The 144,179-nt window shown below is 44.5% G+C and overlaps 3 protein-coding genes and 1 pseudogene across 12 annotated transcripts; 2 read left to right on the top strand and 2 right to left on the bottom strand.

Moving 5' to 3' along the window:
* Window positions 1–51,923: 51,923 nt before the first annotated feature.
* On the bottom strand, window positions 51,924–88,213 carry BPGM (bisphosphoglycerate mutase). Of its 8 annotated transcripts, none has more exons than XM_064458865.1 (4): window positions 87,351–87,871; window positions 66,125–66,217; window positions 62,558–63,213; window positions 51,924–55,008 (listed from the first exon to the last, which is right to left on the bottom strand). In XM_064458865.1, exons 3-4 carry the CDS (start codon window positions 63,156–63,158, stop codon window positions 54,830–54,832), a joined length of 780 nt encoding a protein of 259 aa, XP_064314935.1. In that variant the 5' UTR covers window positions 63,159–63,213; window positions 66,125–66,217; window positions 87,351–87,871; the 3' UTR covers window positions 51,924–54,829. The 8 variants fall into 8 exon arrangements, with proteins under 8 accessions (XP_064314935.1, XP_064314945.1, XP_064314926.1 ...); XM_064458875.1 differs by lacking the exon at window positions 87,351–87,871 and adding an exon at window positions 69,115–69,248; XM_064458856.1 differs by lacking the exon at window positions 87,351–87,871 and adding an exon at window positions 67,101–67,207.
* A 183-nt stretch (window positions 88,214–88,396) lies between these two features.
* Window positions 88,397–129,129, top strand: LOC104048169 (aldo-keto reductase family 1 member B1). 3 transcript variants are annotated; one of them, XM_064458843.1, is made up of 10 exons: window positions 88,397–88,544; window positions 89,127–89,294; window positions 90,555–90,671; window positions 91,959–92,036; window positions 92,667–92,789; window positions 93,267–93,367; window positions 93,527–93,608; window positions 94,160–94,243; window positions 95,522–95,604; window positions 128,503–129,129. In XM_064458843.1, exons 1-10 carry the CDS (start codon window positions 88,479–88,481, stop codon window positions 128,543–128,545), a joined length of 945 nt encoding a protein of 314 aa, XP_064314913.1. In that variant the 5' UTR covers window positions 88,397–88,478; the 3' UTR covers window positions 128,546–129,129. The 3 variants fall into 3 exon arrangements, with proteins under 3 accessions (XP_064314913.1, XP_064314905.1, XP_064314895.1); XM_064458835.1 differs by lacking the exon at window positions 128,503–129,129 and adding an exon at window positions 96,331–97,825; XM_064458825.1 differs by lacking the exons at window positions 88,397–88,544; window positions 89,127–89,294; window positions 90,555–90,671; ... (4 more) ...; window positions 94,160–94,243; window positions 95,522–95,604 and adding exons at window positions 118,862–119,015; window positions 119,773–119,940; window positions 120,470–120,586; ... (4 more) ...; window positions 126,748–126,831; window positions 127,633–127,715.
* Window positions 107,562–111,229, top strand: LOC104053944 (aldo-keto reductase family 1 member B1-like; annotated as a pseudogene).
* Window positions 129,130–135,712: 6,583 nt separating the features above from the next.
* Window positions 135,713–138,952, bottom strand: LOC104044053 (aldo-keto reductase family 1 member B1-like). Its single transcript, XM_064465355.1, has 5 exons — window positions 138,882–138,952; window positions 138,562–138,688; window positions 138,013–138,096; window positions 137,480–137,562; window positions 135,713–136,662 (listed from the first exon to the last, which is right to left on the bottom strand). Exons 1-5 carry the CDS (start codon window positions 138,950–138,952, stop codon window positions 136,623–136,625), a joined length of 405 nt encoding a protein of 134 aa, XP_064321425.1. The 3' UTR covers window positions 135,713–136,622.
* Between the last annotated feature and the right edge of the window lie 5,227 nt (window positions 138,953–144,179).

Below are 144,179 nucleotides of genomic sequence, written 5' to 3'. Positions count from 1 at the left end.
ATACAACACAAGCATGTTGCCCTCTGCCAATATGCACTGGGAGCTAGTAGTGTGGCACAGCCAGCTGCAATGTAGATGTAGGTAAGAAGCATTGAGGCAGGACGAGGAACAGTTTCACCCATCAGCTGGAAGGTGGCAAAGCTCACTCACCTAAAGCAGGCTAGGACCTAGATAATTAATCCTAACAATCTATCAGGAAAATTATCTGACTCCTGACAGCCTCAGAGAATTATTGGAAAAAGCTCTGCCATCTTTATTCCAAACTTGCAAAGATTACTCTAAGCCCCACACCCATCCAGAGCTCAGATTTTAACTGTACATAGAAAGCTCTCCTCTTAAAATACTTTTGTCAAACAGTATCCTAGGAAGGTCCTGCTTACAGACTTCTAAAGCAGCTGCAGGCTGTTTGCATTAGGAAGGAGCACACTGAGGCAACATACACAACACCAATTACCAGGCCTGCAAACCCAGCTTGTGAGCCAATGATAAAGTTGAAGTCCCTCCATCTCAGGGATCCACATGGTTTCTGCAAGCCATGTAAGGCCTTCAGCCTCAGTGACTTCCACAGAGGATACGGTGGTAGCCATATGGAAGTGCATCAACACCATCACCATTAATGAGCAAGATAGGTTCCTTCCCTCTCCATCCACTGGCTTCTGCAGAGTTTGCAGAAACTACTAGGGAAAAAAGTAATCTATATTTACTGGTTTTACAGTGAAGAAATCCTATACGCATACAGGATGCTAATCCATGTGATGAGAAAGTATACCTTAATGGATCTGCTTATCAGAAAGCAACATTAAAGCTCTTTGTGGTTGTGTATGAAAATTAATGGTCTGGCAGAAAATTGCTGCAGAAGTTAATTGGTGCCCCAAAGACCCAGAATTTCCTTTTTGGATCTATCATTAATTTGTGAAGCAGAGATTGCTTATGCAATTCACCATCTGCCTCAGTGGCCCATCTGTCAAATAAGTATGAAAAGTATTTTAACAACTGCAAGAGGGACTGGTGTTTCATTAGTGTTACTCAATTTCTGAAGCCAGACCTGTTCAAGAACTTGGGCTCTACCACTGCAGAGCAACCGTAATAGCATTCATAATTCATCAGGAAAGCAAGGTCAAACCACTCAAAACATCCTGGAAAAAAAAACTAAAAACAACACAGGAAAACAGGGCAAAGGAGGCAGCACCTATACAGTCTTTTTGAAAGTTATGCTTGGTCATCAAGAGAGACCTCTTATAGAACTGGAATATAATTTTCTAGACATATACATTGTTCCCTTGCCAAATCCAGACTTTACCATAAAGTCAGGATGAGTGAGAAGTTACTTAGCCAGAGTTTTCTTTCAGCTTGTTGAGGGACAAGGGAACATCCCACCAGCACATCCAGCTTTCAAGAGCAACATGCAAGCAGAGCATTTCTTTGACACATTGTCACTTTCACTTAGTACATGCGCTGAGTAAAAGATGCTGCTAATGCTGAAATTGCCAAAGGCCCTCATCCAGCATATACTGAAGCCAAAATGAAGACTTCCACAACATACAGTGGGTTCTGAATAAAGGCCATCATGGCTGGACACATGCAATACATCCTTTCACTCTTTTCATGGTGAAATATAGGAGCTTGGGAGGAGGTTGCACAGCCCATATGATTTTTTTTTTCCCCCCTTCCAACAGCGTAGTAACTGCTCTACAAACACAATAAAAGTAACGTGGCCAAAGACACTGGTACTACATATGTTTAAGTTATAAATAGAGCATGCTGTATGCACTTTGATTGCTTAGGACAACATCCTCCAAGGAAAGGCAGACTGTCTGAAGAGGCCCCTTTTTAAGCACTCGGTGATTATTTTTTAATGTCCAAAGGGTTCAGCAAACCTTAGTTTTGGAAGTGTATCGCTATTAAAGTAGGACAAGTTTTTCCAAGTTTTCACAGTAGATTTCCCCCAAATTTTTGCCAGATGCCACTGGGATCTGTTTGTGCCCAGTGCAGCTAGTAACGCATTTGTTCTCACTGATATCATGGAAAGGCAAAGGAGAAATTTAAAAAAAAAAAAAAAACAAAGTCAGGCTGGCACCATGCTTCAAGCAGTGATGAAAGTATTTTGCTAGCTAAGCAAGCTGTTACTATGTTTAGATATACTTTAAAATCATTGTAGGTGGGAGCAGTAAAAAAAATTTTTAAAAATCACATTTTATGAAAATAAGCTAACCGCTGATTATATTTAGCTTAAAGTAGGTTCCTTGTTAGGATATTTCAGCAAACAATGTTACAGCTAACTCTTTTTTTCTAAAGTTCAGAGGTCCTGTAGCTGTGTACATAACTAATTTATCGTTAACAATTCTTTTCCCTTAGTACAAACAACTACAGCCATGGTTTAACTCAGTGCTATCACAAGCTGTCGAGTATAGATGATCCCACTGAGTTAGACTACCCTGCCTTTAAGGTGTTATAACAGTATATGCTGCACAGCACACTGCACCTCTTGTTCAATAATGTGCTTCACTAGTAATATACTCAATTTGTGCCCTGAATACTCCTCTTACTAGTCTGCCTTCAGGAAGGAGTGTGACCAACATAACATTAATACATCAGAATTGCCCACAAATACCAAGAACTTGAAATATTTTCTTTCATTTAGCAATACCTGCCCAAGGGAAGCTGCTAAACTACTCAAAGTTATACAAAGGAATCTCCAGTTTTCAAAGTGGAAGAGGCAAGCAGTCCCATATCTACAAAAGGAGCTATGAACAAGGGAAAAGAGGAGCCTAGTGAACTATTTTTTATTGCAAGCAATTGTTTACATTTGGCATGAATCATCTTGCTAGAATGCTGAATTTTTATGTCAGCTCCATAGAGCAGCATAATCACAGTGAAATAGAATCACTTACGCTAAGGTGATTGAGAAAACTTCTTTGCAAAATCATCAAAACCAGTAAAGTCAACTACGTGGCTCAGAAAGGGAATAAACAGAGTTGAATTTGCATATTTCAAAATTTTCAAGTTTTCTCTCTTTTGAAGACTTGATTGAATATCAGATGTAACTATAACTTTCCCCATGAATTTGTTGCAAGTGTTTACTTGTGTTATCTTAACTATGCATTAGCTGGTTTTGCATTTACTTTGTAATTTTTCTAAGAAAGCATGTGGAATGGGGAGCAAAGAAAAAAAGTTAAATGCTCCAGGCTTGATAAGAGGGCAAATAGACTCTCCTGTAAAGTCACAGGGTAAACTGTCTGGGACAAGAGAAGCTTCAGCCATCCCAAATGTTCACATACCCCTGAAAGCATAGTATTATCTATTACTGAAGGCAGCAGCAATAAACAAGCAGCTGTATCCAAGGATGGGAAAGGAGGACTGACAACAGCCACTGCTTAGTCCTAAGTAATTATTCCACAACTGTCAGCTACCATTGTCTTTTGATGCATCTGATGCTGTCCATTCACAGAGATGTTAGCAGACTAGACAGACCACTAGTCAGATCCATAACGACAATTTGTCCACTCCAATGGAAACAAAACAAGTTACCTCATAAGCAAGAGCACCACTGAAGGCCAGCTATTTATGGGTTATAGCCCACATCCCTAAACTTCCCTTTCCAGCACTACTGAAGTATTTGCAGCTTCTTCAGCCCCAGGTCCATAATAATGTCAGCCCCCTCTTCTTACTTCACTTGCAAATTCATTTCCCCTTGCCCAGGGAACAAACTTCTCAGCACCTTCACCTCCTGATGTGGTTGCCAGTCACCAGCCAGCCAAGGGACAGCATCCAATGGACCAGCATGGGCCGAGGGACCACCGCAGTCCAAGGCTGACCACGCAGCTAGTGGGACAAACCAAACAAATACACATCAAGGTCATGCCACATCTGTTGCCTTCGTTTGTCTTATACACAGCTGCTAGGGGTTTGGTTTTTGGGTTGGGGTTTTTTTTAAAAAAAAAAAACAAGTGATATTGAACTTCCCATCTTTGGCCCGCTTCAATCAAATTTAACCAAGAGGCTTGCAGGGAGGTGGAGAGAGGAAGAGAGGGACTGCTATCAGCTGAGCATCCTCCTCAGAACATTAGACTTTTTTAAAAAAAAAGAAATATCTTATTCAAAAGGAAAGCTTACACACCAGCCTTAAGTCTTCTAGAGACCCATAAACACCTACCAGCAAGACTAACACTAAGATAAGCTAACCTTGGTGAGACTTTTTTCATTGCAACCCCCTTTCAGCAGCCTGTAACTCTGGTGAGGGCCCCAGGGCTGAGCTACCATGGGGGGGGGCAGCCCCCAGATCTGCAGGGGGAGGCCAGAGTCCTGGTCCACCCCTCCAATATCACACAAAGGTCTGAGTTTCTTAACTAAGTGGGTTAACAGCCCAGCCCCGGAAACAGTGGCTGAGACAACCATGGGCAGCAAATGCAATTTGAGGGAAGATGCAACAGCAGCTCAGGGGCTGCTGGCACATGGAGGCAGCACAGGGCTCTCTGGTTGCAAAGCTGACTTGCACCTGACTGTGGCTCACACTGCCTCCTACTTCAGTGAAAGGTCCTTGATAGCTACAATCCATGCATTCAATTTTTATTTTGTAACATAGCCTGGCCAAGGGCAGGTAGTTCAAGGCTGCAAATTAACTTTTAGGTCCAGCTCTGTCCATGCAGGATGGCTCCCTCCACCTTTGCTAACACTACCCCCTAGCCTGAGACCATTCAAAAGATTCATCTTATCAAAGGACAGCTCTTTCCACTGTTTAAACTAACCTGGCTCACTGGACTGAAACAGGTCACATGCATCCCAGCCAACAGGTACAGGGGTGGTGATCTCCACCCAGCCATCACCACTAGTTCTGGAAGACGATGCCTGCGTCCCAGGTTTCAGAGCTGTTTGGCAGTGTTTCTACACAATAGACCATACATTTGGTAGTCCCCATGGCTTTTTTTACTCCTAGGCTTTCAATCTAGGTCACAACTTCCTCACAGTATGGACACTCATTATTTAAAACAGATTATTCCCTCTGCTACCTAAGGATTTAAAGCCAGCTCATACAGATTATGTCTTCCTCCAGGCAATATGAACATTCATCTTACCTGAAGGATGTAATAAGAAGGAATGATCTTTTGTGTTGTAATTATTACATATGCCTAAGTTTTAAGATTAAAAGTTCTTATTCCCTGTCCACATGGATACCATGTGTGTAAGGAAATGCTTTAATTAAATTCATTGAACTACAATGTGAGCCATAATTTAAATAATAGAAAAATGAGGTATTGAATTTCCAAGGATATTTTGTAATTGGAATAAGAGCAGCTGCCAAAAGACAAAAAAAGCTTGAGGGCAAACAGAGTCTATGGGTTTGGGGAACAGCAGTTAAGTAGAACATTGGATCTGAGATTGATTACATGGGTTTGTCTAGTTTGAAAAGAAAGAGAGACTGAAGAATTAACAAAGTACTCTGCAATAAAGCACACGTGTAAAAAAACAAAACAGACTCTGAACACACTCTATTGGTAAACTGAAAACAGCAGAGTCCTCTCCTGCGAGGACACATTCTCCTGTGAGGACACATTCTCCTGTGGTTAAAGCAGGAGAAACAGAAACACTCTGCTTTGTAAGTGTGGTTTTATAGAAGTTAAATAGTTCTACCTGAACCAATTCTATTATCTGATTAGACCTTGCTTAATTTTAGCTCATTCTTGGGAGAAGATCCAGTTACATCTCTGTGTGCTTGGAGTAAAAATCGTGCTATAAATGCAAGCAGATTAGGGAAGCCTTCATCAAATTCTATAGAACTCCTAGAACTGATTGGAAAACATTCCCAGTGTAAATGAGCCTTGGAAGTCAGGATTCCCACAGTTTGCTCCTGCCATTGAAAACATCTTACTGCATGATCTGAGCAAGCATCCTGGCCATCTGAGGCTCCTACATTCTCACTTTAAATGAAATCAGCACCTCTGTCCTCAGAGGATGTTGAGCAATGGGGAGTTGTCAATGCTTTCAGATATCATGGGACACTGGCAGTAAGAGTGCAAAACTGAGCAGGGCAGAAAGCACCATGGCGTGAAGACTGCTAGGACAAAGCACCAGGGAAACATTCCCCAGACCATCAGATGTACACTATGCTAAACAGAAAAATGAAGTATTCTTTATAGTCCAAAGCTACAGCTTAATTTTAAGATGATACTATGCAAAGTTACCAGGCCTAAGCCTCCCTCCCAGTTTTGCAGCAACCATTGCTTACTCAGTAAGAATATAAATGCATGTATGAAATAAAAGAATCTGAATGAAGCCCTCAAACCCAATTCCCACAGGCTACCCTAACATCAACTATAAATATTTTAACAGGTCCATTATTCTAACTTAAAGTCAGAAGGCCTAATAACATTTTATTTCAAGTTTTTCAATAATTGGCAATATTTTGAAAGCACCTGGAGACAAAAGCTCATGTGAGAATTACAAGTTTCCTTGGAAACTATGGCCTTACTATTGCAGGGGTGTAAAAATGAAAATATAGCCTAAGCATAGCCCTAAAGGTTCGCAAATGAACAGGGAAGAATAAAAAAAAAGGATAACTCAATATTCTAAGTCTCATTAACTTAAGCCAAGTACAGAATTTGGGAGGAGGCTGACTCATGATACTGGAATGTTCAGTGTTGTCAATGTTGGATAAGCTCACTGTCACACCTACCCTTTCCACATCTCAGCCTGAACAGCAGAACTAAGCTCAGATCTAGATTTGGATTTTACCTCTGAAGTCCAGTAATGATGAAACTTAATCAGGTCTCTCGTGCAGTTATGAACCATCTTCAGTGGACAATAAAAACCCCTTTACAGGTGAGAAATCTGTTGCAAAATCAGCTATAAATAGTAAAAAAAATCCAACTGTTTTCTTTAAAATTGTTTGAAGCCCAAACAGTTGCCAAAATAAACCAGAACACACAGTTACATCTAACACAAAAGGCAACCTAAGTATTAGTTGTCCAGCAATAGGAGAGGCAGGATATCAGGGTATTAAATGTTACATGTCCTTACACAGCTTTGAAAATTCAGCCTTGGATCAGACATCTGAAGACCTCCCTCAGAACTAAGGGGTAGAACAGAATCACATTAAGGCACATATTTCTCATCTAGGCACACAGATCTGTAAAACCTAATTTTAAACAAACAGGTTTCCTGTGAAACATATTTCAGACCTTGTCCCTTTTGTTTTGCAGCAAGGCACAGTGAGCAGTGGCTGCTGCCAGACCTCTGTTTATGCAAATGGAAAGCAATTCCCTTTCCCATTTAACCAATGCCACAAAAATGACCCTCTTAATTAGCTTCAGGTTCTTCTCCAGAGGGTTTACTGGGGTCATAAGAGCAGTCAAGCCCACAGAAGAAAGCATACGGACAGCTCGGTTCTTGAACCCATAACTTCACATGAACTAGCTCAGCCTTCCTATATTGCCCTTTTCAAAAAGGGTCTAAACAAGGCCACAAAGATAAACTTCCATTGACTGCATGCCCAGGGTGACTTGGGCAACTCCTCTGCAATAGTCCACATATCTAATGAGTCCAGGACCACTCACACAAAAGGCATTATGGTGCCCCTGGACATTAACACTCCAGGTACCCTGAACACATTGTACCGTCTTCAACTCCATCTGCCTTTTGTTGAAAGCAAGGTGTTTGCTCCTTAAGAGCACATTTCTTGCCACCATCCTTCATCCAATGTTTTTTCTCAGGCACTTAACACTGTTCCTCTCACTGAACTCTTGTCCACCACAGCTGGCTAGAGTCCCTCCAACACAAGTCTCCATGCAGTCCCACACCAGCAGTCCCAGACAATAAGAAATATCCACTAATATCTTTAGTGGCCAACAATTCACCCAGTAAATCATTCACTGGCTCAAACATCCAGCAATGTCTATCCAACCTTCCTCTCCGTTGGACCTCCAGGTGAGGGGACTGACAGCAACCAGTGAAGCCCCACAATTCAGAGCTGTCTGCAGCCTCTGGCAGAAGTATTGCTTGCTCCGGTCTTGTACATCCATCACTAAACCCATATGCCTTCAGTGTTACCAATTCTGACCAGATCTCTCAGCTCCATCACCCTCCTTAATGGAATCCCCAAGGCTGGTCTTTTGCAGCCAACCACCCCACAGACACAAAGCACCTTCAAACACAAAGGTATCCCTGAGTCTCTTCCTGTCAGTGAGCCACATCTTTGCAAAATTTTCAGTACCAAAAGAGACCCAGAGTGTTCAAGACCCTTGAACAAAGCCTACTTTCCCAGGGAAGCACTCCCACCAGAAGATAAGAAACTTTTTCTGGGATACATCTATGCTTCACTCCCAAACCATTCCAGGCTTTATTAACAGGTTTTTTAGCAGGAACATCATACCACTTTCAACAGGAATGTCACTTCCACTCTACTCAACTGAGTTTGTTTTGCTTTGTGAAAGTTTCTTCTGGGCAGACACTGGGGAGTTACTCCTGGCCAAAGGACAGCCTTCTTCATGAGAAGTCTTGATACTACTGGGTACATGCTTAACATCAAACCTTTAAAGGCTACATCATGCCTGGGAAGCCCAGCCCCTCAGCACGCACACACAGCATCACACACATGCAGGGGGTTCACCACCTCAGAGAAGGGTGGAGGTGACAGTACAGGTGTATTCCCAGCCCATACCCCTTGCAATAACTTTGCCCACATTAACCTCTCTCAGATTGAATTTTCTACACATTTCACACTGTTTTAAGCCAAGAGAGGTCTTTTCCTTTTCCATCTCTCATCAGATCTCCTGCTTCTTCACTCTATTTCTTTCTCTATATTTGATAACTCTGTCCTGGCCCAGACTCAGCAAGACACACTCCTTACTCCTCATATCTAAAAACAAAATCATCTTCTAATTTCATATGAATTCACCCCAACCCTTTTCTCACTAAAAACACAGATGCCCTTTTGTCATAGTCACCAGTGGAAACAGGGTGTCTGGCTTCTACCCATTGATAATTCCTTTCATCCCTTCCCTGCAGAGAATTTTAAGTTTTACAAAAAGCCAATTTGAAAGCAATTTAAAAGAGCCGTTCAAAAACTATTAAATTCTTTCATGTGTGTGAAAAGAAAAAAAAACATAAACTTGTTTTACAGACAAGGATACAAATTGGCACCCATACTGACAGCAAGGCTGTAACTTTGGTTTGGAGGTTATCTGTGCTATTTGACCTTTCAGGTAGCTGAGCAGCACACCTGCAACTTGAAACCAGCCATACTACATTATTTTCTTTCAATCAGCCAGTAACTGGGGGATGCACAGAGACAGCTGTGCAGATATTCTGGATGAGAAAAGGAAATGGGAAATACCTTTAAAACACCATAATCATAAAACCACAGGGAGAAAAAAAATTTAAAATCAGGCTTTACTAATTCTATCATCACCTGATTAATTTCAAGTTCAGATTTTTAACTTTGTTAATAGCCACACATTCTCAGCTTACCTTAGCAAAGTGCAGAGGAGCCAAACCAAGCGCTTGAGCACAACGTTTCCCAAGTGTAGGCAAGCTAGGAGCTGAGGGTGATGCAGCAGAAGCAGCAGACAGCTCAGGCAGGCCTGTAGAGTGCTGGTAACAGGGTCCATCAACAGCTCTAGGCACAGCAAGCAGCAAACCAAGTCCAGGGTCCACACAGGGAGTCCCCTCAGGAGCAGCAGGGGACAGAGTCAGGTGGAGGGCTGGAGATATACAAGGCACACTGGAAAGGCCCATCCAAGAGACAGCTAGCAGTAGCACAGGTCTGATGCCCATTCAGGAAGCAGAGCCAAACACAAAGCTGGAGGCCAGCACTCCTACAACGTAATCTAAAAGAACTGATTGCCTGGGGCTGAGCTTAAATGGGGCTCCTGAGCCCGCGGGTGTGGATGGAGTCCTCAGGTGAAGCTGGTCATTACAGTGAATGTCACAATGAAGTGACATTACAGCCTGCTGGTGCCCTCAGGGCCCTCACAATGAGCACCTGTTTTGACCTTTTCTGGGACTTAATCAGTGTAAGCAATATGGTGGGGGAAAAAAGGTGAGCTTTCAATATATCGTCATTCAATTGCAAGCAAATTCACTTATTCTAAACAATGAAGGCATAGCTTTAGGATTTTCACTTTAAAGAAGAAAGAGGTACTCACCTCCACATTTTATCCAGATTATTAGTTCTCAGAGCCTCACAACTAGTATGGAATACCATGCTTTTATAGCACTGATGTACACATTTGTTGTCAAAGCAAGCACATCAGAATATTTCCTGAACACTGAAAAATAAGTTGTACGCAAATCCTATCACAGCCAGTTTCTATAGTAAACCATCAAGGATACCAAAGTGAGACCACAAAGACAGTCTTGACAGTCAGTGCAAATTCTGGAGGAAGGCTTTAACATGGATCACCCCTAAACTGAGCCCAGCCTGTCTCGTGTCTTCACTACCTCTACAGGACTGGATTCTGGACTTCATGAATGGGCAGAGAAAAAGAGAGACTCTTAAGGGCTGGATCTTCTTAAGAAATTGCTACAGTCAGCAGAAGGCCTCCAAAATGATTGTGACCCACTAAGGTGATCCTCCACATCCAGATCGCCCAGCTCTGCATCTCAGGCCCAGATTCCTACCTAGGATTTCACCCCTGAAGTCACCAATACTTGCAGGAAAGTTGACAAGTAGCAGATAACACACCTTCTCGTCACACTGTACTGCCACCATGAACCTTGTCTCTTTTTGCATAGCCAAATGAACATGTGGAGAAAGAGCAGGTGACTAGGGGATGGCAGTCATGCTTGCAGGAAAAGAGACACTGTCCCTCTGGGAAGTTACTTCTAACAGCTTTTGTCTTTAGACCTCTCTGTCCCATTTCCAACAGCATCTACCCTCACATTGTGCAAGTGGCTGTAGTTTTGCAAACATTTTGGACTACCAGTACTGTGAGATGTCCAATAACCATGGCTGTCACATTGCTAGTGGCAGCTGTCTTGACGGTGCTCCCTGACGCAGGGCACACTTCTGCTTTGCAACTTTCTAGATCTAGCCTGCACTTAGGAATGGCACAGTAGGTGAGCACAGCCCACTGCAGCTCACGTGGCTGGCGAAAAGCTCTGCTATTTGCACCAAGCCCAAACTACAGCATCCATCTGATGTCCAAAGCCTTTCATGGGACGAACTCTACTGCTGGGGAGTGACTTCTCCCTGCACACATCACACTAGAGTAGTGAAACAGTGGCTGCCCCAGGGCAGGCAGCACTTGAGCAGTTAGTGTCAACATTAGGGCTGAGAACAGCACCATGTCTCTCCTCTCCTCCATCCTGGGTATAAAGTTGGGTTTGGCAGCAAGTCCTGTCTTAGTGCCTTCTGAAAACACACACAGATGCAACAACACATCCACTCACACGCACAGAGGGAAAATATGGGGTTGTTTTCATTAGTAACAGGGAATCTCTGTTAGAGAAAGATGGTGCCAATTAGAGAGATTTGTCACTGTCTTGTCAAACAGAGCCTAGGACGGGGGATGCCACAGGAAGACAATGACACAGTGAGGGGCTGGGCTGTGAGTACCTAAGGCAGAGAGAATCATTACAGGGCCAATGAGCATAGGAAATTAAAGATTTCCCAACAAAATCATAGGAGTTTTGCATTTTAACTGGGTTCTTAGGCTTCAGTTTTAGTTGTGCTTTTACTTGGGGCAAAGCAGTTTTAAAAATCATCTTAGAGGGAGAAAATGAAGAGGCACAGTTATATGAGGCTTGGGACATTTAGAGCTAAAATGCTGACTGTTATCTTGGGCAGTTCACAAATAGTACTTACGCAAGCTGGGAACTGCTTCACCACTGCCAGTACTCCTTTAACTCCTGACCTTTTCCTGGATGTCAGATGGGAATGATTTTTAGTCTATCCGGTCTGGGCTGAATTTGATCCCAAGCACCAGGGCAGGGAAAGAAAACAGTTTATTCTTTAAAAGCTTTACATACTAGATGCTTAAAATGTAACGGTCGCCACTTAGAGCTATATTCCTAGCTCAGAGCTGGTAAGAAGCAACATGTTTTTTGCTTTAATCCTTTCCAAAGACACATTCCATAAATCGTTAGCATCCTTGCCAACCACTCAGTCTCTTAGTGAGCCCACATACCAGCTTTAAAGTAAGCTCTTCTAAAACCAATGCAACAGTCCTGTGGGTTAAGTTTATATTATTTCCAGATTCGTATAGCTGCAGGCTCCTTTTCAAAGTTGCAAATGATAAGTCATCTTTTTGTTGCCAGTACTTTTCTTTTTTAAAAAAAACTTTGTTTCAACATTGTTCACCGATGCACTTAGTGAAAAACAGACTCTACTAGCTGTAACATAGCTGCATATGCTGTGGCAACAGGAATACAGTATGTATTTTGCAGCAGGAGGGGTGAAGAATCCCTGCTTGGACAATTCAGTCTACTAATAACTCCAGTATAGCTACCAGTGCTTAAAACCAAATTCAAGCAACAAAAGCAACATATTGCACTGATGCAGCACCTTTCATCCCAAAGGATACCAGTTGCTTTCTCTCAACAACATAACCACAAGCTGGCCAAAGAAACTATCCTAAAAAATTACAAGGGCATGAGGGATTTCTCTATCTCTCATGCCACCTACCTACAGAGTAAAAACCAAACGTAACACGGTCGCTACTTCTGGCACACTGCACTTGGGTAAAGTCCCATTTGTTCACTGATGGCTTCATCTCTCCCTGACCTGACCAGGACAGGAAGCAGGTAACCAGGCACCAAATGCTTTCTTGATGTTGGAGTCCTTGCTTTTTTCTCTATTTCCTGAGGGACTGTAAAAATTTATACTAAAAATGACACCACCCCAAATTTACAGTGTAGAAACAGAAATGCATTAAATGCTCCTCTTGTCACCTTTTACTCCCTTGCCTAGTTTTGTCTTCCACTGTATCTCCATCAGTCCTACCATAGCTCACCCAAATTTAGGCTGGAGTTGAGAAAGCATTTCCTTCTCTCCATAAGAGGAGTTAATTTTCTCCTCCATCTTCCCCCAGCTTGAAAACAAGGCACTTTCTCTAGCTTCTCTCAGGAATTTGGTACCAGAAACAGAAACAAAGAGGACCGATTGCAGAAAACTCTGGGGAGTGATGCTACCCCATATCTTCAGATCCTTTTGCATGGGGTCTATTCCACTCTTGCTTGCTCCCACAGCTCACACCAGAGCTGCATCTTGGTGGTCAGCAGGAGCTCACATTTCCTTAAAGCAGAATCTGCTTTTACACTCCCAGCTGCCCATATATGTGTAGAGCCGTGCAGTGGTGCCCAGCGAGGAGACTGAATTTGTTTTTGAATGATACATCCTGCAATCTCATCAGCCTCCAACTTAACCTTGATAAATAACAGGGAATCGGTACTGGAAGTTCCATTCAGGACTGGACTGAGGCTAGCCGGCTTTTTGTCGGTGTACTACATTTATCAGTATACTGTGTTTGACCCTTTTTATGGATCAGCTGGGAAACCAAAGCTCCCATGCCTGCCTGTGAACTCACACTCTGGTTCTGCAAACATTTATATAAACAACTTAATCCCACATACTTGACTGGTCTCCTAATTGAATATTTGCAAGACTTTGACCTTAGTGTAAACTGACTTCACAGGAGACCAGGCAGCAATATCCATGCATTAAAAGACGAGACCGGCATTAAAATACCAAAAATCCATTCTCTCCATGCCTAAATTCACCCTGAATTTACCTTTTGTCCCTCAAAATCAAGAACAAAAGTAGGAAAGTCAGGTTGCATAATCATAGTGAGGGTGAGGCATGAAAGCAAAGTTGACTAACCAGCATGTGACATTCCCCTTTGCTTGCCCTGTTGTACTGTCATGGTCAGCCTGATTGCTCGGGGGGCCACGAAAAATCAAATATGGTACATCTGTTTCTAAAGTTTAGATCTGTAAGCAAGAAAAGTCAGAGAGTTTCCTTGGAAGTCTGATTCAGTTGCTTACGCTCTTCAGCAGAAAGCAGAAGGTAGGGCTCCCATGCACAATTAATGCAAATATTTATTGACCTTGGGCATACATAGGAGCTACTTAAGAACACTGTGTTAGCATGTCGTAAAGGTAACATACTGCTGGCTGACTATGGTACAGCAGTGAAGTTGCATAATTATTTTGCAGGCAGAAGTGAGTGAAGAAGCCTGCAAGGCTAAGCTTCCTCCTGCCAGTGCCTCAAGCCAAGGGCTGGAACGCTTTTGGGATAAGCCTTGAGCTGGAATGAAGCTATTCCCCTCGTATTTCCCTTAAATGGTGTGTCTGACTCACTGTATTTGGGGGACATGCCTTGGTTACTCACTGACTGTTTATCTAAATTCTAATCATGTGATTAAAATAACTGGTTTATAATCCCCAGATCACAAGGACCCAGATCCTGGTATCTTTCACACTGATTTAAATCCTGAGAGCAGGCCTACATACATGAGTATTTACTAACAGTGCCACAGACCCAGCTCTTGCTCTGAGCCACAGCGCAGAGCACAGCCATCCTTAGCCTTTTCCAGCACAACTGCTCAGCCTGGGATGGCATCAGGTTTCCAAAGGGACCTTGTGGGTCACTGAGGGAGCAAAAGGATGGTCCTGTAGCTAACCTCCTGAAGCAAAACAGGCTCAGACCCTTGTCAAGCCATAACTTAAGGCTGTAGGATCGTGCAGAAAATTCACTCAGACTTTCACTCCACTCCAGTGCTCTAACTGAACAGAGCTAGAGTTAAGAGATAAACAGAGATAAGTCAGGGTTGCTTTTTTCTTTCTGCCTTTGTAGGCTGTGGTTTCCCCCATTAGCACCAGCTTCTCAGCATGGTATATAGCACTGCTGGGTCAGGCTTTCAGACAGGCTTTTTGCTGCAAGTACAATCCAAGTGATATTTTCAGGATCTTCATCTGCTTTCATAAAGCGTATAAACTAAATCTGGATGGGAGGGATAACCAAGTCAGTTCAGCACTGGGCCCGCTATTTTTTGGCTTAAGTTCTGCTGGCAAGAGTGAGTAAATTTGTGCCAGCCATTTTCTCCTGACACTACAGGAGAGGAAGCCTTCATAGGTGCAGGGATGCTGACCTGCTGTCCCGCCATTCAGCCACCAAGAAGGTGGGCATTGGGGCAGAAGATCAGGAGAGGGAGTGTTCCCTGGACTGCAGCCTCGGCAGAATGCACAGCACTGCTCTCTGTAATGGCAGGGGCCAAGAAGACCCATGAGTGTTCATGCTGGGAGTGAAAGGACACTAATTTGTTGACAGTTAACAAAGCTGATAACTGAGGGATGTGTCATAACATTCCAAGGAGCAAAACTACAATAATGGAATGTGTTTTCACTTTAGATAGTGTCTTTTTGGCTAATAGATGCAGAGAAAAACAAAGGATGAGTCTTTCTGAGAGAGGGGGAAGTAAAACTCACTACTTTGAACGCTGAGGATGACCCTTAGCGAAGTGGCAGGTAGTGGGACTCACCAGTACTCACTAGTAGTTAAATCACAGGTATCCATACACGTGGAGAAAAGATAAAGGCTCATAACTAAACTCAATCAAGTCCCATTGCTGGCACAAACTCTCAGCAACATCCATGGGGTTTGGATTAGGCCCCTAATGAGCTGCCTTTATCCCTTCAACTCTGTAGTTGCTGGAGGTGCCAAAAGTGGATTTGGGGAATATAAAACAAGAGATAAATTCCCACAGCAGCACTGAGCTCTTTAGCTGGTACTTGTAGAGAGCATATTTCTTTGCCAACTCCATAAAGCAGGACTGCTACAGGGGGACTGGTGATTGTTTGCTTTATCTATCCCATACCACGTCAGGCTATGCGCTGGGTCCTCCGTACTTGTATGTCAGCTTCTCCCTAGCGACACGACCTAAAATAAGACTGCCAAGGCTATGAGGCATCTTAAAGTGACAGAACACAATGTGAACACCCATTACGCTCTCCATTCAGTTGGATTTCTTAAATATGTGCTAGACGGTGGGTTTGGCTTACATAAGGGTAGAAGAAAAAAAAAAAAACATGTCTTTGTTCAAGTATTGTTCTTCCTTCTGAGCACAATGGGTTCTGTTTTTTGTCCCCACAGTGCAACAGGTTTTTGGTTCAATGGATGGAAATACCAACTCACAGCTTTAAAATAGCAACACATCACACTCGGGACTAGCATTTGCTTTTGAACTTTGAGCGGTATAGTCATTAAAAAGATTCATATCTCTTGACTTTGTTACGTACATGTAAAATAAGTGTGTTTATCCTGTCCTGCACAAAGCTGCAGCTGAATGACAAAAACCCATAGCGTTGGTTGAGCATCATCCAGTGTTACCTGTACTGAAGCAGTATCTTGAATTCCTGCTCTGTCAGCTGGAGCCCTGAGCACCGTGTGTGGAGCAGAAACAGTCTTGCCACACAGTGCTAGCATAATTTGGGCCTGTCAGCATCAAGGAGGTCAGATACCAGCGTGCAGAACCAGCCTGTTCACACACAGCAAGCAAAATGCATCCATGCTGGGATCCTCATGAATGTGCAGCAACCATTTTTCAAACCTACGTATGCCAGGCTAGCATAGGTGCACAAATTGTTCTGGTATTATATAGCAGCCAGATGCCTAGAACTGACTAGGTCACTTAATTGCCAAGAAAAACAATAAGCTATTTCCAGAATGTAACTGGGTTGGCAAGTCTACAACCTGCAGCAAAAGGAGTCAGAGTCCAACCCCTCTTTTTAATATAACTATCACCATCATCTCCCAGCTATGGAGGATGAATGAAATTGATCATCATCTTTTTAATTAAGTTATGTAGCTATAGTACGCGCACTACAAAGTTTCTAATAGCAGAAGTTGCTGTCACAGAGAAGCGTAGGGCGGTAGGCATTTTTGACAGTACGGTTTCACATAGCTAACCAAGACCACTTTAAGAAGGCAGGGAGCAATTCAAGCTGCATACCACTGAGTCTACTGCCTTGAAGTAACCAGTTACCACCCTGCCAACTGCAGTTAAAAAACAACGGTACACAAAAAAAAAAAAAAAAGAACCCCCATAACCTCCATCCAAGGATGCATTACACCAGGGCTGGCAAATTCACAAACTATTTTTGTGATTCTTGTGAAGAAATATTTTAATTTTTTCATCTAAAAAGAGAACTTGTGAAACAGAATTCATAATATAATCAGAAAAACTGAGTCATTGTGGGAGAAAATGCAAAGCCTCATGGACCAGGTTTCCCCATTTAAAGGCCCCTTTCAATCAACCAAACTTTTGTACAGAAGCTGTGGTGCTCAAGAGGATGGTGTTAATTCTAGTCCTGATGCCCCCACCTAGTACAGAGCCCTCTCTGGGACATTTATTTAGGCAACACATGTATAGGCAGGCTGCTGCTAATACATGTAATTTCTGTGGAATTAGGTTGCTGGCAAATAAATGCAGTGCATGAAGATGTGTATTGCAGTGTGAGTACTCAGTGGGTGTTTCTCTCCCCTAAAAATCCCTTTACCTGCAACATCATTTACCAATGAGGGAACAGTTACACAGCCTGGCACCCACAACTGCACACAACCCCAAATGTTCCTCTTCCACCAAACCCGTAATTACAGCAACAAACTGGACCAGATTCACAGCCCCACTCTGCCCATCATGCATGGCAAGGCCAGTGCCACACAGCCCACGCACACTAGTGAATTTTGCACACAAGCTCACTTGCAGTAACTTTCTATTTTGAGCTGACCAAAACAGTTCAAACAACATTAATCCCTCGGGGCAAAGCACACATCAAGGTTTAAAAGAAAAAGCATTTTGAAGCAGTCCAAACACACACAAAAATGCAATCCATTGTACAGCATTGGCCCATCTCTGCAACAGGGAAGGGCTGACACCACCCACGGAGCCTGGATCAGCTCTTTCTCCTCAGGGCTTGGTTTATCTTCCAAACACAAAATTATTTTCCTGACCAAAACAGACAACAGAAACCTTTTATATGCTGCTTCTCCCTGTCCTGTCCTCACTTCACTGCTTAACACTCTCTTAACCACAAAAACCACCTTCTTACCGAGGCACTCTCGGTAAGAGATATTTCCTTTCTAGGAAATATCTCTGCAACACCTCAGCTGGGTTTGCCAATGGAGTGGGACTGGCAGCTTCTTTGGCCTCTAAGGGATATATCATCCATTCTACATCTCTTTTTGGGAGATCACCAACCCAGCAGTAGATTCAGCAAGGGAACAGAAAGGGCTGAAGCACCCCATTTCCACCCAGATCATTAGGTACTGACACTCACTCAACACCTGGCAGAGACGCTGTACAGTGCTTAGGGTGGCTGGGGCTGTAACCAAGCTTCTCTTCATGGGGACATGGACTGGTTACAAGGGGCCCTCAGACTCTTATCTTTGCTGCCCAGTGCCTGGCAATACACAAGATTTTGACAAGATGATTTGGGCAGCACTCTACCATGTGCTGCTGCTGGATCTAGAGGGGTTCTTGCTCCTGTTATTGGTTTCTACTACCGCTTTATCTCTGAGGCTGCATTTCATCCTCATCCTATGTGTACTCTGCCCTCCATCCTGTGGAAAGTTAACAGGAAAAAAATTCAGATATTTTCATCATCCCACCCCCTTCTTCCCTTTCAGGTACCTGGTCTTTGAATCCAGTCCTTCCTCCAGACCCTGGGTTCTTGTGCCCTCTTCACTTATGCTTGTGTGATGCTCCCATTGACTGGACATTTGCCTTACCTTTGAGTCTCTGAGTGGCTCTGGACTGCAGTCAAAACAGTCACCGGCTTGCTCAGCCGTGAGCTAACTGCACCATTTGCCATCCCTCGGCTGGGCCACCCCCAGAATCAGGCAGTCTGTCTGGTCACCAGTTATTCAGGGTCTTCCCAGTGCTCTGTGCTGCTATGTAATGGTGGGAAATCATAATTAGTTTAAACCAAGCACTGCAGTAGCTCAGGATTTAGATATTTGACTGCAGTGAAAGTTATTTCCACTCTGACCTGGGAGCTGCCTCTCTTCACTTGTGGCACATCACATCAGATGGAGTATTACCCACTTCCTCAGGAAGCCTCTTGTCCAAAGGGGCAGCCCTTTTCATAAATGACCCTTGCATAAAGTAGCCATTAAGTTCTTCCCTGAAGTTATTTTGCCCTAGCAAGGTTTGCTGGGCAGGGAACAAGCCATGATAAGGACAAATATCACAGCTGAAGAGGAAAAGAGTGAGCAGTGCTCCTTGTCTATGAGGAAAGAACAAGAAGTGAAAAAAGAAACGGGCCGAGGTGGAGTTGAACAAACTCTTTAGATACCTATTTGCTTCTGCAAATACTCTTTCCTTCTTCTCTTCCCTTCTTCTCTCCTTGTTCTCCCCTGCTGTCTTGGTTCCCCCACCACATTCCCAAGAACCAGGCAGCCACCAGTGCTCATCACTGCGCACAGGCTGCTGATGTCTCCCAGGGCTCACGTGAGGTCTCTTCCTCAGGGCCCATTTTTCTACTCAGACACAAATTAAAGCAGTATTGGCCAGCTCTGGACACTTTCAGGCGGTCCTTTCTGTCTCACCAGCCTCTTTCTTACACATAAAACCATTAAACTTTCTTTTTTTTTTTTTTTTTGGTATTATTTATTTTGCCCCAAAACCTGGCTTCAGGAATGGCTGATGAATTACTTTAACATTTCAAACAATCAATTTTGGACAGAGATCAAGCAAGAACCTGGATGGTAAATCATTGGGAAAGTTATTGATGATGACAGACAGATGGTTAGAGAGAAAGACTAATATCAAAGTTACCTCCAGCATCTTGGCCCTGGTGACCCATGAAGCAGCGTTTTATGCGACCATCAGTTCCATCAGGCAGAGGATCAGATATGCACACCCTGTGAATAAAATCCTTTGGAAAACAGCTGTAATACTTACTGTCCTTTGATCTTTCTGTTGCCTCCCAATATGCTTATTGCTACTTTAAATCAATCCCCGATGACTTCTCAGGGAAAAGGGAGACTGGTGTCCTACAGTCAACGTGTTATACAGATGTCTGAACATTTCTGCTTATTAAACACCCTCTAGCCCGTTTCTCTTGCACGATGGAATCCTGGGTGTCCCTGTAAATTATGGCTGAGGTAACCACATTTCTGCCTGCATAAGAATTTCCATCACCATTCAGCAGGAAAAACTCTACTTCCCCTCTGCAGGCCTGCAGAGAAGCGCAGCTGGCACTGCAAAGTGGCACCTTGCGCCTGCACAAGAGGTAAGGGAATGATCCCTATATATGGTCTGAAAAGTGACTTGGGAACTTGCATGAGGTAAGGGCATGGTCCTATGCTGGCACGTGGTTTACATGCATAAAGCTTCTGTAGCTGGTAGCAATGAAAAGAAAAAAATATCAGAAAGACTTCCCACAAAAAGTTCAATAAAAATGTTTTCAGATTTTCTAATCTTTCATACATATTTGAAATACTTGAACCCTCCTTCAAATTATGCACTAGAGAATAATTTAGTAAAAAAAGACATGGATTTGGACCAATTTGGGTCTGCACAGGACACAGAATTTATATAAGCCATTTTTCATCACAGTACTTTTTCAAACCTCCCTCTCTCATCACTCCCCACAAAGCTGTGGAGGCCACAAGCTTTGCAGATGTCCACTTTCTAATTCTCTGACTTTGCCTCTTCAGTGCTCTTGGCAGAGGCAAGCGTAGACACAGCACTGGTTTGGATTTTAGGGTAATACCTCCATTTTGCATGGATTCACCAGCTGCATTTGAGGGTGCTGCACATCCAATAACTTGCAAGGCTCAGGTTATTCTCCTGCTTTGCAAGGAACCAAAGGCAAAGGACTCAGGACAAGACAATGTGGCATGAGCCAGATGGTGCTTTCAACAAACCAGAGATTCTCACAGGTTTCCACAATGCAGAGGGGAGAAGGTGATACAAGATGACAGGCAGCATATTAAAGCATATTAAAGCAAAAGGAAGAAGCAAAGATCCTTCCCAAGCACTCCCTCACTGTCCCTCTGTAAATAAAGAGGCATGTTAATAAAGGAAGAGCAAAAATTCAAAATTAACTTTGCAATGAACTAAAGAAAGGCCTAGAAAGGGACAGGGTCTATGGAAGCCAAGACACATACAAATCATAAAAAGAGAAGTGCTGTAAGGAAAATAAAGAACTGAAACATAAGGTGGCAGGGAAAAGCAGAAACTCAATCAAGATTAGAAAACATTTTTATTATACTTGGCATTAATAACACAAGTCCTCTAACTGTGGCTAAGATGTAGAATGAACATCTATAATATTCCATTGTATACTAATTTAACATCAAGAAAAAAAGTAACACTCTGGGAACATGATGTCCCCTTGCTGCCAGCTGCCTCCTGTGCCAGCATGGCTGCTCGCCCTTCTTGCCCTCCTCCTGGCCAAGTGTGATTTCAGAAGAGGACCCATGAGGTCTGGGGGCTGGAGCTTGCTGCCCCATGAGGCCTTTGAGAAGGGAAAAGCCAATGTCTTCCCCTGAGGACAAGCCTCTGCTGACGGGGGGGACACCCTGTCTCCAGCGAGGGGCTGGAGACACAACTCCATGGCACTGGTTGCAGGTTTTGAGTTTTAGAAACGGTCCCCATTGCTGCAGGGGGCAACATACCGTCAGCACAACACCGTGTCCAGCAGTGCAATGCAGGTGCGTCATGCATTCACACGGTCAGTGCTTTGGTTGTTTCACATACGCATGCACGACGAACGCGCGGGCGCACAGGGGAAGGACTGCAAATAGCAAAAGCAGAGACCAGTGGTGGACCATCAGCATCTGTCTTGTACCAGGTGGCACCCATTTTCAGCATGCACTCAGCGACATGGTTGAGATGATCCTCCAGTCAGCAACCTGCAACTCCTTGCACCCACAGAGACGCTCCTTTGCTTTGATCCCTGAGACTGCTGGAGACAGTCTGCGATGACTCAGAAATCATGTAGATTTCTGCGTGTAGATAGCGCTTGTGGTGTACAAATTTGTAGTTTTACAGGCTAAATCATTACCTTGGCATTTCCCTCACCAGAAGTGCAGGCCTCTGCTGCTTGAGCTAGCAGAGAAGAGAAAAAGGAGAGGTGGCGGTGCTGCCAAACGTGGGAGAGAGTAAGGAAGAAGGGAAGGGCAAGGAAGATGCAGCCTTTGGGAAGGGAGGACACAGCAGTGACCTCCCCCAGGACCTGTTTTGGCTGAAGCTGTCTCCCATGCACCCCCATTTGCAGACAGCCCGAGACAGTTGTGCCTGCCTGCTGAAGGGCTCCTCAGCTTTGCTAGCCATGCGGTAGCCAACCACTGAGCTCAGGCTTCTGTCCCGTGTCGTGGCCATGTCACCTGGGGCTCGTCAGAGCTACAGTTAGACCTTCTTTTTGACACAGAGTCTCACTGGGAAATTGAAGAACCTCTCTTTCCTAAGCATGTAGACTTTCCCTTCATGTTTCCAGATTCCCAAGAAGATGCAAAGCACAAGATTTCAATGTCACAACATTTCCATGCACAGAGTATCAGTCACTGGCCCAGAACTTTGCCCATCCTGGGCATCATCAAGGGAAACCCACACCTGAACAAAGCAGCTGCAATCATTCTGCTGCACTTCCACTTCCAAGAAATCCAACAGATTTCTTGCAGAAGGATCCTTTGGTGTAGAACATACAAAAAAGAAGGGGGTTTTGCTTTTAGTTTATACTTAGAAGGAAAAGTTTTGACTGCTTTGCATTTCAGGGCTGAGGAGGCAAATTCTGGGCCACAGCTAACCGGGTAAATGACGTGTGACTGGTATTCTCACCCCTCTCTCATCCTGTTTCTTCCACAGCTGAGGAATATATTATGTAGGATCCTGCACAGTGGTTGAGCAGAGATTTGACAAAGGCAGGGCCAAGTACATAACAGAGACTTTCAAGTGGTTGTGCTGATGCAGTAATTTCATAGTTTGCTCAATTCCAGACTTTAACCTCAGTGCCAAGAATCATTGCCATATAAAAATGAAAAGTCTAAAATAATTTTAAAATACACAAAGAAACACAATACAAAATATAGTTAAAAATAAAAGAGCAAAAGTAAGCAAATAAGGAATGCTCAAAATGGGCATGGCAGCTTCCTCTAGATCAAAATTAAGACTTAGTTACCACCCAGTCCAGTGAACCTGGAATGGATCTGGAAGACATTAAAGATTTGGAATAAAAAAATACAGAGTTGAAAAATTATATTTAAGTTTGGTTACTAATTAAAATAAACAGCAAAAATAACAGCAATGGGTTGCCAATATTATTCGTACTTTTATACTGCTTCCAAATACCCTGGGCAGAGTTGCACTGTTTAGTCCTTTGAAAGAGTAGAACATTTGAATGAAAATGCATAATCAAGTTTAAGACTTCAGAAATAGTGCACAGGAATAAAACCATCCGCTGTATGTTCTCAGGCTTAAAAGCCAAGTACCAACTGTATTAGCTCTTGATGTTTTAAATTATCATCATGGTACTAACTTGATCTTGAGGAGCAGCAGGAGTGGGGCTGCTCCAGGAGTGGGGACGAGTCGGAAGCTGGAAGCAGCCCCAACACAGGCTGTGTCCTCACACATGGGTACAGTCCCAGGGGGCTGACCACAACGGGCAGGTCTGGGGGCTGCTAACCATGTCCATTGACAGCCCCAGGAAGGGAGAGAGATAACCAAACCCAGGTCCATGCAGGGGGTCCCACCAGGAGCACAAGGAAAGGTGCCAGACACAAGGCTAGAGATGAGGCCAAGATCCAGCCAGGAAATGGGGCAGAGGTGGGGCTGAAGACCTGCACACCTATGGCACAGCTCAAGCTCAGACTAGACCTGGTGCCCAGGCTGGATCCAAAATGGGTCCCCTGGGCCCACAAGCAAAGGGGGGTCTCGGGTGCCAATTCATATACCATCTTAATTTAATGCATCTTTTGGCCTTTCAGCTACTGAGTGTACTGAACTCCATAAAGTGCCTTTGAACTTGGATGGAAATGTCTTTAGATTTTTTTTCCTAAAATGGATGTTAAGGATACTACAAAAGAAAAGCAAAGTACTTGGCGTTCATTTTTCTTTCTTTTTTAAAGGATTATCTGAACTAAACTGGGTCCTGCCAACTACCAGTTTGCTGTAGACAATTTGGTCTGTGACTCCATCAGATTGGCCAAGGTAAAAGAGAGCAGGACAGAGCCCTGCTGAGAGGTATCTCAGGGGAAACCTGAGCAATGGCAACCCCATGGCTGTGATCCCCCAGACAATCTGGATCAGAAGTCCAAAGACCTTCTCATGGCTAATAGATTGGGGTTTTCACATGAGATTAAAGATGGAGCTTGTGGTCCATGAAAAGATCCACTTACACATTTTGAGGCAAGAGGAATCTTTGTCCCGATTCCTATTCCCCCACAACAGGACTCCAGTCAGTACAAGAGACACAGAGCTCTCAAGCTGTTGCTTGATTTTCAGTGGGTCTTGCATTTCAGGGCATCTCGCCTATTCTCTCTTCCTGAATTTTTTGTTATGTTTGCCCTATATATATGATACATCCAGCTTAGCCCATGCTGAAGACACCATACGAACAGTCTCCTTAGATGCTGTCTTGGCACTCCCGTTTCCAGGTCAAAATATCAGTTAAAATGGTCTCACGTGGTCTACAGGGTAGGTTCAATTCGAGGTTCCTCCGACCACATTCACATACAAAATAGTTCAAGAGAAGTGAACGTCCTCCAACACAAAACCTTCAAAGGACCAGAGATTCAAAAACCTCATCAGATGGCTGGTTCATTTTTACTCAGGAAACTATGGTATGTTTTAAAAAGCTCAACAGACAGTCTCTTTTGCCTTTGATAAATTACTTGCTCTCTTGTACATTAGCCATCCCAAATGTCCGCTCAGTAGCTACCACCCCACTGCAACATCTTGCTTTCTTCTCCACAGGAACTCTGTAAATTCACCATCCTTTTCTTGTAATCCATCTTTCTCATTACTTCTGTCAAGGAACCACTTGAGCTTCTTTAATTTACCCACTTTTTCCCAGGCACAGCTAAAAGCCTTTGGTTGTGTTCATGACAGGAAATGCCTGGCTATCTGTTAGGTAAACTGATGAATTAAATACCAAAACGTTCCAGGACAGTTTTTGGTCTTTTAAAAGCAGTTCTCAGTCCAGTCCTATTGTCCCACTTCCTTAATACAATCAGAGCATCTTTGACCTTTGTCTGAACCCCATGGCAACAATTAAAGACACTACATGGGCACCAGTGGTCACAAATGGCACAGATCTTCATAGGGTTCCCACCAACTCCTGTACTTCAGCAGAAGGCTCTGGAGATCAGATATTTTAAAGGCTTCTCCTTGCTGTTTTTCACCAAAGTGTATCCATTCCTCTTCCATGGGGTCAAAAAATCAGCAGTCAGTCACTTTGTTTTACATTCCCTGTCTTTTGCCCTCTGAATGCATTTAGCATTGCCTCATAGGAAATATAATACTTGATTGTCAGGTTTCTACAATTTCTAATTAATCCAAAAGTTTTCCCCATCTGTATTCCTTCCCCCTGCCTTTTTGTATTGATTCCTTAGCTCAGGAAGGCAGATCCTGAGCAGATTTTCTGATTTCCCTTAGGCAGATTACTGATTTTTGTGATCTTTTTACCTGCAAATCTTATTCGGCTCACTATGTCAGACATGCAAACTTCAGATGCAGATCTGAAGTTTTTGATGACAGCATTAAAGTTGACAGGGTTCATGACAGCCCATAGGTAAGAATGTGGAAATCCCTGAATCAGGCTCATAATAATCCAGGGACACATAGGATGAGAACACGACATCTTCACTGGGAGCTGTGAAGGTCATGCAAGGCCACCAAACCCCAGAAGTAAGTGAAAAAAGCTATGATCCTTAGAAATAATAAGTAATGACCTCCTTTACCTCCACTGTGATGTCCAGAGGGACTGTATCTCTCACAAATGATCTAAGCCACCTCATAGATAGAGCAGTGCAGAGATCTAATCACTAGTAATAATAACTATTTAAAACGAAAGAAGCCAAAAATCACTGTCAGTCTAAAGCTGTACAGTAAGACAAACCAACTGCCTGACCCAAAATTCGGCTAAGACAGGAATCCAGGACAAACACTGCAGCAAATGTCACCTGGGCATTACTAAGCATTCGCTGTCGAGATCTTGGCTTTTTATCTCTCCAGAAAAGCAGGATTTTAGCACCCAGTTACAGTTGATAGTGATACATGATAGACACACAGCACAATCTACTGGACCAATATATATCCTTCAGCATGGTCCTGAGATCCCTTCAGGCTGACAGTGGACCACTGGACCGTAAGACCGTCAGACTTAGACCAGGCAGGCTCCCAGCACTACATTGTGTGATGGGGAAGGGGGAAGGTGTATATGGGAACAAACTTCTTTTACCATTGCTTCCAACCCTTGCACCCCAGAATTTATAAAAATAAGACCTTATTGTTCAAGAAAACACAAAAATGGTACTGTGCAAAATAATTAGACTGAGGATATTTAATAGCACTGTATAGAGGGAACAACTGGATCAGGCCCTCTGTAGACGGCTATATGAGTTGCTCACTGGTACTCTGGCATTTAATGCTGGACCAATAAACAAGGCAGGCAAGACCATGCAAAATTATTTGAGATAGTCCCTGTAAGTCCTGTATAACTTTGGCCTTAGTAGGCACAAAACAGTACTGACATCTTTTTATGGGGTTTTTGGTGGGGGAAGGGAACTTTCTTTATTAAATCTTTTTTCAAAATAAAAAACTGTTTTCACTTAAAAGCAGAAAATCCTGTTAGCCATGGAAGCCCCATGTCTTCAACTTGTATGTTTTCAGAATATATACATTTTTTAAAATATATGGTGTATATATATCTATTACATGAGCTTAACCAAAATCAGAAGTAATAACAGGAGTTTTCAAATAAAATTAAGAAACTTCTACCCAAAGAAAATGGCACTTACTGTGCAGTCAAGTGTCCCTGCTGCTACCATGCTACATAGCCATCACATCTGGTTGAAATATGCACACCACACTGTCACCACTCCATAAACCACATGCATGCTCAGACAGAGAAACGGGTCTCGGTCGTGCTGCTTCCAGCCTGGTCATGCACGGCCAGGGGGCTCAGGCAAACAGTGGAGGAGGGTGAGTCCAGCAGCAGTTTTGGGCACCCTCCCAGCAGGACCACCTCACTGTCCATAGCCACCAGCCACAGGCAGGACAAGGGGGACAGAGAGAGAAGGCTGCAATGCCTGGCAGGACTGTGAGGCACAAGCCAGGCTGCAGAGAAAGCAGCAAGGTGACGATGGTGCCTGGTGCAGGTCAGGCTGTGGGGTGCACCAAGGGGGTCTCACCCAGAGCCAGTGGAAATAGCAGTTTTCTTCCATGACTGTCAAACGGAACCCCAAAAACAAACTCTCAGAATAAGTGTTGTACTCTCTTTTTCCCCCCTTCTTTCTGCTTTCCACTCACAGTTTTAATGAATGTCTTTTGGAAAGGGAAAGGGAAAAAGAGAAGGGGGAACATGGCATGAGATGTGTCTGGCAACAGTTAGGCAAGATGGTCTCAGAAGTAGAAAGACAAGGCAGGACGGAAGAAGCAAGGGGCAAATCCTGACCTCTCTGAGCTTGACTGGGCTTCAGCAGGCACCAGAGAGGGTCCTGAGCATCTCTGTGCTGGCATGCCCTGTCACTGCTCTTCTCTCTTCGGTGCCCAGCAGGATGCAACCCCTCACATAGGCCTCAGAGACGGCTTTATTGCATTAAAGATCTGTGAGCTGGTGCCCTTGTGTTCCTTCTTTTATAAAAGAGGAATGCATTTTGGCAGCTGAACAAGAACAGTAAAGATGGGTTGTAACAGATACAGTTAAAGTACTTAAACCAACTTTTTCCATTTTATCTCTTCTCCCCTATTTGATTCACATAACAAGTAAATCCACCCACTGAATATAAACACAAATAGATTTTCATGGGAAAGTTACTTTTAAAAATGCTCAAGTCTTTTAAAGAGCATTTAAAAGATATATCAATGAGCAGCTGTAAGCTAAACTCACTGCCATTCTTACTCTTCCAACAAAATCAAACCTTGACTCTTTCTGGGTAATTCCCATCTTTGCATAGGTCAAATTCATAAATTATGTTACTTTTCCCCAGGCCCTCTTCACAGCCCAAACTAAGATAGGATGAGCAATAAATTTACTCACTAGATGGAGCAAGAGTACCTAGATAGTAGAAGGTATGCCAAAGTACTATAATGTGAGTCTCAGAACTGGGACAGTGCAACTTCATTTGCAAGCCTCAGAAAACCACAGAGAGAGTTCTTGTCTTTTAGGCTTATTCCAGCAATGTCAGTGTCATGCTCAAGTAGCTGAGCAAAACTCAAAAATTAGGGGGAATTCCCTGGATAACACTGACATGGTGAAGCTCTTCAGATTGAGAGGGCTCCTGCTGCCCATTTCTTTCTTAGTTGCCACTCAAGAATGCAGTCACTGGGAGGTTCAAGTGACCTTTACAAACCATGCTCCTACTGGCTTTGCTTCCTGAGGAAAAATAATTTTCAGTAGTGAAAGCACTTTTCTTCAGAGCAGCCCCACTGTGCAGGGCTTCCCCCCTTTAAGTTATCGGTTGTACAGGGACACCTTACGCACTGCAACCCCTTGCAGGGAGCTGCCTTATTTTTTTGGCTTGAAGGCATGACAGGCACCTCTGTGTAGCCATTGTTGGTTCTCTTGCAGGAGTAAATGCTTTTTTCAGTCATTAATAAAAGTCCTCCTGGATATTACTAGCACAGATGATCTAGCATGGAGTAACATCAGTTCAGAGATAGCTAGGTAAGAAAGCTGGAGGACTGCAGTGTCTCTTGGGATAAGAGTTACTGATGCTGGGGTGAAATTTTCTGTAGGTTGTCTGGCAGGTGCAGGTCAGCATAGGCAGTTAAAGCCACCTCTGGGGTTTATTCCTGTTTTCCCACAGCATTAGATCTATGGCAAAGTGTCGTGGTTTAACTCCAGCGGGCAAGTAAACACCTCACAGCCACTCGCTCACTCCTCCGCAGCAGGATGAGGGGAGAGAATCAGAAGGGTAAAAGTGAGAAAACTCATGGATTGAGATTAAAACAGTTTAATAATTGAATTTAATAATAATACATTTGTAATGGAAAGGAAAATAATAAAAAATAAAGAATAGAAAATACAGAACAAAGAGAGAGAAATAACACCCAAGAAAGACAAGTGATGCAAATGCAAACAATTGTACACCACCAACCGATGCCCAGCCAGTCCCTGAGCAGCATGTCTCATCCCCACCCCATTCCCCCACCCTATCCCCTAGTTTTATTTCTGAGCACGACATCATATGGTGTGGAATATCCCTTTGGTCAGTTGGGGTCAGCTGTCCCAGATGTGTCCCCTCCCAACGCCTTGTGCACCCCCAACCTACTCACTGGTGGGGTGGTGTGAGGAGAAAAAAGGCCTTGACTCTGTGTAAGCGCTGCTCAGCAGTAACTAAAACTTCCCTGTGTTATCAATACTGTTTTCAGCACAAATCCAAAACACAGCCCCTTAGCAGCTACTGTGAAGAAAATTAACTCTACCCCAGCCAAAAACAGGACATTCTCCACTGTTCATTCCATACCATTTATGTCATGCTCAGGTCTCACACTAACCAATACATTCTCATTACCCGCCCACCCCTTTCCCATTCTTTGATATAATACATAGATATCATTCCCTTAGTCTATGTACCACCCCTGTAAAATGTCCACAAAATGTCACCTGAGTTCATTCAGTCCATGACTTTGGGCTCCATCTGTTATGGTGGTCACTCAGGGCAGGAGAGGTGATGTGTCACGTGGAGTTACTGGGCACCAAAGCCAGCTCAGGTCAGACCACTGCTGCGTTTGCTGCACTGCTTCTTGTAAGGCTTATCGTAAGGCTTCTCCTCCATTGGTTTGGGTGGTTCCTGCTATAGTAACTCCTATAACATCCAACTCAAATCCTGGGTTACAACATTTTAAAGGTACATTACATTCCCCACCCCGGTCCCTTTGGACTAGGCCTTTAGTTTTACATTGCAATGAATTCTTCCTCTTGCCTCTAGCTTGGCTAGCTGCAAGAGGTTCCTGCTATAATAATTTTAATATATGGCAGTCACAGCAGTGGTGACATACAGCATCATGTAACACTGTCACCCTACAACTCAAATGATGGATTATTTTCATCCAGGATCAAATCACCTTGAGGTATACATTGGACTTCCCCATCGTTCTGCATTACCCACCAAATGAAACCAGGTCCTTGAGCAAAAACAATCCCAGGAACAGGTCTACCTTTTCCTGAGGAAGGAATAACCCAGACTTTTTCCCAACCACTTCTGCATAAGTACTACAGGGATCTTATCTCCTTCAGTAGTGTGCAGAGATTTTGACTGGGCAGGGACACGTTAACTGGCAAATCCTCTAGTGTTAACTAACAAAGTGGCTTTTGCTAAATGTGTATCCCAATGTTTGAATGTCCCAGCACCCGTTGCTCTCAGTGTAGATTTTAATAGTCCATTGTATCATTCCATTTTCCCAGAGGCTGGTGCATGATAGGAGATGTGATATATCCACTCAATACCATGTTCCTTAGCCCAGGTGTTTCAGAAATGAGTCCTGTTGTCTGATGCAATTCTTTCAGGGGTTGCATGTCACCATAAAATTTGCTTTTCAAAGCCCAAGATGGTGTTCTGGGCAGTGTCATGGGTCCCAAGGTATGTTTTCAATCATCCAGTAATCACTTCCACCACCATGGTGCTTGCCATGGTGAGTTCATAGTAGCATGATATAATCAATATGCCAGGCTTCCCCATATTGGTATTTCAGCCATTGTCCTCTGTTCCAAAAAGGCTTTAGCTGCTTGGCTTGTTTGATTATGGCACATGTTTTACATTCATGGATAACCCATGCAATGGCATCAATAGTCAAGTCCACCCCTCAATCACAAGCCCATTTGTATGTTGCATTCCTTCCTAAATGTCCTGATGTGTCATGGGCCCATCGAGCTACAAATAGCTCACCCTTATGTTCCCAATCCAGATCCACCTGAGCCACTTCAATTCTAGCAGCCTGGTCCACCTGCTTTTCAGTGGCCCAGCTCTTGGGTATGTGAGTGTACTTTTACAACCAGGTTCTCTACCTGAGTAGCAGTATCTTGCCATAACTCAAGCAGCCCAGATGGGTTTGCCTCTGTGCTGCCAGTTGCTCTGCTTCCATTGCTGTAGCCACCCCTACAGAGCATTTGCCACTATTTGTGAGTCAGTATAAAGTACTGGCCATTTTTTTTCTTTTGGCAATATCTAAAGCCAGCTGAATGGCTTTCATTTCTGCAAACTGACTCGATTCACCTTCTACTTCAGCAGTTTCTGCAGTTTCTCATGTAGGACTCCACATGCAGCTTTCCACCTGCAATGTTTTCCCACAATATGACAGGATTCATCTGTAAACAGGGCATATTGCTTTTCATTTTCTAGTAATTTATTATACAGTGGGGCCTTCTCAGGATGAGTCACCTCCTCTGATGGCACCCCAAAATTTCAGCCCTCTAGACAGTCCATGATGATTTCCAGAATTCCTGGGTGGCTGGGGTTTCCCATTCAAGCCCGTTGCATTATCAATCCATGTCGCATCAGTTCCATGTCGCGTAGAGAGGACCCTCCCTTTGAACATCCAGCCAAGCACAGGCAAGCGAGGTGCCAAAAGGAGCTATGTTTCACTACCAAATACTTCTGAAGTCACTCTAATGCCTTCATATGCTGCTAATATTTCTTTTTCAGTTGGAGTGTAATGGCCTTCAGATCCTCTATATCCCCATCTCCAAAACCCTAAGGGTCAGCCTCGAGTCTCTCCAGGTGCTTTCTGCCAGGGGCTCCAGGTGGGGCCAGTTATCCCTGGCTGAGGTGTAAAGCATGTTTTTCACATCTTTTTCCTGCCCAGACTGGCCCAAGCGCTACTGCATGCAGTACCTCCTATTTAACTTGTTCAAAGGCTTGCTGCTGCTCAGGGCCCCATTCAAAGTCGTTCTTCTTCCTGGTCACTCTATAGAGATGGCTTACGATCTGACTGTAACCTGGAATATGCATTCTCCAGAAACCCAGGACACCCAAGAAAGCCTGTGTTTCCTTTTTGTTAGTTGGTGGAGACATAGCTGTTATTTTACTGATCACATCCACTGAGATATGATGATGCCCATCTTGCCATTTTATTCCTAAAAGCTGGACTTCCTGTGCAGGTCCTTTGACCTTACTTTGTTTTATGGCAAAACCAGCTTTCAAAAGTATCTGGATTATTCTTCTCAAATACTTCCATCGTTGTGTTGCCCCACACAATGATGTCATCAATATACTGCAGGTGTTCGGGAGCTTCACCTTGTTCCAGTACAGTCTATTAATCCATGACAAATGGCAGGACTGTGTTTCCACCCCTGGGGCAGTTGATTCCAGTTGTACTGGCTACGCCTCCACGTGAAAGCAAATTGTGGCCTGCACTCTGCTGCCAGAGGGATCGAGAAAAATGCATTAGCGCTATCAATTGTTGTATAGCATTTGGCAGCTTTTGACTCCAGTTCACGTTGGAGTTCTAGCATGTCTGGTATGGCAGCACTTAGTGGCAGTGTGGCCTTGTTCAGGCCACAACACCCCACTGTTAGTCTCCACTTTCCATTAGATTTTTGCATTGGCCATATGGGACTATTAAAGGGTTGGTGAGTCTTACTGATCACTCCTTGGCTCTCCAGTCACCAGATCAGCCTATGGATGGGAACCAGGGAGTTTCAGTTGGTACGATACTGTCACCGGTGCACTGTCATGGTAGCAACTGGCACCTGCGATCCTTTAACCTACAGCAACCCCACCACAGACAGACCAGGCAAGCTAGGCAGCTGTTTAATCTTCTCCATACTCAAGGAAGCTATACCAAAAGCCTACCAGTACCCTTCTGGTTTTTTGAAGTACCCTCTCCTAAGGTAGTATATGCCTCCAGACCAGTAACAGGATGCTTTTGCCACTCATTTCCAGTTAGGCTTACCTCAGCCTCCAACGCAGACAGTTCTTGGGATCCTCCCATCACTCCAGAAATACAGATAGATTCTGCCCCTTTGTAATCTGATGGTGTTAGAGTACACTGTGCACCGGTGTCCACTAGAGCTTTATAGTCCTGTGGGGCTGGTGTGCCAGGCCATCAAACCCACACAGTCCGGTAAACTCGCTTGTCCCTTTCCTCCACCTGGCTGAAGGCAGAGCCCCTCTTCTCCTGGTCGGAGTCTTCATTACTTAATTTTTGTAACTGCAAAGCAGAAGTCCCTTCATCGGGGTCAAATGTACAATCAGCCCTTCCACTCTGCCCAACAGACCCTGGAGAAGTAATTTTCCTGGAGATGCTTTTTGGCTGTTGTTTTTCCTTGCAGTTCCTGTACCCACACTTCTAGTCTCCAAGGATGTTCACCATCGCAATTCCTCATGTCCTTCCCTTGGTCACACAGGAAGATCCACAGGGTGGCACATGATGTGTACCACCGGTACCCTCTTCCTTGAACAGAAAAAGGCTGACTTTTAATAGCTGAGACCGAGGTTGGAATGCATGAAGAAGACCTATCCTTCTCAGATTCAGACTGCTCAGACAATTTTGGGGCCAGTTCCCCACAGCTGAGATGCAGGCCCACATGGAGGAAGCAAGATTATCTTCGTATTCTTGGAGTTGTCTGGCCAGTCCATGGAGCTGGTGCCTCCATGTCTGTCCATCTCATTATCACCAGGGTGCTGGCATATGACATTGCTGCATTTCATATAAACTTTTGCCACATGGACCACACACACTGGATTTCACCCAGGTCTTTGGATACATGGTTGTCATCCACATTGTTATAAACCACCTCCACCATGGCTATTTCCCTCAGATACTGGATAACTCCCTTGATGGTGGTCCATTTGTTTCAAGAATTTGCAAGTTCTTACTTGAAGGGATACCTGTCCTTCACACTTGACAGGAGTCACCGCCAAAGACTGAGGACTCATATCCTTTTTCCAGTCCCTTTGTAAATGGCCTTATCCTTAGCAAGGGATCCCAGCTGCTGGGCTTCCTTACCCTCTAATTCCTGACTATGGCCCCAGTATCCCAGCATCAGTGTAACCAGCTGAGAATTAGCTTGCCTGGTGGACAGCTAAAATCTTTCTGCATATCTCATATCTCACTTAGGGCTAGGGATCATGTGTTTCTGCCTCATTTATGATTTAAGTCTTTTCCTCCTCCTGTTCTTGTAACTGTTCTGCTGCAGAACAGGCTGCCTCTTTGATTGTTTCTCCTGCTCCCTCCTAGAAGCAGCTTTGTCATCCCCTACTAAACAAGTTGACTTCTGCTTCCATTGTTTCTTTTTAGTTATAGGGGCAACTGTTATAGTGTCTGGTTTAGCCACAGTGTCTGTTGATACTTTCTCAGATCCAGAGACCTGCTCTTCTCCTTGAAGGTGCTGCATAATATTGAGCAGTGTTTGGTAGGTGCTGGCCAGGGCCCAGCGCAGTGTGGTAACTTATCCCTCCTTGGAATACCCATGGCATTTTTTTTTTTTTCAAACATTCTATCACTTCATCAAGATCCTGCAGTTGTTTGGGAAGTTCCAGACCACTGGAGGTGAGAAGTTCTCTACATACCTGCCCATATTCTCCTACATGCCTTGCCACCTATGACCATACTGTTGTGGAACCTGGGTCATATTCCTGAATTGCGTGTTAATCTTAAGCAAAACCAAAGCAATATTCCTTAGAAATACCAACAGAAGTATTTTAACTAGTCCAGGATGTTCAAGATACTGAAAAGTTATTGCAACAAGAGAAAAAACATCACAGAAGGTGGTGAAGTTGCCATTCCATATTTCCTCCACAAAAAACCTCTCAGAGGAAGAAGTATAATTGTTAATTGTCTCCGTGAGATGGTACCTAAAGTACTGCAATGGCTTCAGTACAGAGACCAAATACCAGATTAAGCTCAAGGTCAGTGCTTTAATGACAAATCTAGGCAAAACATCACTAATCACTACAGACCACAGCAAACTGCAAAAGCCAATCTTTAACATGTGCAGCAAAAAAAAAAAAAAAGCATGGCACAGGTCAGATAAACTAATATCAAGAACAGATTAATCGATATCATGACCTGCAACTGTTAACAGATATAAATCCCTTCAATACATTCTGGTCAATCTGTTTTAATCTCAAACCCTTCAAGCCCCACATTGGGCACCAAAAAGCACTGTCATGGTTTAACCCCAGCCAGCAACTAAGCACCACATAGCTGCTTGCTCACTCCCCCTGCAGCAGGACAGCAGAAGAAAACTGGAAGGGTAAAAGTGAGAAAACTTGTAGGTTGAGATAAAAACAGTTTCATAATGGAAATATAATAATAACAAGGAAAGAAAAAGAAAGAAGAGGAAAGAAGAAGAAATTGTAACAAAAAGGAAAATAAAAAATAAATCATAAAAAATAAATAACATGAGAGAAATATAACGCAAGAAAGACAAATTTAAAAAATTGCACACCACCAACCTTCTGAGCAGCATGTGCATATGTGTGCCCCCCCTGCCCCCGTCAACCTCACCCCTAGGTTTTATTGCTAAGCACGACATCATATGGTGTGGAATATCCCTTTGGTCAGTTGGGGCCAGCTGTCCCAGCTGTGTCCCCTCCCAGCCTCTTGTGCACCCCCAGCCCACTCGCTGGTGGGGTGGCGTGAGGAGCAGAAAAGACCTTGGCTTTGTGTAAGCGCTGCTCAGCAATAATTAGAACAGCCCTGTGTTATCAACACTGTTCCAGCACAAATCCAAAACATAGCCCCAGCTACTGTGTAGAAAATTAACTCTATCCCAGCCAAAACCAACACACAAAGACATGCACCACTCAAGCTAACAAAGTAGCTGCCCCTTATCCTTTGAGGACGCATCTACACTGTCCCAAGGCTACATCTAAGAACAAACTCATTGCTTGCCTGTGTCACCTACTGTCAAAGACACCATCAGAGCACTGGCTCTGAAGCAACCTGTCTGCTCTGCATGGGGAGGCATGTGCCCTGCATTTTATATGCGTGGATATCTATAAGACAACACCAGTTTCAGACCTCACTCATAATCACAGACCTCCTGTATCAGCTTCCTATGGCCATGGAGAGCTGATGACTGATGCAGGCCCAAATATCACCTATCACAAGGATGCTGGGATTTACATGGAGGTAAATGGGATTTGAACAGAGGTTCAAGCTGCCCGTAAGACCAACACAGACACCACAGGCCACTGTCTTCTGAAAGCCCTCAGTGCTATGGCAGACCTAGGACTCCTAGGCTCTACACCAACAGGAGGCAGACAACATGGACCACATCCAAGGGAAGGACAAAACCCACTTTAGAGCCATTTGTTGGCCAACAGAAGAGAAATGCCAAGTCTCAGGATCTGTGCCGGCTCTTCTAGTCCCACTTTCTCTGCCTCAGTTGCAGTTCAGTTGTCACCTCCTTCTCAGTCATTAACTGCCACCAGACTGCTGACCCTGTGCTGCCACCTCCATCCCAGCGCCTCCACTTTCAAGGCAAACTGCATCCTCTCCTCCTTCTTCCTGAGACTTTACAGTGGCAACAATAGTTTATTTCCTAACTGGAGACTCGGCAAGCGCTTTCTGATTTGGTTTTTGACACTCCGTTCTGAGGAAAACTTCTGGTGCAGAAAACATCATTCTGCAGGGCTGAAGTTTAACAAAAATATTTAAAAGTGAAAATAGGACCTAGACAAGCCTAATGATGTTTTTTAAATGTTAGGCAACCTTAATTATTGGCCCAGTTGTCAACTTCTACTGCCTGTGTCTGCCACTAAAAGCAATGACATGACAAATAGCAACCAAATCTATTAGCACAGAAAGCTATAAATGCCTACAGAGACTGTCTCATGTTAAAAATAAATCATACACCGAGGATCATTTCTCCCTGCAGCATTTAACAACCCAGAATTAGAGTGAGTCTTTGGTGAAACATAACAAGAAAAAGTCACCTTCGTCCCCAGACGTACCCATGTGTAGAAGCAGCAACTTATTCCACCCCATAACCCAGTTCCATTTTGAACTTTCAGCTCTCTTTGGGGAGCTGCAATTATACACGGAGATATGCAGTTTCTCAACACGGAAAGCGGTTGACATAAGAACAATGTTTTGGCAAGATGACGTATATGCTGTACTTTCAAGAGAGGAAAAGATATCTCACTGCAAACATTCTTTGTGGGATTAAACTCTTCCTATAACATATTTAACTGCCTTGCCAAGAGCTTTAGCAGAGTGACTTGCCCCCAGGAATGCTGTCTTGCAACAGGAAGTTGCTTCTTTGCCATCTTCCTTTGAAAGTATGACGTATTTAACAAAATTCCTTGATAAATAATATTGCATCTTGGGAAGGCTAAATTATGACAATTAAGAGACAGAGTGAGATGCAAACAAAGACATAGACATGTTCAAAAAATGCCAAGTATTTTTGTAGGAGATTACAAAAGCTTTTTTTCCCCTCACAAGATGTTCTCCTTTTGGACAAAGACGACCAGAATTAAAACTGAGTTTTCTCCTGTTTTCTTAAAACCATTTTCTACTTAATAAGAATCTTTAAAAACCACTTCCCAAAATAATTTCCAGTTTTTATAAACAAAATATTTGTACCCCAAAGCTGTGGTTTCTCATTTCATTTTTTTTATCCATGAAAAAACACTTTTGTCTTCTGAAATGCTCTAAGGGGAAAAAAACTTAACCAACTATTCACAATAGTAGCACATGCTGGTTTTTTTGAAATACATTTGCTCCTGCCTGCTTTTTATAGAGCTAAGCACAGCTAGGCTTGTTGCAGGGTTAGATGGGAGACTTCCAAGTCACACAGGAGACAGTAGGAGGATTGCTTTTTCTGCAGCAGCAGGCAGCTTGTAGACCTCAAACTGCTTTATGATCTCTTTTATCTCAACAAGTATCTGTACACATAATGAGATGAGGTTTCCGACTTGTGTTTCCTTGGATTCTCACTGGCAAACTTTATACTGCCTTTAGAGTCATATATGGGGAAGAGGCACATATATTCAGTATCTTATGGTCTTTGGTGAAATGCTTTTTATCTCCAAATACTAATTTTTTGCCTTGTTCTATGTGGAAAACAGGATTGTCAATCATGCACCATGCCTGTGTCTCTGATACATTTTGAACCCCTTTAAATTCCTGCATGGGTAGAGAATTCACAAGTTGGGCCTAATTACCTGTGATTTTAATCTCTAACTTTGAATGAAGCAGCCCCCAAACCCCTGCTCAAATACACAGGAGGAGAACGGAAAAGAGACCAACTCAGGAGAGGAATTCTTACAACATATTCAGAAAGCAGAGAAAATCTTAGCAAATCTTAGCAAAAGATGTCAAGCAAGCAAGATTGGACTGATTCCCTATAGAACCGTCTGTCTTCTGTTCTGCTGCTCAGAGAAGCGTTTGTGTTATTTAGCTCACTCTTCTGGCCAGGAGGTACTCAGAGAATAACATGCTCAGTTGCTTTTAATTTGTGTTTATCTAGCCATACTGAAAAACTACAAGAAATAAATCCTCCCACCTTGCTGCAGGCACTCTTCAGCTTATTCCCATGCACATGCAGGAACCCACCACTCCTGGAAGCATCCCAGCCCCTTCAAGCCCACAGCAACATCTCCGTAATCAGCAGCAGCAAAAAATGGATGCAAGACCCTCTGAATGTCTTCTCTTTTCCTCATGTAGGAGAAACAAATGGGACTCCCAGCTTGCCTGGAAGACCAACAAAACAGTTATTTGAGCTCAAGGGCAAAGCAAGCAAGTGCTAATGCTCAAGGGGCTTATGCCAGCTGTTTCTCACAACAGCAGAGCTCCAGCTCTGCTCCCTGCTTCTCCACCCCAAAAATGATGGGATAATGCTCAGAGAGGGAAAGCAACTGGTATTACTGCTACTGCTGGCATGGTACATTCAGCCCCTTAGAAACCCTGCATTGGCAAACTGGAAGTTTCTTAGATACAAAATGTAAAAATGTGTAAGCCGTTACATATATGCATATATATAATTATATGTCACCTCCTTTGTAATTTTTCATGCTTGTTCTTAGCCTAGAGGGAAAAAAAAAAAGAATCCTTTGAGTTTTAAGAAATCCAATTCATCTCTGATTGTTGCGGTAGGGAGATGGAAAGTGTTAAAAAGGTGGGTTTTTTTTTAAAGAAAGTAAAGTATTTTTCACTTAACAAAACATCAGGCCACGGTGTGCAACACACCAAAGCAAGCAATTTTAATGGAGTAACAATAGTGTACTCAGGACATATGATTTTCCATTACAATCACTTTTATACTGTCATATATAAGACAGAGTATATATTTATACATGTGTGTGCATTCACATACTATAGACTGGAGTTTTAATTTCAAAAGTTTTCTAGCACTGAATGTCTGGAAATATTAATCTGAGAAGAAAGCCTTACAGACTATAAGCTTGCAATTGCATTATTTGTTCTCTTGGGCCTACAAACAGAGCTAAGCATAATTTTCTCTTTCTATCATATTTTTAGGTCGCTGGCTGTCCCATTTAGTGGTGCTGTGCATGTGGCAGCATTGCCAGACAGGTTTTGTGAACTCAAAAGATCAGGAGTGTTAGTGGCCCAATGCTGGAGACTCACCTCCAACGTGTAAGAAGTTACTTGAGAAGTCATATCACGGATTGAAACAGGACAGTTTGTGAATGTTTGCTCATTCATGTCAGGTAGGTATCCAATTTCTCCCAAAACCAAAATCACTGAAGAGATGATTGAGACATTGCTGTCAGGAAGCCTGGAGCTTTCATCATGTGAACACTCTCTTACCTGTATATGCACACACATCCCAATACAAGCAGCTGCTGACAGGCTCAGCAGCATAAAGGAAGCCGTTCTAAAAGGATCAATGTGATCAGGATTAGGCCTTTAAGTATCAGATGCATGCAATTATACTGACTGCAAAGCAATGACTGGATGCTGACATTAATACTGTAAAATACATTTTACAGTTACATCAATGAAAACCTTAATACACTAATTTCCTGACTCAGTTTTATTTACTTCAAGCAGTTTGAGCCTGAGAAACATAACTGAAAAAGCATAACAAATCCATATTTCTTGGTGGTTTGCCTAGATTTGTTATGCAGCTGAAATCTAGACACTGGTCAAATGATTCTTTATGGGTATTGGTCATAGGTCTTTGCTTTTTACTTTAATTTCCTGTTACATTTCTATTTAGAATTTGAAATTGTCCCCAGAATTTCCCTTGTGGTTGCTCCAGTTTAATCAGAGAAATTCATGTGGGCATTTTCTGGAAGCTAAGTATGCAGGCCTGAACTTTTTCTCAACCATTCAGATTGCAGCTTTCAACACTAGAATTCTGTAAAATATTTAACACTCTGATAATGAGAGAAAAGAGTCCAGTTTCCTCCACTTTGACCTGTCTCCCCAGCAGGACCTGCTGGAGACTACAGCAGATGAAAATCGAAGTCCTGCAAAGCATTTGACTTTCTAAGAAAAAATGTGGATATCTCTCTCCTGAGTCACACTGTATTTACCCTAATGTAATTCTGACTTGTGCAATCACAGCCTGAAACCAGGAGAAGTATCATGTCCCCAAGACATCTTTTGACACTGTGGGTTTGCCTGCGCTCCAGCTGACGAGCAAGTGCAGAACAGCAGTCCACAGACGCCCCCTCAGGGTGTTTTGGGGCAGTGTATGAGCCTGTGAGGTGTGCTGGAAACCAGCCCTATGGCCCTTAGTGGGGTGGAAGAGAAGCTGTATCCATACGTGAAACCAGGTTGGGTCATCGTCTTTGCGGACAGCGAAATCCAGCTTCAGGGCAGATGACAAAATACCCATCTATGGTTTTGTTTTCATGTTATGCGTACTACCTATCAAAATCAACTCTGCAGCTAAGAAACCAGGTCTAGTCAGGCAGGGTGATGCCTCTGTGCAGATATAGGCTTCTATAAAACCTTTGCTAAATCAGATCTAGTCACGGATATCTAGTACCCGGCGAGTCACTAGAGAGATGCAAATAGTGAGAAGCCACCATTAATCTCACCTAAATGAAAAGTCTGAAATAGGTCTGATGACTCACATCCTGAAAAGGCTGTTACTTTTTCGACAATAAAAGGAGGCACGGCACGGGAGAGTCTTGTTCAAGTGGGGATATTTATACTGCAGACACGTACAAGGAGGTGAGGTAAAGCCTGTCCCATCAGTCCTCCTTGGTAAAGTAAAGTGTTATCAGGAGCATGTCCTGAAGTGCCACACCATAACAGGCAGGAACTCTTCCTCCAGACCTACCTTCGTATCATGGTTGTCCAAATCTAACTTGAAAAAGCCCCTGGCCATTTGCAAGAGCATTACAAAGACTTGTGAGAATGATCCTCATGCCTGTTGCAGAGCTAGAAGTGGTCAGACCGGCCTATTGCAGGCTCATATTGGACATTCGTTTACTTGTATGAATGAACCCTTGAAGACATACTGGCTGGGATCTATGGCACGATTCTACCAAATGCAACGTAAATTGCCACTGAAGACTTCTGAGCTTTACTCATTTACATTGCAAATACTTATAACAGTTCTTGTAGTAGGAACAAGAGGAGGCACAAATACAGTAAATATATATGGCTTTCTTCATCAAGGCTCCTTGTTTCTCCAACTCCTAGGGGCAGTTTGTGTTGCCCCCTGCAAATCCTGCCTCAGAAGAAGTCCTCCCGGAAAGGATCACTGCCCACAGATGATAACTACACAGACAAACAGTACCCCACACCACAGTGCCGCAAGCAACAGGAGGGATCTGTCCACAGGGATCTCTGCTGACGTAACTGGGGCCCATGCTGCTGCAACGGGGAGACTGTGATTTTGGTAGCAGAGTTGGGAAATGTGGATATCAGCTCTTTCCACTCTCCTGTCCTGTTCTGTACACCACAAAGCTGTTTCTTGTGCTATCCACTCATTTACACGGGCCCTTACAAAACCTCTTTTTTGCTCACTCTGAGTAACAGTACATCTGCAGACTGGGTAGCTGTTGAAATGATCACAGGGTGGCTCTCAAAAAGCAAGTAAAGGCTATGGTGGCAATTAGGGTGCTGGGGCCACATGCGTGTGGGTGAAGGGACAAGGAACTCAATTTTAAAAACAAATTAATCTTTTAAGCACGCGCAAAACTAAAACGCACAAAACTGTTGTAAACCCTGTTTACAACAGAAATCTCAAGCTTTCTCAGAAACCTCATTTTATTACTCAGAGCTCCATTAGGTGAACAACCAGGCTAGAATTTAGCATTATTCATGCTTTGCAATGTCTAGCCCTCTTCCTGTCTGTCCATCGGGGCTGCTGTCTTTAAGGGCCCTCCCAGGAATCTAGAAAGAAACATGCTGACAAGATATGAAGGCTGCATTTCAAAGTCTGCTGCTTTATTTCTGCATCCGGGGGAAAAAGTCTGTGGAGAACCTGGTCCTCTCCCTCTGCAGTCAGCAGGACTTCCACCATTTACTGCAAGGAAAACAAGGATCAGGATCCCAGGTTATAACAACCAAGGTGAACACAGCAAAACATGAGTGCAAAGAGCTAGATCCACTATTTTGTTTTCAATCAGGAGCTCTGTTGTCATTAGCAGACACAAACGCATGAGGGCTAAGCACTTGTCCAGCAACTGGACCTGCATGACAAAGGCACTTCCACGCCTCATCCTTCCCCCCAACACCGTCACAGAGAGCTGCACAAGATCATACTCTCTGCATCCAGTTATACAGCCCTTCAAGTGACCTGGTTTTTCAGAAATGCTGAGTACAGTGGAAATCGTTGTGTGTAACACTTTAAAATAGGGACAGTGGAGGCAAACATATTAAGCACCTTTTGAACCAAGACCAAACAGTCAGGCTTTGTGCAGCCTTTTTTCTCATCTCCATGAAAAAAGCTACCTGGTCTTCAGCAAAGCTAAATAAAACTGGAAAATAGATTGCACAGTGTTTTGACAGCCCTTAGCTTATCCTTCAGGGAGTGCAGGCATATCTAATATAGCACCACTAATATTTCTGTAATCGATTTTTCCCTTTGTTAACTCAGCCAATTCTTCTTCGTTGTTCACACACTACCCTCGAATCCTGAAGGAATTAAGAATTAACATCAGTTGGTGCCTGTAAGTAAGTATGACACTTTTTAGGGACATCATTAACAAAAGACCTGATCCATGAGGTGATGAATGACCACAAATCTCACCAGTGGTGGTGGAGGCACAAACTGTTTGGCAAGCCATAGCAGTAAAAAAACCATTTGTCAATTGCCTGCTGAGCCCACGCACAACAGAAACGCACTGCAACAGCCCATCAGATCATAGCTCCCTCCTACTGCACCCAGTTGGTCCCACTACACAAGTAGTTCCACTGTCAGCTACAAAAACTGCTGTGCACGAGCAGCCACTTGTGGGAGAGATTTTCACTGCAGTAACAGAAAGAACCAAACAAGCAGAGAAAAATTATTAAGAGGAAAATGGGTCACTTAATGTTTCATGTGGGTGGCTTTTTCCAGTTAAAATATAAAAATCCTCATTTTCCCCTGTGCACCACAGGAATGCAGACAGAACTGTAAAATATAAAACATGATCCAGCTGGAAATCCATACCTCAGCCCAGCATTTCTCAGCCCATTTTGGATACATCTCCCTCTCAGACGTATTCCACACTCCACCTTGTCTACTCCCATCTAAACACCTCTTATAAGCAGCTCTGAAACTAGTGAGGCACTGTTGAGAAAGGTGTCGTGAAGGTGTGCTTCATGATAGCTGCTGGAGAAGGTACTATGTGGCTGGATGTAAAAGTTTAGGGCAGGGCCACATCAGGGGACAGGGCAGAACCACAAGCCTGTGAAGATGCGAGAAACACAGTAGCCAAAGTGATCACCAAGAGCCAGGTGGTGACTCTTCTCAAACAAACATGAAGGACCATGTGAGTTTTCAGTCAACTAGCATTTCTTTACTGCATAGACAGCAGCTTGCTATGGAAAACAGTTTTGGCATTTGCTGGTGGGTTGTGGTTTTTTTTAATTTTTGTCCTGTTCTGAACAAAGATGTCAGTATTTCAGGTGGATTCTGACCAAATCTGATTAATGCTTTCCAAGCTGAGAAATCAGCACCAAAACGCAAGCTCCTCTGGAATTTGAGTTCTAAGGTGGCAAAAGGGAAGGGCAGAGAAGCTAAATAAGGAACTACAGGAAGACAGGAGATAAATTATTTTGGGAACATCTCCTCCTCTGGAAAACCCTAACACTTTCACTATACTGCTGATTTATTGAATATGGCAAATGACACACATTATCAAGCACAAAGTGGTGATACCTACCTTTTGGTACTATGCTAGCAAGCAAAATGGTCCACTTAAAAATGGGATGGAGCTTATACGGGCATTTCCACTGCTACCTGCTTTGCCCTCTTGCACATTTGCACCACAGGGAGAACTTGCATGTTGTAGGCTTAATCCTAGCACATACAATTTCAGATTAGAATTAGTCAATAGCAAAAGACTAGACATAACAGGAGGTACTGAGGATATATATAAAATGGTTTTACAGAATAATTAGTTGTTCTTTTTGTTCTAAGTCTTTGAGGCATAAGGCTTGGTCATTTCAAAGCAGCTTGATATATCTATTGAAAGAATCAGTGGCACTTTCTGGGATATTTAAAGCCAGGATGGAATCTGGACTTAGATCTTGAGCAGGGGCTGTTGTTTACCTGGTCTTCAGCAAAGTATTCAACACTCTTTCCACAGCCTTCTCCTGGACAACCTGGCAAGACAGAGACTGAATAGGTGGTCTGTGAGATGGGTAGGTAATTGGCTCACAGGCCACACTCAGAGGGTGATTGATGATCAATGGTTTTTACTCAGACTGGCAACCTGTCACAAGTAGGGTCCCCCACGGATCGATACTGGGCCCCACACTATACAAAATCTTCATAAATGATCTGAGCAACAAGACTGAAAGCACCCTCACCAAGTTTGCTAATGACCCCAAACAGGGTGATGAGGTGGACACATCAGAAGGGAGAGACAATTTACAGAGAGACCTAGACAGGCTGGAAGAGTGGCTAGCAAGAACTGCATGAAGTTTAACAAAGGCAAGTGCAAACTTGCACCTGGTACAACATAACCAAGAAGCCCAGTACAGGATAGGATCTATGGCTAGGGAGCAGCCTTGTTGAAAGGGACCTGGAGGCCCTGGTGGACAAGCAGCTGCACATGAGTCAGCACTGTGCTGGTGCAGCAGCAAAGGCAAATCGGATCCTGGACTGTATCCACAAGGGCATTACTAGCAGAGATAGAGATGTGATCACCACAGTCCTCTGAGCGCTTGTCAGGCCACATCTGGAGGGCTGTGTCCATCTGGTCCTTACAATTCAAGAAAGATGCAGACAGACTGGAGAGGGTCGCAAAGGAGGGCCACGAAGGTGATCAAAGGGCTGGAGAAGCTGCCCTGTGAGGAAAGACTGAAGGAGCTGGGTCTTTTCTTCCTGGAGAAGGTTCAGGGGAAACTTCATCACAGTATTCCACAGTACTTAAAGGGCAGCTACAACTTCACAAGGAGCCACGTAGAAAGGACAAGGGGCAACAGGTGCAAACTGCGCCAAGAGAGGTTTCATTCATTTTATAGGCAAATTCCAAATTTGAGCAAAATGAACCAAGCTTATAGATCAGAAGTACTGTTGTGGTGATCTCACTTTCTACTTTACATACTACACTTTAGAACAGGGAATTCAGAATTTTATACTAACATGAAGCCCACTTAACACTGTGACACGAACAAGGACACTCAGCATAGGAATGATAATATAAAATAGTTACAATTGTTTTAGAAAAGTTAGAGGAAAAAAAACAAACAAAAATTTATCCATTTATATATGCATAAAAATAACCACGTGTATTTGTAATCATTATCTGCATATGTCTCTGACTGCATCTGATATTGCCGGTGTATGTTACTTAATATTAAAATGTAGTTCATCTACTGTATAAACCAGTACATGATTGGGATCGATCAAGCCCAGTCTGGCATCAGGGAGGAATAAAATTATTAAATGTAGCAGGGACTCTGAGTAACAAATAAAGTTTACCTGTAAATAAGAGAAGGCATGCAGTTTTAAAATGAAGATGAATATTTGACCTTATATTACTAAGAATCACTGTGTAGGTGCTTCAGTTATCCCCAATACTGAGACAATGTGATGAAATAATAGTTCACAGATCTTCTCAGAAATCTCTTATCAGCAGCCCATGTGAAGGATTTACAGTTTCACGGAAGGTATTCCTAGCTGCGGAAATCACTTGAGGCAACTACATGGAAGAGAAAACACAGAACATAAGATTCCCAGTACTGAAAGAAAGAATTTTTCATTTCAGCAGGTCTTCTAAGGCTTTCATCTGAGAAAATGAGACCTGTGAAAGTTTATTCTGCTTTATTGCCTGACAAACATTTAGTACCAGTTCCCACAATTTCATAGAATTGAAATTTGTGTGTCTGTGTGTACTTAAAAAAAACCATTCCTTTTTATGCATGGGTTGAAGTATACAGTAAGTGCAAAAACAAAACTCTTGAGTTTTGTATCACTAACAAGCATTTTTCACACTAAAATGTTAGGGAAGGCAGCAATATTGGGGCTTGCAGTACAAGACCGTGAATTTGCTTTGCTGGGGTCTTTTTCTATCAGCTACACCTACAGAATCACTCTGATTGGATAAGTCACATTAGTCGACATTTTTCAAGCTATGGGTAAGGGCAGGGTCTGGACTGCCTACCTTAACGCTTGACTTGAAAGCATGCAAAATGCTTATAAGTTTCCACAACTGATAGGGGAGGAAGATGAATACACAGTCCTTTGGAAAAAATAGTACAAGAGTATCTGAACTCAAATCCCTGAAATCCAAGGGACCCTCCAATTTTTATTTTTTTTTAATTTGGCATCTGCTCATTGCTGAGCTCCTTTTCTCATGAAACACTGGCTTACCCCACCTTTCCTAACACACAGTGTTGTTAATGGGCTATCACTGATGAGGATAGTGGGCTTTTTAGGTTGTTTTTTTCAGGCTAAATAGCTGTCTGCAATAGCCAATATTGCTCCTACTGAATTTATCTAGTCTAGTGAAGCTGCTGATGCAAGACAGAAACAGGACTAATCACCAGTCTGTACACATGACCTAGATGATGATTGCGATTTATTCCACATGACAACTAAATCACCTTCACACCATTTGTTGAACTATAGGGCAGTGCTGGCAGAGATAAAAAGTGCTGCCTTTCAGCAGAGGTTGATTATGCCTTGCTATCCCTATATGCACGCAAGAGTGTAAAATTGTTCCTATTTTCCTGCACATACTTACCGCAATGCACTTGCTCCACCTGTTGTCCACTTGCGTTTTTGCAAGTCCATCAAGTGCATGCTGTTTGCCACTGCAGGGAGGAAATACATGCAGCCAAAGCTCAATTAGAGTTGAAACTGGCCAGTACCGTGAGGGACAATAAGAAGGGCTTTTTCAAATACATTAATGGCAAAAGGCAGACCAGAAATAACATTGGCCCGCTGCTTGATGAGCATGGTCACCTCACAAACAGGGACACAGACAAGGCAGAGATGTTTAATGATTCCTTTGCCTCAGTCTTCTACACCGATGGTGGGCTCAGGAACCCCCAGAGCCCTGGGCTAGAGAACCATGACTGTGGGAATGATAAACTCCCAGTCAACCCCGAACTTGTGCAGGACTTGCTGTTCCAGCAAGCAAGCTGGATCCCTATAAGGGGATGCAGCCTGATGAGATTCATCCAAGGGTACTTAAAAAGCTGGCTGATGTCATAGTGAGACCTCTCAATGATTTGTCAATGATCTTGGGAATCTGGAGAGGTCCCAGTTGACTGGAAGCTGGCAAATGTTGTCCCAGTCTTCAAGCAGGGCAACAGGGATGACCCTGGTAACTACAGGCCTGTCAGTCTCACTTCAGTGCCTGGGAAAATTATGGAGATTATTCCGGGAGTTATTGAAAACACCTGAAAGACAATGCAGTCATTGATCCCAGCCAGCATGGGTTCATGAGGGAAAAGTCCTGCTTAACACACTTAATTTCCTTCTATGACAAGGTCACCCACCTAGTTGACCAAGGGAAGCCAATCGACGTGATCTTTCCGGATTTCAGTAAAGCTTTCAATACTGCCTCTCACAGTATCCTCCTGGACAAAATGCCCAGCACACAGCTGGATAAACATGCAGTGCAGTGGGTGAGCAATTGGCTGATGGGTCAGGCTCAAAGGGTCATAGTAAATGGGGTTGCATTGGGCTGGTGGCCAGTCACTAGCGGGGTTTCGCGGGGATTCATCTTAGGGCCAGTACTCTTTAATCTCTTCATAAATTACTTGCATGCAGGACTTGAAAAAATACTAATTAAGTTTGCTGATGACACTCTTGAGGGCAGAGAGGCCCTGCAGAGAGATCTGGACAGACTGGAGAGCTGGGCAATCACCAACCGTATGAAGTTTAACAAGGGCGAGTGCCGGATTTTGCCCCTGGGGCACAGCAACCCTGGATGTACATACAGAGTGGGGAACAAGAGGCTGGAAAGCAGCTCCGTGGAGATGGAGCTGGGAGGTCTGGTCAACAGCAAGTCGAACATGAGCCTACAGTGTGCCCTGGCAGCCAAGAGCGCCAACTGTGTCCTGTGGTGCATTAAGCACTGCACTGCTAGCCTGTCAAAGGAGGTGATTGTCCCACTCTACTACTGTGTGCAGTTTTGGGTGCCACAGTACATTAATGATATAAAGCTACTAGACAGTGTCCAGAGGAGGGCCATGAAGTTGGTGGTTTTAGAGGGGAAGCCGTATGAGGAACAGCTCAAGTCACTTGGCTTGTTCAGCCTAAAGAGGAGGAAACTGAGGGGAGACCTCATTGTGGTCTGCAGCTTCCTCACATGGGGAGGAGGGGCAAGCACCGATCTCTTCTCTCTGGTGACCAGTGATAGGACCCAAGGGAATGGTAGAAAGACATGCCGGGGAGGTTTAGGTTGGATACTAGGAAAAGGTTCTTCACCCAGAGGGTGGTGGAGCACTGGAACAGGCTCCCCAGGGAGGCAGTCACAGCACCAAGCCTGACAATATGCAAGAAACATTTGGACAATGTCCTCAGATGCATGGTGTGAATTTACAGGTTGTCCTGTGCAGGGACAAGAATTGGACTTGATGATCCTTGTGGGTCCCTTCCAACTCAGGACATTCTGTGGTTCTGTGATCTACATTTGCAATCTGTGTAAGAGCAATTGCTTTGTCTTTAGGGATAGTTACATATCTTTAAGCCTGCTTGCTCACCCCTGGGATAGCCAGTACCACTGCCTTCTGTACAGATCTTGGAAAGCACAATTAGCAGAGCTTAGGAACAGCCAGAGAGCCACAGATCTGAACCAGAGAACTAGGTCAGCTCTGATCATAGTACACTAGATACTGACAGCCTGACAAGCATCTGTCAGGAAAGTAGGATTAACTAGATAGTTAACTCTTCAAGGCATCCCCAGTTTAGATTATGGGAGTAATAGCAAATGCACTTTCCTCCTTTCCAGCACTGCCGTTAGGTTAGCACCAGGCTAACCTAACAGAAAAATACCTTTAAGAGACAGGCACTTTCACTAAACAGCTCCAGCAACATCAGGGTCCTCCATAATATTCATTTGTGCTGCTTGTTCCTAACAGCTGGAAATGACCAACAGGGAAAATGGCAGCAAAGTACTGCTTAGCTCCTCTGAGGCCAACAGCAACCAAAACTTAAGCATCTGCTGCCACTGGGCTCACGCTGCTTTTCTAGAAGAGAGAATTTCCATTACCTAGTTAGTAGGTACTAATATTTTTCTTTCATGCAAGAGCTAGACAGAAGGTGGGGAAATGGCTCAAGCTCACATGCCATGCTGAGGGAGAGCTGGAAGAGACCTGAGGAAAACCACAACTATATTAATGAAGCATATGCTGGCAGACACAGCACTTCTAATGCCAGGGGTCCCAATAGGCCACAAACGCCTTCTGGAGCCTGATAGAGTAATTGCAGCATCTGCATCGCCACCTCTGACTGAGCTGTGGGTCAACACGCCCTCTTTTCAAAAACAGCCATCATGAGTCTTCTTTGTGCCACTTCATTGCACAAAGCTCGACTTCACAGCACAGCATTGTCTGGTATCTGCTGCCCTCCCATGCTCTGTCAGCATAATGTGAAGACCAAGAACAGGGAGCTTTTTCCCCCCTCTCCCCCTTCCTTCTGTAGAGTAGGGAGATAACACGGCTGCTCAATTCTGCCAGAATAGCCCCAAGAAGGTATGGGAGCTAAGAAGCTAACAAGGCAGGAGGGAGGAGTGCCCTGTCATAGCCAGCCTGCCCTCTGTGTGGTGCTAGAGTCAAGTTCCCTTTCATATTCACCCACCCCCAGAACCTTTGGCCACCATAACACAAGGAAGCTGCCAACACCTGTTTGGCACAGCTCTCAAAGGGGGGTTCCTTTCCTCCAAACTCTTCTGCAGTCTCCATTTGAATCACTACAGTCTGTTCGTACCACGGTTCTAAGGTTTCTTGAGCAGCAGAGTTGTCATATCTTTCTTTCCTGCCCATGTGAATTTAAGTCTGAGGAGAGGTTGTAGCCAGCACAGAAGACAGACAAGGCAATCGCCAAGTGTCATTTATTATTAACTTTGAGAACTGGCAGCTCTGAAACACAGTGGTTGAGAACTTGTGGAGGCCAGAGCTGGATTGGTTTGGTATTCAGTTGGCACTTAAACACTTTCCATCCACTTACCATAAATAGTTTCCTAAGAAAACATAAAAGTAAACTGTAAATTTTGAAAATGTGACTGGGTAGAGGTAGTCTCTCCTCAGGCTGCACAGACTAAGTTGACCATAGCAAACTTCCTTTGCACTCTAGCCTTTTTAAACAAAAAGGTACAAAGAACTCCACCAAGCTAGTCTTTAGATGGTCTTTTCCCAACACAGGAAACAGTGGACATAACTCAGGAAGAATCTGAGGTATAACCAAGGGAGCATTTAGCCGCTGCACAGCAAAGTACAAAAGGTGACTGGGAGAAGCAGGGGCAGAATACACCTTAAAACACCAGTACGACTTCGAACTGGCTGGCAGCACTCCCACATTAACTGCAAAACGTTAAGTATCAGTACACAAATGGCTCAGACAGATCTACTCCATCCCCCACTCACTCTCCACAGGATCATATGACCAACTTAAGTCAGTTTCTTCAGTACATTTTTGTTTTAAGCCATACAGTTGTGTCTTCCTCATTTCTACCTAAACATTCAGCTTCTCTTAGGACCTTTATACTGCCTCCCATTAACCCAGTATCCAAGGCCTTTTGTGTGAAGGTCAATAACAAGAAATAGACCTCAACAGGCTCACAGTTCTTTGTACTTGTCATTCAAGTCACAAGTCCGCCTGACACCAAAGTACTTCAGAGAGTGAAGGGGTTGGCTTTGTCTCCAGAAGCTACATTTTAAACACACCAAAAAGTAATGCTTCTGATGAAAAATAGAAGAATGGGAGACAATGAACTTTTGTTTAGCTCCATTGTTCTGGAACTAAATGCTTAATTTGACATTTCTATGCAAATGCCCACATAGTTTCAAACAGGTACATATTCCCCTCCAACCCAGCTTCTTCACATGTAAATATGAGGCAGTGTTTGCTCTAACACTATTTTTTACCCAACTGACTGCATGCTGTGATCAATGACTGCTTGATGAGTTCTGGGCCCCTAAAGGTCATGGTTTTATTAACCTATCAGCTCTGGAAATGAGACCAAGGAGAAGGGAGTAGAAGGAAAAAAGACTGAAGCCAAGTTAAATTCTATTTCAGGTGAATTTATTGAGTTACAAAGAACCTACCAGCTCCACCATATTTACAAAGGTTTTCAAGAGGATTCTAGAGGTATTACTGCTGCTGAACCATAACTTAAAGCATAAACAAACCAAATCAACTACATCCATAATGTCAACTGTAGACACCCCAGTTACCTTATAGGACCTTTGAGGCATACTCAAACGTGGGGAAGATGTTTTTAAAATCCACTGATTTCTAAAGCCACCAGCAAGATTCTCATTTATCCCTCTAATGCAGCTATGTCTGAAGATCAGACAGCCTCATGCCACCGCTGATGGAAGTTGGTTTGTGTTCTTCAATATACACATTTTGTGAATCAGGAATTTGGAATTCAGTTAGAAGGCTCTTCAGAAGCAAGCATTGCAAGGTGTTAAAATAATCTTAAAAAGGACAACAAAATCCCCAGTTGGTTCCATCTGATACTTTTACCAGGTAGTATTGCTGCCAGATGTGCATGTAAAATCCTGTCATCACTTCGGAGTCACAACCAAGGCAAATTAAGTTAAACTTCCCAGGGCACTGTCACTATTCACACCTCAAGCAGCACTGTAGAAACAGTGTCACCTGAAAACATCACACTGCTGTTCTTTTCTTACTGTCCATGACTCTCTGAAAGCCTGTTCAGTCAATTTCTTCCATTCAGTTGCAAGAAGAAATAGTAATGCTCTCTACATTCACTCATCCACCTTTCCATTCCCCACTCCATCTGGATGCACGCAGTTCCCACTGACAACCAGTAGCTCTGCTTGCCTTGTTAATAACTCTACATTAATTTTTACTTGATACTGAACTTCACACATTATTGAATGTTTGGGGAAAAATCTAATCACTTGAGTGTCCGTGGCCACCCTCAGGACATTGACAGGTGAACATTTGCTGATCAACAACCTAATCCATAACACAGACTTGTAAAGTATCAGCTAAGATTCAGAGTTACTCTATGCACCAAAACCTAAAAACCCAGAAAGGAATGAGTCAGTTTCAAATAGAGCAGCAATGAAGCTGCTAATATATTTCAGAGAAAACACTCGGAAATACCCTTTCTTGTACAAAGCAAGAGGAAGCCTACCAACTCTATCTTTAAAAGAAATATGTAACTTTGTTGCTACTGCAAGGGTTACAAAAACAAAGAAAGCCGCCCAAGCATCATTCATGTAAGAGAAACTCCCATCTAAGAAGAGGTCTTATGGAATATGTACTACAGTAATGTGGGCCGGAATCAGACCTGGAAAGTCTACCCCCACACAGCAGGGAGACACTTAGAGGCACACCACACTGTCACACTGCTCTCCTCAAAGGCAAAAAACATCCCTTCACACTTATGAAGTGAGCTACAGAGCTGCTCACTGCAAAGCAGCAGCTACCCTAGGATTTTAAAAGTTTATACTGTCATAATACCAAGAGAATTCTCATCAACTTCTGAGATTTGTAGCTGGGCCATGCTGAGAACACATTTGGCTCAAACAGTACATACACAAGTGACACCCATGTTGCTAAGTGAGTTGAGAACCCAGATGCTCAGGTGTTGAAACACTGGGTCAGATAAATTTAAGTTGCATATTTGCAAGTATGATTAGAGCAAGTCTTTAAAAGGGGAATTATCCTGAAGCTTGTGTACCTGAAGAGAACATCGAGCTGCCATGCATGCTATGCTACACCCAGCCACAGTGTGAACTGTTTGAATTTAGTGCTGAGCACAACAGCAAGGCCACGCAGGGATCAAGCTATGACTATGAAAGGAGTTTTATAGGACAACACTTTCAGGCATAGCGGAATACCCTTCCCTACCAGAGTGATGGCTGAATGAGCTGCACCCAGTAACACATCTTACATGACTTACACACCTCCTCTAGCCCTCCAGAGGAATTGATACAGAGAATGCCACAGTAATATTGCTGTGGAACATGCAAAGACCTCTTGATAAGTAACTCAGGAAAGCTTAGAGGTGGATTTTCCTATATCCATTTTCACTGAGGTAAACGGGAATTATTCTAACAACTTGACTAAGAAATGATCAAATCTCTAGTACAGGTTACTTAAGCATTTCAAAGCTATACAGCTCACTTGGAAAGAGCTAAGTAATAATTTCAGCATTGAGCAGGAAACCTTTGTGCTTAGTTTGTGGACTAAAGGCTGAGTTAAATCCTATTATTGCAAGCCACCAAAATGCAGTCATGCCAGGCTTTGCAAAGATGAAGGAAAAGGGATTCTTTCCAGATTCCTTAAAAACTGGAATATAGTGTAACAAAAGACAGCTATGGTAACTATAAGAGTCTGAACATCTCTACAAGATTCTCCTCCGGGCCATGAACTGGCCCTGGAAGACTCAAAATAAAAGGCAAAGAGTTGTACAGCTGAAAGTGTTCTGAAAAACCAAAGGAACTCCATCCATAACAAATTGTCATGACCATTGATACAGAAGAATGATACTGGGTAACACTGTTACCTGGTGCCATTTTATCAGTGAGAGAGTTAGTACCTGTAACAACCTGATCCTAATTAGTCCAGTAAGCTGATGCTTTTTCCTTTAACAGATCAGTACTGATTATTGGTAGACACCAATAACATATCCCTTTATTTCTGTACTGGGCCACCCTCAATCCTAGATCTGGGGCAGACTGCTCTGCAAGTTTTCATTACCTGAGTGATCTCCTGATTTCTTTTTTCGGTATCCGTAACCTCATGCTGAGATTTAAATTCCAGTTTTTGAAAGGCAGAGGGTTATTTACCAACCTGAGACTCAACTGTCCCTTTCAATTTTTTTAGTGCTTGAAATTGAGATTTTCACACAGTGCAACCTAGCAGTCATACATAAATCATCACTTATTACCACACTTTGAAAACAGCTGTGTTAGGCAGTGGCATTTTACTTCTCAGAAGATTTTACTTTCCCTTGATCTTCCACTTTTTTGATGGCAGCTTGGATAGCTTCTTGATCACCCAGAAACTGGTGAGGGCCCAGAGGGTGCAGATTCTCATCAAGTTCAAGAAGTATGGGCACACCAGTGGGGAGAGTAACATTGATGATGTCCTCATCGGAGATGCCTGCCAAAGAAAAACAAACACAAAAACCAGTTACACCTAGTTTAGTGAACAGCTTCCTAATTGTCTGTCTAGCTCAGCCTTATTTCTGAGATTATGTAGTCTTAAAACAGTCGAGGACATGTTCCAGCCTCCATCAACACCACCAGCTACTCAAGGGTCAATTCCCAGCTAGACCACAGCTGGGTTAGTGCTTTAGGAACAGATAAAGGAGGGAACTCCCATCGAGGTGACGACAGTTTCTTCATTTTTTCAGTCTACACATGTGAAATAAGCAGGAAGAGATTACCCTGGAAGCTATACCTTTCCTTTAATACAGGATGTTGAGGACAATAAGTTCTCCTCCATATCTTCCCAACTCATGCATCAGAGAAGAAGATTAGAGTCCACAAGTGCTACTCCAACATGAAACAACCTCTGCTCAGCAACCAATACAAACAGCCTCTTTAAAAAGGGAGGATACCGAGGTTAATTTCTCTTAAATCCTCTGTGCAAAACTTCTCATAGAAGCAGTCTTAAAAATCAGTATTTAGTTCTTCCAGTGTAAGAATCACTGTTCACCCACATCTGATTTCTCAAAAGCAGGTTAAAAGCATCTTGCCTACAGTATTATTCTCAGAATTACTAGATACAGAATATTCATTTCCACTTCCAAATGAGGGAGAAGGGAAGAAAAGAAGGGAGAAAGTCAACTTATACAACTTGAAGCATTTTCCTGTATCTCTCAACTTCACTAAAATAACATGTGCCTAGGGAGAAAATTTATTTTACCTTGCTGTGCTTAATTAAAATATTCTGAAGCTCTAATCTAGTGAAATTGCTCATTATTTTTACATCAAACACACAAGTCTCCAAAGCATCCAAGTGAATTTTGAGACCAAACATCCTAGTAAAGTTTGTGCACAAGGTCTTAATAGTTGCGTTAAGAAGCAGTGACTGCAAAGACGTTACTCCTCAAGTTTCAGGCAAAAGAAAGCTAGTGTCTTTGGGAATGTCAGTATTTCTTTTTTTCTTCCGTTTAGAAGCAGTGAGGTCACACAACAGCAGCCTACTGTTGTAAAGCAGGACAGCACTGAGTAATTCATGCTTAGAAAATGCACACAATCAAGCTTCTAAAACAATGAGGCCATATAAACTAGACCAAGGTAGATGAAAACATCCTCTTGAGCAGCTGACAAAACAGATGGTTCTCAGAACATATGGGTGCAAATTTACCAGCGCTTTTCACATTAAGTAGAAAAGCAGAGCCAACATTTTAACAGGAAAACCCACAAAGTCAAGCCACTCAGCAACAGTGGGACGACAACAGGTCAGAAAAAACAGAACTTATCATGAGGTGAGAATCATTTTAAGCCCCTGCTCAAAGACTACACAAGCATGCAACTTTTCCAGTGACCTATTCTTGTTTTGTTTATGCTAAGTACATATTTCAGCTGGAGATTAGCCCTAAGTTTCAGAAGAGCAGAGGGCAAGGGAAACTGACAAACCCTTGCAAGAGACTTACACCTTGTTACACACTGAGCCATCAGTCCATTAAAAAAAATGCATACTCTGCCAGTTTAAGCAATCCCTGTATACAAGGGATAATTAATTCACTTGTAGGCAGCAGAGTCAAAGACCTACAGAAAAGCACTCAAGGAGCACCTAAAATTTTAAAACCACACAGAAATCAATGGCAAAAATAGTGAGTCCATTTACCAGACACAAGCACTATTCTCAAGGACTTTGGTTTGCAAAACAAGCAGCTCATCTGCCTGAGCTCTTATTTCAAGGATTCTTAAACATATTAGACTTTAACGATATACACATCACCACTTTTCCACAGAGAATCAGTCCCTAGGAAGCATTCTGCCCACTTCTCAAATTCAGTCTCCCACACTAAATCATTCGGATATACACAAAGCAGATGCAGTCATATAGGAGAGTTTAGGCAAACCGCAATGTGGTCAGCAGCCAGGATATTTAAAGGTTTCCTCTAAAGAGGGATGAAACAAAACAGCAGTAGCTACATGGATTCAGAAATGCATCTTCCTGTTTTTACAGAACACAAAGTGACCACACCAATGTCAACTAGTTCTGATTTACAAAGCAAAACAGTGCAGCCTAGGATAAACAAGCTGCAGAAAGCATGTTGGCTTTCTCCTTGAGATTCTTCCTCATACAGGAGTGTTGCCTCACAGCCAGAAGGCTGGAACTGCAAGTTGAAGTCAGATGAAAATCCTAAAGAAACAGTAGTGTCCTGTTGCTTTATTTCAGCACTGTTACTGTATTTGTATAGTATTTCTGTTCTTCAGGAAGCAAGATGCTGATCAGGCTTGTCACACAAGCTCTTCAGTTGCAGGCAAAATGCACGCAGAACACTGCCCATCCAGCAGGCTAGGAGAACAGTAAAGAGATCACATCTCATACTCTGGCCATCGCGAGTGCAAGCTAACCGCTATCCAGTTACTTCATGTGCTGTAACTATAGCCAAGTGACCTTTTCTTGCACTTCATCTGAGCTGGCCTCTGCCACAACCCCACCTTATCTCACAAGAAATAAGGGTGAAATCAGGGCAAGGACTCAACTGCTGACAACAAGGTGCAATGGGAAATAAGCCCATTGAAGAAGCAATACTCTTCCCTTCAGCATAATACTAAAGCCTGGGTCTCAGCACCGCTGAAGGGTACTGTGTTGCTGGAAGCAGTCTTTCCCCAAGACTGTTTAAAACTAAGATCCTACCTATTTACAGACATGAGAACCAACAGACATTTCTGAAGTACTGAGGATGTCTTCCTCAGGATGCCAGATTAAGTGCTGGCTGGGCAACTAAAATTCCTCAAGTGGACATCTCCCATGTTCTCTCCTGAGCACCTGCTAAACATTGTTCCTTTATAGCAGCTGTATAGCAGGAAGCATAGGTACAGGAACATTGTATGAATTTGGTACAGCACTTATTACAAAAAAGATCTTTCAAAATCACATTTAGAATTCTTTCTAAATCACATTCAGAATTGTTTCTCAGCTCACTTATGCTCAATTTAACTGAACTGGGTGATCAAACAGAGACTAGTAATATATCTGTGCAAGCTTAAGAGCTCACTTTTACCTGGTAGCCCATGAAATGCTTTGAAATACTTGCACCCTGAAAAGTCCTACAGAGGCAAACCCCATTGGACTTGATTTTTAGCACCTACAGCCAACTTCTCCAAGGGCTGGCTCAGCTTCTCCCTTACTCTAATCTGTCCTTACCAAGTTGCTTCCGTCTATTCTTATGGTCAGAGCAATACGAAAACCACACCAGCTATTGAGAACAGCTACACCCCTCCTCCCCTCCATGTCAACTACACCTGAAGCCAGATGATTCATCCAACAACACACACAATCATGTGCATAAATTCAGCCACAATGTGCTTGTAGAACTGATGCTTTGTTATTGAGATCCAAATCAGGTCATAGCATCCTTCCCACAAGCTTAATGAAAACATTGAAGCTTTAGCCTAATAAGTTAAATATTCAGGGCCAGATTCTGCCCTCCCTGTAGGCTGGCAGAGCACCTAGCTTCAGTATGGTAGAGGAAGGAAGTGGGTAGTGTTAGAGTCTGGCTATTAATCTTTACAGAACATTAGCTCACTGTGCAGATTTTAAGGAAAGAAGGAAGGTGGTTGGGCCACAACATGTTATCTACATCTGTTACACCCTTATGCCTGCCAAGATTTTCTTTGTCTGTGTTGGGTTTGCATGGCAAGGCTTTGGTAGTGGGGGAGCTACAAGGGTGGCTGCTGTGAGAAGCTGCAAGAAACTTCCCCTGTGTCAGATAGGGCCAATGCCAGCTGGCTCCAAGACGGACCTGCCAGTGGCCAAGGCCAAGCCAGCCAGCAACAGTGGTAGCAGCTCTGTGATAACATATGTAAGAAAGGGGAACAGGGAAAAAAAAAGGCAAGAACAGCAGTGGAGAGGAGAGCGAGAGTATGTGAGAGCAACAACTCTGCAGACACCATGCATGGCCTTTACTTGTTAAACTGCCTTTATCTCCATCCATTAGTTTTTCCCCATCTTATTTTCTCCCCTCACTGACCTGCTGAGGAAGGGATTGATAGAGTGGCACATTGGGTGCCAAAAGGGACTGTGGTGGGTTGACCTTGGCTGGACACCAGGTACCCACCAAGCCACTCTATCACTCCCCTCCACAGCAGGACAGCAGGTGAAGAAAATAAGACAGAAAAAACCTCAAAGTAGTTTAATAAAGCACAAGCAAAGATCACATACAGAAGAAAGGAAAACAAAAGATTTCTTCTCTACTTCCCATCAGCAGGTAATGTCCAGCCACTTCCCAGGAAGCAGGGCTTCAGTATGCATACTGGTTGCTCCAGAAGACAAATGCCATAACAAATGCCACTCACACACACCCCTTTCTCTCAGCTTTTATTGCTGAGCAGACATCATACGGTATGGAGTATCCCTTTGGTCAGTTTGGATCTGCTGTCCTGACTATGCCCCCTCCCAAGATCTTGTCCACCCCCAGCCTACTGGGTGAGGAGGAGGATGTTGGAAAGACAGCCTTGATGCTGTGTGAGCCCTGCTCAACAGTAGCCAAAACACTGGTGTGTTATCAACACCTTTCCATCTACAACTACAAAGCACAGTACTATGAGGGCTGCTATGGGGGAAAATTAACTCCACCTCAGCCAGACCCAATAAAATATCATTACATAAAGAGCTCCCGATCATGGTCTGACTTTGCCTGTGGTCATTACTGAGGCCATCCCAATAGGAGACAATGTAAGAAAGCAAGCCATGAATCTATCGTATTCCCATGCAGTAGAGAAATCCAGCCTGCCTTAAACTCCTCAAGCAGTCCAAGACTGCATAGGCTGAAAGAGATATGCTACTACTAGCACTAGCTGTCAACTATGGCATTAGATAAGAAAGTCCCAGAAGTCTTGAGCAGACCCCCAGGCTGCACCACTACCATCAGGAACTCAAGGCAACACTATGACAAATGGAATTCTTCAAGCATGCAAATCCAGAGCCTACCAGCATATATATTAACCTTGGACAGAGCGCTGGCAAAAGACTTCCATCTCTGCATGAAACGCTATTGAGAACCTGAAGTCCAAGTTTGTGAGAGCCAGTCACTAACAACTCGTGTCTGAAACCTTGTTAGCCTGACATTCTGTTACTCTGGTGATTTTTGTATGCAAGTATAAAGCAGATCCACATTTCAAGCTCTTTACCAATTACTCATAGCACAGAAAATATACAGATTCAGAGAACTGCAGGGCTGTTTCAAAAAAAAAAAAAACAAACGTCCTTGAAATAGCAACTTCAGGGATACTCTGAAACGTTTCAGAGAAGACATTAAATTCCATCCACACTGAAACAATTAGAATTCTTTCATCAGGTCAAACTGAACTAAAACATTCCTATTTACTGCCATGTAAAGTTTCCAAGCTACAGCTTCCAGGACTAAGTTATTACTATGAGTAAGACATCCAAGCAGTCATGTAGGATTGCTGCTTGAGACATTTGGAGCACAATTTTCTAAATACCAAAAAACATGGCTCCAGCTAAGATTGAGGGGCCTAAAAACTTTGACTCAAGTGCAGACCACACTAAACTTGTCCAAAAAAAGTCCACAAGAACAAAGCCCACCTCACAGTGGGTACTATGAATACAGTAGACAAAGTTTAAGTACTGTTGAATCAAGTCCAACTCCAGCAAGGCTCCAGAGCTGCTCACAACTCACAACCTTTCAGTAGGAAAAGGGAGAGAGAGTCAGCAATGTAGCAAGGAAGCTCTTAGATCCAGCTAGATACAGGTTGGAGCTCTGAAAAAAAAAGAAAAGAGAGCAGGTTGCAATATCAGGAGTCTTTAAGCTCTGTTCATGTTGCCCTTCAGGCCAGCTCTGCAGCAATCCAGATCTCCACTGCATAAAGGGCAGAAAAGACAGCATGTATCTGGCAATTGCTCCTGTGTGGGAGCTGGGGTAGCTGATGGGCAGTCCTCAGTCAACAGAACTAGATCCTCTGCCAAGGATTCCTCACATTTCCTTATGTAAGCACATGCTGGGAAGGGCAAGGTGTAGGACAGGACAGACAAGAGTCATAGCTCTATTCTACTTTGGTTGTGAGCAGCTTTTGAAAAGTTATATGTAACAGATCATCCCAAAGAAAAGCTTTGCAGCTCCTCTAACTTACATTGTTCTCTGATCTCAATGCAGCAAGGAACCCAGCTGTATTAACTTTAAAGTAACCTTTACCAGTCACTGATGCTGTCAGCTCTATCCTTGGTGCATGCCTGCACAGAAAGTGGCCCAGGGTTTCTGCCAAAGCTGTGGTTAGCTTGCAGGATTTCACTCTCAAAGGCCTTGGCCAGCATGGTTTCAAGGAACTGATTCAGTTCTTGGAGGGGTCAGGGTAGACACCGTGGTTGCAGATCTCCCTACCTCTTTTTTCCTTCATAATTCTTTATCGTTTCACAGAGTGTGAACAACCACCCTGACCACAACAGTAGAACTGGCTGAACTTCCTCCTTCATCCAAGCAGTGATCTGTACCACAGAATTCACCGCCTCTATAGTTCCAGAAGCCACTTGTACATGCTTATTCCCTGGGCTTCTAACTCCTGATAAAGCATCAGCTGTCCTGACTGTTCCAGCATGCCTGAATGCAAAGAGCACTCAGCAGAGTCAGAGCTGTAGAGGCACCACTAGAGGGTTTTATAACTAAAAAAGTGAGTGGCCACAATCCAGTCTGTGCATACTTGCATCTACATCTCTAGCAGGTTGCACTCATACCTATATAATTGCTAAATTCTACTCTACCCACAAAGAAATTAATGAAGTCCATCTTCCAGTTTAGGACAACACAAACTAGAAGCCATGTCATAAAACAAGAGGCAGAGGGGAGGAATCTAGCAATGACTTAAAGATAAATCACATCCTTTTCAAGTCCCAAATAAACAACCTTGTGTTAAGCTACCGACTTATCTTGGTAGGCATTTTCTATACTGGGAAACAATACAGTGTTTGCATAAGCTTTAGCAAGTACCTACTCTGCAGAACTCCCTGTCACAGCAGCTTTTTTAAGAATTACCAGGAACAAAGTATGAAAAGTGACCCACCACAGTAACAGTCAAGAATGTCTTCCACAACCCAAGACAAGCACTTTATTTTACTGTGTTATAGCAATGCTTGTTTAATGAACAGAGTATGACTTCAACCCTTCTGACAAAGCAGCTGAATAAATCCAAAAATAGTTACTGCCTGAAGAGTTTGTGTCTGCCTAGACCAACCACAAAGTTAGTTTGAATACAGTACTTTAAAATGAGCAGTCAGAAACAAGAGGAAAGCACCTGACTCTCAACTACATTAACCTAACTAATTGTCTCCCCCTTCCACATCCCCCAGTTTGATTCCTGTTCCAATAGGCCTGCTTTTTACTTTCTCCTTGGAGACCACAGGCATTAAGTGTTACATTGCCCAGATAAGTAACATACAGTACAGAACAAGATGGAAAGCTCTAAGCAGTTGAGTAAGGGTAAGAGGGGAAGGCTAAAAGGAAGTCCCTTACCTTCCACATGCTTCAGCAATGCCCTGCTGCTGTTACCGTGAGCGGATATAAGGATCATTTTGCCACTTTTCAGTTCTGGCACTATCTTTTCATTCCAATAGGGAAGGAGTCTATCAAGCACATCTTTTAGACTTTCAGCCTTTGGGAGATTATCCTGAGAGACATCGCAACATTTATACCGGCGATCATTATATATCTCTTCATAGTAAGGATGAGATTCAGTTATGGGAGGTGGAGTAACATCATAGCTTCTCCTCCATAATTTCACTTGCTCCTCCCCATGATTCAGAGCCATTTCTGCTCTGTTGAGACCAATCAGTGCACCATAGTGACGTTCATTCAGTCGCCAGGAACTCTGAATGGGGACCCACTCTTGACCCATCTCTTCCAGGATAATCCATGCAGTCTGGATGGAACGAGTGAGTACAGAGGTAAAGACGAGGTCAAACTCAAAGCCCAGAGCTTTAAGGTGTTTTCCAGAGTTCCGAGCTTCCTTTATCCCATCACTGCTCAGCTTCTGGTCCACCCAACTGCAGAAGCGATTCTCCTTGTTCCAGGCTCCTTCCCCGTGTCTTAAGATAACAAGCCTGTACTTAGCCATTTTGGTTGCAGTTTAGCACAGATGACAACTGGTCTGGCATCTAATAATGATGCATCTGGGCAGAGAAACAAGACAGATACATCAATGAGACAGGCACGTCAAACATCCCACAGATAACACATTACAGCGAGCAACATGGCAAAGAGTAGACAACTGTCAGCATCAAAACAGTCAAAGAAACAAGTGTCTGCTGAGTATGTTTTTACCTTTGAGGTCTCCTGGCTTTGAATTCCTTCCCACTCATGTGGGAGGAAAAGCACTATCCTCCACCCAGGTTGCTGCAACCAGCCCAGTTGATTGGTAGCTGATTTGTACAAGCTGCTCCTCCCTACAGATTTCCCTCAAGTGCTTACACAGAGCCTCACTCCCCAAGGAACACATCTCACTGGTGAATTTATTAGAGGTGACACCTGAAGCCCAAGCTCATAAGAGCTGCCCAGACCCAGACTGGCTCCAAGGGAACAGAGACACAGATAGCAACTGTGATCCTCAGCCAGAGAAACTGGAGAGGACCACCACAGAATTGGAACTGGCAATATGTAGAACCTTATTAGCTTTCCTCAAAGGAGATGTCACCATAATCAAGCTCTGCATAACTTGTTCCCTCACATCCCCATTCTGTCCTGCTAATTCTGCCAGTCTCTGCTTCATTTTTCCCCAGGCCACCTCCTCCATCATTCCTCCACACTCAAGTGCCACAACACAGCTGCCCTGGGATGCAGTGCAGAAGTGAGTCCTCATCTCAGAATCCAGAAGTAATCTCACAGATTATTCCATCCCCATCCTTACTTTCAAGTATATTTTTCCCTCTTGTGTCTATGAATTACAAAGACAGGTTCTCAGGCACCAGGATTAATGTTTTCACTTTTGCAGTGGTGTCATGGTTTAGCCAGCAGCTCAGCCCCACGCAGCCGCTCGCTCACTCCCCCACCAGTAGATGGGGGAGAGAATCAGAAGGGTAACGCTCATGGGTTGGGATAAGAACAGTTTAATAATTAAAAGAAACAACAACAGAAATGCAATGTAAAGGAGAACAATGAGAGGCGCAAAGCCCCAGGGGAGGGGGGAAGGGAGGGGAGAGGGGGAACAAACCGCATGCGCCGCAACTGCCCCCCCTTAATATACTGGTCATGGTGTCACGTGGTATGGAATGAACCTGCCATTGGCCAGTCAGGGTCAGCTGCCCCAACCACGGCTCTGCCCCTCCCAGCCCCCGCCCCCACCCCAGCCCCCGCCCCCACCCCCACCCCCCCACCCACCCCCACCCACCCCCCCCCCCCCGCAGAGCTCGAGAAGCTGGAAAGGTAGCCAACCCCCCACGGTGAGGAGAATTAACCCCTTCTCAGCCAAAACCAGCACATTCGGGCACAAATAGTATATTTTCTGTCCTCCTTAAATATTAGGCAGCTACCCACTCACAAGGTCAAACACCACCTTTCTTTGCTCCTCTTGACTAAGCCACAGCACCTCTGGATTATCTTCAATGGGAGATGGATTTTGACTGCTCACCCAGGCTTTTGCTACACGGCCAAGGATCTTCTAGCAGATTGTGTGATGCCTGAAAGGTCCATCTAACACATCACTGCAACTCAGAAAGCCACACGTGATCACTCTGACCCGAGACGTGACAGACTAGATAGTAATGGGGGGGGGGGGGCAATATAAAAATATAGTGCTCTGCACTGGGAAAACTACTGTATACTCAAACAAGCATTAAGTGCTCTCAAAACCATGGCCAGTGGGAGACTGATGTCTGATTTCTGCACACCCAACTTTGGACTAGATTTCCACATGACACATTTATGGGAGCTCCCATCACCTCACATCAGTTGGAGCTGCTTCAATCACACTCCAAGTCTCTACGTATCTCAAGTTCAGGCCCGCTGTGACCCTGAATTAGGTCAGTCAGAGGGGTTAAGCCCATGCACTATGGGTTTTGGGAAGTACCCAGCGCAACGTCAGCATTCATTTTTACCGGACTTTCAGAAAGTGTACAGAAAAGTTGAATTAGCAGCCTCAGTAATTTGATCTTGACCGTAACAGCAGCTCAGCTCTCCTTTACTCCCACATAAGGCAAGAGTCTACATCACACAAGGACACTACACAACATCTCCCCAGCTCTAACTTCCAACTACTAGTACAGCTCAGAATTAAAAAGCCTTCTAAGGACTGCCAGATTTTTACAGAATATCAGGAGGTATTGCCTGACACACAACAGACAGTTGGCAAATACAAGGGAAGCTCTTCTGTGATTTCATGCAAAGGAAGCCCGAATTTTGTGAATGACAAGGAGCATCTCAGACAAAATCCCTTGCATGGTCCACTTTTTCCACTGAAAATAATCAATTGCACCTTAATCAAAGAAATCAGCTATTGTTAAGATTCAGGTGTCATGTCACATCAGATACAATACTAAACTACACCGTTTAAGATAACAGGTTTATAACAGGGAGTATCAGATAGCATTTCCATCTAAAGCCAAAGTGATCTTTCTCCAACATCCCATAGACACAATTAAAAATTGCAGCATGTTCACAGCATGAACTACTATACAAAATATAGCCGCATAAAAAGCTTTATCTCTGCAGATACCTCGCTGCTCAGTTTCACCATGTAATCTGTTCCTGTGGATAATGCAATTCAGAAAACCAAATTAAGACCTAATACAAAAAACCAAGACCCAACAAGAGAGGAGATGCACCTGTTCACACATGTTCTTAGTTGCATACTTTTGGCCAGAAACAATAAAAACTCAATATAACACAAAAAACCCTCATGCAAAGACCTAAGATCATCTGGGGACCATAAACTCCAGTTCAGTTACATACAAGATTAGGTAGAATCAACATTCTCAAATAAATTTAGAAAGGACTGGCAGTCACAGGGTTGTTTAAATATCGGTCCACTTATGGAAGCGTTTAAGCTAGAAAGCCTTAGAGCAAACACATGGAAATAATCCTACTCACCTTTCCTATGGCAAAGGAACAACCTACACAAATCCCAGCACAGACTCAAGAGCTGCTTTATACAGAGGCCACCACACACTCTTGGCTAGTTACCTGCAGGAAGAGAATAAACACCAAGTGCTCATGCAGAAAGAAACCACAAGTACAAATGGTTATGCCAACCATCATTTGCTCTTGGAGCTGTAAGAAAACAGTGCACACACCCCTTGTAGGGGCTGGGAAAGCTACCAATTTCCTTCTCCCAAAAAGATGTAAGTGCACAGCTCCTGCATTTCCAACAAGGGAAAGTTTCCCGTCTCCCAGATGCCCCAGGATATCATTTGCTCCCCCAGATTTATTCAGACTGCAATTACCGTACCTCTAATGCATAGAAATCTGCCGAAACCTCTGGGACCCCACAGAGGATATAGACAGTAGACCTGGACCCAGCATACAACAGAAACAACCCTGAGCCCAGCACAGCAGCTGAGAACAAGGCGCTCAGGATAACGTCTTACACCGGCAGAGCCTTGAGCCAAGCACAGCTTTAAGGTCTAACAGCCAGAGGTGGTCATTTCCAGGGCCCCTCGCTCCGGCCAGCACAAACTCCCCTGCTCGGCCCTTTAACAATAGGTCCCTGTGCGACGCACCTACGCCTCTTCGCCTTCCCCAAGAACACAGAGGCTTCACCAGGAGCGGGCCGGCGACCCCCTCACACGGGAAGTGCCCCACGGCCACCGCGCCCTCGGGAAGCCCCCACCCGCCCCGGGCCCCAACACCGCCATCCTCTCCCTCGAGGGACGGACGGACACACACATGCTGCCCCGGCCGGCTCCGGGCCCGGCACCCGCCGAGGGACCCCGCCTGCTCCCAGGGCCTCAGGGAGCCTCCCCCGGGCCCCGACGACCACCCCACCCCCCACACACGCCCGGTGACCCCGCCAACACTCTGTCCCTCGACTTCAGAGAATTAGCAGACTAAACCCGCGCCGCCTTACGGGACCACCGCCGCGCTCCGCAGCCCACCCCCGAGGCCCAAGCGAGCACCGCCCGCTCGCCTCGCCGCCGCCGCCGCACCGGGAGAGGGGTGGACCCGGCCTCTTAATGAGGCCTCGGCTTGCCCGGGCCCGCGAAGCTGCGGGAGCCCGATTGGCTGGCCCAGAGGATGAGCACCGCCCTCGCCCAATGAGACCGAGCCAGTGGGCGGTGCCGCGAGAGAGCGGCGTGCTGCCTGGGGGCGCGCCCGGAGCCAAGCCAAGGCGGGTCCTGACGCGACCGCCCGCCGGGACTCCCCCCCGCGGGTCGGTTCCTGCGGGGGGTCGCAGCAGCGGTGCTGGTTCCCTCTCTGGTTCTGGACGCACAAACGCAGCCGGCGTTGGCGTGGGTGATGCTCACCCCTTTGTCGGCGCTGCCGAAACGGAGAATCGGGGTCACGCCTGCGTGTGCAGAGCGCGACCAGCGGCTTGGGGCCGGGGCTAAGCCTCCGGCCTCTCCCGAAACAACCCCCCCGACCCGGCACCAGGAGGAGACAGGCCCTGCCGCCCCTGAGCCGGCGCTGCCCCAAGCCTCCGCCCGCCCCCGCAGCGCCCCCCGCCTCCCCGCCACCCCCCGGCGGGCAGGCAGGGAGGGAGGCAGGCAGGGAGGGAAGGGGGCATGGAAGGGGGCGGGCAGGCAGGGAGGATGCCGGCTCGCTGCCGCGGCGGGGATCAGGCGCAGGCCGGAGCCGGGGTCCCTCCAGCTCCCGGGCCCCGAACCCCCCCCACCCCGTACGAGGGTAGCACCACCGCCCCAGGCCGCCATCCAGCACCCCCCCGTTGACCCCCAGAAGGGAAGGAAACAAGGAACAGTGTCAGTCAGAAGTGGGTTTTTTTCCCAGGCAGGGCTCACTTTTTCTTCTGGCTTTAGGACTTTTTGCTTTCTATGAGAAGCGAGGGTCCAAAATCTCATTACTCATAATGAAATCAGCAGGAAAAAAACACCTGAGTGTTCTACATCACACTAGCTACCCTCACACCCACAGGCTGTAATTCCAATTCAGATTAATTAAAACCAAGTGGACAGAGCAACTCTGGCTAGAAATGGAGCGGAGTGGTGTTGGAACGTGGTGGCCTTTAGTGCTTCTATTGCCATAGGCCTCCTTTTATTTTTAAAAAGGAGAGCACATCTTTTATACATAATCAGATTCACATTTTCTTCTCTAAATGTTTACCCTTGAACAGCCACAATGTAAAGTTTAAAGGGCCACAAACTGTATGTATACCTAACATGCTCTATCACCGTCTCTACAAGGGAGAGATCTTCCATTTTTAATAGGTTAAAATGATAGTGCATGAAAATGAAAGATGGGGGATTCAGATTCTGACAGGAAAAAGCAACACAAGGAAATTTAAGAAAATTTGGGGCGGAGGTGTTAAAATAATGTCTCTAAAGTGCTGTGAGGAGAAAGGGTGTTTTGTTTTGCACTTACAGGGATTAGATCATAACCCATCAGTGGGAAAGAAGGATCAGCCAGATGAAACGCTCTTCACTAGGCTCCCAGCACGGCACAGCACTAAGTGTGCTAGGTGGTAAGAGTGGCCAGGCTGTCTGTGAGCAGCATCTTGTGCCTCTTTGGTGTTTACTGCACTGACTTCGTTCCTCATTTATTTGGAAAGCTCTGGAAAGCATTCTGCATCTCAAGGAGAACATTTTCAATGTTTTTCCTGATGAAAAGAGCTATGCCTGAGCTAATTACAGAACCACAATAAAATCTGCTGCTTCTGCAAAATATTTCCACTGGATGTGAATAGCCCTTACAGTTACACATATAATCCTTTTTGTCTCACCCACTAACTTTTACCTGTTGTCTATATCAACTTTGCCTAAGCCAGAACTTACAGTATAAAGCCAGTCCAGCCTACGTGATCAAAGTAGTACACTTAAGTTCACTATACCAGAAGAGTTTGATTTGCCACCCATCAGCTTGAACTGGTGAAGAGAAACACTCCCACATCACACTGCATGATCACAGACCTGCGGTCACACTGTCTCCACTCAGATCAGACCTGTCTCCTCTTGTACGAACAACCCTAGTGGTACAGCTCTGGACATGGGAGCATCACAGGCAAACTGGCTGATTGGCTTTGCAAGTTAAAGAACCAAAGGTCCTAGAGATGGAAAGAAAAATATCTATTATTATCAGCACTATGTATTGGCTTTACTTCAATCATTAAGAATACAATTAGCAGAAAGAAACATATGCCAATATGCAGTCATAACTGCAAGTGAAGAGACAGCAACCTGTGCCACAAGCCAGGACCTCCACAGCCATTAAATACAGACTTCTTATCTCCGTTAGTCTTTGAACAAGACCATTTCTTGAGCATGGTAAAACAGCCTAATGACTTTGAGTCACATTTCAAACTATGCACTGTGGAAGAGTCAAAGCAATATCTGGAAAAGTCAAAGCCATACCCCCATGCAAGACTGTGTAGACAGCTACACGCATTTGGCAGCTATTATCTCTCACACCAGCTGGGCTCTAGCATGTAGCTGGAACGTTTATGGCCAAAATGGTTCAGGAAACTCCTGTCCTCAACACATAAACTTCTGCTGGGCAGCAGTGCAACTGTGCCACACTAAAGAAAAGCCTGAAGCTGAGCAAGGCAGAAAGAGAAGAAAACAGAACTGGAAAGAAGAAAGGACAATTAATGAGTGATGAAAACTGTGGCAAACAGGAGCGTTCTTCACTGATTATGTCCTTGGTACTTTTTCATAGAATAATTACTATGTTCAAAGCTCGATCAAGTATTTGCCATAGAGCACTGCAGACATACACTTCGTAATTTCCAGAAGACCCTGAGCTCTTTATATTGATTTGATATATGAGCTGTCTTCATTAATAGTTTCATCTTCAAAAGAAACTTCTGTAACCAAATCCTCACACTTTTTAGTAACTCTGAAACCTTCTCTAAAACTTCCTCCTGGGCGTTTTTCTACTGCATGGATTTGTGCCTTTTCTTCTAGACTCTCCCTATTCCTTTCCAACTTCAGCTGCTGCCAGCAGCATGCCCTTTCTCTCTGCCACCCAGAGATGTGCCCAAGGAATCCTCACCCTTTTTATTTGGAGGTGGGCACATTCAGGCCATTTTCAATACCTGACAGTTTTTCCACGGAAGTCCTAGATCCTGCCTTTTCTCTGTCTGCTATCCATGCTATTGTTGTTTCACATTTCTCTGCAAATTTTCTGATGCTCCACTTTCATCCCAGGCCAAACTTGTATTGCAGAATGTCTGGGAGTACAACATACTGTGCAGAGAGATAAACACATTCTTATTTCCCCAGGAGGACTCAGAACTGTTACACTGGAAAATCACTCTGGCTATACCCATCTCCCAGCCCATCACCTCCCAATACACTGGTTATCTCTTCTCTTGTAAACTGAACACAAGCTTTATTTCTTGCAAGAAATCAACTGCAATGTGGACAGGGGCCTGGGAAGCCCACAGTGTGTGTTAACTCTCCTGTTAGCAGGACAGTGCCACCCTGGAAGGATACCTTTCCTTATAATACCACAGCCATCTTATCCATCCATGCCCTCAGTCTCCTTACCTATTCATTTTACACCTCAGCTTAATCATTTTTTCTGGTTATGTGTATTCATGGCCTGGAAGCTGTTTTTCTTGTTCCTGAGACCACAGCCACAGCTCACATGGAGTGCTGCACAGTCCGATTGACCTGAAGTCCTTCATACATCTCTCTACACCAGACCTTGGTCTATAATACAAGGAAAATAAAGCCTTCTCCATCAGAGCTCAGAGAGCACATAGCAGGCAAGGACACACCAGTCCTACTTCTGTCTTTTTGTTAGAGCTACTCACTTCATCTTGCATTAACCAGACAAGTGGTTCTCAACATTTTCTTGGCTCAAGCATGCCTATGCATGGGTAATTTTGCATCACACACCTACCCCTATTTGCCAATATATCACACCACCACATCTTAAACCAAGCCTATTATTACCTATAACTTGGGGGTGCACCTGACAGAGCAGAGAGGCGTACCTTGCACACCAGTTAGTCACCCAATTACAGTTTAAGCTCCTCAGCAAAGGGCCTTTTTCACCTTTTGTTTTACTAGTGCCTAATACAATGCTGCTTTTATATGTAAATACAGCGGGCTTTCATCCTGTTTGGGTATGGAGGCAATATATAACTTCATGCACCTGAATGGATTCTCTTTATGTCAAAACCAGAAGCATAAGTCCATGTGGAAGGCAAAGAAAGTATTCTACTTTCTTTCTTTTTTACTCTAACTCCATTACTTTGGGGGGAAAAAGAGAACTGGGTGCGTGTAAGCAGGTAAACTAACCCTGTATTTCTCACCAGAATCGTGGCTTTAGTCTTTAAGTAAATGCAGAAGTTTTCCTGAATCATTAAGTATCAAATAAATGACCAAGAAAGAGGAAGAAAATACATAAAAGCCTTTATTATATGCAAAACAGACAGAGGGAAGCTGCTATGTGAGGCATTGTATTCCAAATCCAAAGTGGGAACTGAATTTCGTATGTAATCCCTATGGCTAGGTACTGGTAATGTTACTCTGAAGTTAAACATGTGACTTCTGTCTGTTCATCTGAAATTTCAACTCAAAAAATTATTTCTGCATATCCCAAGCTGAAAACATACACAGGGGGAAAACCTTACTTTCTCTGTGCCCTCAAAACCATTATGTGGACATCTTCAAGTAAACACCTTACCACAACGGGTGCCTAGATGCTACAGGAACGTGTGTGGAACACAATGTTCTGAAGGAGCCCTCATGGACACACAGTTCTAGCCCCCAAAAATAACTCTAAAAGAAGTTGTACAGGGTGCCAACAGCTAGGAAAACAAAAATCTTCCTCACTGCCAAAAGTTTTGCCATTTCTGGAGCAAGAATCACAATTTGAAGATCTATAAGATTCACTTTTAAATTTTGTGGGTTTGGAGTGGTTTACATTGCAGGTTTTATTTTGGGGCATTTCACTGTTTTCTAGTCACAACACTGTACAAATTAACTTATTGTAGCAGTATCAAAAGCAAAGAAAATCCCGTGATGAATCTGCCTTTTTTTTCCCCATGATAAACAGAGTGTTGCAGACATCAGACGTCAGTAAGAAACTGTCTGGGAAGAGATAATTTAAAAGGGCCTCTGAAAAAAAGAATGCAGCAAGGTGGTGTCTAGTCAAGGCACGATAAGTTAGTTAGAGAACAGACTGGATAGTGCTGATACTAGAGCATGGTAACAGAACTTAAGAATCTGGGCAAATATAACCAAAAGGGTAAAATGGGAACCCCACTGTCATTACAGAGAATGCGGAGAACAACAAACACACACAAGACATATTCAAGTTCGCTTGTACTAATGTCTTTCTATGAAAAATTAATGGTTCACCTCAAAAAAGCTGCTCTGAAGTTTTTCACTTCCATGTTACAACAAACCCTGGGTTAACTGAGAACTTGGTGATGTGTGAGTACAGAGCTACCTCTGTATTTATTATGTTTATTTTCTCACAAACACTCCACAAATCACAAAGATTTGTCTTGTGTTTCTTAGGTTTCTTTCCATGGTATGTGGCTCTCTTGCAGCATACCAGTTTGCGAAACAAGTCTGACTGATGTTTAGTTTGGTTTTGAATGGAGCACAAAAATTAGTTTCCTAAATAAAAAAAAAATCTCCTACGTCAGGATTAGATAATATAAAGAGAAGGACTGAGTCACAGCATTCTACTTCACTGTAACTTCTCAGAATTCTGCGAGATTGCTCCTGACTTTAAAAAGTAACAAAATCAGGCCTTTCTTTTACAGGATTGTTTCCCAGGAAATTTTAGGAGTTAAGCTGCTAAATAAATAGCCTGTATCACAAGTTAATTCATGCTTTCCTGCCCCGTTTGTTTAATGAAAAAGGAACATGAGTGGAAAGGCAGCCAGAACTAATAAATCATGCATGGATGGGGAGCCAGGATAGCCAACTTCCCAGAATTTTTCAAGTCTAATTTTCATCCCACACCTGTTTTGCGCACATGGAAATATACTCATTTAAATCATTTCGTGCCTGATTTCCACTGTTGTTTTTCTTTTTATTCAAAATTAGTCTGTTCCTCCCTATTGCCATCAAAATTAGTCTGTTCCTCCCTATTGCCATCAAATCTAGCTGTCCACAGAAGAGCCTGGAAAGAATATTTTTCCTGTAGTTCAGCATCTCCTTTTTATATTACAAAAAAGACACTTTTCTGCTTCCCAGAGACATGAGGCACTATCCAACATTTCGCATTTTGAAAAGGTCAAGTACTTGCTTAAACATTCAGTACTGCTGTCATCATTCTGCCTGCATCTGCAGTATACCAAATAAGTAACTGAGCCGAGATCAATTAAATGGATCTGTGAGAACAAAACCTGGGCAGTGTGGTCTTGCTTTTCTTAAGGCATTTGCAGAGGTAGCGTATATCTGGTAACAAAGTATGTACCTTTGTTTTGGGGGAAAGGTGTGTTATAATACCTCTAGAAAGATACCGTAAAATGAAGCCTGAGCTATCCTGACCAAGGTCTCTTGCCCTTCTAAAGACATGGGTGCTCACAAACTTTAGATATGAAGAAGCCACTTTACCAGGTCTTCTGGGTTACATCAAGTTTACAGGGGCAGCTGGGAGCACACACACAGGTCAAATTAATTTTCCTGGCTTCTTCAGCAACCCACTCCTGGCCACCATCTTTTCCCAGCCCCTCACGCTACAGCTATGTTCTGGGTGTAGGACAAGCGACACAGACAAGATAATAGCTGGAAGAATCCTGCCAGAACAATTTGCATCTCATGGCCTCCTCCCTGCATGCCCTGAATTACTTCTGGAAATGGCAGGTGCTGAGAGTGCAGAAGCCCATCTCGCCAACCCTACAGGAAACCTGGAACACACAGTGAAATAACTGCAGATCCATGGATTAGTGAAGGACAATAAGCCAAACTTTTGTGGGAATCACTGGACCTTCCACATCCCCAATAAATGTTCGTATTGCCCATGGTCCTGCCATGTGACAGGAGAAAGACCACATGAGGTTTTGCTCTTGTATTCACAAAACCTGAGTAACTCAATCAGCTAAAACAATCTAGCTCCCCTGTTGTGTACGAGTTCAGGTTATAAAGCAATTTCTATTCAACTCTAATTGCATAGATTCCACGGTGCTATTTTACGTTGTTCCTAATCAAGATGAACCTATTGGTTTTACTGTGTGCTTCATTTTGTTTTGTTTTTCAAATACAAGGAAAATATTTTCAACACTTTTGTCTTTCACAAATGGAAAACATATCCCTTCCTCCACTCTTAAGTCACTTGAAGCACCTCTTTTCTTGTCAAAACTAGACACAGCTGATTGCTGAAACTTGAAATGGAGCATGAAAATATTTTTCCACAAGGACGAGAGCCTCCACTTGGCAAGAAAAATAGCAGACTGTTCTCAAAAGTGATGAGCTTTGGAAAACCTACAATCTGTATATACAAGAGAGAAAAATTTCGTTCCTGCGATAACCATGCCTACCCACAGAACAGGCCAGGAATGTAGGTCTGGGATGGGCAAATTTTCCATTTGTAGATGAGTTGGGTTTGGAGGCTGGCCATGGTGTCCTTCCTATTTAACTTAAGTTGTTCATCCCCTCATTACAAAGCCCATTCTTCCACAGAAACAACTGAGAAGGTATGGTCTTTGTTGATGCTTTGGTGTCTGCTCTTTTCACAGAGCTTGACTTAAGAGAAAATCAAGCAAAGTATTTGCCAGTCCCACATTAATCCACCTCTTCAGTCTATGATCAGAAGGTTTCTTTTTACAAGTTTGAGAAAAGACACAAAAGACACTGACATGCTTCTGCTTCCGCAGCAACCAGTCCTGGCTTGTGCAAGGAAGTTGCAGTTTAATTAAACCAGTTCAAAAACTGATGCTGTTAAATTAATGCTAAGCCTGTGGGAGGATAGATGCTATTTTGCTTGAGTGCTTTCTTCTGTTTTAACTGAAGTGGTAAGGAATGGATTTAAGCTAAATCAATATACAATGTAGTTCAACTGATATGTGTCCAAAAAAGGCATTTGCATCAACATAATGAAGCAGCACAAGATCTTCATGTGGCCAAGACTCAGAAGAAAATGTAACCATATTATACTTTGGGAATACTGTGAACGTGCCTTGTTTTGCCCCTGTCTGCTGTCAACACCTCCTCCACTGCCTCCAGGGGTCTGCTCCCTGCTGCCTGACAGTTTTATTAACTATCTCTTCCTGTCTAATTTACCCTCAGGTACCCACTCGTTGGCAAGTTAAGCTTCTTTTTATCACCAAACCACCCCATTTGATGTAGCTCTCAAAACTGTAGCTTCCTGCAGTTCTGCTATGTTAAAAGGTTCCTCTTCAGGGTAGTTTCAAGCTGACGTTCCACAGACTTTCCCCTATTTCCAGTATTCGTAACAGTAATAGTTACTACAGCTTCAGAGCCAGACTGGCTGGGGTTTCCTCAGAAACCAAAATACATCACTTCAGGCTTCTTGTGTGTCCAATGCTGCGGAAACGTCAGAATGTGACTACGCCTTCTGGGAAGTCCATCTCTCTCCAGAGGATGTCACACAGTGACTGAGCAAAAGTATAAAAAAGGCCATAAGCCATTTTTAGCAGTTCTGCTTTCTTAGCCTGGCATGATATCCCAGTGCCTGTTCAATCAGCTTGAGCCCACTGGTTTACACTAGAGAGTGGGGAAAGTGCTTGGAAAAAGGTCAGGTTTTACTTTTCTTGCTGTTCTTGGTTCCTTCCCCTAGATGCCAGCATGCTCAGGCCAAGGCTGGAGTGCAGATCCTGAGGAATCTCGTCCCACCCCGTTGTGTCTAAGCCACCACCACAGCTGCATCATGAGCTGCAAGGGCAGAACAGAGGGGGTCTCTGGTGAGGAAGCACTGGAAAACGTACACAGCATTGAAATCATGACATCCAGCCATCCTGAGGACATGAGGGCCAACATACAAAATAGGTTAGACAGAGTTTGGTATTAGACTGGGTAAACAAAGAGAGACCTGACTGTTGGCAGGCATTTTAACAAAAGGCTTGCTCCAATGCTGCTGTTGAGTCAATGGCAAATCTCCCAGTGGAAGTAGCCCCTGGCCGCAAATGTGTAGTTAACAACCCAACTCTGTTGAGGCAGCATATACTGCCTCCTACGAGCTGTAGACAGCCCACAGACCCCATTGACTGCTGCAATCAAAAACAGGAGGGAGATGCTGAGCACATTAGAGTGCTAGTAGTAGTAAATCCAACCCTTCTAAATTTTAGTCCGTTTCCCCTGGAATATACACGTTACAAGTACGTGTCCAGTCAACAGAAGGGAGAAAACAGACTTGATTTCAATCTCATGCATAGCAATGCTTAAAAGGCCAAGTTTTGGAACATCTTTGAGAAAAGTGGTGAGTTGAGGCAGGAAAAGCAGTCTCGTATATTTCAGTGCAAAAGACAAGAGGGAAAAGAAAATAATTTTCTGTGCCTTTAATTTAAGGACCAGACAATTCAGAACGTTGGTATGATTAATGATAATTGCTAATTTCCTCTTCAAAACTCAGATTGTATCTTTTGAGTCCCTACCAGAAAATTTTCATGCCTATTTATTTATTACAAATGTAAACCACCTTCATTTTTTTTTCTTATCCTTTTTAGGAAAAGAGACAGAGGAAGAGAGATTTCCACCTTCTCATTATTACAAAATCTAAGGAATGCAATATGCAATTCCATCTGCTGAGAGATTATTGAAGAAATTCAAAAGCAGCAGTCACACACAAGTTTAACTCTGCCCCCGTGTGTGCAAACATTAAAATACACACTCCCATCCATTACCTGGATCCGGATCTATTTTTGTGAAAAACGATGTATTAGTTTATGGCACTAATTATGTATGACACGATGACCACATTGCTAAAGGACACCTTTTCTCTTCTACATTCACATGTCTCTCTCTGCATTAATACACTCTCCTTTATGAATGCACTGGCCACTAAAAAACAAGCCATAGAGATATGCCTGTTGCCTGTACTAATAAAACAAGGAGAGTAAAAGTGAAAATTAAAAACAGGCAACTCTGGAATTTCACTGGAGGGATGGTCTTGTTAAATCAGGAAAAAATGGGGACTTATTTTTACTTCTTACCTTTGCCACACATGCCCTCTGTGAACTTCCCTATTCTCCCCTGTGCCTCACTTCCCAGTCTGTGAAGCACAGATAACATCACCTTCGTGTGTGTGGATAAAAAAGAACTACTTCTTCCTCTGTAGACTCACACCGAGGCTTCTCTAGCCATCTCACTTCATCAGCACGCAGGGTCACAAGGTTCTGTCAAGGCGAGACCAGCCCAGGCCGCCATCGCTGCCGTGGGGACGCGCTGCTCCAGCCGAAGGGCTCAGCCTGTCCTCGGCCCATGGCTCACAGCCCACAGCCACGCGGCCAGCAGCGATGCAGCAGCTCCATCAGCTGCGTCTGAAAGACCTCTGCCTCATGCCCTACCCAGGGGGGTCCTGTTTACGGACTCATTTGGGGACACCTCCCCAGCTTTGCCGATGACAAATCGTGGGCCAAAGCGTCACTAAACGAAACAGGCTCTCCGTCTGGTAACCGATGGGACGAACCCCAACAGCGTGTTGCAACACCCCAGCGTGTATCACGAGCGAGACACGTACGAACAACCCGCGGCACGGGGACAGGGCGCTGCAGGAGCTGCGGCCTGCACAAACGCAAGCCGGGCCGGGGCACAGCCCTTACGTTTTGATAAGGGACTTCACTGGGAGGAAAGGCCCGCAAGATGCACCACTGCACACGCAGGGGGGTGATCACCTCCACTATTTTATTTGATTTCAGCTTCCACATTAACCTGTGTGAGTGCAGTCTACAGAGAAAAAGCTGCAGCCTTGTTTGCCAGATATGGGAGGACCCAGAGCACCTGCACTGCTCCACTGTCTTCCCCTGCCCTGGCCAGCAAACAGTCACTATTAAACAAGCTGATCGAGAAGCAGCTGGCGCGGGGCTGCCCAGAGGGTGTGCAGGACCATGGCAACCCACACTCAGCTGAGCACCATCAAATGAGCACCAGGGCAAAAATATCCCTCATGGTGCTGGGCACCTGGGAGGTAATGGCTTCAGAGAAAGCACCAGTGTTGCAGAGCTCCCTGGCACAAAACTCAGTTCCCCGTGGACCAGCTCTGGAGAGCTGTGCCGGTGTCTGGGGCTCTGCTCTACCTGGCATGTGGGCTGAACCTGCATGGGAGTGGGGCTACACAGAAATGGCTAGAGACTGGCTTCAAGCCCTCAAGCCTATGTTTATGACTGCAAGAAATACTGTTCTTTTAAAGAAAAAAAAAACCACAACCTGGGGAAAGGGGGTGTTGCTTTCAGTAAGGTGGTTTTCCTATTTTTATTTTGGTAGGATACAGGTATTTAACATGTACTGATTTGAGATTCTTAATATTTATGCATTATTTTTAGTCCCGGCTGGGAAAGTAACAGCTACAGTGATGGCTGCCATCGATGCTGGATACTGCTGCTCTGACTGTACCTATGTGTACCAGAATGAGAACAAAGTTGGGAAGAAGATCCAGCAGAAAATAAAGGAAGGCATTGTGAAACGCCTCTTCATCATCAGTAAAGTAAGGATCTGATGATCTTCCACCCTGGAGCAGGGGTGGGGAATGCTTAGCCTATAGCATTTTCACAGTAGGAAGCTTAATGACTGGAGACAAACTTTATGCTGTAGGATAAAGCAACATAACATCATTCAGATCACTCCTGACACAAGCAGGAAAAGGCAGGGTGGACCAGGTAACACCAAGCCAGGTAGAAACCCCTGAGGCACAGGTCGGAGATCTCTTGGTGTCACCCACTGATACAGAGGCAGAACCAACTTGGTAACAGCACCTCGCTGACTGCTAAAGCACAGCAGAGGAGGCGAGACTGGCAGTGGCTGGTGCTTGTTTCAGCAGCTGGGCTCGCAGTCCTGCCAAAAGGGGGTGTCTGCTGTGTGAGGAAGATGAGGTTCTGGGTGCCTTGGCACAGTGTGATCTGCTCAGCACATGCCCCAGGGAAGGTGTGGTTGGTGGGTTCTGTTTCTCTTGCTTACGAAGGAAAACAGGATATTTTGCTGGATTTTGAACTTACTTCTTACCTTGGTGCAGGTTGGTGCCACCCACTTCTTTGTGGCTTTTTTGTATTTGCTTGGCTTTGCCTGCTAAATTTTTTACAGGAAGAAAATGTACAAATAGTCAAATCTGACAGAAAGCTTTCTTGAGCTAAGCCATCCTTTTCTACACAAGTCTGACCTCGCCATACGAGTTTTCACTAAAAATCTCTGATCATGTGTACTGCCACAACACATACTGTCTTCGGTGTCATGGGCTAGCCCTGCTCACAGAGCAAGCCCTATCAGAAGTGCACTAGGATGGCCTCATTCCACATCACCTTCCAAAGCAGATGGAGTATTTCTGTCCTGTGCAAGAGTACCTGAGATCTTTAACTGCCAGTAACGCTTGCAGCACTACCGCCGCTCCAGTCCAGAAAGACCACGCACCTGTTGTGAGTACCAGTGCTGCTCCAGTGCTGCTCATTCATCTTTACTCGGGCCACATGAGCCAGGCTCTTGATCTCTGCCCCAGAGACCGCTGCTGCACGGCATTCTCTGCCCTTTTGATACTCGAGATGTAGACCTAGCAAGCATAAGCTATGCCACCTTCCCTTTATTTTACAGATCCAAAGCATGCACATCTGAAAATTACCCCATGCGGGAAGGAGGCCTGCACTTTGCTGCCTGACAGAAATTCTTTCCTCTGTATGTTACAGAAACGCAGAGCAAAGAAAATGCTTCTATTTTCCCTTTCTGTCTTTAATCACCACGTACTTAATACACCCCAGACTGAGCTGACCTTGCCTGTAGGAGCCTTAGTGTTGCTCACAGACCTTGGATTTCAAAAGATCAGGCTTTTCAATATCAAAATTTCACAGACTGTGTGTACTTCAAAGTATTTATGTCAGTGTGTATATGTATATACACACACACATATACTCTTAGCCTTTCCTTTCTGCTACACCAAGACCAAAATTTCTATTCTACCTAATGCTTTCAAGCTCCTCATCTTCATTTCTTTCTCTCAGTATTGTTTTAGTTAGCTTTGTGTCAAGTGAAACTGCATAATACTGTGGCATCTAGAAAATTCCAACAATTTGAAACACTTTGGCCATACTGTCTACTTACAGGCTGTTCTAATTTTCCTAATTCAGCAACTTAAACCGCGAGCCTCCCCATGGGATGTCTGTCAGCGGTACCTTTTTCAGCAGATGTACTCCAGTATAAATGCGTACGTTCACAGGACCAAAGTCAAGCCTCCATATACCTTTTTAGAAACAACTAAATAAGCTATTATTCCTAAATGTGCATAATGGAACAATACATGAAGTGAACGCTTGTAAGACTCCAGAATATTGTTCTATGAGTAAATCACTTCCCTGCATGCATTTTGTGGATCATCACTTTGATGGGTCCTCCAGAAATGCCTGTCTTTATTGGGATAGTAGCTGGCAAAAATGCCACAATCCTGCTTGAACTAAGAATAAGATATGACTGAAGAATTAATAAAGTTATAATGAGAATTACTTGAGCTTTTGTCACACACTATTAGCTTTAGCTCCTTCCATTCCTGTTCGGTCCTTTTACACAGCTACCATCCCAACAGAGATTATTTCAAGCATTTTCTCTCTCATTGACAGGAACGAGATGAGTTATTTCCCAAAGATGACAAATGCATGTCTATACCTAGCAACACTAATATTCCACAGACGTGGGAGGTAAGGTCAGCCACAGCAGAAGAGTCATGAGCCTCTGTCCTCATAAGCCTCTGTCGTGTTTTCACTACCTTCAGCAGTCACAGAACTGTTATTTCTTGCATGCAAAATTAGTTGGAAGCAATATAGGCAGTACAAAGTAGCTTTCCGTAATGTGCATGCTTAGTCATTACCTAGTTATTCCTATTCCCCTAGTGCCTTGCTTGAGTGCCTGACCCACCATCAGCCGCACAATCACTGTCAGTGGAGCTGCAGGCCAGACTGAGGTTAGAAAAAGTTCTTTGCTTGACCATAACAACTGCATCTTCACCATAGTTCTTATGCCCTTCTTGAATTGCTTAAATACATTTTACAGAAATAAAGATATTTTAGGTTGAGATCTTGCCTACAGCATGGGGCACTGCTCTCCAGTGCTTGCATAATAGTTGGTTACTGAGCGTTGTTCTTCTCCTTATGCAACCTGGTGTGAATTTCCACAAATTCAGGGAATGAGAATTTGGGCTTGAGTGAGATGGCACTAATGTACCAGTACCTGCTTTTCCCTCAGAGAACTTTGCAACTCTAAATAGTTATTTCATGCTGCTTATGTCAGGAAACAAGCCACGTCAGGAAGCACATCTTCTCCATGACCTGTCTTCCATCGGATGATTTTGCTCCTGTTTGTGTCAGGCCATGGAAGAGCTGGTGGGTGCTGGTCTGGTAAAAGCCATTGGAATCTCCAACTTTGACCATGAGCAGATTGAAAGAATCCAGAATGAACCAGGACTAAAGTACAAGCTGCAGATAACCAGGTAAGCTACAAAGTGACTGCAGGTGAATAGTTTTTAGGGATTATAAAGATCTGATTACAGTTGAATGAGGAGATAGAAAAAAGGGAGAACAAAGTAGAATACAGCACATACTCTTAAATCCCACTCTATTTCTGGGTACACAAGGCACTGGGATAATTCCCTTTTTTGTCTCACCTTGCTGAAACACTGTTTACAAATGTTGGAGTATTTTCCTGTGAAACATTCTTTTGGAAGAATAAAGAACCCAGAGATGAGCTTTGTGAAACTGCCGGAGAAAAACTGTATAAGTACTTTGTATAAAAATAGATGTCTTCAATACTAAGGATGCATACTATCATGTAGGTCACCGGCAATTTAGGGCAAAAGGCAGCCTTTAATTGGATTAGGAGATAATCCATGAAGCACAGCAGTTATTTCAACACTTCTGCCACTAGCAGCCTCTGTGCCTTTGTACTGGCAGATAAAGTGTCATCCATACCTCACCCAGTAGAAGCGGATCAAGTACTATCAATCCAAAGGGACTGCTGTGACAGCATACTGTCCTCTTGGCTCTCCTGACAGACCATGGTAAGATTGCTTTGCAATTTGCAAGAGAGCTGGCATGAATTACGCTTGAAACATTGAGACTACAAGTGGACCATTAATCATTCATCTAGATACATATCTCTGTTGCTAGGTTGGATCTTCCTATGGAGGTTCCTCATCACTGACCTTCCATTTTGTCTCTGTGTAGGGCTAAGCCAGAGGATCCTTGTCTTCTGGATGACCCCAAGATCAAAGAGATTGCAGCCAAGCACAACAAAACACCAGCACAGGTAGGTAGCTGCTGGACAGTGGGTACTCCTTCCTCTAACACAGCTGTTAAGAAAAATAGACGTGAGGAGCAGGTACAACCTGCAGCCATTCCCTATGAACTCTGGCACTCCTCTGATTTTTCCCTACCAATGTAGATTGTTTCTTGTATGGCCTGCAAGATATGCTACTACTATGTCTTTGACCCTCAGCCAGAAAAAGATTCTTGACCCACCTCCAGATGTCACTTGCCCTCTCAAGTCCTCATGCAGAAAATGGAAGCCTTGCATAGACCGCTGAGAGTCCAGGTAGGAAGAAAATGAATTGACTGTCCCAAAGCTGGATGGGAAAGGAGGCCTTCCACGTGGGCCTCCACAACCTCTCTCTTTGCCCTTCAGAAGGAGGTTCCTAAGCTACTGGGACAGGAATTATTTGAATTGTATCTCCACAGAAAGGGTTTAGTTCTACTGAAATATACACTTGATGACAAACAGGTATTGGAACATGCTCTGCTTCCTCCAGAACAGGAGCCCTCCTCTCTCAGACTCAGCGGTCTGTTCCTGCAGGTTCTCCTTCACTTCCAGATCCAGAGAAATGTGATTGTGATTCCCAAGTCTGTCACACCAGAGCGCATTGTGGAGAACTTCAAGGTGAGCGATTACAAATGACCTGGGTGCATGACATGTTCAGGGATGGCATGCCTTCTCCCTGCAGATCAAGCAGCAATCCTTTCTCACCTTTTCCAAGTCCTCCTCAGGCAAGGTGACTGGGCTTTTTCTTTCCATATGCTTACCTACTCTCTACTGAGGGTTAAGTCAGGCCTACTTTTGGAGAGGACAGATGAACAGGTCGTATGTGATGTTTCCTGTTCTGTGGCCTTTGGATGAATCAGCAAGAACAGCTTGCTTGGAGCCCACACACAGTAACATGCCAGAAAAGTCTTACATAGAATAAGCAATGTTCATAAAATAGTCCTTATGTCCATAAAACTAGTTGTTCCTCTATCTGTTAATTCAGTGGTCCATGACTGAAAATGGACCCTCCAGTGTGGAGCTGATCTCTAATCTTGTCTTTCGTCACACTGTTTGATTTTTCAAAGAGGTGATTTCCTGCTGCTTCTCTTTTTAGGTGTTTGACTAACACTTAAATTTTGAATATTCTTTACATGGAATTTTGTGTCACAGCTACTAGGTAGCATGAAAATCAGTTTAATTAAAAATCATGCAACCCAAATTCCAACCAGTTTATCCCCAAAACAGTTTTTCAGGAAAGGGTTTAACATTTTCACTTTAAAAACAAAACAAGAAAATGTAAACAAACTACATTCTCATTTTCAATTCAGTTTCAAGGAAACAAAAAATGGGATCTAGATGTTCATATAATCTTTGTCTGCAGTAGAGAAATAAGGACACACATCTCCACTTATCCTTCCTGTAATTACATGATGCAGATCTTCCCTTGGTAGCTCTTCTACGCACCCAATACACTTCTGTATAACATTTACTTCACCCATGAAAATAACATTCCCTGTTTGATTTCTTTCAGGTCCAAAAACCACAAGGAGTACCTTTCCCATACAGAATACTGAGAATGCTCATAACATGGCCTTCATTAGACCTCTGGTGTCTCACGTACCTCTGCTTTAAGTCAGAGCTGTCTATTTATCTGGTTTTCTTATTGTGTCTGCCATGCTGCAAGTAAAGACACAGGATGTTTACCCCATGAAATTTATTTGAGTTCTTTTTTTTGGATGAAGGAAATAATATTGCTCTACAGAACCAAATGTGGGACGAAATAATTTTCTGCTTATTAGAAGAGGGGATTACTACCGAATAGCCTGGGCAGAGCTGCTAAGCAGAAAATGGGGAGAGTTTGAACCACCACTCAGTGATTGTCTTCAATCTTGCATCAGCAAAAAACAGATATTGACAAACCACAGAAAAACCCCATGCATCCACAATTACATCAGAAGTGTCCCATATTTTATATAAAATTAATTTTAAAATGCAAAAACGGTATTGGCTGAAAGTCTTTTGTCTAGCGTAGGAAAACCCAAAACCCTCCCAACCACAGAGAGGTCGGCACTTCGGGGACGCGAATCCTCCCTGGGACAAAGCCACTCGGAGCTTTCCCCTGCGGGCACCAGAGGGCAGCCAGCCCCCAGAGGAGACCCGCGTTGTCACTTCCTTGCCGGCCACCATTCCCCCAGCTTCAGCCACAGCCCCCAAGCAGTGTTGGGGGGCACTTCAGTCACCACACAGCCCAGGCATCTGCCCCCCAGCCGAGAAGGCTCAGCCCCTCCGTGCTGCACCCAAACTGCCAGCACCTTAGCACCTTCTCTCAAAAATTTCCACTTTCAATTCACAAAGATATAGACCAAGACCATGTGTTTCCCAGCTTCCTGAAGGAAGCAGCCCATAAAGCCCTCAGCTATCTCCAGGCAGAGGTAAGACATCCATCCCGTGAAAAAATACACCATGTTATTGAACCCAGTAAGGGTTCAATATTTACTATGGCGTGGGAGTCAAAGGCTTAGGGAAGTTCCACTATCCTTCACAACCACCCTGTTTCCCTTGGAAAGCTGCTGCTCAAACACTTAGAATCATAGAATGGTTGGGTTGGAAGGGACCTTTAGAGGTCATCTAGTCCAACCCCCCTGCAGTGAGCAGGGACAGCTTCAACTAGATCAGGTTGCTCACTGCAGAGCCGTTATTGTGGGCAGTCACACAAATCCATCCAGACGGTTCTTGGCTAAGGGCAGTACTTACTGCCCCATCCCACCCACACCAAAGGGCTCTCCTGCACCCACTTGAAGGGTCTCTCCTCTCATCCCAGGGCACAGATAACAACCTACTGCAAGAAAGGAGAGATCAGAGGGTTTTTGCCACATCACCTTGCTGAATCAGGCTTAGATGTCAGGGATTAGAAGACAGGAGCTGCCTGCTCAGGGCAGGCAAATTGACCTGGATCTGCCACAGAGGGTGAGGGTATGTGCTCCTAGTTCTGTTTCTGGAGTTTCGTTTTAAATACACGGTTTTGCCAGTTTATCAGATTAATAGCCACATACCAGAATTATCAAAGACTAAAGTATTGAACAAAACTCTTGAGAAAACACAGAGACAGTGGTGGGACCTCAGAGTATGCTCCTGGCTTGATTTGAACTCAATACAGGAAGGAGGCCAAGGTCTTAGAATTGGATTAAACCTCTATCCTCTTGTCTATACTCCTGCCTTAACAAGCATCTGGAAGTAGAACTGATGCACACAATTCAACAAGATAAACATCCTGGTTCAGCATACTTCTTTCCCAGAGGCCTCACCATCATCTGACAACCCCAGCCATGCCTTCAGGAGAGAGAAACAACTGACAGCTCCCATGTCTTGGCATGCTCTGGGGACAGCCTCACACCGACTGGCACAAACAGCAAAGCAAAATGCAACCCTCCTGCCCAAAATCATCTGTTAAAAGACCAAGACACCTCTCATGCAAGAAACCATTGGGAAAAACCAAGCACCCACCTTCACAGGACAACATGAACAGGCTGCAGAAGAAGCAACACAAAAATCTCAAAAGAAAATGGGAGGAAGGACAAATTGCATTTCTCAGCTGCGCTCATCACCAAGTCTGTCACTGCACACCCTACCCAGCTCCTTCCCGCAGGAACACAAGGCTTTGAAACCCCTCCCCAAAAAGATAGGCTCACAAGAATGAGAACAAACCCTGCAGGATTTTCTGCCCTTTCTTACAGGAGATCCCATTGTACTGGCCAAACAGACGGGCTCTGCAAGCTTTCACAGACTCTCAGAGCATGAGTTGCTGATGGCACCAGTTCACCTTGGTGCTGCTCCAGTACATAAATCTGATTGGTTCTGGCAGTTCCTACCCCAAGACTTGAAACCCACTCACCACTGATTGTTTCTGAATGTGATACTGCTAACACTGATAAATCGCCAGCGCAACACCACAAGCTTGAGTGCCTTGGGAATACAAGGGAGAGCAGGAGAAAACTGACACTTCAGCTGGTCTTTAGACTCACTTGAGAAAACATATTGCAGCCAAGGCAAAATGTGTCAATTTGTATTTTGCACTGACTTCTGTGAAAAATAAACCAGCCCCAAGAAGCTGAGCACACTCAGATCAGATCTATGGAAAAGGAATCCCCCAAAAAAGTATGAAAGATAAGCCCTGAGTTGCGTAACTCTTACGTGATTCAGCTGAAACACCGTATCATGCTGAGGCCAGCAGATGGCACTGATGCAAAACAAGAGGAAGAGTAAAGAGAAAAACTAATTATCCTGTCTGCCTTCAGTTAAATAAAGCAAAAAGAACCCCAGGCATCAACTGCGGGAGAGGCACCCAGAGGAAAATGCACCATTATACATACTCCCAACTTATGTTTGTACCTGGATCAATTCTCCAAGTATAAGCGAAGAGCAAAGCCTCCCAAGCAGCCCCAACACACTATTATGCAGTTCTTAGAGGATCCTACTGATAAATCAGGTTTTTTTCACTGCGCTGCGACCACCTCATCAGTAGAGAATATTTTGCCTCTCAAAAATTCCAAAGTCAGTTTCTAATTTGAAATTAGAGGTCACCTACCATTTACCATTCTACACTTGTATATTTTATACTTGAAATACATTCTGCACCTCCCTAAAGACAGAGGGGCAATGTGATCATGATGACATTCGCTGAAAATTAACTACTTTTCTGCAGCTTTGAAAAACATGCTAAAAAATACTTTCTCCCAACATTTAAAAGGAATTTTCTTATACTCATTATTTTCTAAATTACTCATAATCTCACTTACCCCAAAGTGAAAGCTGCATTTGCCCCATCTGAAGGGGGAAACAGGGTGCTACCCACTCTCACAAGCCAGCCACACCGAGGCTTCTCTAGCCATCTCACTTCATCAGCACGCAGGGTCACAAGGTTCTGTCAAGGCGAGACCAGCCCAGGCCGCCATCGCTGCCGTGGGGACGCGCTGCTCCAGCCGAAGGGCTCAGCCTGTCCTCGGCCCATGGCTCACAGCCCACAGCCACGCGGCCAGCAGCGATGCAGCAGCTCCATCAGCTGGGTCTGAAAGACCTCTGCCTCATGCCCTACCCAGGGGGGTCCTGTTTACGGACTCATTTGGGGACACCTCCCCAGCTTTGCCGATGACAAATCGTGGGCCAAAGCGTCACTAAACGAAACAGGCTCTCCGTCTGGTAACCGATGGGACGAACCCCAACAGCGTGTTGCAACACCCCAGCGTGTATCACGAGCGAGACACGTACGAACAACCCGCGGCACGGGGACAGGGCGCTGCAGGAGCTGCGGCCTGCACAAACGCAAGCCGGGCCGGGGCACAGCCACCCTCAGCCCTTACGTTTTGATAAGGAACTTCACTGGGAGGAAAGGCCCGCAGGGTGCACCCGAGGGGGGTCATCGACGCCGCCATTAACTGACTTCAGCTCTGGCCCGAGCCCGATGAGCCGAGCCTCAGCAGAAAACCCGCCCGAGCCGGGGCCAGCCTGCCCCGGACGGGGGGGTCGCTGTGAGCCCCGCCGGGCCCCGGCATGGCCCTGCTCCGCAGTGGGCCCCCAGCGGACGGCTCCGGCTGGAATGGTCCCGCCGGGAGACACACCGAACGGGCCGAGCCGCCAGGGAGAGCGGAGGGGGCGCGGGGCGGCCTCGAGGTCCCCCCGCCCCACGCACGGGTAGTCCCTCCCGAACCTTACCATTGGTTGCCCCGCTTTGCTGCTGATTGGGCGGCGCTGCCATCGGGGCAGGGCGCGAGCGGCGATTGGCTGCTAAGGAGAGGCAGGCCCAGCGCTACCAACCGCCGGGGAGGGCGGAGGGGCACCACCCCCGGGGAAGGGCCGCACCTGCAGCCCCGGGGCGGGCCCGGCCGCGGTTAAAGCGCTCGGCGGGCGGCGCGTTCTCTAGTGGAGCCATGGCGGCTTACGTGCGGCTGGGCACCGGGGCCAGGATGCCCCTCATGGGGCTGGGCACATGGAAGGTAACAGGGCGGCGAGCCTACCTGCGGCAGGGCCCGGGGCCGCCGCCGTGCCGTGGCCTCTCGCTCCCGGAGGGGGCGCGGCGCTGCCGGTACCGCCGCCACTCCGGCCGGGCCCCCCTGCTCGGTACGGCGGTGCCGCCGCGGCGTTTGGCACCGGGTGTCCCTCCCCGCCCGCTGCCCCCCGCAGCAGCCCGCGCTCCCGCCGCCGCGGGGCTCTGCCCAGGGACGCGGGTCGCTGAGGCCCCTCGGCCCCGGCCCCGGCTGGCAGCTGCTCGGGGCTGCTCTGAGAAGTGGCGGGGGAGTGATGAGGCCTCGGGCCGGCCCTGCAGAGCCGGCCGGGTGTTGGGGCCTCGCCCCTGCCAAGCTGTTGGGCTGAGCCCTGCCCGGGAGCGGAGTGACAGGGGAACGGCTGGAGGCCGACTTTGAGCTCAGCAGCCTGTGCTGAGGCGTGCATAGACCCAAGGAAGCTTTGTGGAAAAGCTTCTTTTAAAGCCTCGTTGTGGATTTTCCTACCCTGTAGCTAGCTCAGGAGCAGCATGTGAGAATCCCAAATACAGACCTATCCTACCCTTTTCCCTTCAGTCTCCCCCAGGTAAGGTGGGAGCTGCAGTGATGGCTGCCATTGATGCTGGGTACCGCCACTTCGACTGTGCCTACGTATACCAGAATGAGAAGGAAGTTGGGGAAGGGATCCAGCAGAAGATCAAGGAAGGTGTTGTGAAAAGAGAGGACCTCTTCGTTGTCAGTAAGGTAGAGATCACATAGTCTTGGACTGTGGACAGACCTGCTTTACCTGTGTTATTTTTACAGTAGGAAACTAAAGTAGTTTTAGGCTGTAGCATTAGAGAAATTTGTAATGTGAATAAGATTGCCCTGATACTACTTTCTTCTTTTCCTTTATCAGCTTAGTGATACAGTTCAACTCTTTCATGTACACTGACAGTATTTTTTATTGTTGTAGCCATTGGATAGGAAGAAAAAGCTCCCTGAGCTTTGAGCAGGGAGGAGAATCACCCTTCTCCTAACTGGCAGCAGCTTTCTTCCCCAGTCAATCTGGTAGCATTGAGTGAGCTCAAGGCTATGATACCCCCTCAAAATCTACTGAAAACTTGAGCACCACAGCCCTGCTGTGGTCTGGCACTCTGCTGAGGAGACCTAGAAGCACTGGGGGATGGACAAGGAGGAGAGGCCACCGGCAGAGCATCGGTGCAGGAGAAGGGATGCAGGAAAAGGCAGGGTGGACCAGGTAACACCAAGCCAGGTAGAAACCCCTGAGGCACAGGTCGGAGATCTCTTGGTGTCACCCACTGATACAGAGGCAGAACCAACTTGGTAACAGCACCTCGCTGACTGCTAAAGCACAGCAGAGGAGGCGAGACTGGCAGTGGCTGGTGCTTGTTTCAGCAGCCGGGCTCGCAGTCCTGCCAAAAGGGGGTGTCTGCTGTGTGAGGAAGATGAGGTTCTGGGTGCCTTGGCACAGTGCAATCTGCTCAGCACATGCCCCAGGGAAGGTGTGGTTGGTGGGTTCTGTTTCTCTTGCTTACGAAGGAAAACGGGATATTTAGCTGGATTTTGAACTTACTTCTTACCTTGGTGCAGGCTGGTGCCACCCACTTCTTTGTGGCTTTTTTGTATTTGCTTGGCTTTGCCTGCTAAATTCAATGCAGGAGTTGTATGCATGGCCGGGAATGACAGGTGTGTGTCTTAATTTAAAAGCCACCTGTTGCAAAGGCAGACCCTGTGTTAAACATGGATAGCACAAATGATGTCTTAACTAAGGGAACCAGGTGACTTTGTTATGATCCCACTCAAATACGTGTGCTGCCACAGCACATACTGTCTTCAGTGTCACGGGCCAGTCCTGTGTACAGCATAAGCCCCATCAGAAGCGCACTAGGATGGCCTTGATCCACATCACCTTCCAAAGAAGATGGAGCACTTCTGCTCTGTGCAAGAGAGTGCCTGAAAGCTTTAACCCAGGAGGTCACAGCCTTTGCCTTTTGTCTCTAGCTATGGTGCACGTTTCATGACAAGCCTCTGGTGAAGGGAGCGTGCCAGAAGACTCTTGCTGACCTGAAAGTGCATTACCTGGATCTCTACCTCATGCACTGGCCTTTTGGTTTGAAGGTACAGTAGCAGCAATGCCCTTGGCTTTGTTTCTTGTGACTACTGCTTTTGGGGAGCTTTGAGCTGTAAAGCCATATCAGTTGCTCTGGCTGAGAAGGACAGTCACGTGTCTGTTGCATGCGTGGGGGGGTGTAATGGTGGTTGTGTGTACTAGCACTGCTCTGGTGCTGAGCTTTACCCTGGCCATGTGAGTTGGGCTCTTGATCTCTGCCCCTGAAACTGTTCCTTGCACATCCCTTTGATCCTGAGAATAATAGTCTCAAAACTAAGGGCAAGTGTCCCAGCTGCAAGCATAAGATAGGCTGCTCTCCCTTGCTCTTACGGATCAGTGTATGCTCATCTCAAAACTATCCCTTGAAGGAAGGAGGGCTGCACTTTGCTGGCTGTCAGAAATTTTTCTCTGTGTTGCAGAATCACAGAGCAAGAGAAAATATTTGTTTTCCATTTTTCTCTTTAATCGAAGTCTTTAATACAGTACAGATTGAGGCAGCCTTGCCTGTAGAAGCCTTAGTGTTTTCCACTGAGACAGGAATTCATGAGGTGAAACTTTTTGGACACCTAAACTTTTTCACAGTTTAGTGAAGGAACTGATGTCTCAGCTTGACTATTCCTAGTCTTAGCCGTTCCTTCCTGCTACAGTCTGATCAGTTTCTACCCTACTTGTTGCTTTTGAGGTGCTCATCTTTATTTCATACTATACTTTAGTTTTATGTTCACAAAGCTATGAAAGTGAAACTGTCTCATGGTGACATTAGCAAAGAGTTAAGTCTTGGTGTCTTTTTGTAACTTGTACACAAAGGCTCTAATTTTCCCAGTATTAGCAGCTTTACCCTGAGCCATTTTACTGACTAACTGCCACTGCCCATAATACCTCTTTTCAGCAGACCTGGTGGTATATAGACTAAAACTACGTGTTCCCAGTACCTAATTCCCCTGATGCCCTTCTGGAAAAAGAACAAAACAGTACTTCCTAAGTGTGTGCAAAAGAACAATACATGAAGTGAACATGTATGAGTCTGGAGGCTATAGTTGAGTGGCTTGTTTCCCTGTAGGTGTCTGAGTGAGTCATCACTTTGAGGGGTCCAGCAGAAAAATCTGTCTTTATAGGAACGGTCACTGGCAAAAATGCCTTCAATTCCTCCTGTTCCTCAGGAAGGAATGACTGAATGTAGAAAGGAATTGGTGTTCTTGCCTGCACTAGAAGCTTAAGCGATCGTGGTTGTGAGTTCTCATGGTATTAAGTGACCCTCTCACCAGATTTTCAAGCATTTTCTTTCTCCCTGACAGGCAGGAGAGGAGCTGTTTCCCACAGATGGCAAAGGCATGTCTATACCCAGCCAGGCAGATATTCTAAACACATGGGAGGTAAGTTCAGCCACAGCGGAAAAATAATGTCTTCTGTTCTCAGTGGCGGTGTTAGTTTCAGCAGTCACAGAATGGCTCATGCGTGTATACAGAATTAGTTGGAAAGAATTCACAAAAGTATGTGGTAGTCTTTAAAAATGTGCATGATTAGTCAAGCTGTTATTTATATTCACTATGGATTAGCATCTCAAGTCACTGAGCTGCACAGTCACTTTAAGGGGAGCTACAGACCAGATTGAGGTTAGAAAAAGTTATTTACTTGACCATAACTGTACAATTTTTCTTTACTGCAGTTCTTGAACTGCTGAAACAGATTGTGCAGGAATAGACACTTAGATTGTGATCCTGCCATCCTCCTAGGGCATAGCCCTCCAGAGCTGTGACCATAGTAGACTCAGTCTTCTTTTCCTTGTGTAACTTTGTGAATTTCAGTCTCAGCAATGATTTTGGGCTTGGGTGTGATAGAAGACATGTCACAGATACTACCCACTTTTCCCTTTGAGAACCAGAAACTTGGCAAGTCCAAACAGTCACTTTGTACTTCCCATGAAGAGAAGCAATCCGTATCAGGAAGGATGTATTCAGGTCGTGTCTTGTGCACTGGATGCTGACTTTGCTCCTCTTTGTTAGGCCATGGAAGAGCTGGTGGATGCTGGTCTGGTAAAAGCCATTGGAATCTCCAACTTTAACCGTGAGCAGACTGAGAGAGTCTTGAACAAACCAGGACTGAAGTACAAGCCTGCAAATAACCAGGTAAGCTGCAAAGTGACTGCAGGTGAATAGTTTCCAGGGATTATAAAGACTTATTACAGTTGAATGAGGACATGGAAAAGGGATAATAAAGTAGACACGGCATGTACTCTAAATCCTGCTCTACAGGTATTTTTCAGTACAAAACAGACTGGAATATTTCCTTTTTGTCTCACCTTGTTGAGCCACTGTCTACAAATTCTGGGGTATTTCCCTATGAAGCATTCTCGCTGGAGGGATAAATAATCCAGACATGAGCTATCATTCTGACTCTGATCAATGTCTTTTATGCAGCCTTTCAGAACAAAGACTCAGTATAAAAGCTGGTGCCCTATAGAATTATAGTCTTGTATTGTCACATAGACCACGTGCAGGGTAGGATGAAGGCAGCCTGTAATTAGGATTAAGAAAAAAAATCCCTGGAGCATGGCAACACTACAGTAGATCTGGAACTGTCAGTCTCTACTCCTGTGTTGGCAGATCGAGTGTCATCCGTACCTTTCCCAGGAGAAGCTGATCAACTACTGCCAATCCAAAGGCATTACTGTGACAGCATACTGTCCCCTTGGACGCCCTGACAGGTAATTTCCAAGTGGGTTAGTGTGGTTTAAGTTTGAAGCATTTAGACTAATTGAATGAGTAATGGTGCATATGTATTTTCTCTTTTTTTAATTATTTGTGCTAGGTGGAATCTTTCTGGAGTGATTCTTTGCCCTTTCTTCCTTTTTGTCTCTGTGTAGGGCTAAGCCAGAGGATCCTTGTCTTCTGGATGACCCCAAGATCAAAGAGATTGCAGCCAAGCACAACAAAACACCAGCACAGGTAGGTAGCTGCTGGACAGTGGGTACTCCTTCCTGTAACACAGCCATTAAGGAAACTACGTCAGAATCAGAAGAGAAGGTACAGCCTCTATCAGTGTTCCCTGTGAACTGTGGTGCTCTTTTTCTGGTGTTAACAGGCAATGAAGGTTGCTTACTATGTGGCCTACAATATATGCTACTGTTTCTTTGGCTGTCAGCCAGAAAAAAAATCTTGACTCACCTCCAGATGTCACTTCCCCTCTCAAGTCCTCATGCAGAGAATTAAAGCCTTGCAGAGGATGGAAGCCTTGCATAGACTGCTGAGAGTCCAGGTGGGAAGAAAATGAATTGACTGTCCCAAAGCTGGATGGGAAAGGAGGCCTTCCACGTGGGCCTCCACAACCTCTCTCTTTGCCCTTCAGGAAGATTCTTAGGCCACAGGAATGGGAATTATTTGAATTGTATCTCCACAGAAGCAGGTATATCTTAGGGAGAGCAGCTGTTGGAACAGACAGGCTCTGCTTCCTCCAGAACAGGAGCTGTCCTCACTGACTCAGTGGTCTGTTCCTGCAGGTTCTCCTTCGCTTCCAGATCCAGAGAAATGTGATTGCGATTCCCAAGTCTGTCACACCAGAGCGCATTGTGGAGAACTTCAAGGTGAGTGATTACAGGTGACCTGGGTGCATGACATGTTCAGGGATGGCATGCCTTCTCCCTGCAGATCGAGCAGCCATCCTTTCTCACCTTCTCTAAGTCCTCAGGCAAGAGGACTAAGCTTTTTCTGCCTGACTGGAAGCCAGGGCTACAATGAAAACTACAGCTGGAAAAAAGACAGAGCCCTTAAAAACAGTATGCTGGTAACCTTATCACCTTATGTAGTGTCTCTGGCTCTGTGACTTGTAGATGAAGTGGTGAGCAGGTCTGGCTTGGAGCCCAAGTGCAGTAACATTCCCCAAAATACAGAGTAAGCAATGTTAAGGGAAGAGTCCTGGTGTCAATAAACCCATTGCTACTCTGACTGTAAAGGCAGGGCTTTTTCCCGATATTGGATATCAAGATTTCAGAAGTGACATAGCTGGGTTTATTGGAATATGAAAGTCTTCCAGATCTTTCTTTGGAATTGGAGAGAAATCAGCCTCCCACGAATAGGCATTCTGCAACAGAAAGTGCTTGTCAAACATCTTGGAACAGCTGGCACATGTAACTGCAGTTGGCAATATTTTTGCCAGTAGAGTCTCAAAATTCAAAGATACTTCTTTACCTTTCCCTGTCTTATGAAGCCATCACTTCAATTTTCTTTGTGGTAGCTGGTATGGGGCTGTGTGCTGGATTTGTGTTGGAAACTGGTGATAATACAGGGATGTTTTAATTATTGCTGAGCAGTGCTTATACACAGTCAAGGCCTTTTCTGCTCCTCACACCACCCCACCAGTGAGTAGGCTGGGGGTGCACAAGAAGCAAGGAGGGGGCACAGCAGAGACAGCTGACCCCAACTGACCAAAGGGATATTCCACACCATATGATGTCATGCTCATCCTATAAAGCTGGGGGAAGAAGGGAAGGCGTTATGGCATTTGTCTTCCAAATTAACTGTTATGCATGATGGAGCCCTGCTTTCCTGGAGATGGCTGAACACCTGCCTGCCCATGGGAAGGAGCGAATGAGTCTCTGTTTTGCTTTGCTTGCGCACACAGCTTTTGCTTTACCTATTAAACTGTCTTTACCTCAACCCACAAGTTTTCTCACTTTTCCGATTCTCTCCCCCACCCCACGGTGGGGGAGTGAGCGAGTGGCTGTCTGGTGCTTGGTTGCTGGCTGGGTTAAACCACAACACTAACCAGGACCCTTTCTGATATGAACTTGTCCTTTAATCTTGAGTCTTGCTTCTCGTTTGGTTTGTTCAGAGAGATGATTTCCAGCTGTTTCTCTCTTTAGGTGTTTGACTTTGAACTGACTGAAGAGGAGATGACAACCCTTCTCAGCTTAAACAGAAACTGGAGAATCTGTGGAATGATCATGTAAGTGATAGCTTGTTTCCTTCAAACGCTTAACTTCTTCAATAATCTTTACTCTGATCTCCCAGGTACTGGTATAGCTGTTTAAATTTGGTATGTTTTGAAATCTAAAATCGTTTGGGGGCAAAGTATCCATTATTTGACATCTTAGTGGAGTTATATTTTCACTTTATTGACTACAGGATAAGTCACACTACTTATTCATGATGAATACTTTCTTTGTGGGCCTGGAATTCCAAAAAGAGGGTTCTACTTGATAACTCTGGCTATGTCCATGTTGAAGAAATGAGCATTAGGCAGCTTAAAATTTATGGTAATTTTTAGTTTTAGTTTTTATAAACTGATGTCAGCTCTTATATGGTGGGGGTGGGAATGACCATCTGAAGTGCAGTATGAAGAATGACTGCTTGCAGATGTGCACCTTGGAAGTCTATAGCAAGACAAGTCTTGGGTGAAAGGCCAGAGAAACTGCTGTTTTCACACTGCTTAAAGAGTTAAAGTTCTCTGTATCTAGAAAGTAACTTACTCCCACCACTGTTCAGTGCCCAAATAAAAGGAAAAGACTTGAACTTGTTGGTCAAGTATGCCATTTCCATACTAAAGTCTCAAATTAATTCTTAGTTATGCAATACAGTGCCTCCCTTGAAGGTTCCTGTATAGACGCAGTGTAGTTCTAGCTAGCATTTATTTCAGTCTTGAGAGTAATCTTTCCTCTTTGATTTCCTCCAGGTGCAAAAATCACAAAGAGTACCCTTTCAATGCCGAATACTGAAGATAGCTTTATCCTGCTCTCCTGGGGTCTAGTGAGTTTCTACTGTTGCCTGGAGTTGTCCACTATGTAGCCTGCACACTGCCCTCACTTGGCAGGAGAGATACATAGTGTATGTATTCAGTGACTTTGCTTGGGTTTTTCTTTGGTGGAAGGAAGTAGTAAAATTGTTCTGAAGAACAAAATATGGGCTATAATAATTCCTCTATATGGCTGAAATAGCAAAGCAGAAAATACAGTGAACTAGCAATTGATTTTTGGTTTTTTTTAATCTTTTGCTTTGCAACACCACCACTTAAGGCTTCAGGGTAAGGACATGTGAGCACAGAAGACAGATCCATCCTGAAAGAATGAACTACATAATCACTGCCTGAGGATAAGAGATAACAGTTAACTTCACTTCTAAGAGCACAGCCCAAATCTTTCTGGGAAAGAAGAATAAATGGGAGAAATGTCCAGACCTCCAGATGCATACCAACTCATACTGGGCCTATTTCAGTTACATTCTTTTACAGCCTGAAACTGGAGAGAGATTAGTGTTCAATTTTATTCTTACAAAAAAAAAAGTTTAGATTACTCCTGGTTTGGAAGTTCTATTCTAATGTGAAAAACGGGTAAACCAAGCCACTTGCATCAACAATGTCATTAGAAGCCGTTATCCATTTTCAATTTTAAATGATGTCACAGGAACATCAAGATCTTGTCTTGATCAAAAGTTGAATAACAGAAGACCAACACCTGAAACTGCTGGAAAGCTGTACAGTGGTATCACTTTGGACTGATTTGGTTGGTAGCAGGTGCTGACATCTGGCTACAAAAGCCCAAGTAAGAGAGACTGTGGGGAGAGGGGAGACTGGGTTAAGCAGGTGTCTGATACTGTGCAGAAGCAGAGTGTGCAGGGTGGAACTGTTAGTATTAATACTGAGCTGCTGCCCAGAGCCTGACACTGGAGCAAGTGCCGTTCCCTCCAGGCTATGCTATGCTGTCTCACTGGCATGGTAGCTGGGACAGGTCTCTGTTAACTGTAACTAAACGTATGATTAAAGCTCACGCCTCACAAAGCCTGTCCCTCATGGTGGAGGATGCAGGTAAGCCTTGCTGGGCAGTGCTAGGATAGCTAGGAGGTGTTTCAACAGCGTGGCACTTCAGGGACCTGTAAGTGCAATGTGCCTTGGGTTGGTGGACACAGGGCATCTGCAGTGAACTACTGCAGTCTGATCTATAACATCCACATCAGATCAAGCTGTAGGGTCTGACAAAAGCATATGAAGTTTGAGTTGTCTTGAGCAACAGGGTGGTCTGGAAACTTCTTAAGAACAAGATGATTAAGCAAAAACTACTGTTGTAAAGGTTAATAGTATAAGGACCCAATGCTGACTGACATAGCGTTTCTGCCATACTAACTTCTATTGTAATTTATTGTACAACAAATGAATACACTTTACATGAGCTTGAGCTACTTGCATTGTACATTGCTCGTTTCTGAGTGCAGGTATGAAAGATGTTTGGCAGGTGACAGAAAGGCTGAGGTGTGAATGTCACAGGGACATCAAGATATTGCCTTGATGAGGAACAGAATAACTGGATGTAATGAATGATGGCTGACCAGCCAAGGCAAACAAGAATTGTGTGAGGTGTCTTGGTAAGTAGAGAGATGGATGTGAAAGTGACAGGTGAACAATACCTGGAAGTGCTGGAAGGCTATATGGTGATAATGTGGACTGATCTGACGGCTGGCCTGTGCCAACATCTAGCTTTAAAAACCCACAATAAAGGAGACTATGGGGAAACATCGCTACACAGGTATTCAAAATTATGAGGACACAAGGTGTAATATTATGTGGTAGTGCTAAGCCACTGCCTGGACCCTGACATGGAGACAGGTCAGAGTCAGATGTTGTATTTCCCCCAGGTGAGACCACGCTGACTCACTGGAGTGGTAGTTGAGGGACACATAATATTACACCTTGTGAATACTTCTAGGTATTGTTCTCCTGTAACTTTTGCATGCAAAGCTCATATGTACCAGGACTCCTTCTGTGCATATGTATTGGTCCACTTGGTAAACTCAGCTTAGCAATGTCACATTGCCTGGTGCTCCTTTACCCCATGACTAAATGCAAAAAGAAGTTAGCCTTTTTATGTGATTAAAAAAAAAAAACAAACCTGAAGCTTTTGTTTTCAAATGAGGTGTGAATGAAACCTGCACTTTTGGTTTGAGTGTTATGGTTATGAGAGAGACGGGACAATAGACCTCAGATATGTTACAGCTTTAGGTGGTGTTTGGTTTTTTTTTTTCCCCCCTGTTGGAATGAGTGAGAGTAAGTACCACAATGTGCAAATATTCTGCTCAGTACAGTGATATATTGAGATCACATAAGATATTCTAAAATGCATATATACACACAAGTCCCTAGAATACATCTAATATGTTTTTCAGATAGAGGTGATCCAAGTATTTCCAACCAAAACCTCCAAATGAATGTAATATGCAACCTCAAGATAACGCAAAAAAACATGGAACAGGTATTGTGGCACAAACATTAATGATAAATATTACTCATCATAGGCAAACAAAATAATCAGAATTTACAATTTACTTGCTCCTTTGGTTTTGGTGCGTTTGTGGGTTGGTGAGGGTTTGTGCTTGAGTTTTTTCTTTTAAATGATTTAAACACATTTGCATATTTGAAACACTGCACTAGCCATACTTGTCCTTTACCCCCAGGTCACACGCAGCAGTGTCTTGGGTGAATTCATCTCACCGAACTTTGGGTGTCTGCAGTGTAGGTGCAAGCAGCCACCTCAGGGCCAACCTCTAAGCTCCAGTCACAGGCAAGAGCTGTTTGGGCAAAATGAGGCACCAGCACTCCATGTGATTCATTATGCCCAGGGCCTGGGCTGCTCTTGGTTCTGGCCCATCTTGCTCTTCAGGCTCTCCAGACCTCACATGCTCCCTCTCCTGTGAACAGAGGTGAAATCAGCTGCAGTCACCTACACTTAATGGACATGAAACCTTCCTGGGACAATTCCCACCAATAAAACCATGTCATGCTTTTCCCTACAGGCATCAGAGGGCAGCCAGCCCTCAGAGGAGACTTGAATATCCCTATCATTGCAGGCTAGGAGCAAAGCAGACAGCCTTCCTGCGGGTGAAGATTCTTTCCACTTTCATGATTTTGAGTTGTTGTCTTCTCAGATACCAAACACTGCTAATTGCATGATGCTATGATTTTTGGTGAATTAGTTACTACCTGTGAATATCAACACAGCCAGCCTGAAAGGCATTACAATAAGCATTCAGCTTTAGTGCAAAACCTTGCACACGGATCAAATCAGGTCTTTCCTCACACATACAGTTCCTTACCTTGTGCAAGGAACCTTGGGTGTTTTAGCAAGCACACAGTTTGCAGTATTTCCCAGGCTAGCTGTCATCCACTGAGGCATGTGGTACTTCTTTCCCAGAGGCCCTGTAATCATCTGACAACCCCAGCCATGCCTTCAGGAGAGAGAAACAACTGACAGCTCCCATGTCTTGGCATGCTCTGGGGACAGCCTCACACCGACTGGCACAAACAGCAAAGCAAAATGCAACCCTCCTGCCCAAAATCATCTGTTAAAAGACCAAGACACCTCTCATGCAAGAAACCATTGGGAAAAACCAAGTACCCACCTTCACAGGACAACATGAACAGGCTGCAGAAGAAGCAACACAAAAATCTCAAAAGAAAATGGGAGGAAGGACAAATTGCATTTCTCAGCCGCGCTCATCACCAAGTCTGTCACTGCACACCCTACCCAGCTCCTTCCCGCAGGAACACAAGGCTTTGAAACCCCTCCCCAAAAAGATAGGCTCACAAGAATGAGAACAAACCCTGCAGGATTTTCTGCCCTTTCTTACAGGAGATCCCATTGTACTGGCCAAACAGACGGGCTCTGCAAGCTTTCACAGACTCTCAGAGCATGAGTTGCTGATGGCACCAGTTCACCTTGGTGCTGCTCCAGTACAAAAATCTGATTGATTTTGGCAGTTCCTATACCAAGACATGCAACATCTGGAGCCAAAGCACAACGCTGTTGATATTAATAAGCTGTCACCACACCACCACAAGCGTGAGCATCCAGGAAATACAGCAAAGGAGAGCAGAGGCAAACTGGTACTTCAGCTAGTCTTCAGGCTGCCCTGAAAAAGCACATCACAGGATGGCTCAACATGTTATTTTGCAAAGAAAAATTTGTGAAATGTATATTGCATAGAATTGAGCAGTCAGCAAAAAGGGGACAGCCTACTAATGGTGCAAGTGATCATTTTGATGTTTCAAAACAGGGTGGCTTCTCTGGAGGGAGAAAATCTTTGTCAGGATAAGTCTCCACATGACTTCTGCTAATAATTAAGATCAAGACAGAGGTCAGGCATGGAAAACTGTCCTCTCTGAGCCCAGCTAGCACCGCATAGTCCACCTCCCCAGTAGCATTCACCCTGCGCACCAGCTCCACACCTCCGTTAACCTTAGCTCCAGTCCCTCACCCACTATCAGCAGCACCCAGCAGGAGTGCTCACCAGACACAAAGCCATGGCTGGCACAGGGAGCTTTCCTAAAGCTCTGCAGAGGGCCGATGTCTGTTTCCCTGAACTGATGGAGGGACAGTAGGAAGGAAAAAAGGAAGCATGAAACCCCTCGACTGAGATGGCAGCAGGCCTCTCATGCAAACATCTTGCTTTTAGTGCTGTCAGCAGAACTGAGGAACAGGGTCAGGCTAATCACAGTCTTTCCATTGATTTCACTGACCCCTGAACCAAACCCCAAGAGCCTGAGCAGACTCAGAGCCGATTTACAGAGAATGAATCCAGACAACAGTGAAAGGCAAACACCGCATTATATAACTCTTTTGTGATACCACTGAAACATCGCATCCTGCTGAGGATGGCTCTGATGGTGCTGACACACAACAGGAGAAAGATTAAAGAGACAACCAATTACTTTGCCTGCCCTCAGGTAACCAGAGCAAAAAGTACAAAGCTACAAAGCAGCTGGGCATCTGCTGCAGGAAAGGCACCCAAAAAAAAAATGCACCATTATACTCCCAACTAATGCTAGAATCTCAGTAAATTCTCCAAGCGTGAGCAAGCAGCAAAGCTTCTTAAGTGGCCTTAACATAACATCCTGGATCTTCTACTGGATCTGGTAGGTTTTTTTTTTTTGTTTTCCACTGTGCTGTGACCACTTCAACAGCACAGCATGCTCCATCTGCAAAATTTCAAAGCCAGTTTGCAATGTGAAATTATGGACCACCTACCATCTACTTCCACATCTCTATATTTTACTCTGAAATAAGGCCTGCACCTCCCTGAAAATGGAGAAGCAATGTGATCATTGTGACACTCATTAAAAACTCACTATTCTTCTACAACTTAAAAAAAACAATTAAACATTATTTTGTGTTCATTGAATTGAAACTTATCCCAACATTAAAAATAACATTCTTTAAAATCACTGTTTTCTAAATAACTCCTACAAACCAGCTCACTTTTCCTCTCCTATTACCACAGCGTAAGCCACATTCATCCCACCTTCACAGGGGAACTGAAGGCTGAAAGCTCACAAATTCACATAGGCTACCCACACCATGGGAGCTCTTCAAGAGCCTGGACCACCATCACTGTCGTGGGGGCTGTGGCAGTGTGCTCCCCCCCACCTGATCTTTTGCCCCTGGCTCTGCTCAAATGAGAAGTACCAGTGACAGCCGTGATGAGATGCATCTGGTCATGATGGCTGCATCCGGCTCAGTGTGGACTCCTGGGAAACAGATAACCACACAATAGCTGAGAGCTGATTTATGGATGTGTGTCCTTGTCCACCTATCCAGAGTGCTAATTAATGTCCAACTCAGCCCACGCTTGATAGAAACTAACATCTGCAGCCGGTATGTAGGTATGACTATGAGCCAATCATCTTACCCAAGAGCCCTTTGAGCTCTCCTGCACAGCAGTGAGCTGTGTGACAGGATCCCCCCTTGAGTAGGGGTGCCTCTCAAGGTTACTCCTCGAGGTTAAGAGATTCCTTGCCACAACATATACTCAGTAAGTGGCTAATAACATGCTAAACTTTGAAATCTTAGCTAAATGATATAAAGAATTGGTTGTGTACACAAAAATCCTTTAAACTGTTGAACAAGTCTGGGACTAGGATTGGATCCATGCACCCCTAGACTTCTGTCTGAGAAGGAGTTTAGAAAGCAAGGGGGTCCTTTCTGAACCTCGTGACTCAACAGGAGGGTCTTCCTGACAGCTTGTCTCACCTGTGCAGTAAATAATCAAGTGAACCTTGCCATCAAATCTTGTTAAACCACTGTTGCATTTACTAATAAATTTTGTTAACTCATTGTAATATATTAATAAAATACATACTTTTGCTTCTCTCTCTTTCAAGTGAAATGTGCTCTCACTCTGTCTTCTGCAACAAATTGGCATATTCGGCAGGACGGCAAGTGGTATCACTGACTATTTACGGAGGCACAGAGTGAATCTGAGTCCCAGATTTTCGGAATAGTGGGCTCATGAAAATTGGTATAATTGGGAAGCTGTTGAAGAGCACCTAGAAGTAACTAGGGGTTGCAAAAAGGATGGAAATGGGAAAGGAGTTATTTGCAAGATGCTAGGTACATGCTTGGAAGGTGCATGTGAATAAAAAGAGAAAAGAAATAGAAAGGAGCAGGACCTAGAGAAAGAAATAGAAAGTAGAAAGGCAAATTGTTACTGTCTTTAAAAATTGAACAGCTGCTGAAACAGTTTACAGAGGGAAAAGGAAAAGAGACAAAAATTGGAAGAAAAGGTCGAGATGATGCTTGTTCAGGCTCCCTGTCCCCCTGACATTGTACAGATCAGGAAACTAATAGGATCCCTGAAGATTGGGATGAGAACATATGGGGTGATCCCGACAATAGTGAGTCAGAAGATCCTTTGATCCCCACGAATCTTCCTGAATATGAAGCCAGGCCTGTTGTTAAAACAGAAAGAATGGTGGGACCTCAGGGTGGTCATCCACGACACACTACACGAACCATCCCCTGGGATCGTTGCAACTGACAAACTTGCAAGAGAGACATAGCAGAAACCCAGGTGAAACTGAAACTGAATACTTGTGGTGAGCATGCCTAAGTGGCGGCAACTGAATAATGCTGAATGAAGACGAAGCAAGTGGCTATTGGGGCCTGGGAGTTTTCTTAAATTTAAGACCTGACCCGACCAATAACGCCATTCTATCACCAGCCAAGTAGCGTATTGGGCTGGAGGAATAGACAGGATGGAGTGAGGTGAATCCTCCATTATCCCCATTAAATCTCTAAGTGAGTTCTCTACAGCCCTGTCATAAAAGCCGCTTGCAAACAAGCCATGCATAAACGTGGACCCCATGATGTCCCACTGTCTGATACAGTAGATTTTGCAATGTTAAAACCACCAATTAGAGGAGCCCCGGCAATTCTTAAATCCCACTTAGTTGCAAAACATGAAGAGATCAAGGAAGACACAGAGCACAACAGAGGTCTAGGTGATAACAGTCAGGGTCAGGTCAGAATGCTCGAAAGCAACTCCCTACACAGGCAGAATTGATGCACAGTGTTGTTAATTAGAGCCATGAAATGTGCTGGGGTGATACAGCATCTGAAAAACAAAACCTAAAGCCTGGGGAGGGAGATCACAAAGTAAGACCCAGGAAACAGGGAAGAGAAACTAGGTGGAAGGGAAACAAATTTAAAAACCCACAAACAGAATCTCAGGAAGGGAGGAATGAACTGTGGAGGAGTGCATTAGCCCCAGGCATTCCCAGAGCTGCTATTCAAGGTCAGCCTACTGGCATTATCTTGAGTCTGGATGAAGCCTTCCAGAAATTAGATAAAAGTGACAAAAAGGACTGTATTTCAAGTCCTCCCTTATCAGCCCCCAGAAAGGGAGACAACCCCTTTCACTCCCTTAAGGAGGAATTACAGGGCATGGAGTCAAAAAACGAGTAACATCTGGGAGGCAATTGGGCCTGCCTGTCCAGAAGGTGGAGGCTTATCAGTAGATCAGTGATGATGGCCCATACATTTTAATTCCAGCTGGTCCTCAAGGACGATTGATTAAGTTTCTAACGGATACAGGAGCACAAATTTCAATACTAACGCAAAAAGATGCTGAGAAGGTGGGCCTATGAGCTGGACAGCAAGGAGTTAAGATTGCTGGTGTGATTGGGGCGAGTGTTGTGTTTCAAACTGCCAAGGCCAATTTATGGCTCCCAGGCGAGAAGCACATGTCGGCTACTTGCCTTGCAATTAAAGATCATAATGAAAATATTTTAGGTTTTGATGTTTTAAACAGACGAACCTGGCACCGGCCAAATGGCAGCATGTGGTCCTTTGGTTTAAAATCGATCCCAATGCCAGTAGGGATCAGGAGGCTGCAGTGTGTGTACTCCGTGCAGCCCCTGCACTCCCCAAGTCAAAAATCACTGACGTACCACAATATCCAATTTCTGCTGCCGCACGAAATGGGATTTCTGAAGTCATAGCTGATTTGGAGAAACCATAAATTATCTCCAAAACCACTCCCCATATAACTCACCTGTCTGGCCAGTTTGGAAGCCAGATGGGAGGTGGCATTTAATAATTGATTATCAGCACCTGAACACTAATACAGCCCCACTGACAGCAGCAGTGCCAAACATTGCAAATTTAACAGCAGTGCTGATATCCCTAAGAAAATGGAATTTTTGGAACTGTCCACTAAAGACATAACAATGAACTATGCGAGCCTGGCAGAACAGAAGTTGAGGGCCAAAGACAGAAACTGAGAGATAGAGAAGCACTTGTTTTGCAACTATATCCCTGAGGAGAGCTGAGAGACTGATCAAAGCAAACATCCCACCACAGAAGATGCTGAGAATGGGCTGATAAAGTGTGTAGTCAAGGAGAACACCTAATTAGGATGTAGATAAGAACTAAACCAAAGTGCCCAGTAGGGGAACTATCCTCTTCATAATACTAAAGATCAGGCCCATAGGCCAGGAACTGCTCCCCCTCTAGTAAATCCCTTAATCTATGAGCATGCATTGTAAATTAAAAGTGAGCTGTACCATTACATCCAAGCAAGAAAGAAATTAACAAATTATTAGCTGAGGCATGTGAATATTAACTGTCATTGACACATTTAACTGTATAAATGCCTTGTAGTTTCTCGGTGTGGGGTGCTAGCTTTGAGGGTTACCACCTAGCAACAATCTTTGCACAAAAATGGCTTGAATAAAATATCTCCGCTCTGTGTGTAGTTTGGCGTTTTGCACACTGGGTGAATGAACCCGCTTTTGGGGATAACAGTGCCAAACATTGCAAACTGAACGACAACTTTGCAAGCAGCAGCACATCCCTGGATGGCAGCGCTAGACGTCAAAGATATGTTCTTTATGGTTTCCTTACAGGAGAAGGATAAAGAGAAGTTCGATTCCACTTGAATACAATATACTTTTAACAGACTCCCACAGGGATATAAACATTCACCCACAATTGCTCATACCGCACTTTCTGAACTTTTACAGTTTCACTTTCCCAAGTTGTGAAACTGTATCAATATATAGATGATACCCTAATTGGAGGAACTTCCCCTGAAAGGGTAGGGGAAGTTGCAGCAGCAGTGCGACAAGCACTAAATAAAGCAGAAATTAAGATTCCACCTGGAAAATGCAACGGACCAAGTAAAAGAAGTAAAACTTTTAGGTACTTGGTGGATAGCAGGCAGTGCAGTAATTCCTCCAGACACCTTAGGAAAAATTGAAGAGTTGCAAATGCCCCAATCAAGGAGAGAATTACAACAACTAATGGGAACTTTAGGATGTTGGAGGAAGCATGTACCTAGATTTTCTATCATTTCCCAACCATTATACTCACTCTTACTGAAAGGCAAACTCTGGTTGTGGAAACTAGAACATACAGAGGCAGTCAAAACTCTAACAACTCTAACAATTTTGCTTCTCTCTCTTAGGAATGAAGTGTGCTCTCACTCCCTCTTCCACAACAGGGGCACGCTGCTCCCGCCAAAGGACTCAGAGCCCTTCCTCGGCCCAAGGCTCGCAACCCACAAGCACAGAGAGAGCAGTTCCAAGGAGATGGGGAGAACCAGCACTAACCCACCCTAGCTTCGTGTAACCTCCTCCTCCATCCTTCTTGCTGCCCCCCACCCATTGCGGGGGAGAGATGACCCTTGGGCCTCCCTGGTCCAGGAGAGGTGGCTCCTTCCCCTGGTCCCGCACCCCACGGGGGAGTGCGGATCCCCTCCCTGCCAGGCTACTGCGGCTGCAGTGACATCCTGGGCCCCTCTCCCTGCCACTCCCCATCCACCCCCACAGCAAAGGCTCACGTGGGGTGCTCAGCTTGCCTGCTGCTTCTGTGCCAAATAACTTAAATCCAGCCAGAGGTTACCTCCAATCACCTAGTAATAAGATAACAGCTTTAGAAGACAATTCACGCATTTCAAGCAAGTTCTGACAGAGATTTGCACCACTGTTATGATGACTGCAAAATCAGTGATCCGTACGATGCCTCAAACGTTGCCAGATTTGTCTGAAAAAGATATCCAACATTTCTTTGTGCACAGCTCTTACAAGCCCTTTCAGGGTATAGAAACACATAGAAATGCACGTCTCTTACGTCAGCTGCCTCCTTCAGAGGTGGAACCTTCAGATGACAGGTGGAATGTGCCCAGGGGCAGAGCTGAGGTAGAGTATGGCACAGTACTCCAGGCGGTGCAGATGACTAAGGCGTAGACCACTGCCCTCTGCATCAAACTAAGATTTTTCCAGCTGGGCAGTTGCTTCTTCTCTTCTCAGAAAGAGCGCTGGGAAGTGAGGAACGGTGGGCAAGAGGCACCACAGAGCTCCCTGGCACAAAGCTCTGCTCCCCCATGTCCAGCTCTGGAGAACTGTCCTGGTGTTGAGGTCTCAGCTTTCCCGGGCCATTGGGTTGGGCCTACGTGGGAGTGGGGCTGCAGAAACACGGCTGGAGGCTGGCTTCACGCCCAGGAGCCTGCATGTGTAAGGTGAATACAGCTTTAAAAACATTGCATGGAAGAATTCGTAAAACACCTTTGTATGTGTTTCTTTAGTTTCTAGATAACTAGGAAATGGCCTGCATGCTTTGACTTGGGATCTTAACCTTCTTTTTTCAGTCCCCAGCTGGGCAAGTAACAGCTGCAGTGATGGCTGCCACCGATGCTGGGTACTGCCACTTTGGCTGTGCGTATGTGTACCAGAATGAGAGTGAAGTGGCGAAGGGATTCAGCAGAAAATCAAGGAAGGCACTGTGAAATGAGGGGGCCTCTTCATTATCAGTAAGGTAAGGTTCTGATGACCTAGGATCCCAGGGAAGGTCTGCTTTGTGTAGAACATGTTCATAGGAGGAAATTTTCATGGGATTGTTCAAAATATATATTAAGCTTAAATGGTCCCAGAAAGTGTGCTGGTCTTTTTCCCTGCTTATGCAGGAAATCCTGTATTTGGCTCACCACTGAAATTAACTTAATTAAAAGAGCTCTTTAACTCATATCTGCCTGTAATAAGTGGCTTTTACATGTCTTGACTAATGGAACAGGATCACTTTTTCAGTTTACAACCCTGTTTGATCACATATGCTACCACAGTACATACAGCCCTCGGTATCACAGGCCAGCCCTGCTCACAGACCAAGCCCCTTCTGAAGAGCACTAGGATGGCCTCATTCCACATCACCTTCCAAAGGAGATACAGATCTTCTCAAGAACAGGACAGAAGAATTACAAGAGCTTGAACCCAGGAGGACACAGTGTGCCTTGGCTTTTTGTCTCTAGCTATAGTGCATGTTTCATTACAAGCCTCTGGTGAAGGGAGCGTGCCAGAAGACTCTTGCTGCCTTGAAACTGCATTACCTGGATCTCTACCTCATGCACTGCCTCACTCACTACCTCTTGGGTTCAAGGTACCATAACAGCAATGCCCTTGGCTTTCCCTCCTGGGACAGCTCCTCAAAACTGCCAGTAACGCTTGCAGCACTACCGCTGCTCCAGTCCAGAAAGACCACGCACCTGTTGTGAGTACCAGTGCTGCTCCAGTGCTGCTCATTCATCTTTACTCGGGCCACGTGAACCAGGCTCTTGATCTCTGCCCCAGAGACCGCTGCTGCACAGCGTCCTCTGCCCTTTTGATACTCGAGATGTAGATGTAGCACTAAGATCAGGCCTCCCAGTCGCAAGCATGAGTTGCACTGCTTTACTTTTCACTATGTCTTCTACAAATCCCAAGTATATTCATCTGCCAGTGACTTAGCCTCCTGCATTGTGGGAAGGAAGGCTGTACTTTGCTACCTGACAGAAATTCTTTCCTCTGCATGTTACAGAATCACAGAGCAGAGGCAAATGCTTCTATTTTCCATTTCTGTCTTTAAGCACTGAGTCGTTAACAGAGTACAGACTGAGCTGACCTTGCCTGTAAAAGCCTTAGTGTTGCTCACAGAGCTTGGATCTCTAAAGATGAAAATTTCTGGCATCCAAGTTTCATACTTAACGTACTTCAAAGGAGCTGATGTCTAGTCTTAGCTTTTCTGTTCTGCTTAGAGACGTTAAGACCTTGATCCTAACTGTTGTTTTTGAGCTTATCAACTGTTTATCGTACTTTCAAAGCTGTCATGGCTAGTTTTATGTGAGCAAAGCCCTTGAGTAAAAGTGTCACAGCATAATACTCTGACATCTGCACAACACACTCCGTGTAGAGCAATATGGAGGTGTGGGAATCTAGCTCTGTTCTCATACATCTGAGATGTTCTGATTTTCCTAGTGCCACCAAATTATAAGGCTGCCCTCACAGAAGACCTGTGTGTACATAGTACCTTGTTCAGCAGATGTGGCTCACCCTAGACCTAACTTAAATGTCCTTTGGACCTAGAGAAGTCCTTATACTCTTCAAAAAACAAATCTTCAAAAAACAGTTCTTGCTCTCCGTTTACAGGCATGATAGAGGAGTACAGCAAGTTCATTTGTTCTGCTTTGTTTTACAAGTGGTGTGATTTGTTTATCTAAATGTGCTCTGGTGACTCACCACTCTGCTGGCTCCAGGAGATACACCTATCCCTCCTAGTACGAATGGTTGCTGGCAAAATACTATAAACATGCATGAACAATGTATACAAATATTAATATTTTCTGTACTAGATGTTAAAGCTGTCATGGTCCTCCGTTGTCTCAGTATTAACTTCCCAACAAAGAGTTTTCTTTCTCCATGACAGGCAGGAGAGGAGCTGTTTCCCACAGATGACAAAGGACATCAATACCCAGCAACACAGAAAAAAGTTCAGTCACTGTGGGAGAATCATGTTTTCTGTCTTTGGCAGTCTTTTCTGTGCTTTCATTACCTTCAGCAGTCACAAAGTTCTTATGTATTTATCTTGTGGTATACAAGGTAGCTTTGCAAAATGTTCATGCTTAGTTAGCTGATAATCTTCAGTGGAGCTGCAGACCAGATTGCTTGACATGACATTAATAGCCACAGAACTGTCTTCACCACAGTCCTTAAACCATTCAAATATACTTTGCATTAATAAAGATATTTTAAGTTGTGAACTTGCCTACAGCCTGGGGTACAGCACTCCAGCGGTGGCTGGATATAACATTGTTCTAATTATCTTCCACATACACATACACCAACTAACTTGGTGTTTCTGCCATCTCAAGAAATAAGCCTCTGGGCTTGGGTGAGATGGAGGATATGGCATAAATACACCAGTGCACACTTCTTCCCCAAGAGACAAACTTGGCAAGTCCAAACAGTTATCTTTCCATCCCCATGAAGGGAAACAAGCATGTCAGGAAGAACATCTTCAGGCCCTGTTTTGTGTACTGGATGCTGATTTTGCTCCTCTTCCTGTTAGGCCATGGAAGAGCCAGTGGTTACTGGTCTGGTAAAAGCCATTGCAACCTCCAACTTTAACTGTGAGCAGACTGAAAGAATCTTGAACAAGCCGAGACTGAAACACAAATCTGCAAATAACCAAGTAAGCTGCAAAGTGACTGCAGGTGAATAGTTTTCAGGGATTATAAAGATCTCATTACAGGTGAATGAAGAGAGGCTGCCTTGGAATTTGTGAGGGAGCTAGCATGGATTATACTTGGAACACTGAGACAGTAATTTCACCATTAATCATTCATCTAAATAGATTTCTGTTGCTGTCTTTCCTCTGTGTAGGGCTAAGCCAGAGGATCCTTCCCTTCTGGATGACCCCAAGATCAAAGAGATTGCAGCCAAGCACAACAAAACACCAGCACAGGTAGGTAGCTGCTGGACAGTGGGTACTCCTTCCTGTAACACCGGACAACTAATGACAAAGTAAAGGACAGGCTGGGTCTTCATTCCCTGTCAACTGCAGGAACAGGAATGATTTAAAATTCAGCTCTGCAGAAGCAGGCGTATCTTAGGGAAAACAGTTGTTGGAACAGGCTCTGCTTCCTCCAGAGCAGGAAGAATTATTCAGTTTTCTGTTCTTGCAGGTTCTCATTCATCACATCCAGAGAAATGTGATTGCGATTCCCAAGTCTGTCACACCAGAGCGCATTGTGGAGAACTTAAAAGGGAGTGATTGCGAGTGACCTGAGTGCATGGCATGTTCAGGGGTGGCATGCCTTCCCCCCTGCAGAGCAAGAAGCAATCCTTTCTCACCCTTCCCAACTCCTCCTCAGGCAATAGGATTTGTTGCTTACCGTCTCTGATTTGTTCAGAGATTTCTAGCTGTTTCCCTTGTTAGGTGTTTGGTTTTGAATTGACAAAGGAGGAGATGGCATTTTCAGCCATCTATTTTCTGCTTTAAGAGGAACTAGAGAGTATATGCAGTGAGCACATAAGAGGTAGCATTCAGTATTTGGTTTTTCCAAACCCTTAAATTATGACCACTATATACACAGAGATTTTGCATCTAAATGTTGCATAGTATGCTGAGAGTCGGAGTCACTGACAAACTGACTTGGGTGTTCCCAGTGTACAAATGGCACATATTATCCAGAAAAACAAATACGGAACAAATCCATTCTACAACTGTATAGTTCAGATCCTGCCTTGGTGGTTCCACTAAGTACCTATTACAGCTTGATAAAGTAAAATGAAAAAAAAAAAAAAAAGGCTGAAATTAATTCCTTTATTCCCTTCAGGTGCAAAACTCACAAGGAGTAACCTTTCTGTGCAGAATACTGAAGATGGTCATATCCTGCCCTCACATCCTCCAGAGCTTGGTCTGATATTCTTCCTATCTAGCTAGCTTTCTTATTGCATCTCTCCTCCTGCAGCCAGTGAAGTCACAGGATATGTATTCAGTGATTTGTGGTGGTGGTTTTCCTTTTTTGAAATAAGGACAGAATAAAGTGGTTCTAAAGAAAAAAATGTGGGCTGCAATAATTCTCTTCAAAAATGTGGAATTAAGGAGAAAGCCGGGTGAGACAACTACACAGTCACACTTGTACTCCGTCTTATATCAACAGGCTACAGAGGATAATCAGCAGTTTTGAGCACTGGAGGAAAATCTCTGAGAAATGTGAACTGAAGACTAACCTCCTTAGGACAAGTGAGACAACCAGGAGTTTCACCACTCCAAAACTAACTGAAAAACGGGTTTTTTACTATCTATCCCTGTATTAATTGAAAAAAAATCCACATGCAGAGAACATATAGATGCATCCTGGCCAGTATTTTTACACAGGCTTTCTCCTATGTCAAAATACAACATCATGGTGGGTTTTGGATACTTCACAATTTCCACATGTGCTTCAGATTATTGCTAGTTGTGAAATTCCATTCTTATGTGGAAAATTGTTAACAAGCAAAAAAAATCCCTCAGAATTTGCATCTGTCATTGCATTCAAATGACTGTCTTTGGTAAAAGCTAATTTTTAATGCAACAATGAAATAGAAGATTCCTGCCTGATCAAAAAGATCTTTTGCTTTGACAGTGTGTTTATGCTCTTGCCTAGACCTTATAGCTAGGAGTGAGACAGGACGCTGGATCCCCAACATCATCTGACTTAAGGAACTTATTTCATTCTTTACTAGCTCCATTATTTTTGAGTTCAATATTCCGCCTGTTGCAGATAAAACTGTTGTGTTTTTTTTCAGACTAAAGAAGGCAACATACAGCCCCCTGGGCCAGGAACAAAATGTGGCAGAGGGTTGCAGTACAAGTATTTTTAGTACATCTGTACAGAACTAATAGATGTTAACCCACTGCAGACAAACAAAAGAAATGAGAATTTCCTTGCTGTCCTGTTTTTAAGATGCACTTTGTATTTCAGACCCACTCTGCACAGCTGTACTTGGCTTTTGCTCCTAGGTCACCGGCAGCTGCTGAAGTCTCTCTGCTGGGGAATCATCTCCCCTAACTTTAGGTACCGACCTCAGGGCCAGCCTCTAAGCTCCAGTCACAGCCAAGGGAGATCTGGGCTGAACAAGGGCAGCAGTATCCAGCACGATCCATTACACCCACGGCGGGAGCTGCCCTTAGTTCAGACCCAGCTTCCTCTTTAGGCTCTCTAGACCTCATGCACCTTCTCTCCTGTGAACAAAGGTGAAATACACACAGGTCAGCTGCAGTAACCTGCACTTTGGGGACACAAATCCTCCCTGGGACAACAAAGCCACTTGGAGCTTTCCCCTGCAGGCACCAGAGGGCAGCCAGCCCTCAGAGGAGACCCGCAGTGCCACCTCCCCACCGGCCACCAGCCCCCGAGCTCCGGCTACAGCCCCCAGCAGTTCTGGGGTCATTTCAGACACCACACAACTGCGAATGGCTGCCCCCCGGCCGGGGAGGCTCAGCCCCTCCTCGCTGCACCCAAACCACTGGCCTCCTACAGGCCCTGCCAGCCTCGGGGACCAATTCCCTGAGCAGCACCAAATGCTCTGAGCCCAGGGCACCCAGCCCAAGACAGGGGCTCAGGGATGATGGCCTGTCCGCCGCAAATCATCTCCTTCGGCAGCACCCTTCAATCCAACCACCCCCTCCCACCACTGCCCTGACCCCACAGCTTCAGGGCTGCAGTTGGGCCCCCCCCCACCCCACCCCGCTCCGACCCCTCCCACAGCACTGCAGCAGCAGGGGCTAGCTCACCCCCATGGGGGAGCAGCAGGGCCTGAGCCCACCAACCCCGTTGGCCTCTATGCCTCCAGCTCATCCTGGCCTCAGAGGGCATAGTGCAGAGACACAAGTCCCAGCAACCCAGTGACAGCAGAGCCCGGCGCCGGAGCTCCCCACACACCCTTACAAGCACAGACACCCACTCTGGAGCATACCTGGCACAGGGTAGATGTGCAAGTGTAGGTCTCAAGGAATTGATCCCCAAGCCTCTTTCTCACCTGACGCTCAAACTCAAGCCATCAAAACAATCAAGGTTCCCTCAACAACACCAGGCAAGATGAGGAAGTATTTGCTTTTGTGGCTGTGTCACCTTTCTGTTTCCTCCTACTGGGCAGGTGATCAAACGCATAATCATAAAGTTGCGCATCAGGTTTCATGGGAAAATGGTAAAACCTTTTGTTCAAGAAAAAAAGCACTTTAGGACCTTCTTTCCAAAATTTCCACTTTCAATTCATGAACATGTAATCCAAGAACATTTGTTTCACAGCTTCCTGAAGGTGGCAACCCATAAAAACCTCAGCAATCCCCGGACTGAGGTGAGACAGCTCTGCTGAGACCAAACACACATTCTTATTGAACAATAAAGGGACAATATTTGCTACGGTGCAGGGAGAGCCAAAGCTTTAGACCGCTGTCTTTTCAGTGGTGTGCCTTCTCCTGCATGGGTCACCCAGTGGCCGTAGTGCCTTCAGGCATTTCCCTGCTCCAGCATGGCTCATCCGCCAGCTGTAGTCCCCTCAGAAGTAACCCCTTTCGGCACAGACGTCCTTCAAAGACTGAACCTGTTTCCAACAGCGTGTCTGAGCCAGGGGACTGTGGGCTTAAATTCTAGCAGGAGATAGGGTGTTTACATCGGTTTTGGAGCTAGCTGGAATTGGTTCTGGCTGGCACTGAGCAGTTCACCAGCTCCACACAGGTCAACACTGACATCCTCTGATACCCTCTGCAATTTATGTCCTTTACATTCCACCCTTCACCTCACTGAAAGACATATTTAGGATAATTTCACCCTTATATAAACTCTACCTTGAACATCATCACAATGTTAATGTAGATTCATTATAACCTCCATCCCTTATCCCTGCAGACCAGACTAATGCAGTTAACATCTTATCAGTGTGAATGTAACACACATTACAAACCCACCCCCTCCCCAGCAGACAAAATTATCAGGATCAACACTACAACAGTCTTAACATATACTTTCCAACCCCTTCTAAAACTTTTTCCAAGGTCAACCATACTACTAGACTACCAGCATTATCCTTGGCCATGCCGCTCATCTCCTGCCTGTCTTCTGGCACACTCCCTCCCGTACAATACATGTAAGTCACTCCTTGACGTCCCACCAGCTTATCAGGTGATACCAGAGAGGCGAGAATAACTGTGCTCAGACCTCGGAGATTTCAGGCCACAGCATCAGTGATCACCATTTTTTCAGGGTCCCTTCCCCATTGCCTGTAAACACAATCCAGCAGTCCAAGCAACTGCAGTTGATTACCTCCCTCTTCCTAGTTCCTTTGTGGGGGTGTCTCACCTGTGGGATCAGCAGGACCGGGCCACTGCTCCACACAGCTCTTCAATAGCAGATCCTAAAGCCCTCCTCCCTTGTGCAGGGCAGTGCTTGTAAGTAGAATAGAGCCCAAACTCCCCAGAACTCTGCTCTTCCAAGAAAAAAAGCTGTATCCCATTTGCTCTGGCTTCCCAGCACCGCCACAGCCACTGCAGGGACACCAGTTGCTGCAAGCATTCAGCATTTCTATAATTTCACTCTGAGCAAAGGACTGTCGAGAGAGCGCTCACACTCTGGGGAGCAGCACTGCCATCTCCACAGGTCTATTTAACCCTGCAACACAGGCTGCCTGAAATAGCTTTGTTTTTACTTTGCCATCAGTCCTCAGTTTCCCCCCAGAGGTGCCAGGGTCCCCCTCAGAGGCAATCACTTTAAGAGCACTTGCTGTTCCTGCAGGTGCAACCTGGCCTACCTGGCACACAGCTTTCTGCCCAGCCAATGCAGGGCTACTGCTCATGTCTGACCAAGGGCCTCCCCTTTGCCCTGAGCGCTTGTGAATGCACATTACTCCAACAAAGATCATCAGCCTGACTCCCCTGCTCTGCTAAGCCGTCCTGGTCTCTCTGAAGATCCATTTGCAGCACATAGCAAGCCCCAGCACACAGACACATCACAGCAGCACACCTCCAACTCCATGTTTCAAGCGACCCCCATGTAGCTCCCCAGCCAGTGCTTTTGGATCCTACACATGGAGACAGCACCACATCAGGCCACTGGGGCACGGGCTTGGAGGAAGCACCTGTCCACCTCTTCCCAATCACCTTCCCACCCAGAAATGGTCACCCCAGGTTCCTCCTTTCTCCAGCTGTTCACACACCGTCTGCGCTCACCCCTGGACACACACTGGCTGCATCATTTCCACCACCGTGTATTCCCAGGACCAGGATCATGGCTCCTTCCAGAGTCCCTTTCATCACTCCAGTTCTGGGCCATGACAGGGCTGAGCATTCTCCAACAGCTACTGTCCCAGAAAAAAACACAGTCTCAGCTCAGGGGAATCTAAATTGATTTATTGCCAATTAACACAAATTCCATTTCACCAATACAGGTACCAAGGGAGTAAAAAAGAACACAGAAGAAGAAAACACTTCAGTAAGTGCCTTTCTTCCCCTTCTCCAGCCTTTGTATAAGCCACACACCAATCTTCTCCCAGTCCTCATCTCTGCTTCCCCTGTTTTCACCACAGATTACACTCAGTCCATCCCAATCCCTTCCCTGAGACAAGGGCAGCTCGGAGGGTAGGGCTGGGTGCCTGAGGCATCCCTCTGCTTCTCAGTCCTGTTCGTGGTGCCTCAGTGCTCCCAGGCAGGCAGGCCACAGCCCCTGGGGCTGCCACTGCCTGGCAGGGGTGGCCCAGGCCCCTCAGCAGCCAGCCCCTTCGGAGTGAAGTGCCACCCTCCTCCTGCCCTGGCAGGGGGAATGGGGGTGGCATGCAGGCTCTTTCCATCTGCTGGAGCTCCACAGCATGGCCAGAACCAGTTCTGACTGGCCTGGGGCAGTTTGTGGTTTCCACCTGCCCAGGTCCCCTCTGCTGTGCTAAACCTGCTGGAGCACTTCCTCAGCACTTTGCTGTGCCCGGGGCATGTATTTTTAAGCAGATGGGATTAATGGACAAATACCAGTGCAAAGACAAAAAGCTCACCAATGCTGAGAAGACAAGAGATCCACCAAAATATGCTCCTGGCTTGATCTGAGCTCAGAGCAAGAAAGAGGCCAAGGTCTTCTACAGTGGGGTTCAGCCAAGACCCTCAGATCTGCCTCCCTGCACACAAGAGGTTGAACTGGAGGACCCCACCAAGCAAGACAAACCTCCCTTTTAAAGGCTCCAAGCCAGGGAGAAATTCCTGCTGCCCTTCCCTGGGATTCGAGCTTGAAACCCACACATCCTCACCTCAAAACACTGGCTTTAGCTATGCTTGTGTCTGTCAGTACTCCTAATGCTGCAAAGCCCCGCAGCTTTCCACCTTACAAGTTGAGATGACCGCACCTTGCGACTCTGTCGCCTCCTTGCTTTGCCTTCATGCTTTTTTGGCAGACCACGGGGTCTCTGGTCATAAAACTGCCTCCACAAGGTCCTACCCACTTCTATTATTTTGGACCCAGTTCTTCTCAGATACCAGACACTGCTGGTCTCCAGTGTCACAACTCATGCTGAAATTACAATTACTAAACACAAAGTCAGCAAAACAAACCAAAAAATCTCATGATACTACGCATCCTGTTTCAGCGCAAAACTTCACTCACGGATCAAGGAGAAATAAAAGAAAAACCATTCCTCCCCCACGCAGTTCCTCATCACCAGCACTCACTGTAAAGAAACAGCTGGCTGTGTTATCAAGGACACTGTGTACAGGATTTACCAGGCCGGGTGTCACCCAGTGACACATGCAGTACTTCTTCTTTCCCCAAGGCCCTGCTGCCATGAGATGACCCCCACAGGGCGCTCGGGAGAGGCAAACAGCGGAAAGCCGACTCGTCTTACAGCTGTGAGGGGAAAGCTTCCCACTCACAAGAGCCAATGGCAAAAACAAAATACAGAACTTCTGCCCAAAGCTTCTTGTGACCAGATGGAGACATCTCTCCGACAAGAAACCACCAGGGAAAACTGAACCCCAAGGGTAAGAGATAAGCACTGAGTTATGTAACGGTTTCATGATCCAAGTGAAAACACATCGCATCCTGCCGGCGATGGCTGATGGCACTGACACGAAACAGGAGGAACATTAAAGAGGAAAACCAATTACCTTGCCCGCCCTTAGTTAAATGGAGCAAAAAATACCGTGCTGCAGAGAGCAGGGGCCTCTGCCATGGGGGAGGCACCCAGAGCAAACGCTCGCACCTGAAGAAACTCTCCACGTGTAAGTAAGCAGCAAAGCCTCCCAGGCACGCCTGGTTTTTTCCACTGTGCTGCAACCCCTTCAGCAGAACAGCGTACGCTTGTCTGCAAACATTTCAAAGCAAGCCAGTTTTTGATGTAAGATTACTGGCCATCTACCACGTATGATTACAATCATGCATTTTATTCTGAAATGCCCTCAGCACCTCCCTAAAGACAGGGGGACAATTTGATCATTATGTCACTTATTAAAAAGTCACTGTTCTTCTGTGACTTTCAAAACACTTTAAAAACCTCTCCCAACGTTCAAAATAAACTGCTTTTTTTAAAAACTCAACTTTATCCTAAATTACTCCTACGCCACAGCTTGCTTTCCCTTGAAGTAGAAGCTGTGCTTGTCCCATCTGGAGCGGGGAACAGGTTCTTCCCCATCCTCACAAGCCAGCCATGCCACGCCACGCCACGCCAAGCTGAGGTTTCTCTAGCCCTCTCGCTGTACCAGCACGCCGGGTCACAAGGCTCCGACAAGGGGCACCATGCCAGGCCGCCAACAGCTCTTAGGGCACAGGGAGACACTGCTCTCCCACGTCCCCGCTGGGGACTGCTAAAGTGTGATATCAAGGGACCGAGGTGCTGCGGGAAGGCTACCCCGGCCGGGTGCAGAGGCACGACCCTGCACCGCCGGCTGGACGCCTTTCAGGTGAAGCCAGCGTAGCCCCGGTTTAAGTTTGATACATCCCGGGTCGCTGCGTGACCCTCGCCCCGGCGCCGGGGCTGGCAGACGCGGCCTCGCTTCAGCCCTCCGCCGCCGCCCCGGACCGCCACCGTGGGCTGCACAGGGCCCGGTCCTATCCCCGCCGCTGCGCTCTGGGATACAGCGCCGGCGCCGCCCCGCCATCCCCAGACCGCGCCGCGGCGGGGCGGGGCGGGCCCGGCCGCTATTAAAGGCGCTGGGGCGGCAGCTACCCCTGTGGTGGTGCTCCTGGGCAACGAGAGGGGCCATGGCGACCTACGTGCAGCTGAACACCGGGGCCAAGATGCCTATCCTGGGGCTGGGCACATGGAAGGTAATGGGGCTGGCTCTACCCAGCCGGGGCCCGGCCCCGGTCCTGCCCGTTCCCGCCCGTGCGGGATGGGCGCGCTTTCCCCGGCCCCGCGCTGGGGAGGGAACGTGGCCGGGGGCGGCCTGGCCCCTGCGGGCGCAGCTGGGATGGGAGCTCGGCCCGGCTTGGGGCCCGTCCCCGCCGCTGGCCCAGGCGCGGCGCTGCCGGTACCGCCGCCACTCCGGCCGGGCCCCCCTGCTCGGTACGGCGGTGCCGCCGCGGCGTTTGGCACCGGGTGTCCCTCCCCGCCCGCTGCCCCCCGCAGCAGCCCGCGCTCCCGCCGCCGCGGGGCTCTGCCCAGGGACGCGGGTCGCTGAGGCCCCTCGGCCCCGGCCCCGGCCCCGGCTGGCAGCTGCTCGGGGCTGCTCTGAGAAGTGGCGGGGGAGTGATGAGGCCTCGGGCCGGCCCTGCAGAGCCGGCCGGGTGTTGGGGCCTCGCCCCTGCCAAGCTGTTGGGCTGAGCCCTGCCCGGGAGCGGAGTGACAGGGCAACGGCTGGAGGCCGACTTTGAGCTTAGGAACCTGTATTCTAGATGTTCACAGACCCAAGAATGCTGCGGGGATAACTGTGGGAGTGGGGTGTTGAGGCTGTTTGTTGAGATTTTTTTCTTCAACTGGGGGTTTTTCTTCAACTTGGGTGAGGTGGCTTTCTTAATTTTATCTTGTTAGGGAAAAGTTCTTCAATATATATTGATTAGAGTTTCCTGGTTACTATTTTTTCAGTCCCCACCAGGAAAAGTAACAGCTGCAGTGATGGCTGCTATTGACACTGGGTACCGTCACTTTGATTGTGCGTATGTGTACCAAAATGAAAATGAAGTTGGGGATGGAATCCAGCAAAAAATCAAGGAAGGTGTTGTGAAACGAGAGGATCTCTTCATTGTCAGTAAGGTAGGATCTAGTGGTATAGGGTCCCAGGAGACACCTGTTTTTTCAAAATAACCCCCCAGTTCTTTACTTTCCCGCTCTGTGGTGCGACATGGAACAATTCAGAACATCATTTAGGCCACTCGTGAGACAAGCTTCCTATTTGCCTCATCCTGTATGGAGAATTTTGCTGGGTATGTACCAGTGACATACTGATGCTTTGAATTTTTCCTGGCCTGAAGTTATGCTGTCCCCTTTCATGCAGTATGACCTTCTAGTAGGTGGTTTTTAAATGAAGCCTTAATTGATAGAACCAGACTACTTCTGCTGTCTGCCATGACACCATTCAGGCATGTGTGCTGCCATTGCGCATACCACCCTCCGTATCATGGGCCAGCCTTCCTCACAGAGCAAGCCCTGTCTTGAAGATCAGTAGGATGCCCTAGTTCCACATTCCCTTCCAAAGGGGACAGGCACTCTTCCAAACAGGACAGAAGGATTCCAAGAGGCTTAACCTAGGAAGTCACAGTGTGCCTTGGGTTTTTGTCTCTAGCTATGGTGCACGTTTCATGACAAGCCTCTGGTGAAGGGAGCGTGCCAGAAGACTCTTGCTGCCCTGAAACTGGATTACCTGGATCTCTACCTCATCCACTGGCCTCTTGGTTTTAAGGTACAGTAACAGCAATGCCCTTGGCTTTGTCTGTTGTGACTGGCAGTTTTGAAGAGCTATATGGCTTTACAGCCTAGTAATTGCTTCAGCTGGCACATATCATGTCTCTGTTGTTTACCAGTACTGCTCTGGTGCTTGGCTTTACTCTGGCCATGTGAGTCAGGCTGTTGATCCTTACTTCTGAGATTCCAGCTTGCACAGCGTCCTCTGCCCTTTTGATCATGGAGGAGGTAAACCTTGAACTAGGGGCAGGTTTTACAGCTGCAAGCACAAGATTTATTGCCCTCCTTTTGATTATTGCCCATGTGTTGTCTTATACAAATCCAAAGTATGCTCAACAGGCAATGATGTGGTTCCCTGCTTTGTTGCAAGAAGGGCTGTACTTTGCTGCCTGACAGAAGCGTGTTCCTCTGCATGTTACAGAATCACAGAACAAGACAATGTTTCTGTCTTCCATGTCTATCTTTAATCACTGAGTCCTTTAATACAGTACAGATTGAACTGACCTTTGCTGTAGGAGCCTTAGCGTTCCGCAGACCTTGGATTTCATAAGGTGAAGGTTCTTAGTTCCTAACTCTTCTTCTGATTGCATGCAAAGGAACTGATGTCTCAGTTTGAGTATTTCTAAGCTTAGTCTTTCTGTTAAAACCTGATTAAAATCTTCTTTTTACTTGTTGCTTCTGAGATCAATTGCTTTTCATACCATATGTATTTTTAAAATTAGTTAATGTGGAAAGAACTAGCAAAGAAAGTCTGTTGTGGTATAATAATGTATCAGTAGAAAGCAACTGGTTTTGATACCTGGCATGTAGTCCTAACTGGGACACAGTCTGTTTTAACATTCCTTATGCCAGCAACTTAAACAATGAGCCTCCCTGTGAAAGACCTGTCAGCAGATCTGGTACAATATAGACTGAACATGTTCCAGGTCCTAAGTGGGTCCTTATTACACATTATGTCCATGTAAGAACTTTTTTATTTCTGTAACGTGGAAAGTAAACTTGTAAACTGGCTATATTCTATGTGTGGAGAGTTATGTTTTCCCCATATGTATATTGGTGAACCAGAGAACACTGAGTCTAGTAGAAGTACTTGTCCTTGGGATGGCTGCTGGCAAAAATGCCATAATCCCATGTGAAATCAAAAGAAGAAAACTGAAGAATGTAGATCATAAATATTAGTATTATCTAATCCATATGTAGATGCTAGTATTAGTATGTCCCATGCTAAGGGTTTGTGGCATCATGGTCATCAGCTGATGTTAACTTCCCACCAAAGAGTGTTTCAAGCATTTTCTTTCTCCCTGACAGGCAGGAGAAGAGCTGTTTCCCACAGATGAAAAAGGCATGTCTATACCGAGCAACACAGATATTCTGCATACGTGGGAGGTAAGTTTAGCCACAGCAGGAGAACTATGTCTTCTGTCCTCAGCAGTCTCTTCTGTGTTTGCATTCAGCAGTCTAAACTGTCTCATGTATGCAGAACTACTTGGAAGGAGTCAGTGGTACAATAGTGGGTGGTTGTGTATCATTATTTTCCACTTCTAACTTGCTGTGAATTTCCACAGTCTCAAAGAATGAATCTTTGAGCTTGGTGAAACGGGAGATGTGGCACAAATACAGTAGTGCTCTGGGTTTTTTCCCCTTCAAACTCTGAAAATCTAAATGCCTATTTTGTGGTCCTCAGGGAAGAAATCAGGCATGTCAGGAAGAACATGTTCTTCAGCCCTGTCATGTGTACTAGATGCTGACTTTGTATTTCTTTCTGTTAGGCCATGGAAGAGCTGGTGGATGCTGGTCTGGTAAAAGCAATTGGCGTCTCCAACTTTAACCATGAGCAGATTGAAAGAATCTTGAACAAGCCGGGACTGAAATACAAGCCTGCAAATAACCAGGTAAGTTGCAAAGTGACAGCAGGCAAATGTTTGGGTGTTGGCTTTTTTCTAAAGAATTATTAAGATGTTAGTATGAAATAAGGTTATAGAAGGAGAGAATGGAGAGATGCAGCATGTTCTCTCAATCCCATCCTTTAATTACTTCTGCATGCACAAGGTGCTAGTTTTTTATGGACTTTCTGTACTACTGCTTGGAAATCTGGCAAGGAGGTACTCCAGAATCCCTTTTTTTGGAGTGGTGGGGACTTCAGATAAGCTTTAAAACTATCTTGAAGTAGCTTAAAACTTAGTATATATATATGAGGACCTAATGGAATTGGATGACCTTTTTGCAACTCTTTTGTGGAGAGGCCAGTTCCTGTTGCTGATTACTGAGGGAACTGAAGAGGAACATGCTTTATGGACTGATTACAGACTTAATGAGGCTTGGGAGGAAGGAGGAGATGGAGTTGCAAGGTAGGCCATAGAGTAGAAGTCTCCAGGTATCTAGACAGCACTTGAATAAAATCTTAGGAAAAATCAGATGGCAGGAGACTGTGGGAGATAACTTGCTGTAAGTCATGGCTCAGACCAAGTTGCCCAGGGCTTTATCCATCTTGAAAGCCTGCAAGGATGGAGACTGCACAGTCTCTCTAGGCAGTGTGCTCCATGCCTGATGCCCCCTGCCTTGGGTGTATGGGTGAGGGAGGGAGTTTTCTTATGTCTAGTCTCAACCTCTCTTGTTTCAACTTATGCCTGTTGTCTCTTGTCTTCCCACCATGCACCACTGAGGAGCTTGGCTTGTCTTTGGATGACCTTCTTTTAGGTATTGAAAAGCTGCTACTAGGAGACCTGAAGCCTTCCCTTCTCCAAGCTGAATGAGCCCTCAGCCTTTCCCAGTACAGCAGGTTCTCTCTCCTGGTGGCCCTCTGCTGAATTCATGCTAGTCTGTTAATCTTTATTCTACTGAGGGGGCTGGGAAGGGGGAGAACTGGACACAGTATTGTAAAAGTGGACTGATAAGTACTGAGTAGAGAAGGATGATCACTTCTGACAATTTACTGTCTGTGTTCCTGCTGCCAGGGATCACTACTGCCACATATTCAGCTCAGCCTACTATGGCCCCCAGGTCATTTCTAGCAGAGTTGCTTTGCAAGCTGGAGCTTGACTGCCTGTGTTATTGTCAGGGCCTTTTCCTTCCCAGGTGCAGAACTTTGTGTGCAGCCTTGTTGAATTTCATTAGGTTTTTGTTGGCCTGTTCTTACTGCCTGAGCGGGTCTGTCTGAAGTGGTAGCCCTGCCCTTGAGTGTACTGGCTGGTCCTCCCCCAGTTTGGCATCACCTGCAGGCTTGGCAAGATTATATCCTGGTGCAAGCTGTTGAAGGGGGCAGATCCTAGGACAGACCCCACAGGGGTCTAACTAGACTTGTCCTTGATTGCTATAGTGTTTGAAGGACTGCTGTTGATACCCAATTACAAGAACTAGTTAATTTATTGTGGTAGCTTGAGTATATGTACTGAAAAGGGATTTTAACACCTTTTTATTCAGAAAGCTAATAAGATTATTCTCTGGAAGTCTAGGCAATATAAAACTAACATTCTGACAAGTGCAAAATTCATAATTATCTATTATGTATTTTTGTTATCAGTCCCAATGTACTTTTTGTATACTTAATAGAAGTCTTATGATACCTTTCAACATCTGCCACGCCTCATTGCTACTATCACTATAGTTGATAATTACCATTGCATAGAGGTCACCAACCTTACATTTTTCACACTTGCAAATGTTCCCAAGCTGTCTGATTACTATAATCAAGTAAGCTCAGAGCAATGGATCTTGGTCTCTGTCCTTCAAAACTGTTTCTAAAGAAATGCTAGTAAGCCTGAAAGCTTGTCTATTAACACTTAGCAGTTGGCCTAATAGTGATAGTGCTTCCTGTAAATCGTTTTTTTGTGCAGATGTTTCATGTGTAATCCAGTAACTACCTGTATTTGGTGTCTTTCTCATTCTTAATTTGAATGCAGTCAGTATGCACTGGTTTCATTCATGGTGAGAAATTAATTTGGCCAGGTAGTAATTACATTGCAATGCTACTAATACTTAGTTCAATAAGAAAATCTGACTCTTAAGTACTTGATTGTGATCACATGGTATGGACTCCAATAGCTTAAGATACTTGTTTAAACATGCATGATAGGCTTTCAGTCTGATCTAAATATAAGACTAGGTACTGTAGCTCGGAGGTTTTTCAACTTGAATGTCTGTGGACAGGTAAGGATGACTTTGCCTTGCTTATTCCATAAATTCTACCTATTGTTACTCTTGAGTAGCTGTGTTTCTGGAGCTGCTGAAGCAAAATATGTATAGTCTGTCCCCAAAACAGTGATGTGCCCTGTTGTCTAATATTCCAACATGCCCCAGAAGGGGAACAGCCGTGCAGGCTTTTGATAACAGCAAGCAGCTAGAACCACAAATAAAGCACTTGAGGCTGTAAATTGATCCCATGTTTTGCACCCTCTTGCACCACCTGCCAGTAGCATGTTTCCAGGGACTTGCCTCAGAATGCAGCAGCAGGTCAAATGACAGTGTAGTCAAAAAGGAAAGTAGTGCTCCCTGCTGTGGAACTGTCCTGAAAGTCCCTCTATGCAAAGTATCAAATATTCATGTTTATTCACTGCCTCCTGCGATTTGAATTCCTCTTCCATACTGCATATCTGGGCATTAGCTTGCCAGAATACAGATCCACTGCTAAGGAGTCTGTAATCTGTTATGTAGATGTTCTTATGGGAATTCATGGTAAGCACACATGCATTTATAAAAAGTCTGTGAGACAGACAGTAAGCTGAAGGTCTAAAATCTGTAGCGGTTAGCCATTCTCACTGCAGACTGGAGGTATTCAGTGTGAGTATTGACACAAAGCAAATAAAAACAAATGAAACAATACTGGTATTGAGGTTAATACAGTAGAGGTTTTCTTTTTAAAGAAAAAAAGGCCAACGACCACATTATGGTGTGCTTAATCAGGGATGAAAAGAGAACTTTGTACTTACTGCTCTGCTATCCTATTGTTATGATTTTACAGTTCTCTTGTGTGTGTGTTTTACTGAACTGTCCTATTTAAGCAATTATGTAGCTGCTGATGCTGTATGTTGGAGTTTATATGAATCAGCAAAGTTTTAAGGAGTGGTGTTACAGTCCTTGGGCACTTCATTGCCAGGAGAACTAATACAAATAGTAGAAAGGGGGCAGGGACATAGAGAAAACAAATGCTGCATTATATTGCACAGATACTAAAGTTAGAACAAAAATTCAGCCTATGATTTGATTTAAAAACTAACTGCTTTGACATGTTCCAGGGATTAATCACTGTCAATCTTTGTACTCTTATGTTGACAGATTGAATGTCATCCATACCTTACCCAGGAGAAACTGATCAAGTACTGTCAATCCAAAGGGATTGCTGTGACAGCATACAGTCCGCTTGGCTCTCCTGACAGACCATGGTAAGATTGCTTTGCAAGGGAGCCGGTATGGCTAATGCTTGAAACCTTGAGAATACAAGTGCACTGTTAATTATTCATCCAGATACAGATCTTTGCTAGGATCAATCTATGGAGGTTCCTCACCACCGATCTTCTTTTGTTGGTGTAGGGCTAAGCCAGAGGATCCTTCCCTTCTGGATGACCCCAAGATCAAAGAGATTGCAGCCAAGCACAACAAAACACCAGCACAGGTACGGAGGTGTTGGACAGTGGGTACTCCTGGTAACACAGCATAAGGGATGGCTAATGACGAAGTAAAGGACAGGCTGGGTCTTCATTCCCGATCAACTGAGGCACTCTTCTGTGTTGATAAATAGCAGTGCAGGTTTATTTACTATGTAGCCTGCAATGCATGCTTGTAAGGGCTCTTTGACTGTCTACAAGAAACATTTTCTTGACCTGTCTTCAGATGCTGTTGTGTTTCAGTCTTCCCATCTCAAGTCCTGTTGCAGAGAAGCAAACCTTTTCCTTGCGTAGCCTGCTAAAGCCTAGGTGGGAGAGAAAAGAAGTGAATTCACTCAACGGAATGGGAAAGGAGGCCTCTTATGTGGGGCTCCACCACTTCTGTATTTGCACTTCAGAAAGTGCTGTTTAGAGTTCAGGCATGGTTTGAAATGCAGCTCTGCAGAAATGGGTTAATTCTGCTGAATTGTACAGTTTACAACAAACAACTGTTGGAACAGGCTCTGCTTGCCACAGAACAAAAGTCGTTCTCTCTCTGACTCTGATACGCCTCCTGCAGGTTCTCATTCGATTCCACATCCAGAGAAATGTGATTGTGATTCCCAAGTCTGTCACACCACAGCGCATTGTGGAGAACTTCAAGGTAAGCCATTAGGAGTGACCTTGGTGCATGGCATGTTCAGGGATGATACGGCCTTTCCCTGCAGAGCAAGCACCAATCCTTTCTCACCCTTCCCAAGTCCTCCTCAGGCAAGACTAGGCTTTTTCTCTCTGTATATTTGCTTATGGTCTACTGAGGGTTAAGGTTACAGCTGGAGAGTAAGAGTGAGCAAAGCTTTTGGGAACAGTACGCTGATAATCTTAGCAGTCATGTCACGTTATGTGATGCTTCCTGTTCTATGTCATGTGGATGAATCGGCTGACAGAGCTTGCTTTGGGCCCACGTGCAGTAGCACAGCACAGAAGGCTTATGTAGAGCAAGCACTATTAAGAAAACAGTCCTGGTGTCCATAAACCAAGCTGCTGCTCTTGATTCAGTGGTCCTTGACTGAAATCAGTATAAGGATTCTGTAAGACACTCAGTTGCATTAGGTGGAATATGGAAAATTTTGTAGATGTTCCTTTAGAACAGGACAGAAAGATGCATCTTTCACAAATGGAGGATGGAGGCATTCTGCAACACAAAGTGCTCCCCAAGCTTCTTAAAACAACTGGCACATGTAACTGCAACTTGAGATTTTAATTCCTCCTTCTCCCTGCTCATCTCCCTCCCCAGCTCCAGCTAGTGTAGTCTCTGAAATTCAGAGAGCTGTTTCTTTCCAGAGAGCAGTCATATCTTCTAACAAGCACCCTTACACTGTGGACTTGTTCTTTAATTTTGTGAATTTTGCTTACAATCTCTGATTTGTTCAGAGAGTTGATTTCTAGCTGTTTCTCTTGTTAGGTGTTTGACTTTGAATTGACTAAAGAGGAGATGGCAACTATTCTCAGCTTTAATAGAAACTGGAGAGCCTGTGCAATGAGCACGTAAGTGGCAGTGGTTTGGTTTTTTTTTCAAGCTGTTAAGTTATCAGTATGTCATAGTTTAGTATATGAAGTTAATGATACTAGGCTTGGTTGAAATTCAGGATATGCAAACTTAATTTCTAAAGGGGTCATCCTCAAAGTAACTTTTCAGACTTTAAATGTTCATGTTATGAACCAAATCATGATGAACGTAAAGCAAACTTCATGTTCTTTTTCAGTTCAGTCTCCAATAAACTCTTTGTAGCTAGAATTGCAACAGGAGGCTGCTTATTCATAATTTTTTTGTCCATATTGGAGAAATTAGCATGATGCATAGTCAAATTCTTGATTGATTTTGCTTGTGGAGTGAATTTTGTCTTTCTGCCACAGCCCTTAGGTGTATTATAAAAACTGACTTTATGTTATTCAGGAGTGGCTGGGACAGTTGGTGAGCATTCAGAAAGTGATATAAAGATTTGCAACTTGGAAGCCTAAAGCCAGATATGAAATCTTTGTTGGAAGGCTGCAAAAACGGTCTTCCTGGCAGTAAACAGTGAAACCTTAAATTAGTTGTCTACAAATCACCTGGGTCTCATTGCCTGAAATAGTCACAGCCTGAACAGCAGAAGCCACTCAGGAATCTTTCTGTTTACAAACATGACACACTACTAAGGAAGACAGAAACAAATTGACTCCGCTTCTATACGGTTCAGCTTCTCCCTTGGTTGCTCTTTAGAGTGGTTACAGCTGTATCTAGTGCATGTGTCTTTCAGACATGAGATAATCTTTCCTTTTTTATTTCCTTCAGGTGCAAAACTCACAAGGAGTACCCTTTCAATGCAGAATACTGAAGATGGTTTCCTGCCTTTCTCCAGACTTCAGATATGCTTCTGCTGTTGCCTATGAGTTGTCTACGTAGCTTTCTCACTGCATCAGACCCCTGGTTTTTTTTTTTTCTTTTCCCCCCACAAAGATGCAGCATAAGTACTTGGTGACTTTGTGGTGTTTTCTTTTTTTGGAAGAAGGAAATGCTAAAATGGCTCTGAAGAGCACACTGTGTGGACTAGTAGATTGTCCTTGCCAAACTGCATGTCTGGAACTGGTAAGCAGAAAACATTGAGAAAGTTTGAACTAGCAGTCACTTTTATTTTGGAATACTGTGAATTGGAGCTAGTGACGATTGTTGTCTGGAAGGACCAGGATATGGCAGATTTTACATAATTAATGTGAGGTCTGCTTTTTTTCTGATTTACTTTTGAGTTTGGTTTTGTTTCTTTTTGTAACACTCCATGCTTTTTTTTCTCTAATTGGAAGTACAAGTTGATTTCTAAGTACAGCAGTTTCTACATGAGTAGCTCTTTGAAAAGTGTATAGGTCCTGGTTTCTTGGTGATATAAAAGCTGGTTTTGCTTATAATAAAATATAGTTTCATTAATCTGTGTAAAGAGATGGTTATTTCAGCAATGCTTTAATGGTAATAATGCTGGAGCAGCTGTGTTATATCAGCTGTCTCCAGAGATCATACAAAAGAAAGGGAAATTACTGTCTCCCAAGAAGTCATCTGGTATTCATGTTAACTTCTTATGTTTTTCCTGCTAGCTATCTGCTGTTCTCATGCCAATGCACATGCAGAACAGCTGAGTGTGATGAGCCTGTGGCCATTGCTGAGTCTGCTTGAGCCTCTCTTTAGAGCTGTTTGCTACATCTGACAGCTAATATACTAATGTTTAAATTGGTCTTTATTTTACTGAAGTGATAGTATATTTTGGTGAGTAGAAAACAATCCACTGAAGATGTTAAGTGAGCTCAGAATCCTATGGGGTTATTTAATAAGTAAGTAGTAGAAAACTTGCCCTTTCCAAGTAAGCAGCAGATGGTGCAGGAAAGGCTGCTGTGCTTGTACAAGCACCCATTTGCAACTAAAGTAATGGGTTTCCAAGAAACTTCTGTGTTGTGTGCTAGCAGATCAGAAACTTAATGCTCTGTTCTGGGAGGACAGGACAGTAAGCTTATACCCAAATTTTGACACTTGAGGTGTTTGTTCCTTGGGTGCTTTTATGGCCTTCACAATACTTGAAGGTAATTGCTTTAAAGTTATTGCCTTCTGAGAGCTGCCAAAGACTATTCAGAAAATGCATTTCGGCACTTGGAAGAACAGTGGCTAGTGTTGGGGTGATTTTTCTTTTGTGGACTTGTAAATTTTTTTTCCAAGGTCTGAGTTGATCTAGAGTGTAAACTGTCCTCTGAAGGAGGCTGTGTAGGCCTGGCAGAAAGAGGGTTCTTCCTGAAAAAATGAAAGAAGGGAGACACCAGAACTGTTAATGCATAGCCACCCCTAAATTGTAAATGTAGGATTCTGATTCCATAACTGCATAGCATAGTGTACCTTAAAGTGAACACAGCTATGTTAAAATGCACCATGAATGCAGTTTTTCTAATTCGCTAATAGTTCAAGGTGGTTATTTTCCTGGTACTGATAAAAACATACTAAAGAGTCATACTAATTTAAATTATTTTTCTGATAAATACTAACCATTATACTGAGAAAACAGATTTTGTTGTCTTTAAACGTTTGTTTTAAATCTTTCTGTTATTGCTGATGCCAGACTTTACATGCAACACACTTATGGTCAGAATAATTGACAACAGGCTTAACAGACAAGATTGAGTTGACTTACAATACAAGGATGAGGGAGGAGAGAATCAGTGTCTGACTCTAAGCAATATTGTCCTCTAAGGCTGATTCTCCTAACAAATAGATTATAATCACTTTAAATTCTGGGTGTAGAAGCAAATACAAAAAGCTTTTGCTCTGCAAGTGTTCCTTTATATCTATAATGTGATAAATAAAAGCCCAAAGGCATCTAAAAAAAGCAGAACAGCTAATGTTCTTAGATTAGTCTGAGCTGTGACAGAAAACTGTTTGGGGCAATGTTGACTTGCTTGGAAGTAACATTTTTGTGACAAGTGTGTTTTGGCAAGAAGTTACTTTGAGGGTCAGGGTTTCCAAAATAGTACATCAGGTTCTGTTAATTTCCTCTAGTTTCATTTCACTGTAACTTTCATAAAGTTTGTGCCTGAAATTTTCCATTCTCAGAGTAGGAATTTTACTGGAGAAGATGTTCAGACTGCTCCGCAGCAGAAGACAGACCAGCTAGCATGCAGGGTGGAGTGGCATTGTAACAGGCGCGCTCTGTATTTTGCTGGATGACTTAGTGGGAAGGAATTTGGAAAGGGTCATTCTGGGACACAGTGCAGCACTTCACCGGCAGAGGCTTGGGTTCTTGGTGAAATGAGTGGGATAGTGGAAAATGGAGAAGCACCTGAGTGAAGGGACAAAGATACATAAACTTGAACAGAAAGCAGGCTGTTGTCAGAAAGGATGAGCAGTGGGAAGGAAGAGAGTGATAAAGCCCTGTCACCCATAATTTTTGGATCGCTTCTTCAAGGCGAGATATAATTAAATAAGCCTGAGATAGAGGAAGAACCAGTCTTCTAGACTGCAGCCGAGTCTTCATTTAATCTAGATTGATCTGGGGATTGTTACGGTAAAATAGATGGCTGTTGTACCCCCATACTTGTGCCACACTTTCTGCCTACAAGGGTAGATATTTGCTTTCATCTGCTAAAAGGTAAATTGGAAAGATCAAAGAATTAGATATCCGGAGCCTAGCATTCCTGCTAACTGAGCTCTTCCTGCTACAACTGTTCACAGCATTTGTTTTTGTATTGTGATTTGACAGATCTCTGGGTTTCTGATCAAAGAAACTTTTAAGGACAAATATAATCTTGTAGCTCTTCCAATTAAAAGTTGTTGGGTTTTGTTTTGTGTTTTTGGTTTAAGAACTTGAGTTCAGCTCCACCTTGTTGGCCTGTATTACTGGACTTTCTGGGGACTCTTCTGTGGCAGTTAAGCTAGTAGATACTGTAGCGCACCCTAGAAAAGAGGAGTCCAGACTACAAGAAAAATGAAGAGCGGGAGAGAAATAATGTTTTTGGGACCCATAGAACTGGTACTTGCAGTCAAAATTTGTTTCGCTTCCAGCTGCATTCTCACTGCTTCAAATGATATCAGATTAGCAGGCCTTTTAATCATGTTTAAAGAAAATGGCTCTGCCAGAACAGATCCATTTCCAAATGAGAAATTGAATCCATTCAGCAAAGAACGATGGTGAACTGATTGATCAGGGAAAACAGCTGGAGAAAATTGGCAGTTATTTCACTGGAGAAAGCAAAAGACCTTTTTCTGAGAAATTTGGGGATGGTAGAGAAGAATACAAGAAGGAGCTGGAAATGGGCATCTTGCTGGTTGGAGGTAGGATGCCACAAATAGTCTTACAAGCACAGTATGTTTCAGGTTGCAGCTGATGTTCCTTTAGGAGAAAATGGCTTGTCTTCTGATACTGCAACATAAATACACAAGCCTACCTCACTGGAATCACTTTTTATATGATGCTCTGTAATTTGGCTTTTGTTCCTCTCTAGGGAAGGGGAGGCAGGATCTCTCTTCTTGCTGAGGTCATGAGACTGACAGAAGTGCATACTGTAACACTTGCACAGAGTTGTGAAACTGGGGGCACAGGAAAGTACATTGTTCAAAACAAGAAAAGAAAATCCTGTATTTGGATTTTTAATGTGTTCACTATGTTGAAGATATGACTAGAAATGTGGAGTCCATTGCTTAGTTGGGGCATGGAACAGTTGACTCAGGACAAATGATTTATCTTTTTAATCACTTAATACCCCCCTAGTTTGTAGTCTGTAAACTCTGTCAGTAGTTATTTGTCATCCCTCACTCTGCCTTGTCCTTGGTCACTTCAAAAGCATGGAGCCCTGCCTTATTCTGGCAGGACCTTGCTCATTTAAGCTGAGAGGCATCTCTTAAAACTCTTTCGTAGGCCATGTTGCACTTGTATTTTAACTTGTTAAAGTGCACGATACAGGATCACTAGTACAAACATCTGCAAAACTACATCTTTTTTCCAAATTCTTAAGAAAGAAGAAATCAGGCTGAATATAGAGTCTAGATTTTCTGAACTGAAATAAGCCTGATTAGAAGCCAGCTGATAGCTGCTTTTAAGAACAGCTGAACTGAATAAGACTAAATATCTACCTTCTGCAGCACCCTGTCTCCAGCTGTGGCCAAAACAAGTTGTTGAAGATGAGTAAGCTGAGCACTGCAGTGGTGTGTTCTTTAAATATTCTGATAGCAGTTTAAGGTCTTTCATGTTTAACAGCCATCAGTTAATTATTTCTTGTTCAGTTACCTTGTGAATCTTGCATTCCAAGGAATGATTTTTCATAACCATGCATCTTGTGAAGAATCATTGCCTCTTTGATTTGTTTTGGCCTTGTCCTCTGCTAGATTCATCTGATGCTCCTGGCTTTTACAGTGGAGGAGGTAGCAACTGATCTACTTCCAGTCACACTTTCCAAGCTGCTCCAGATTTGGTAAACTTCTGGCCTAGCTCCATGCACTGGTGTCTGGTCAAGGAAAGTCTTAGCCTCCTTAACTGCTGCCTGTAGAAATTATTCCCATGCCAATGATCATCCTAGTCAGTCTTCTGATCCTAAAAAAGATTTATAGAGGAAAGCATGGACCAGAACTTTTTGTGGAGGATTGAATGCAAAAAGTTAATGGAATTGGTCTCTCTTATTGTTTTTGTTTGTCGTTCTGTTTGGTTTTGAATTATATTGACCGCTATATGAGAAAGCCTGGAATTATGCTAGATGGAAAACCTGAGCAGCAATGATTCACAGAGAGTTTTGAATTTTACCTGTCACTCGTTACCTGTGTTATCCTGGTTTCCCTCTAAAACTTGGATATAACACTTTATTTTTTCACCCGGACCCTTTAGAACTTTTACGGAAGACCCGACTATATCAGAATGGATGAACTGCACAATAAAAGCTCAAGTCATGGGACTGGTATCACATGGTGTAATACAAAGGCAAAATGCGAAGCTAACGTGTTTTCCATTTACTGGGTTCAGTTCAGTGGCACAGATAATCTCATTGCTGACTAGGAAAGATGCATCTGTGGGTTTGGTCTAAGAACACTGTTACATAGCTGATGGAAACTGAATTATCTGGGGATAACATAAACCTCTTGCCGTAGTTCCAACAAAAAGCAAATGATCATGGTGCTGAGGAAGTAGGCACACAGGAAGAGAAGCTTCTAGCCCTTCAACAACCTTGCTCTGGTCCCCAGAGCTGGTTAGGGTGACTTGAGCCTGTTGATGCTGTGTCTAACACTGACAGAACACTCATGTTTTTTTCCTGAAGCATTTTGTTTATAGCGTGGCATGCTCTCTCTTTGCTTTAAGAGATAGCCTTGGTCTTTCCAGCTCTGAGGTGCTACACGTGGCCTCTTGCACGTCTGCTCCTTGTGCTAGACATCCATCCAGCCTGGGGATTAGTAACTAAAAAATGCTCCATGGGCCACTGAAATAGTCTGTCTCTACACAGTCACTGCATGCAGTTGAATTACAACCACAGAAAAGGGGGTTAAATAACTATCAGTATACACTTGGTTATTAACAGAGGGTTCAGGTGCATCTGAAGCTGAAGATTTGAAAATTTCCAGCTTCTGTCCTTCCACAACTTGTCAGGGTGTGGCAATACCTCTGCTGCGGGTCACTATGCTGATGGGACAAACAACTCTTCAGAAGACACTTGCAGCTTGTCTCTTCCTCTTTTCTGCTGCAGTGATTTAACCAACAAAACATTTGCTCCTCTCTAGTCAATTGTATTTACAACAGAGGTAAAACAAGCCCATGTCTCTACCCTACCCTGTCATTATTTTATTGTAAAGACAAGTCTGAACTTGCAAAAAAAAAAAAAAACCACACACATCATGAAAGAGGCCAAAAGATTTTTGGAATCCTCAAAACTAAATACAGAGAAGATCATGCTTAGTGGTTTCTTATTGATAGCAGATGCAATTAGAGCAATGCCCTCACAGCACAGGTGTTAGAGAAGGTGAAGTGGTAAAGCTATGAAGTGTGCTTCTTGAGCAGTTTATAGCAGCAAGCTTACTGCCATTGTAGCCTGCCGTGGTTGCTGTGAGGCAGCAATGGTCTGCTAGAAAAAGACAGTGTGCGCCTAAGTTGTATAGAACGTACTTTATTTTGCAGTAATTGACATCACCCAAACTTTTTTCTTTTTACCTTTGCTAAAGTTGCAGCAGAAAAAAAAAATCCATTGTCTCTGAACAAACACACAATCTCTGGCTTCTAACTTGTTTTGAATTTTTTACTATTATATGGCTACTGTGATCATCTAGTCCAACTTCCTGCCTACCAAAGTCTATAAACATCCTGTAAATAACTTCAAGACTGATAGCTGTGATTAAATTGGAATGTTGTTAGAAAATTCCTATGAAGTAGAGAATATTTCAAGATAGGCTGTATGCCACAGCCTTAAGTGGGTATTGATTCTGCTGCTGTGGATGCACAACCTGACCATGCTCCAAATGCCCGGAAGCACAGCACCTTCCACGTAGCTCATTTTCTAGCTGCGGCTATGATGATATCCTGTAACTGACCTTTTAAATGTAGCATATTCAGGGGCAGAAAAAAAGAGAGCACCTGTAACAGGCACCTTCCTATCTGTACCACTGTATTATAACTGTTTGGTGTCAATTGCTGATAGGCTTTTCAGCCCTCTTTCTTTAGAAGAGCTGCTGAAGGAAACCCAATTTGACAGAATTGCTTTGCTATTTCTAGGGCAGCTGTTATTCAAACATCTTGCAAAAGTCTCAAGTAGCTCAAAGATACGTCATCATTTCCTTTATAGACTTAAAAACCTCAACTACAAAGAAAATAATTTGGAAAAGGATATCCATGAAGTGTGTATCCTAGCCCTAACCTTAATTACACAATCCTCCTTCCTCTCTGCAGGCAGTGCTGATCCACATTGTTGTTCTACTGGGCTGGAAGATCCTGAATAATTACAGGAGTTTTGAGTCACGTGTTCGAGTTCAAGGGCAAGAAGTCTTGATTAACGGACACCTCATTAAAACCCCAGCAGGTGCATGGGCTGCAGTAGCACAGGCTCTTTTTACAAAAGATAACAACATCCAGTGACATCCTTTCAGTCAAAACACAAGCAGACACTACCTATGGGGTGGTACAAGAGAGCGAAAATCTACTGGTGGCTTCTATGAAGCTGGCTGATGTTTCTGCTTGTTAAATAAGACAGTTGCCAAACAAAATAATTCCTCCGTGTCTCCTTTATCAGACTTTGGATTTGCTGGGAGAGATTCACAGTCTTCACTGCAGCCATTCTACTGATAAAGGCAGTATTTGTATACTCTTGTAGATATGATAAACCAAACATACAGATCTCCCACCAGTTTATTAGGTTTTGGCAGTTCATAAATAGGAAACCTCAGTAAGAAAATGGCTCCTGAAATGTAATTCAGCAGTGTCCTCTAAAGAGCTTTCAGCCTGTTATGCTGAAATTCCTCACGCAGCATACTGTCTTATCTCATAAAGATCTTCTGATGTTAAATGGATTGTCTTCTATTAACAGCTAAAAGATAGCTTCTGTTTTGACCTTTTGTCCAAAAATACAACCACTAGGAGAATCTAAATTTCTCTAAAATTTTTCAGGATTTATAGTTATGACAAAGATTCAGGTTTATTAAACATTACTTATCATTACTAAATTATAAGAGAATATATATTTTGCTACAAGAAGAGCAGAGCAAAGATAAAGGACTGATATAACTGTGGTTGATACTACGGGAAGCAAATGCACATGCGCTCAAAGATGACTCTTCAGAATGCCTGTGAGCTACCTTCTCCCATCTTGTAATACATATTCCGCTTATATTGTGATTTAATACTCATGAAGTATTACAAATTGCTTGAAACAATGACATACAGTCCTGATCCCTGGAGGGTCTGAAGAGGATGCCTTGGGTTAGTCTTCCAAAAAAGGATAGTCCTTGCGATTTTTGCATCTAGAAAAAAAGAGTATGATTAAAACACTTTAAGGATATTCTTAAGGGTAAGAACAAAAAGCTTTTTTCCTCTGACAAAAGCTCTGCAGATCTAAAACTGTGAACTACAGTAAAAACTCTAATGTGAGTCTGCATGGTTTACACAGGGCAGTGGAAGTTAATGCTCTGTAACCTTCGCGTATACCTGTGACCTTGTTCTCAAAAGATAATGTATCTTTTGCTTAGCTAAAATCACCAAACTTCCCAGCAATATTAAACCGCTGTCTTGTGAACTCCTAAGTCCATAGTATGAGATTAGGAAGGTGGGTAGACTTGTGAAAACAAAATAAACTGCAGATCTTGGTAAGTCTGTATCTAACCGTTCTGTTATCCAGACGCTGCCTTAATAATGTTGGCATAAATACATAGGCACAGCTTTTCACTTCAAAAAAAATTACAAGTCTCATTTTTAAAATGGAGTTTATTTACACTGTCTCTTATATAAAGTAGCCAAAGAAAACAGAAAAAAAAAATGCCGCCTATTTATTTTTGAGTTCTCAGGTGATTTTGATTTTCAGACAGCAGTTGGGTATGCATCTGTTACAAGATACCTTAACACACAACGTACCTGCAAAAATCTCAGTGCTACCAACCTTTACAAGATGGGCAGTGCTCTAATAAACTCTAGGGCTGGATTCCAGCAGATACGGATGTGACCAGGTATTGGCTAAGGTTCCCTCTCTTTATTTTTAAGTGGGGCTATCAAATACTGTCTGTTAAGAGGATATCCAGTGATTATCCGATCTTGCTAAAACATGGAGAAGGAGAATGTACTCACTCACTTAATGCGCAGATGCAATACTGCTTCTTGAAAGCAAGGAAGGTTTCCATCCCTTCTTTAGCCAATTCAAAGTCAAACACCTGAATAAAGGTCCCAAAGCGCTGGGTTACTTCATTTTGCTAAAATACAGCTGTAAGCTCACTTGCAGAAAGAATACCAAAAACAGAAGCAGAAAAGTGTTTTATTTGTTGAAGCACTAGGAAGTGTGCAATGGATGCGCATTCGTGATGAACAGTGAAAAAATGCCGTAAAGTTACGGTGCTAGTGGGGTCTAATTGCATCATATTTATATCACGAGGTGGAAAAGTTAATATCCCATATTTGATGTGTTCTGATAAAGAAGACTTGGCTCCTTACTTTCAAAGTAACTTTTTGCATTCATAAAGAAATAAACTGCACGGTATCTGAACGACGAAAGGCTTTTTTTCCCCAGTACTAAGTATGAAGGGGGTACTTTTTTCCACTGGCAGAGTGGGATTTTCTGTGTAAGCATTTAGCACCATTAAGAATTTTGTAAGTTACACTCTTACCTTAAAATTTTCCTCGCTGTGGTGTGGAGTGACAGATTTGGGAATTGGACTCACATTTCTTCGAATCTGGAGCTGCGTAAGCACCTGCAGGAACAGATAGGGAATTATAGCTGAGAAGTTCTGTCCGTCTTCAGAAAGGCAAAAGCCGTACGTGCCTACATGGCTACGCAGAACAGCTCTGCTGATAATCAGAGATGGCTCACATAGGAAAAGCGCTGTAGCAAACCCTTTGTAATTATTACATGAGCTCGTTTAATCATCATCTATCTCTGAAATCGAGATGACAGCATGGAGTCATGGAGCAAGAGTTCAGGACTAGCCAGGGACGCTGTGTGCAGAAGTGGTGTAGCGTGACAATTACAGCCCAAAGCCATTGGTAATCTTCTGTCTGTTGTTAAAACTAGTGTTAAAGATAATGTTTTTTAAAGCATTACAATGCATATGAGACACAGCTGGAACTCAGCTTTCCGTAATACCTCTATAATTAGTTACTTTAGCACAAGGAGGAAAATACGTGTCACCAGGGAAAATACCATGACCGGTATTAACCTGAGCCGTGGTTTTGTTGTACTTGAGTGCAATTTCCTTAACCTGGGGATCATCAAAAAGGCAAATGTCCTCAGGCTTGGACCTGTGAAAATAAAAAGCAGACTTCAGCAGTTGAATGGCCCACTGCCTTCTCCCTCAAGCACTGTAGTGTAAGAATATTATTTAAATGATAAGAAAGCATAATCTCACACACTTTAATTCACCATCTTCCCGTTGCTCCAGTCCCTGCCTTCATTCTTTTCCTTTTATCACAGGTTGGCACATGAGAAGAGGCCTGTAGTTTCTAGTATAACAGGTCACTGTAACAGATTTCAGTCCACCCTGGGATCAGGCCAGGAATTTCTTTGGTCCAGATCCCAAAGATTTCGTCTTGAGAATGGGCAGCTGTCATGTCCTCCACAAGCACAGCTGCTCTGGGAAACGTCCTGTCCCAGCTCAGAGAAAGCCATGAAGATTGGAGTAAAAGCAAAATTTCTTCAAGTCATCCATTTGAAAACCTAACCCATTTGTCTCAGCAGGACTGCAAAGTTGTTGTTTTCTTAAGCATGTGCTGCTTAGTTTTTTTTGTTTTGGTTGTTTTTTTTTTTTAGTTCAGAAGTTCTCTTACATGTTTAATAAGCTCACCCAAGCTCAGTTAAGAATTATCTTCACTACTTTCACCATCCAATTGATCCTTTTTCTCCTAAATATGAAACTCCAGTAAAAGCACAGGTATGAATTAGTGGACAGAATATCACCATAAGTATAATGGCTTTCTCTGTGTGTGTCATTTTTAACAAATTAGTAAATATTTTTCTAATTACATCAGTTTTACTCTATGAAGGTTTATCCACATCCTGAGACTGGTTTACTGTATTGGCTCCAATCCACACATAAGAAAGAAGTCTCACAAAGCATTCTTACCATGGCCAGCTGGACACTCCAAGGGGACAACATGCAGTGACAGAGATCCCTTTGGATTGGCAAAACTCAGTCAGCTCTTCCTGAGGAACCGGGGTGGCTCTCAATCTACAAACAGAAATACTGGGTTTCTTCAGAAGCAGAAGGTACTTCAAGGTTTAGCATCACTATGGTGACCTACCAAGCGCCACATCAGTTTTGAAAAGGCTGTTCTTTTAGCAGCTATGGGTTTTTTAAGAGAGTCAGACAGTTTTTCAGATTGTTTCCCCTTCTTCCCAACCCTGCCTCCAACAAGGCCCAATCTTCATGCATTAGTTTCTCTTTCCAGCTGCCTGCCTCATTTTTCATGACCTCTCACAGTCCCCACATGAATGGACTCTGAGGTCCAGTTGTCTGCATCCAGCTGAAGCACCCAACTCTCGTATCATCCAGTCCTACCTATTCATCCCAGCAGTGTGGCCTGGCTTCGGTCCCATCTATTCACGCAGCCTCTTTTTCCTTAGCTCCTGGGACAAGCACTGGGGCTGTAGGAAAGGGGAAGGGTAATCCCTGCTGCATTTCCCGTTGCAGAGCTCAGCACTCAGCCTGTACGAGCTCAGTCCTGCAGTCAGAAGAAAGGTGAAGGTGGGACTTTCAACCCAGGAGTGCCGTGGGCTTGTGTAACTGCAGCTTCCTGCGCAAGGAAGGGCACAGAATGTCCTACGTTTTTTCGTTAATTTACGCTTTGGCCAAATACAGGTGTATTCTCACACAGGTATCAAAAAGCTATTTCACTGCCAGAGATGTTCCATCAAATCCCAGACAGGTGTGATATTGTTACTGATGAGTTTGGGAACAATTTACCTGATGATTTGCAGGTTTGTGTCTTAAGTCTGGTTTGCTCAAGAGCTGATCTGTCTGTTTGCAGTTGGAGACTCCTGTGTCCTTCACCATTCTTGCATCCAGCAGCTCTTCCGTAGCCTAGAAACACTACAGAATCTGACTTGCTATTGACTTAAGAAATGTTTTTTCATATGGAAAAAAATGCCTGTGCAAAGACTTCAACAGTAAAAATCATCGTGGCTGGGATCCTCTTGTGACGAGGCATCGCACATTGAACAGTGGGACATGGTCAAAGACACAGGCTCTCTCTCTTGTATCATCATACAAAAAAATAACAGCGTTATTCAAGATTAACAATTATTACACTATGATTATTTCAGTAGAACAAAACTATTTTGAAATATTATCCCCAAGCAGACCTTCTGCTCCAAAATAAAAGGGTTTTTTTTTTAGGATAATTCCCCAGCTAACAAAATAATGGTCCCATAATAAAAAGTTTGTCATTTGGAACAGCGGCTCGACAAGGAGCTCTTCTGGGATAGCTAGGACAGGATACCTGATCGCCAGTGCTGCTTACTTTCCCAGGGCAAATGTACCATTTAGTGGTGGCAGTGTAGTATAAGCCATGATGTGTTTCCCCATCCTCCCTATTTTCTTTCACACTAGCAAACAATAAAACAGCCAGGCAGCCCTAATTAGGGTGGCACCTCCATCAGAAAAGAAACAGGAGAAAATAATCTACTACCAGCCTTTAGAGCAGAAGATACATCTCTTCCAAAGCAGAACTAATTTTATTTGAAGTTGTTATCAGAAGCAGCAGCCTGAAATGTTCACTTTTTTCCTTCCAATGAGCAACAGAAATGTGCCTTATCCTTCATCTGACAGAAGGGAGAAAGCATCAGCAAATTATCCTGACTCTGGTGAGTCTCCTGTCCTCTTCCGACCTGGCCGTGCTGAGCAGCCGTGGGGGTGGAGGTAAAAGGAAGCCCAAACCATCAGCAAAGCAGAAAATTGAACCTGCGGCCAAGTCTTGTCTCCCAGGCAGCCTGTGCTCATGCCTGTTTGCATTGCACACACAGCTTCAGCAATGGATGTTGGGCAAGATCCAGTACTTCCTAAGAGGGAATTTTGGATGCTGGGGCTACTCTGGCACAGGCATGTTGGCTTTGCTGTGGTCTGGACAGCTCAGGTGCGACTAGGGATGAGTATGGCTACAGGTAAAGCCACCGATAAATGCCCAGAGTGTGGTGTGGGGACTGAAGCGACAGCATATGTCAGCTCAAGCCACCGCAGGGTATACACACAGTCAAAGCTTTCCTCCTGCCATGCCCACCCAGCCACTTTAGTAAGCAGTAGACATAAAAATACCTTTATTTTGGCAAAGTAACACCAGAAGGAGTCCAAGGGCACAGAGAAACTGGCAATCTGGAATACTTCACATTGGAAATTCTCTCAGAACACTTCCCAAAGTGGAAACCTTAAAGTTTTCAGGCTGTTATTCCAAACCAGCAAGAATTTTTCAGCCTGTCAATGACCATACCTCCCACATAACCAGAAAATCCATATCACTGGGATTGACCATGCCATTTCTGTCTGCAGGAAATAGCTCCTCTCCTGCCTATCATCACAAAAGCCAGTTTAAGGTAGGCTGAATTGTAAGTAGTTAAAGAAATCACTTAGAAGTTCTACAGGCAAGTGGAGCTGGAGACATGCTGGATATCCTGGCTTATGTTTGTGTTGGGGAGAGAGGTGGCCAAAACCAGTAATCTGTATGAACAGAGTAATCTTCAAGAAAATCTGCTTCTTGAGAATATGTCCTGCAGGCAGAGGAAGGGCAGACACTTTTATGTGCCTCAGTCAAATTGGGGGAAGGCCAGGGATGTGACGCGATGGGGAAACAAGGATTTATTTAACCTGGGGGTAGAGAGAGAAGAGGAAAATAGGAACTAAGTAATTTACAACTGTTTGATCCTGGATAAGCAAATGACAGCCAAACCGCAGACTTTAAGACGAATGTGATCTGGGTGGTAATTTGATCCATGACATGGAAATGCTGTGCAGGGCAAAATAAAGTTATTTTTTTGTACTACAAGACCTAGCTTAAGCAGCCATGACCTTACCTTTCCTCCAGGGCAGAGGTTTGTCATTCTGTCCTAATGAGGTCTAACAACACTCCTCATTAGAGAGGACTAAGGGCATGTCCAGACCCAAAGGAAAAAGTGGCAGAGCTCTGACAGATGGCTCCCAGGAGTTAAAGTCTCAATACCTGGAATCCCATGGGCCAGTGCCAGAGGTAGAGATCCAAATAATCCAGTTGGAGGGCAGCAAGTGCTTTCTGGCATGCCTGCTTCACCAGGGACCTCTCATGGAAGGTGAACCACAGTTGTGGGGTTAACGCAAAGCCTGGGAGCTGCTCTCCTGGCCTCACAACCGCAGAGCATCCCTGGCAGGGAAACACACAGCGCAGGCACAGAGGCTCACAATACAGCACATCTTCTCATCTTCAGGAAGCGCCATTTTTGTGCATCTTATTTTGTTTGTGGTACTGTCAGTTAAGTAAAATGAGAATGAGATACTCTAAAATTCCAACATTCATACAACAATTAAACAAAACAAAGGAAAAAAGCAAAACTGGTGAAAATTGACCCGCCAGCTTCCAGCAGATAGAAGTTACTTTATTTTTCCTACCATTGTTGTTGGGGGAAAAAACAAAACAAAACAAAACATACAGGAGTTAACAGGCTGAGGCCGGCAGCGCAGCAGGAGTGACCATGAATACAATAGCCCTGCTTCCTATCTCAGAGGCAACTGAGAGCATGGCCTCAGTTCCTGTCTCCATGGCTGACAATGGATATGGACTACAAAAAAATCCCTCTCAAATCAAGCCTTTTTTTTTTTGAGTTGACCTCTTCCTTCCCTCCATCTGCAAAATGCTTTGCCCTGAGAGAAAGGAGTTGATGCCCAGGCCAGCTTCATCCCCCAGCACTTTGCAGGTTGGGATCTTGTCTCTCCTCCTGAGATCTGGCCTCATGTGAGAAGTTATCCAAGGACATACCTTACTGGCAGTAAAGAGGTCTTCTTACCTCACAGCCTCCTCCTCAATTTTTTCTCAAAGTGCACCCCCAGTCTCACTCTCGTTCTTGTACAGGTAGGCACAATCAAAGTGGCCGTACCCAACATCGATGGCAAACTTTACTGCATCTCTTGCTGCTCCTTGGAGAGACTGAAACAAGAAGAAAAGTCAGGAATTTCATAAATACCAGAAAAAGAAGTTTGCTGTCCTCCAAATCTGGAGACTTTAAACCCCCAAATAATGCGGTGTTCCAGTCTGGATCTTGCTTTTGTTTCATTTTCTGGAATAAAATGAGACCATTGAAACTGGCCACAGGAGTCACTGATGAGTTGCCTGGGCTGATCTGCCCTTTTCTAAGGACTGAATATTCACATTCAGACACCAGGCTACCTTGAAATATGTTCTAATTTGCCCAGAAATTAAAAGCAATTTTAGTATGACATACTGGCGACGTGAGGAAATGGATCACCTCTGGAAAGCTTGCTGGCCCTGCACGTAAACAAGCCTGCTTTTGTTGCCACAGGACGAAGGAGGTGAGAGGACGGAAAAACACTACACACAGTGCCACCTCCTGGGTAAAATACACAACCTGGTATTTAATAGCAAAGTAAATCACTTCAGATTCTTGGCTTGGAGACACTGAAGGGTTGTTTGATGACTGGATGCTGATTCTGGAAAATGGGTCTTCAAACAGAAACATGATTCAAAACCATGACCGCCACCTACACTTAACTTCATTATACCCCCACCATGATCTCCTTTTTTTAATGAGTTCACTCCTCCAAGTATTTCCAATCAAAGTGTGTGTGGTTGGTTCACTTGA

Source organism: Phalacrocorax carbo, chromosome 1 (assembly GCF_963921805.1).
Source record: "Phalacrocorax carbo chromosome 1, bPhaCar2.1, whole genome shotgun sequence".
Classification (NCBI taxonomy): domain Eukaryota; kingdom Metazoa; phylum Chordata; class Aves; order Suliformes; family Phalacrocoracidae; genus Phalacrocorax; species Phalacrocorax carbo.
The sequence above is the reverse complement of the archived record's forward strand: the minus strand, read 5'-3'. Positions and strand labels throughout refer to the sequence as shown.

Coding starts and splice junctions, on each gene's coding strand:
- BPGM (XM_064458917.1), bottom strand. CDS start 63,158: ATGGCTAAGTACAGGCTTGTTATCTTAAGACACGGGGAAGGAGCCTGG. Junction 55,009..62,557: donor ATTGCTGAAGCATGTGGAAG/GTAAGGGACTTC, acceptor TTTCTTTGGCAG/GCATCTCCGATGAGGACATC.
- LOC104044053 (XM_064465355.1), bottom strand. CDS start 138,952: ATGACAGCTGCCCATTCTCAAGACGAAATCTTTGGGATCTGGACCAAA. Junction 138,097..138,561: donor ACAACAAAACCACGGCTCAG/GTTAATACCGGT, acceptor CTGTTCCTGCAG/GTGCTTACGCAGCTCCAGAT. Junction 136,663..137,479: donor TGCATCTGCGCATTAAGTGA/GTGAGTACATTC, acceptor CTTTTTTTCTAG/ATGCAAAAATCGCAAGGACT.
- LOC104048169 (XM_064458825.1), top strand. CDS start 118,950: ATGGCGACCTACGTGCAGCTGAACACCGGGGCCAAGATGCCTATCCTG. Junction 119,016..119,772: donor TGGGGCTGGGCACATGGAAG/GTAATGGGGCTG, acceptor CTATTTTTTCAG/TCCCCACCAGGAAAAGTAAC. Junction 126,832..127,632: donor GCATTGTGGAGAACTTCAAG/GTAAGCCATTAG, acceptor TTCTCTTGTTAG/GTGTTTGACTTTGAATTGAC.